Genomic DNA, 143,283 nt, shown 5'->3' on the forward strand with positions numbered 1-143,283 from the left:
GGGGCCAAGTTCATGAGCGGGTCCCCCAAACCAGGAGACTTGCCGGGCAACCCACCCGGTCCCTAGGAAGGCACGCAGGGTGGGGGGCTCAGCACCGCGGTATCGGCTGCTGATGGGGGAGGCTAAACCAGACTTGTGGGTCTGGAGCAGGTTTGCATTTGACGTGGAACTAAAAAATCAATAAATAATGGGATGCCAGGGTGGGAAGGTGAATGGCACGTAATCCCAGCCCTCGTTTAAACGGGATTCCTCTGACGCTCAGAGCGTCTGCAGTTACCCAGTCACCCATCCCGGCTGGGACCCGGGATTGTTCACGTCCTCAGCCCAGCTCACTCTCAGTTTGGGGGTCGTTCGGTTCTCTGGGACTCAAAAGAGGCTCTGTTCTTGGTGATGCCGTCTTAGTGACTTTGATGTATACCGTCAGCTAAGAAAGAGCTCCGGGGGTGCAGAAGCCGTGCGAGAACAATGCCACAGGCAGCCTCTGGGGACCCGGACCAGCCTCGGTGAGTGTCCAAGAGAGGGACGTCTCCCGACTGGAGGGCACCTTTCCGGGCATGCGGCTCATCAGCTGGCCCGTCCCTCGGTTTCCTCATCCAGAGAAGGAATGCCTGACCCCAGGAGGAGGCCTCCCTCCGATGATGTAAACAGGGTGGAGGAAATTATGAAACAAGGTACTTCGAGCCTCCCAGCGGGAAATTGGGGTAAATTCCTGACATCCGGTACTGCATGCTGTTCTTGGTCCAGGCATAATTGAGGCAAGGTGACAAATGGTGCCAAACAGGCCCTTCTGGGGAACCTATCAGGACACCAGTGACTGGAAGGCAGGAGGTCTCGGGGCTGGTCCCAGCTCTCCTGGGACCTCGGGCAACGCATGCCCCCCTCGGAGCCTCAGTTTCTCCTTCCAGAAGGAGGGGGCTGGATGCGACAGCTGCAAATCCCTGCCGCTCTCAGGAGATTTCTCTCTCCTCTCTCCGCTCCAGGTGAGGACGGAGGATGCAGACAAAGGCCCCTCATCATTTTCTTGCCAGGAAAGAAAGGAACGTGAGTCCTCTGCATGTTTGGGCCCCAAGTGGAGCTTAAGGAGTCGCAGCTGCGATGCCATATGGGGGAAGTGCGTGGGTGGCTCGGCCTTTCCTGCCTCTTTCATTCCTGGTCGGGCCAAGTTCAGGAGCACCCTCCCTCTCCCCCTGCCAGAGTATCGGTTCGCCTCCTTCCTTTCTCCCTGTCCCTTCCCCTCCTTCCAGACACCAAGCAGCCTAACTCCGCTGCAGCGAGCTTCGTTGTGGGAAGGGAACTGCCTCGGGTCTCCCTGGTGTCTGGGGGGTCTGCTGCTAATTGGGTTGGAAAAGATGATCCTGCCGCACAGCTGTCTGCAGAGCTGGGCCCCAGTGACACGGGAAAAATCAAATGCAGACAGCTGGGTGGAGTTACCTGCTGAAACTCTGTGCCAGGCTCAGACCCCAGAAGTCGGAGAGGACAGCCGGGCACTTAGATGGGAGAGGAGCAGAGGAGAGGCAAGGAGGGACCCTCACTGGAGTCCCCCAGTCGGATGCTGAGATGACCCCTTCCCTGCAGGCCTGCTCACACCCGCTGCCCCCCTCCCTGGGCATCTATGAAATCAAAGCTTCCTCACCCCCTTTACCACCCCCTACTCAGAACACTGCTCTCTGGGGCTGCTCAGCAGCTGAGCCAAGAGTGCCCTGGGCCTGCGGTCCCATGAGGCGCCCCCCCAGAGTGGAGCCCACGTCCGGGTCCTGCTGCCAGCCACTGGTTCATTCACTCGTTCAAGCATCACTTATTTACTGAGAATATTGGACAATCCGTCTCTAAGCTGAGCACTAGGAATAAAGAGATGATGTGGACAAGACGGCTGCTCTCCTCCCATATTTGTCACCCTGTTCTCCTCACCCCCCAAAGTAATAGAGCCCTGAGTTTAGCTGGCACGTGTTCACCCACAATTAAAACTACATTTCCCAGCCTCCCTTGCAGCTAGATGTGGCCATGTGATTACATTTTGGCCAATCAGATTAAGCAGAGTGTGGTGGACCCGCCTTTAAACAACACAGTTGATCCCAGCTTTCTGCCCTTTGCTCTCAGAGATCTTCTTTCCTGCTGGCTGGGATGGAGATGTGATGGCTGGTGCTGAAGTGGCCACCTTGAGCAAGGTGGCTTTGGGCAAAGAGGCCCCATGTGGTAGGTTAATCAGACAGAAGAGGCCACGTCCTGAGAACGTTATGAAGGAGCAGCACCACGCCAGACCTGACCTGCCTTACTCCAGAATTTGGTGTGAAAAAGAAAAAAGAATCTGCCTTCTTTAAGCGACTGTTACTTTGGGTTTCTATTGTTTCCAGCTGAAGATATTCAAAACCTACACAACAAGTGATGACACTACAACAGGGGCGTGCAGCCTGGGCTACACAGAGGGGACCCGTGGCCTGGTCTTGGGAATCAGAGGCAGCTGTGCATGGCTGCAACCTGCAGGGTGTGTTGGCCTGGGGAAGGCAGGTTGGCGGGGTTGGGGGAGGCGGATTTCAGGAAGAAGGAAGGCCCGAGGAAGCTCAGTGTGTCTGCGGAAGCACTGTGTCCTTCAGGGAGGTGGGGACCCCCTGCTCTGAATCTGTGAAATGCAGATGAGGCCTTAAAAGATGTTGTCCTTGATTCAAAGGAAGAAGTTCATTACTACGACAAATACGAGGTCATTCTGCCGCCTAGGTTGAAACGTTGCTGTCTGATTTCAAAGACTAGTAAACAGCTGACAGTAAGCTCACGTAGACATTCATAATTGTTGATCGCCCAGGAGCGGCTTCTCAGGTCAGCTCAGAGCTTGATGACTTGCTGTTCCGTCTCCTTGGCACCGTGGTCCACATGTCCCTTGGCTGAATGGTCAGTGCCCTCCTCTCCTTAGGTTCAGCCACTCCCCTTCTTTCCGCATTGGCAGCAAGTCCCCAGGGCCTTGGGGGGTAGGGCGGGGGCGGAGAGAGGAGCCAAAACAAAGCCATCCCACTGCCAGGCTCGGGGAAAGTATCCCAGCCACACACCAGGCAGGCCATCGAGGGGCAGACTCCGTCTCTGCCGTCCTCGTCCTTGTGCTCACCCGTGTGTCCAGCTCTGTCCCAGGACGCTCCAAGGCATTCTGGGAAGAGAGCCTAGAACAGCCTAGAATGTGGGCGCCGGAAAGAACCTCGAGGGAGGAGAGGCACAACGACGACTTTCAGAGCAGAGAGCACTCCATTCGCAAAAGCACTCCTGTGTCTCGCAGGTTACCTGTGCGCTTGCAGGACATCGGTGTAGTCCACTTGTGTAAGCAGGTCCACTCTCCTCCCAAGTCTCTGGCATGTGATCAGTATGAAACATTTAGGCTGGGCTGCTGCCACTGCAGGGGCCTGAGGGTGGTAGTCATCTCCGTTTACAGATGAGACACTGTCCCAGAGCTTCGAAGCTAGAGGCGGAAGCAGCCTCCACTGTCTGACTCCCAAACCCACACTTTTCCCCAGAAGTCTAAGTGGGGAAAATTCCACTTTCCCCAGAATTCTACGTGGCTCTGTGTCTTTGAGAACGAGAACGAGGGTGGCCAGTACGTGCAGAGCTCCCGGTTTGCGCTGAGCCACCAGCCCTCATGGCCAAGGAGGGCGTGCATCTGCGGGCTCTCCAACCCCCGCTGGTCTGTGAAACGCACCTGGAACACATGACCTGGGGGCAAGAAGAGAGGACCACGGCTTCTGCCTCCTATCAGGCCCTCCCCAAACAGAATAATAATGAAAGCTGATTTGCTATTCTAGGAACCAGGATTTGATCAAACAGGGTGACAGGCCAGCTCCTACGTGGGATGTGACACCGAGTGAGCGGGTCACAGAGATGTGCAGTCCAGGTTGGCTGTGAGATACTGCCCAGCATCCGGGTGCCAATCCACCCGGCGGCATCAGCAGCTGCTGGCATGAGTTCTGTCACTCAGACAGCATAGAAGCTACACGGCATTTAAAACTTTGCTAGTATCATCTATTTCCCCATCACGTGTTCTGGTTATCGCCAGATAACAAAGCTCCATATTTGTAAGACCAGCATAGACAGTCACTCATCCGAAGATGCTTAAGGAAGCCCCCAGGAGTCATCGTGGTCCTGCTGCCCCAAGGGTCGTCCAGTTCAGCAGACAGTGGCCCAGTGGCCTCTTGCTCCCCGCACTAGGGGTGCCAAGAGGCCTCAAGATGACCGCTGCCCTCCCAGCCTTCCTTAGCCAGAGGGCATCCAGCCACGCCCGAAGACATGCTCAGCCTGACGTGGGGTGGTGGTCTGCAGGACGGGCCACAGGCGTCCACCCTGAGACTCTCCTTAGTGAAGACATGATTCAAGAAGCAGGAATGAGTGGCCAAGCCCGGACCACCTCGGATGCATTTTCCTCTGTGGATTATTAAATTAAGTGCATATTTCACTGAAAACGATTATCTCCTCGCTGGTTTCGGAGGATGTATTTAGTAGAAGTATTTCAATTCTGTTGTCGTTTAAAACTAAAAATCAAAACATCATTTGTGATGTCCAGGTTCTTTCTTCTGCAGAAGTACACACTGTGGTGTGTTACAATCACGTCTCCAATATTTGCGCCTTAGATGTACTTGTAGGTATGTTTATTTGGTTTTTGACTGCGTTTTTCGCTTAAAGATCAGGATCACATGTCTAATCTCAAAGGGTAGGATAATCCCAGATGGGATGTGAATTTGGCAAAGGTTCCAACCGGTGTAACATCAACAAGTGGCTTCCAAGGGGGGAATGAGGGCAATTCAAAATTTTATACTTTGCAAAAGATAGCTTTTTTTTTTTTTTTTTTTTTGCATCCCCCGTATTGCTAGGAACAAACTATTTTCTTACTTGAAAAAAACAAAACAAAAACCCACCCTGCCCTTTTATGGGAAAACTTGTTCGGCTCTGTGTATATTATTCCACATGAAAGCAGTTTTGCCCTCATTTGTGGCTGCCTGATTACAAAGACAAGATCTTTAATTAAAATTGGTTTGGTTATGTGTATTTCTTTCAAAGAAAACCATCGAAATAGCATTTGTGACTCATTACCTTCTTAACAGGGATGCTATCCTATCTGCCTCGTTATTTAGCCTGTTTTCGATAGAGATGCTGACCTTGAATGACGGGGGATGTGCCAACAGGGAGCTCTATCGCACCCTGAAGTTGTCCTTCTGGGTCTGTGACTTTGACCTGGGGAGTGGGTTTGGTCTGACAATGTGTCGAGGGCATGTAAACCTCTGGGGCTTGACTGAGTTCAGGAGGACAGGGCGGGCGGGCTGGGGCTTTTGCAGACCAGCGGCATCTTCCGGGTGGGTCCTGGGCTGATGCGCTTGGGAATGCCCCGCTGGACTTGGCTGGAAAGGAAGGGAAGGCAGGAGCTGATTTTCTCATCATCCCCACACGCCCAGGGTGGATTTGGGATCACATCGCTTTCGGGAACCGTTTCCAGCCGAGGAACAAGACTGCCTAGATCCGAAAGGCTGTCTAACATGTTAGCGAAATTAGTGCTTAGCAATATTTTTGAGAATTCTGTGGTTTGGGCGTTTTATGTTTTTTCCTCTGCCAAAACAAGCTTGCTAACTTCTTTGCTTCTCTCTTTGCCACAGAGAAAAGCAAAGGGACTCTAAATCATTTGCACATTTCATGTTGACGGCGTCCTGCACTAGCATGATGGATGGGAAGTGAGGCTTCAGCTTGGCTTTTAATAACTGGGTGACCCAGGTTCACCCCCTCACCGGCGCTCCCCAACTGATGCCAGCAGCAGCTGTTCTTTCCCGCTCTGCCCCGTGGACCTAGTGCGTTTCAAAGTTGTATGGGGTGAACGCGAATGTCTGGCTTTTCCAAGTGTGCCTGGGATTTTCCAGTTCTGCCTCCTCTTTACCCAGGGAAGACTAGCCAGGTTCCAATTCCTCGGGCGAATAATGATGACAAGAGCTAATACTTAATGAGCCCATACTGTGCACCAGGTCCTTGTCTAAATGCTTTCTGTTCCCTGATAGGTTTAACCCTCCTAATAGCCTGAAACCACGTTGCTGGGATTAAATCCTAGCTCTACTGAGCTGTGTGACCTTGGGCAAAAAACTTAACCTCTCTGTGCCTCAGAAAGACTCACGGAGAAAGTAGTGTGACCGGTCAGGTAAAAGGGATTAAATATGCAGTGCTCTTAAGAGGACAAGCAACCCCGCAACATGCCAGCTGTTACCATCCCAGTGTCCCACAGACGAGTACTACCAATGGCACCCAGCAAACTGGTGGCAGAGCTGGGGCCAGGCTTCTGATCACTAGACTATAGTGCCCAAGACAGAAGCAGTAGCTGCAAAATGCGATCGCCGGTTTCAGGGTGTTTGCATAAAAGGACTTCTTACACAAACATTGTTCATTGGCTGCTGGGGGGTAGCTTCATGCACCAGAAGGGGTCGGGGTGGGGGGGTGAAGGCAGAGCCTCCTGGAGGGGGAGGCCCACATCTGTGAGAGAAGGAAGTGCTAAATGTGGGGTGCTTAGAGTCCCCCGCCTCACCTCTGGAGGAGACAGGGAGCTCTGTCTGCCTGCCCACTTCCTGGGCAGGTGTGTGGCGAGCGGACAAGGGGCAGTGAGGAAGCTGGAAGCAGGACAGAGAGGCAGCGCTGTGACAGGCGGTGACTGTGACCGGCCAAATGTCCCTCAGTGGGTCTGGTGACACAAGCTGTCCTGGAGTACAACGCAGCTGTCACAAGGAAGCAGTCACGGACTGACATGAAAGCAGCGCCAAGATCTATCATCCTGGCAACATCAAATCGCGATAGAGTGTAGGGAGAAAAATATCACATATATTTGCATTTCCTTTTATGTGCCTAAAGAAACTCTGGAAGAATAAGAGTGGTTGTCTATGCAGGGGGTCCCCCAGGGCGATGAGGTGCTGAAAACTGGACAGATGGGCCACAGAGATGAGAGTAAGCCATATATATGTATATGTATATATACACACATACACACACACACATGTATATACATATATACACATATATACACACATACACACACACACATGTATATACATATATACACATATATACACACATACACACACACATGTATATACATATATACACATATATACACACATACACACACACATGTATATACATATATACACATATATACACACATACACACACACATGTATATACATATATACACATATATACACACATACACACACACATGTATATACATATATACACATATATACACACATACACACACACATATGTATATACATATATACACATATATACACACATACACACACACATGTATATACATATATACACATATATACACACATACACACACACATGTATATACATATATACACATATACACACATACACACACACATGTATATACATATATACACATATATACACACATACACACACACACATGTATATACATATATACACATATATACACACATACACACACACATATGTATATACATATATACACATATATACACACACACATGTATATACATATATACACATATATACACACACACATGTATATACATATATACACATATATACACACATACACACACACATATGTATATACATATATACACATATATACACACACACATGTATATACATATATACACATATATACACACATACACACACACATATGTATATACATATATACACATATATACACACACACATGTATATACATATATACACATATATACACACATACACACACATATGTATATACATATATACACATATATACACACATACACACACACATATGTATATACATATATACACATATATACACACACACATGTATATACATATATACACATATATACACACACACATGTATATACATATATACACATATATACACACATACACACACACATGTATATACATATATACACATATATACACACATACACACACACATGTATATACATATATACACATATATACACACATACACACACACATGTATATACATATATACACATATATACACACATACACACACACATGTATATACATATATACACATATATACACACATACACACACACATATGTATATACATATATACACATATATACACACATACACACACACATGTATATACATATATACACATATATACACACATACACACACACATGTATATACATATATACACATATATACACACATACACACACACATGTATATACATATATACACATATATACACACATACACACACACATGTATATACATATATACACATATATACACACATACACACACACATGTATATACATATATACACATATATACACACATACACACACACATGTATATACATATATCCACATATATACACACACACATGTATATACATATACACATATATACACACATACACACACACATGTATATACATATATACACATATATACACACATACAAACACACATGTATATACATATATAAACATATATACACAACATGTCACAACTACATATACTAACACATATATACACAGCATACCACACACACATATGTATATACATATATACACACATATACACACACACAATGTGATATACGATAATAAACATATATACACCACATACAACACACATCTGTTATATACATATATACAACATATATACAACATACACACACACACATATTGTATACATATACAATATATACAACACCATGTAATATACAATACACATATCAACACAACACACATGTATATACATATATACACATATATACACACATACACACACACACATGTATATACATATATACACATATATACACACATACACACACACATGTATATACATATATACACATATATACACACATACACACACACATGTATATACATATATACACATATATACACACATACACACACACATGTATATACATATATACACATATATACACACATACACACACACATGTATATACATATATACACATATATACACACATACACACACACATGTATATACATATATACACATATATACACACATACACACACATGTATATACATATATACACATATATACACACATACACACACACATGTATATACATATATACACATATATACACACATACACACACACATGTATATACATATATACACATATATACACACATACACACACACATGTATATACATATATACACATATATACACACATACACACACACATGTATATACATATATACACATATATACACACATACACACACACATGTATATACATATATACACATATATACACACATACACACACACACATGTATATACATATATACACATATATACACACATACACACACACACATGTATATACATATATACACACATACACACACACACATGTATATACATATATACACATATATACACACATACACACACACATGTATATACATATATACACATATATACACACATACACACACACATGTATATACATATATACACATATATACACACATACACACACACATGTATATACATATATACACATATATACACACATACACACACACATGTATATACATATATACACATATATACACACATACACACACATGTATATACATATATACACATATATACACACATACACACACATGTATATACATATATACACATATATACACACATACACACACATGTATATACATATATACACATATATACACACATACACACACATGTATATACATATATACACATATATACACACATACACACACACATGTATATACATATATACACATATATACACACATACACACACATGTATATACATATATACACATATATACACACATACACACACATGTATATACATATATACACATATATACACACATACACACACACATGTATATACATATATACACATATATACACACATACACACACATGTATATACATATATACACATATATACACACATACACACACACATGTATATACATATATACACATATATACACACATACACACACACATATGTATATACATATATACACATATATACACACATACACACACACATATGTATATACATATATACACATATATACACACACACATGTATATACATATATACACATATATACACACATACACACACATATGTATATACATATATACACATATATACACACATACACACACATATGTATATACATATATACACATATATACACACACACACATATGTATATACATATATACACATATATACACACACACACATATGTATATACATATATACACATATATACACACATATAAATACATACATACTGTGTCAATATTTATATATACAGTATTTATGCTGTATATATATTTACATATGGTATATAGGTATACATGGTATAGACATATATGTATATATTATGTATTGTATATATAGTGATTAATAAGTATATATAAATCTAAGTGAATAGGTAAATGTCTATGCATTTAAGGACAGAGCTTCAAAATACCATTAAGCAAAATTATACAGTAAATTAAAAAGGCAAAACCAAAAAATCCACCATCATAATTGGGGATTTTAAAATCCCATTCTCAATAACAGAAAGAATGAGTAGACAAAAGAAATCAGTAAAAATATAAAAGCTCTGAACCACCTTGACCTAATTGCATGTATAGAATATTCACTCAACAGCTGTAGAATGCGGACTCTTTTTGAGAGCACGTGAAATATTCACCAAGACAGACCACATGCTGGACCATGAAACAAGTTGCCATCCATTGTAGAGGACTGACACACAGAATGTATCCTCCGACCACAGTGGAATTAAATGAGAAGTAAACACAATGAGATGTCTGGAAAAAATCCCCAAATACTTGGAAATTAAGGAACACACTTCTAATGAACCCATGGGTCACAGAACAAATCACAGGGGAAATTATGAAATATTTTGTAATGAATGACAATGAAGGCAAAGCATGTTATGATTTGCAGCACTCAGCTAAAGTGATCCTTAGAGAGAAAGGTATAGGTTTGATGCCTATGTTTGTTGGTAAAGAAGAAAAGTTTGAAGTTAGTCGTCTAAACAACCAAGTTAGACAGCTACAAAAAGAAGAATAAGTAAGTAAAAGTACGTAAGTAAAGGTAAGCAGACTGAAATAATAAAGAGCAGACATCAAGGAAATAAAAATATTTCAGTAACAGAAAAAAAGTAAAAGGCAAAAGTTGTTTCTTTGAAAAGATTAATACAATTGTTAAGCCTCTAACTCAAGTGATCAAGCAAAAAATAGAGAAAACACAAACTGTCAATATCAATAATTATTATTAATTCAGTGGGGGAAAGGATGATCCTTTTAACAAATGCTGCTGGAACAACTAGATATCCTTAGGGAGAAGAAATGAACTTGACACCTCTCTGACACCACACACAAAAATTTGAGATGAATCGTACACCTAAATATAGCCAAGATGCATAGATAAAATACAATTTATTAGAGAGTACGCAAAAAGCACTAACTAAGTTAAAAATTGCTAAATTGTACTTCACCAAAATTTAACACCTTTGCTCTTTAAGAGACACCATTAAGAAAATGAATAGGGAAGCTACAGATTGTAAGAAAATACTTGCAAAACATATGTCTAATGAAGAATCACATCCAAAATACAGAAACTCCTACAACTCAGTAATAAAAAAGATAATTCAATGTTTAGGATGCACAAACTATTTGAATAGACACTTCGTAGAAGAAGATATACAAATGGCCATTTATCACATGAAAAGATGCTCGACATAATTAGCCATCAGCAATGCAAATCAATACCATAGTGGGATAGCACTGCACACGCCAGAATAGCTAAAATTAAATCCACTGACAATACCAAATACAACCACTTTGGAAACCAGCTTGGTGGTGTCTTATTGAGTAGGACATATGTCTACCTTTCAACCCAGCAATTCCATTCCTGAGCATTTACCCAAAATAACTGAAAACAGATGTCCCTAAAAGGGCAAGTATGCAAATTTTTATAGCAGCTTTATTCATAATAGCCAAAAAGTGGAAGCCAGCCAAATGACTCAACAGGTGAATGGACATACACATTATAGTTTATTTAAGTAATGGAATGAGAGGCAATTTAAAAAAAACCCAAACACCTTCCTGATGCACACAGCATGAAGGGTGAAGCTCAAAAGTGTGCTGACAAAAAGCCGCTGGACACAGAGTATGTGCTCTGTGAGTCCATTACACGGAGTTCAAGGACAGAAAAAACTACCGTGCTGAAAGGAATCAAGAACACTGGCCAAAGGCTTCCCAGGCGCAGTGGTTAAGAATCCGCCTGCCAATGCAGGGGACACGGTTCAAGACCTGGTCAGGGAAGATCCCACATGCCGCGGAGCAACTAAGCCCGTGAGCCACAACTACTGAGCCTGCGTGCCACAGCTACTACTGAAGCTCCCATGCCTGGAGCCCGTGCTCCGCAACAAGAGAAGCCACCACAATGAGAAGTCGCGCACTGGCAACGAAGAGTAGCCCCCGCTCGCCGCAACTAGAGAAAGCCTGTGCGCAGCAACAAAGACCCAATGCAGCCAAAAATAAATAAATAAAATAAATAAATTTATTAAAAAAAAAAAAGAAAAAGAACCCTGGCCAAAATCCTTTGCACCTGGCGACCAGAAGTTAAGGACCAGGGGCTTCCCTGGTGGCACAGTGGTTGAGAATCTGCCTGCTAATGTAGGGGACACGGGTTTGAGCCCTGATCTGGGAAGATCCCACATGCCACGGAGCAACTGGGCCCGTGAGCCACAACTACTAAGCCTGCGCGTCTGGAGCCTGTGCTCCGCAACAAGAGAGGCCGCGATAGTGAGAGGTCCGCGCACCACAATGAAGAGTGGCCCCCGCTTGCCGCAACTAGAGGAAGCCCTCGCACAGAACGAAGACCCAACACAGCCAAAAATAATTAATTAATTAATTAATTAATTAATTAAAAAAAAAAAAAAGAAGTTAAGGACCAGAGATGCAGATGGGAGGGAGATGGGTGTGGCTATAAAAGGGCAACAGGAGATCCTTATGGTGATGGAACTGCTCTGTATCTTGACTGTGGTGGATACACAACCATACACAGGTGATAAAATTGCACAGAACCACACACACACACACACACACACACACACACACACACACGTAAAACTGCAGAAATCTGAATTAGATTGGAGGATTTTGTTAATGTCAATATCCTGATTGTGATATTGTAATATCGCTTTTCAAGGTGTTGCCATTGGGGGAAACTAGGTGAAGGGTACATGAGATTTCTCTGTATTGTTCATTACAAATGCATGTGGATCTACAAAAAGCTTAAATTTATAAAACCACAACTACTTGGCCCCTCTTCATCCCCTTCTCTCCTGCTAACTGGAATGTATGTGAGATGGCTGGAATTGAAGCAGCCATCTTGGGCTATCAACTGGAACTTCGGAATGGAGGTTGCTCACATTACAGCAACAAGATGGGAGGGGCCTGGTCCCTGAGGACTACATAGAGAAAAGCATACTGGCCAAGACTGTCTCCCAGGATTTTCATGAAAGAGAAACTTTTAACTCATTTAAACCCTTGCTACTCAAAGTGTGATCCACACACCAGCAGCCTTGACACCTGGGAGCTGGTTAGAAATACAGAATCTTAACCCAACCCCAGACCTACTGGATTAGACTCTGCATTTTAAACAAGATTCCTGGCTGATCCATGCGCAGATTAAAATTTGAGAAGCACTGATTTCAGCAATTGCTATAATGCATCTCTTAATTTTAATCCAATTCTAACTATTACAGGTACATTATTACTAATTTTAATGATAATACTCCTTAGAGATTTAGCAGTACTTTTATTCCCTGAGACATATTTCTTGAAGATTGAGGCAGCAGGAGTGAGAGAAGGTTTTCAAGGAACCAGCATCTTTTATGTATGAACATACGGGAGGGCGGGTGGTGGTTGATTAATCGGCCCAAATCCTTTTGGCCCACCTGACTGTACCTGCAGCAGCAGGTACACTACCCAGCTCCCTGAAAATGTCCCACCTCAAACACCTGTGCCTCATCTGACCCACCTGGAGGGGGCAGGGCGGGGGCTTTCTCTGTCCCCAAGGGGGTTGCTCAGCCCTGTACAGGAGCAGCTGCAAAGTGGGGAGAGGCTGATGCCCGGGGTGCCCCTCAGCCAGTGGGCTGTGGACAATCGCCCCAGCCCTCCTGCGTCCCGGGGGGCGGGGTGAGTCCGCCAGGTTTCTCGGGGGGTCTCCAGTGGAACCACGCTTCTCCTCGTGCATTAAGCCATCCTTCATTCCTTCCCTGGTCCAGTCTCCGCACTCCCTCATACCTACTGCCCAGGGTCCCCCCGCCCAAGTAACCCACCCCACCCAGGTCCTGGCTCAGGCTCTGCTTCTTAGGGGTCCAAACTGAGACACCAGGAGACCAAGAATCCTGAACCCCAGCTCACAAAGCTCAAGGGAGTTGCTCATTTCATGCAGGGCACCACAAAGAACGGAGACCTTGGCGTCTTAACGAGGGGGAGCAGCCTCAGTTAGAGAAAAGGCTGCCCTTTGGGAGATTTCACTGGGAAATCACACAAAATCCCTGGAGAGCTGGCGTTGATCAGCAGACGCTCTGCCTCCCCACTGGGCTGCAGCGCTGCTGGGCGCTCACGCCGAGTCTTAATGGAACAGCCCCTGTGCCCTTTCCCTGCCGAGAGCTGGGATGGCTGAGCCCGAAGCCAAGAAGCTCAGGCCAGATCCTGGTAGCGCTAAGCCCATACCATTGTTGTTCTGACAACCAACTCTGATGGCAAAACAGCCCCTGTGCTGTCTGTACCAGTCTCATAAAGATGCCAAACAAATAGACTCAAAGACTTGAGAAGTCAGGCAAAGCCTCAGAAGTCAGACAATTTTCTTTCTTTTCAAAAAGTGCTTTATTAAATTCATCTTTAAAATTACAACTAACAGAAGACTGTTCAGACGAACAATGAATAACCTCCCCCTTCCCATCTTTCTTTTCACCCCCACTTCTGCTCCAAGGTGACCTGCATTGATTGTGTGTCCAGCTGCGTCCTCTCACACTTTTCTCCATGTTGACATCAACATATGGAGTTTTATTGAGGTTTGTGTTTACAAAGTCCAGGTGGGGCACTACAGTGGTTTAGGGCACAGATCCTGGCTAGGCCACTTACAGCTGTGTGTTTTGGGGCACGTTGCTTGGCTTCTCTGTGCCTCTGTTTCCTCAACTACCAAATGGGATTAATAATAGTACCTGCCTCATAGTATTGTTGTGAGCATTGTATATAGTGCCTAGCGTATGCCATATGAGTATCCGCTATTGTCACACGATTTTCCTTTCTCCTTTAACAATGCATTATTGCCATTCTTTCCAGGTCAATAGATTTATACCTCATGACACATATCTCATTCCATCCTTGCAACACCTCCCCCAGAGAAGGTAGGTATTATTATCCTATTTTACACATTAAAAAAATAAAATGGCTCAGAGAAGTTAATTTGCCTGAGGCCACATAGCCAGAGGGCATTATCAGACAACGAGGGGAAACAATAATTTTTTGAAAATTATCTTGAAAATGAAAACATTCTGAACTGTGCGTTAGACTTTTTTAGGTAGGGACAGAAGCCGGTCCATGCTCTTCCCCCAGCCCCAGATGCCTGGTCAGGGTCCCCGTCCCATTTCAAAATCTCTCTTGACCCATCCTTCTCTCTGTGGGTTTCCTGGGCTGAAGGGACAAAGCTGCATCACACTCTGGCAGTCTCCCTCCTGCCTGGCTTTCCTTTACTTACATTCTGGGTCATTTTGATCATTTTTAATGATAAAAATAGAGGTGGCTCAAAGAGCAGGGACCCTCGTGTCTCCAGCAATAAAACCTCGGCTTTGACGAGCGTGTCCCGCAAGGAGGAACACGCTGGCCCATTCCACCCAGATCGACCCGGGGCCGGGGCGGTCACCCTGGTGAAGGGTGGCGGGGGTCCCCGCACTCTTGCTGATCTCCCCACTCACGCCGCCACCGGGAAGCAGCGTCCGGCCCCAGCGCCGAGGTGGGCAGGCAGGGCTGCCGCCGAGCCCTCTCTGGGAACCATTTTGTAGGTGAAAATAAAGCAGCACTTTTATCCAAGGAGAGCAGCATAATCACCAAATGCACATGAAATCACTTAAACTCTGGGAGCCCCGCAGCCCCCTCGGCTTAATTACACAGCAGGGCCGTGCTCTGCTGAAAGCAATTACATCTGAGATCCCCAGCACGGGCACACGCACACCGCGCCGTGCTCTCCACGAGCCCAGCCGAGGTCCACGCCCACCCTCTCTCTCTGAGACGCCTTTTGCAGGATGGAGACATTTGTGAATTAGCTATTTGTTCAGGTGGGTCAATACTCCAAGGGCCCGAAGGACAGAGCGCGAAGTTTCTTTCCCTCCCATCCTTCCTCCAAGGCACCAAGCTCCCCGCACATAAAGGGGCCATCCATCTCTTTTGTATCCTTCCGAAACTGCTGACACCATAAATCCATCCATCCAAATGGAGCCTTTCTTCCAGAAGGAAATCGCTTTTCAGACAGCGGGATCTGTGAGCCTCCTATATCATCTCTGTTGCAGTAAACAGCCAACCACTTCTCTCCTGGACAAACAAGTTTGCCGCCGTCAGGAGAGCTCCCTGTTGGAAATCAAATAAAGGGTCTGATTCCAGATGAGGGCTGGTTCCAGGTACGGCTCGGCGAGCCGGGGCTGCTGTGCCCAGAGCTGGCTGAAGAGCGGGTGTGCGGTCCCCACCCCCCCAGATCACAGCCGTGAAAGGCCCCTTTGTGACAGGGAGGGGTCAGACCCCAGTCACAATGATCTCTTGTCAGAAGGGCCTCCTGGAGCTGCCACGAGGCGAGCAGCTCTACGGAGCAGAGCAGAAGGAAGGCAGCGATTTTGTGGTGGTTTCCGTGGCCCGGTGGACCCCGTGGAGGCGCTCACGTTTCCGGGCCTGGCTGGATCACGGGCGCCTTACGCAAGCACACCAGGCCAGGATGCAAGACACGGGGACGTCACCCTCCCTGAGACATGCCAGCCCCAAGGTGGGGGAACGCTGGGTGGCTGGATGGGGCCGTGCCCGCCACTCTTCACTGGCCAGAGAAAGCAGGGCTTCCCGGGAGGACGTGACAGCCAGGATGAAATTCAAATCTGCAGTTCCAGGCGATTCCCGTCTTCCTGTTATTCTAAAACTAAGTGCTTCACACATTTGGGAAGTATTATTAAATATGGATCTGTTGGATGGTCTGTGGTCGGGGCTAATTTCTTCCAGTTTGCAGAGCGTCTAGTTACCAGACCCCTCAAGAGGACCTGTCAGAAGTGCTCTGCCTGAGCAAACGCTGCTTGCAAACACTCAAGCTGGCTCCGCGGCCGTGCAGCTCCGAGTCAGGAACACTCAGGGCTCGAGGCTCCAGAATTCCTCCCCATCCCACTTCTCTCCTTGGTGCCTGTGAACGTGAAATCCTAAGCGATCGCTGAAAACCTAACGGAGCGATTATTTTTGTTCGCTCCAGTGGGATGAGAGTTTGGGATTTTAGGTTGTTACAGGGTTACCCCCAAAGGCAAATCTATAATTGATTAAAAAAAAAAAAAAAAGACCTGGCATTTAAAAAATTCTTTTCATGTTTCTCCAAAGCGTTTGACAGACACAAATTCTCGAAACATTCCAGAGAAGAGACGGGGGGATTAAGTCCTGCTTTGGATAAGAAGATGCATCCTCAAGAGAGAAATGAAGTTTGTGTTTGCTCAAAGAGGAACTTTGGGCTGGGGCTGAGACTCCCAGATGTGTGTCCTGCCCCCAACTGTCACCTCCCCAGTCTGACAAAGGGACAGATAGTGACATCCTAGGATGGCACATGCTATAGGCTCAGGAGAATGTATTCTGGAGCCAGAGAATCTGGGTTTGAATCCTGACTCCTCCATGTATTAGCCCCATGATCCTGAGCAGGTAACTTAGTCTTTGGGGGCCTCAGTTTCCTCATCTGTAAAGTGGGTGTAATCACAGCATCTAGCTGTATAATTAAAGGAGTTAATACTTGTAAAGCGGTTAAAGCCTCCTGGTGCATAATAAGTGCTCAGGAAGCATTGCCATGGTTATTCTCGCTCCTTGCATCTGCGTGATGGCCCCACCATCAACCCATGGGCAGGGTCGACCTTTAATGAGAAGGCTGTCCACATGTCAACTTGCCTGGTGGCAGAAAGGCCAGCAAATGGTGGAGACTCGGATCTTTTTTTTGGTCAAATTGACAAACTCGGACATGGAGAATAATTGGCTAAAACCTCAATGTTTCAGCCAATCCCTTAAGATAATTCTGACTGGATGGGCTGAGCAAATGGAACCAACAGAAGACACTGGCAGAGCTGCTCACAGCCCTGCCTGGTCCCCAGAGCCCGGGGTCTGCAGGGAAAGAGGGACCCAGCCAAGCACAGTGTGATCTGCCCCTGCAATGGTCTGGTTTACGTGTGGACTTGGCCAGGCCGTAGCACCCAGTTATTCAACCAAACACTCATCTTGGGCTTCCCTGGTGGCGCAGTGGTTAAGAATCCGCCGGCCAATGCAGGGGACACAGGTTCAAGTCCTGGTCCGGGAAGATCCCACATGCCGTGGAACAACTAAATCAGTGCTCCACAACTACTGAGCCTGCGCTCGCGAGCCCATGAGCCACAACTACGGAAGCCCGCGTGCCTAGAGCCCGTGCTCCGCAACAAGAGAAGCCACTGCAATGAGAAGCCCGCGCACCGCAACGAAGAGTAGCCCCCGCTCGCCGCAACTAGAGAAAGCCCGCGCGCATCAACGAAGACCCAATGCAGCCAAAAATAAATAAATAAAATAATAAATTAAAAAACAAAACAACAACAAAAAAACCCCACTCATCTAGGTGTTGCTCCAAAGGTGTCTGGGAGATGTGGACAGAATCCATAGTCAGTTGGCTTTAAGTAAAAGAGGAGACCCTGGATCATGTGGGCGGGCCTCATCCAATCAGGTGAAGGCCTTAAGAGCAAAACTGAGGTTTCCCAGAGAAGAAGAAATTCTGCCTCAAGACAGCAGCATCAGCCCCTGCCTGAGCTTCCGGCCTGCCCTACAGGCTTCAGACTTGCCGGTCTCTGCAATGGCGTGAGCCAATTCCCTGAAGCAAACCTCTTTATATATCCCATATGCATAACGTATCTCTCCTATATATTTATCCGATTGGTTCTGTTGCTCTGGAGACCGCTGCCTGCGGGGTGGGGGCAGGAGGACCCTCTCATCACTACTGTGTCACTGTAACAGTTGTAGCCACAGCTACGTCTTGAGTGCTGGGCACAGGGCTGATGGACTCCAAGGACCTTTTTTACGCCAACCAGCCACCTTCTTTGTTTCTGGAGATTTCCAAGTGAGGGACTGGGGCATCAAACGATGCGTGCATTTAAAATGTTAAGGACGTTTCTAGGTTACTTTCCCTAGAGAGTTTAGTGATTGACACTCCCACCATTAACAGATGTAATCCAATGGGTAAAAAATGTTAACTTGTTTTTTCTTTTGTAATTGTAGTAAAAAACACATAACATCAAATGTACCATCTTAACCATTTTTTTTTAACAACAAATTTTTAGCTTGAGATTTTAATTTTATTTATTTATTTATTTATTTATGGCTGCGTTGGGTCTTCGTCTCTGTGCGAGGGCTTTCTCTAGTTGCGGCAAGTGGGGGCCACTCTTCATCGCGGTGCGCGGGCCTCTCACTATTGCGGCCTCCCTTGTTGCGGAGCACAGGCTCCAGACGCGCAGGCTCAGAAATTGTGGCTCACGGGTCTAGTTGCTCCGCGGCATGTGGGATCTTCCCAGACCAGGGCTCGAACCCGTGTCCCCTGCATTAGCAGGCAGATTCTCAACCACTGCACCACCAGGGAAGCCCCATCTTAACCATTTTTAAGTGTACAGTTCAAGAGTATTAAGCACATTCACATTCTTGTGAAACAGATCTCCTTAACTTTTTCGTCTTTCCAAACTGAAACCCCATTGAACTCCCATCTCCCCTGCCCCAGCCCCTGGCACCCACCATGGTACTTTCCATCTCTATGAATGCGATGCTCCAGGGACCTCGTATAAGTGGAATCCTACAGTATTTGCCCTTTTGTGACTGGCATATTTCACTTAGCATAATGCCCTCAAGGTTCATCCATACTGTAGCACATGTGAGAACCTCCTTCCTCTTTACGGCTGAATAATATCCCATTGTTGGGATGGACAACATTTGTTTATCCATCCAGCCATTGATGAACACTGGGGCTGCTTCCACCTCTTGGCTACTGTGAATAGTGCTGCTATAAACATGGGTGTGCAAATAGCTCTTCAAAACACTGCCATCAAGTCTTTTGGAAATATATCCAGAGGTGGGGCTCATTGAATTTTTTATTTGCATTTCCCCAAGAGTCCTAGTGAGGCTGGACCCACTTTCATATTCTTTTTGGACAATCCACACTGTTTTTAACACGATAGTTATGCATTATATTGTTGCACCTGTGTCTGTCTAGCCACGATATCACACACTGATTGGCCATGGAGAGGATGTCTGGCAAATTCTGGAACAGGGCCTGGCCCCTGGAAGGGACTCAATAAATGGCTTTTATTTGTTATTTGCTGAATGAATGAATGAAGGGGTGAGCTGGAATAGGAAGACAAAGGAAAAACTCCATCTCCCACAAAGGGCAATTTCATTTTCCATTGTCACTGAGCCTCAAAGACAATAGGATGGAGGGTGTTTGGTTTTGGGGTCTGGCAGGAAGCTCCAAAACAAACAATGCAAGTGGGACATTGCCAAGGAAAGGAGGTAGCCTCACCTTCCTGTGGACAGTAACGTCACTGAACCCGCGGGGCTGCTTAACATCCTAAAGAAGAACTGCACTGGGAGCTGCCTGCTGGCCCCCAAAGGCCTTGGATAAGCTACTCTGGAAGAATGTCTGCATCCCATTTTGCAGAGGGCTGTTGGCCAGAAGCTCCTGCAGCTTCTCAACTAACAATAAATGCACGGGGAAATGCCTAGGGCAGTGCCTGGCATCTAAGTGTACAATCAACGCATTTCCCCTCACCCTCACAGGCTGGGAGTGGGTCAACATCTCAAAGGACAGAGCTGGACCCTTGCCATGCTGGGGGTGTCAGCCAGTGCACCAGGAGCAAAGCTAAGCCAGCGATGGCCCATAGCTGCTGTGCCCAAGGATCCCGGACACCATAAAGATCTAGGATTTTCCCAGGCAAAGACCCATCGGCCTTCCTCCAGCAATTCCCAGGCAGCCGAAGAGTCAGGAAAAGCTGAGCCTGTCCCCAGAATGCCAGTCGCCTCCTTTGCAGAGACGGTCACTGGCAACCAGTATCTCATTTCCCTCTTCTTTCATGGTAATCGAATTTTCCACCCAGCAAATGGCCACCTCCAATAAAGAATACACTTCCAGACTACCTTGTAGCTAGCTGTGGTCACATGACCAGGTGCTGGCCAATGGGATGCGAGCGCAAGTGATGTGCATAACTTCCTGGGGCTGCAGTTCAAACAGTGAACAAGCAGTAGAGACAGTCCCTGAGAAATCAAAACACACGCTGACCATAAGGAACCCCCCGGGCCCATGTACACCAATCTCAACACTAGCTCTGGGCGTGCTCTCCCCTCGACTCTGCCCTTGCGTCCTTCCCCTGCCCAGAAGCAGACTTGCTCATGGGGAGAGTCATGCATATGCAGGCAGCAGCCTATGGTTGGCAGACACACCAGAAAGACAGCAATTCTGGCCCCCTGACACTGTGGACCAACCTCTCAGCCCCACGCGCTGTGTGGGACACTGCCCATGGGTGAGGTTTAGATTCTCCCTAGTTTAGACACACGTCATCTGGACCTTTATTGCAGCAGCCGAGCCCACACCTGAGAACACATCTTCCATCCTCTCCTCCCCCCTCCACGCTCCAGTTTTGCTTCCCCAGCAAATGAAATGGGACAGTTTCTTGCTACAACTGCTACTACCTCAGTGCAGGTGAGGGTCTTTGAACAGCTACTGCTGGTTGGTGGTGGCCCCAAAAAAGAAATGTCCGTGTCGTAACGTCTGAAACCTGGGAAGGTGACCTCAATTGGAGAAAGGGTCTTTGCATGTGTAGGTTAAGAGTCTTGAGATGGGCACTTCCCTGGTGGTGCAGTGGTTAAGAATCCGCCTGCCAAAGCAGGGGACACGGGTTCGAGCCCTGGTCCAGGAAGATCCCACATGCCGCGGAGCAACTAAGCCCATGCGCCACAACTACTGAGCCTGAGCTCTAGAGCCCACAAGCCACAACTACTGAGCCCACGTGCCACAACTACTGAAGCCTGCGCTCTAGAGCCCGTGCTCCGCAACAAGAGAAGCCACCACAATGAGAAGCCCACACACCGCAACGAAGAGTAGCTCCCGCTCGCTGCAACTAGAGAAAGCCCGTGCACAGCAACGAAGACCCAACACAGCCAAAAATAAATTAAAGAATAAATAAATTTATTTTAAAAAAGAAAGAAAAAAAAGAATCTTGAGATGAGATTACCCTGGATTAGGGTAGGCCCTAAATCCTGTGACAGTGTCCTTATAAGAGACAAAAGTGTCCTTTTAGGAGACAGAGAGGAGAGCGGAGGCCATGTGTGGACGGAGGCAGGGACTTGGCCATCAGCCAGAAGCCAAGGACGCCTGGAGCCACCCGGATCCGGAAGAGGCGGGATGGACCCTCCCTCCCCTAGAGCCTTTGGAGGGAGCACGGCCCGCTGACACCCTGATTGCAGACTTCTGGCCTTTGCTAGAAAAATTTCTGTTGTTTTAAGTCATCCTGTTTGTAGTCATTTGTTTCAGGGCCCACAAGACACTCAGACACTGTGGTTACCACTTTTCTCAGCCGCCTCGGAGGTCTTTGTCTCCCTTCTGCTGAGGATGTGTGGTTCCATGTAAAAAGCATGGGATGAGCGACCCAGGGTCGTTGCTACCGGTCCCAAAGTTCTCAGACCCTGTTTCTCCAACTGCATCTACCACCCCACACCCCATGGGGGTCGACCCTGAGAACCTTGGTCCCACGCCAGCTGGGCTCTTCACTCTTCCCCGGCTTGCCCTCGGGTGTGGGCAGGGAGCCCCGATACCTAGGCTCAGGTAACCCCACAGCCTGCCTCGGGGGTCTTGCCTCTTGAAGTGGAAGGGCGGTGATTAGAACGCAGGAAACACTAGTCTCCTCGATGTCTCCAGACCATCAGGGTGCCGCAGACCCCGAGGGCCTGTTTTGGAAGTGGAAGCCTTTCTCTTTGCATTCCTACCATGACATGCTAATCCTTCCTGGGGTGAACTGCTGCCTCTCGCGGAAGGGCACAAGGGGTCAGACTTTAACGCACATTCAGTTCCAAGTCACATAAAGCTGCTATGAGAGAGACCCCAGCACAGTGGCTGCAACAAACAGAGCTTTCCTGCCCCACGCTCATACGCTTGAAATAAAAGTCCACGCGAGATAGTTCAGGGTGGCAGGTGGTGTGGAACTCGCAGGGCTCTCGGACCGGGCCCTCTACGCCTCTGCTCTGCGCCCCTTTGCACACCAATCTCTGTGTCACAAGAAGGCCGATGAAGCTGAGGACAGCAGTGACAGCTTACCCTGTGCCTGCATTTCACACATCCTGCTCCTTTAATCCTCATAACCCCCCCCGAGTCGGCCCCGTTTTATAAAGGGGAAAACAGGCACACGGTGGGGGTGGCATAACTTGCCCACAGTCACACAACTAGTAAGTGGTGGAGCAGGGGTTTGAACCCAGTCTGTCTCCAGAACCTGAGCTCTTGACTACGACGTGAATCACATGAACCACCCCGCTGTATATCTTGGCTGGGCTTCTTAGGAAGCTTCTCTTCCCTTACAAAAGCAAAGTGTCTTTTCCACTTGCCCCCATCTTTCTTCTTTGGGATGTGGGAGGAAGGATGTGATGTTAGAGCTATGGCAGCCATCTTATAACCATGAGGTGAGAAGGCAAGCACCAATGTGCAGAAGACAGCAGAGCACAAGGATGGAGAAATCTGGGTCCTCAATGACAGAGGACAGCACTGAGACACCACATCTGACCTGGCCCACCCACCAGCAGATGCTTCATGTGAGAAACGTACATGTCCTCATTGTTGAAGCCAGTTTTTCTGTGACATACAGCCAAGTGCATCCTAAATGGAGTGACAGTGTGTGGGGGGTGTGGGGAAGAAGGGGGTTAGCTAATGGAAGGGCATGTAAGGAATTTAAGGAATAGCAAACTACAAGGCCTTGGGAAGGGACAACCTAGGGCTGTACTGGGGACAATCAAGATGCTTCCTCCAGTGAAGACTCAACTCCTGAAACCCATGTTCTAACCTTGAGTGCAGCAGAGTCCCCTGGAGGGCCTGTTACGATACAGAGTTGCAGATTCAGTAGGGTAGGCTCTGGGGGTGGCTTGCTGTTTCCGAGCTGTGTGAGTCTCTGAGCCTCAGTTTCCTCTCGAAAAAAATGAGGATGACTGAAACACCTTTTGAAACACAAGGCTCTTAGCACAGTGCCACAGTGCTACACGGTGACAGCCCAATAAAATTGGGTGGCTATTTCTGAGTGTTTGTTTATTAGGGGCATTGTGAGGAAAAAGACTCAGTGTCACAGGAATGAGGTGCAGTCCCAAGACGGGCAGTCTGCTGCCATCAAAGGATTATGAAAACTCCACTCCACTGCCATGTGTGCCCTTCCAGGGACCTCTGCCCTGGGACCACCTGTGTTGGCTGTGGGCAAAGATGGCAGTCGTTTTCATAGCTACCTGATTACAACACCTGATTTTTAAAAAAATATTTGCCAAAGCCCACCCAAAATACAGCTCTGATGGAAAATATACCTAACCCTTATGTTTTATATACATAAATTCATTTTAGAAGCTGATGTCTTAATATAAAAATAAATCTGATACCTTAACCTAGATGGAATGATCGCAAATCAAATGTACCATGATATGGAACTCATTTTTACAACATGTGTCTTTACGCAGGGTCACCAGATTCAGAGAGAGGGAAAAAACGTGTTTCCAGGTGGAGAACCCTCTGCCCCAAGCGTCCAGCCTTTCTCTTCTTCCTCCAGCTTTCACTGAGAACAGACGTTAAATGTGCTTTTCTGTTTGATGTTAAGATACTTTTGTGGGTCTCGACCTTCCAGACACGAACCTTCTGGGATCTCTGTCCTTGATTTCTGCTTCTCCTTCTGCTGCCTGTGAGAATGCAATGCAGAGCAGAGGACCACAGAGTCAACCAGGGGCCGTGGAGGGCATTGGAGTGGAGTGGGCTTCTGCATCTTTAGTCCTTTTTTCCAGTGTAACAAACCATCCTGAAAGGCAGTGGCTTAAAACAACAGTCATTTATTCAGTAGGCGACCTGGGCTAAGGGCTCAGCAGGGAAGGTTACTGGGGCTGGAGGACCCACTTCCAAGACGGTGCACCCCCCCACGTGGCGGAGAGCACAGCCAGGGCTATGGGCCGGGGGACCTGGGGTCCTCTCCACGTGGGGCTCTCACAGGCTGCTTGGGCTTCCTCAGAGCATGGTGGTCGAGTTCCAGGAATGAGTGTCCCAAAGCCTCGGAAATCACATCTCCTCACTTCTGCTGTCCCCTTCTGGTAGGGGTGGTCACAGAGCCTGCCAGAATCCAAGGGACGGGCTCCAACTCTACCCTTGATGGGAGGAGGGTGGCAAGGTCTAGAGGAGCATGTGGAATGGGAGAGATTGTCATGCTTGTCTTTGAAACCTGCAATCTGCCCATGAATCAAAGAGAGCTGGGTTCAAAGCCCAGCCAAGTCCTGTCTTCACTGTGTGGCCTTGGGCAAACTCCTTAACTTCTCTGAGCTTCAGTTTTCCCAAATGTAAAATGGGGTCATTCTGACTCAAGTTGGGAAAATTAAAAGAAGAGCCTGGTGTGCTATGGACTTAGAATATGTTGGTGCCCTTTTCTGTTTCCCCATCGTGATGTTCATAATTATACGGAGAAACAGCTTTAGAAACTGGTGAACAGCTATGTAATCATTAGTTTTATTGCAAGTCCATTTCAGGAACCTAACAGGACCCAGTAGAGAGCAAGCAGGAAAGAATACTTCGCTCTCTGCTCCTGGCCCAGCCCTCGGGGGTCTCTGACAATTCCCCATCATTCCGGCCCAATACAAAGAGTTCCTGTGTCTTGCTTCATCAAGTCACGCTCCCGGGGGATCCTGCCTGGGTGGCCGTGCCTTGTCTTCAAGGCAAGAAGACAGGCCTTCAGCATCCTGTTAGCACCACTTCTGACTCTTAACAGTAACAGTAATTTCCTTGGAATTTTCTGAAACCTGCCCACCTTTCAGGCCAGACTGCAGACAAGAGGCCTGTGGGGGAATTCCAGGAGCGCTGGTGAGTTTTCAAAGACACGGATGCTGTTTGCTCCACACAGAAGGGCCAACCGCTGGAGGTTCCGACTGGTGTGCCCCGAGACTCAGGGACAGATGGGGTCACAAGCCGTAGAGTCCTGTCTGGAAGGCGGGAGCTCCTGGTTGCGGGGAGACAGAGCAGCCCTTGAATCCGGCTTGCACCCTGAGCCTGTTGGGGAGAAGTTGGCGTTGCTGCCCGGGGACCGAGTGCGCTGGGAGAGTTTCTCGGAAAAGGCCCCACTCCCTTCCCACGAAACGGGCAGACCCCCAAACTCCACAGACGCTGCCACACCCATGACTCTGTCTAGAGGCTGAGCCCTGTTTCCATGCTGGTGGGATGGTTTACCCTTTGTTTGTTTCACACACACAAAAAATTTCTGTTTACTCTAGCCACATTGTTTGTTGTTTAAAGGAATGAAATAATTAAAACAAGGGGAACCCTCTGTAGACTTGGATTTTTTCTTTACAACCATATAAAATGTATAGATAGCATCATTTTTTTTTAACAACACAATGTAATGAATTTAATTCACTGCTCAATGATTTATAAATATGTTTCATTTAACAAATACACATATATACAAAAAAAATTAGATACTTAAATCTGTATGAGTTTCCTGGGACTGCCATAACAAAGTACCACTAACTGGGGGTCTTAAAACAACAGAAATGGATTCCCTCACAGTTCCAGAGGCAGGAAGTCTGGAGTCCAGGTGTGCACAGGGTTGGTCTGCTTGGGAGGAAGCATCCCAGGCCTCTCCCCCAGCCGCTGGTGTTAGCAGTGATCCTTGGCATATAGACGCCTCACTCCAGTCTCTGCCTCTGTCGTCGTCACGTGGCCTCTCCCGGTGTCTCTCTGTGTCCTCCTCTGCGTGGTGTTCTCCGGTCCGTGTGTCTTTCTCTATCTTTTTAAAAACAAAACTGTCTTTGCCCATCTTTGTCTAAGCTGGATAAACAACCAAGACGACAGGAATGAATCTGATCTGCTGTGCCGCCTCCAGCAGGTCTGAGCTATTATCACTACGCAGTGGTCCTCCACGCTTCTGGCGAGCACTCAGCATCCTGACTGCGCCCCTCTCTCCCTGCCCTGTCTTTGGGGACTGCCCTTGGCGAAGGCGAGTAGCAGCCATCCGTGCAGCAAGTCCACCTTCCTGCATATTTTTGAGGATGTAAACGCCCAGGGAGGTAAGTAACTCGCCCAAGGTCACGGTCAGTGGCGGAGCGGGGATTTGAACCCTCGCATTATAGCCCCAGAGGCGGAGCTCACCCTCACGGCACTACACTGTCTCCACCCTGGTCCTAAGGGTCATATGCTTCAAATCTGTTCATGCTGCTGTGAGCAGCTTCATTCCACGGTTTCAGTGCTGCACGGCCGCCTACCACATGCACATACCGCTGTGGTCCAGTCTGTTCCCCTAGAGAGGGACACCTAGGTCACCCCCAGTTCTAGGTTCCCCAAGCCCCACGCTGATGAATAGCTTAACTGCTCCACGCTGGACAAGCCTGAGAGTTAGTTTATGCCCACGCTGATGTTGAACTGCAGGATCTGGGTTTGGGGTAAAGTGTGGGCCGTTTCTATGGAGGAGTCTGATTTATGGAGGAGGGCGTGCCCTTGGGAACCCAAGCCAGAGGCAGGAGCCGGGGACCAAATTCAGCACACCTCTCCAGCCGCCAGTCAGGATGCAGGCCACAGGGGTCTGGCCTCTCAGTCGCTCTCCGCTCACACCCAGGGGCCCCGAGAGGGCCGACCTTTAATGTGGAGGTTGAGGTCAAGGCGAGAAGGGCCCTGAGGGGGTTCTTAAGTCCTGGTGGACTCAGCACACGATCCACTCCCCACAGCGACCAGCGTGGTCCTGCTTGAGTGCCAATCAACCCACAATTCACTCATAAGCTCCAAAGGCGGTCCCCAACCATGTCGCCAGCCTGGAGGTGCAGGACAGTCCTCCATCCAGAAATGGACCTTACTTCCCTCTCTTGAGCCTGGCTGGCCCTCTCACTGCTCTGGCCAATAGGATGATGGTCTGGGACACCTGAGCCCAGGTCCTAAAAAGGCTGGAAGCCTCTCCTGCCCTCCTCTTGGAATCTAGGCACCTATCATTAGAAGCTGGACCACATGGTGAGGCCACAGGGAGGAGAAGTGAGGTGCTCTGATCAAAAGCTTCAGCTGGGCTCCCAGCAGCGGCCGGGAGAGCAGGCCAGCTGGGTCGTGCAGCCCCGCTGATGCCGCGGGGCACCACAGGGAGCGGAGGAGCTGCCCGCTGAGCCCAGTCCATCCACAGAACCCTGAGAAAGAAGAAAACCGTTATTGTTTTAAGCCGCTACGTTTAGGAGGGTCTCTTACTCGTGAAGAGACACGGAAACAATGTCCAATAGAAATGCACACATACGTCCACCAAAAGGCACATCCCAAACATTCACAACAGCCCTATGGGTGATGGGCTCAAACTGGAACCAAGTCCGTGACGTCCCTCAACAGCAGCAGGAATAAAGAGCCTGGGTCCGACCACACGATGGGTTGCCGCGTAGCAATGGAGGTGAGGGAGCTGTGCACGGCTCCCTGCAACAACCTGGATGAATGCAGACACGCGACGCAGAGGGAAGACACCGGGTCAAAGGAGCACGGCCCATATGATCCATCTGTACAGGGTTCACACAAGGCAGGACTCTCTCGGCTGCATCGTGTTCCACGGAGCGCACACACCGCGGCGTCCCAGCCACCCCCGAGGGAGGAGAGCAGACTGGTCACCTCCCACAGGCCCCGCCTCCTGATACCATCACGCTGGGGTAAGGATTTCAACACAGGAATCTGGGGGACACGGACTTTCAGTCCATTGCAGGGTGGGAGTGACTGGCAGGGGGCACAAGGGACTCCTGGGGGATGGGCTGCTGTGTCTTGACCTGCACGCTGCTTGTAGGGTGCGTTGCCTTTGAGAAAACTCATCGAGCTAATCTGTGGACTTCTCTGTATAGAGGTTATATTTCAATACAAAGTTTACTTGAAAAATGTAAATCAGACTTTTCTCGGGTAATCTGCTGCACAGCAAATTATGCCAAAATGCAGTGGCTTTATAATTTTTCACAATGTCTGTGGGTGGGGAACCCGAGCGGGGCTGGGCTGGAATGGCTCTGGCTAGGCTCTCTCATGTGATCGAGGCCCCATGGGGGCCGGGCGGGGTCATCTGCAGGCTCCTTCATTCACACGTCTGACCCCTGGGCTGGGAGCCTGGAACAGTGGGGGCTGGAGCCAAGGGGGCTCCAGGCCCTCTTATCTTTATGTGGCCTCTTCACAGGGTCTCTCCAGCATGGGGCTTCTGAGGAGCCGACCCCCTTCAAGGCCATTCCGGGTTCAAGGCGCGTGTCCTGAGAAGGGCAGACAAAAGTTGCCCCCTTGCTCCCCTGGCCCTGGACATCACACACCTCACTTCCACCACATCCTATTGTTGACGCAGCCTCAAAGTCCTGCCCAGGTTCCACGAAGGGGCATACAGACCTTCCATCCCTTCTGGGAGAAGGGGTATCGAAGAATTTGCAGATATGTTTTAAAACCACCCACAGATCAAGCCATTTTCTTTGCCAAAAACCTTCAACAGTCGACCATCACATTTAGGATAAAATCTACTTTCTGTGTCCCACCAGACGGGCAGGATCACCCGCCCCTGCCCACCTTTCCCCACTCTTTTTCTACCTTCTCAGCCTTCTCTGCTTTCTACTCCCCTCACCCCAGGCACTGCCGCCACCTCAGGGCCTTTGCACATGCTGATTACTGCCTGTCCCACTCCCTGTTATCAGGCCCTGGCTCACTTCAGCTGAGCCCTCCTTTCCCATCACTCCATCTCACTCCTGGTTTTACTTCTTCATTGCACTTGGCTCCCTTTGAAATTAGCTTTTCTGCTGATGTGTCCTTTCTTGTTGCTAACTGCTTGCCAAGCAGAATGGAAGCTCCTTGCTCACCACCACGGCAATGCCTGGTGCCTGGTAAATATCCGTTGAATGAATAGATGGGTGGATAGTGGATGGAGTGATGACACAGAACTAGCGTGTGCTCTGACGATGTACAGGCAGACAGAGGCCAGCACCTCCATCGGATCACGGGCAGCTGGACCAGTGCTCGGCCAGTGCTATGAACAGAGCTCTCTCTGGACACAGAGGGAGGGAGGGACCTGTGTTGGCTGGCTCCCAGCATCCACTCCCCTTTTCACACGTATCTTCCTGGTCCAGAAAATAAAGAACTACATTTCCCATACTCCCTTGTAGCCCAAGTGCTGGCTGTGAATGAGATACAGCCAATGACATGCAGCCAGAGGCAGAAGGAAGGCAGCCTGGAGCAGATCCGGCTCCTGCTGGGCTCTGCAGGTGTGGCAGTGTCCCAACCTCCAGTCACCCACCCTGCGGGGGCAGGAGGCAATGGGCGGTGACTTCCTGATCCTGGATGGCAGGCATAGCTGTTCTTGAATTCGGCAGAACCAGTGGCAACCTCCTGCCAGGTAGCTCTCTTGGCAGGTCAGTTCTGGAGGGCCCACTAAAACGTACTCCTACAGGCCATCTGATCATTTTGGAAGCCTCGAATCCCCTGTGTTAAGTCCCAGTCTATGTAAAATACTTGGAGGGTATCATCTTATCACCTGCCATGGCTGGGATGTCTGAACAGATGAAGAGGGTGTGACAATGCCATAGCCCGTCACCGCATTTACAGACAGCTCAGCAGATCCCAGAACAACCTTAGAAAAATGGGAGACTCCAGCCCACCCCCTAGAAACTCCGGCCACAAGACTGAGAAGCACCCAGATATCTGGAATGTCCAGGTGGCTCCCTGGACTGTTCAACTTCCTACCCATGTGTTTACTACAAGACCTGGTGGACCGGCTGCTCCGATGATTCTGTACAACAGCAAGTACAAAACTCTTTAGTTCTGCTACATGACATGGTTTAGAAAAAGAAGGCCAGGGACTTCCCTGGAGGTCCAGTGATTAAGACTTCGCCTTCCAATGCAGGAGATGCGGTTCGATCCCTGGTCGGGGTGCTGGGATCCCACATGCCTCGTGGCCAAAAAAACAAAACAAAACAAAACATAAAAAAAGAAGCAATATTGTAACAACCTCAATAAGGACTTTAAAAATGCTCCACATTTAAAAAAAAATCTTTTTTTTTTTTAATAAATTTATTTTATTATTTATTTATTTATTTTTGGCTGCGTTGGGTCTTTGTTGCTGTGCACGGGCTTTCTCCAGTTGTGGTGAGCGGGGGCTACTCTTTGTTGTGGTGCGCGGGCTTCTCGTTGCAGTGGTTTCACTTGTTGCAGAGCACGGGCTCTAGGCGCACGGGCTTCAGTAGTTGTGGCACGCGGGCTCAGTAGTTGTGGCTCACAGGCCCTAGAGCGCAGGCTCAGTAGTTGTGGCGCACGGGCTTAGTTGCTCAGCCGCATGTGGGATCTTCCCGGAGCAGGGCTCAAACCCGTGTCCCCTGCATTGGCAGGCGGATTCTTAACCACTGCGCCACCAGGGAAGTCCCCCCCAAAAAAAAATCTTAAAAAAAAAGGCAGCCAGAATCTGTGTCATCGTGTGATCTGGTCCTGGCACTACCACTGACACGGCTAGCCAAACTCGATGAGCCTCTTACCCTTTCTGGCCTCCCTATTTCTCACTATAAAATGGGAGAAGAAAAGGAAGCCATGTCAAGTCTCCTTCTAGCTTTAAATGTCTTGAATTTCTTTCCGTTCTCCTGTGTGTGCGTGTGTGTGCGAGTGTGTGGTGTACGTCTGTGGTGTGTGTGGTGTATGTATTGATATATGGTGTGTGTGGGGGGGGAGATTGTGTGTCTCTGCACAGCTCCCTGTCCCGCTCCCCACCCCACCGTGTTGGTCCCTATGAGGTCAAGATAGGTGATTTTAATTTAAAAAAAAATTATTATTTTTTTTTTTTAGAGGGGATTGGGAAGTTAGCTTTTTTTTTTTTAATTTTATTTATTTTTATTTATTTATTTTTGGCTGTGTTGGGTCTTCGTTTCTGTGCGAGGGCTTTCTCTAGTTGTGGCAAGTGGGGGCCACTCTTCATCGCGGTGCGCGGGCCTCTCACTATCGTGGCCTCTCTTGTTGCAGAGCACAGGCTCCAGACGCGCAGGCTCAGTAACTGCGGCTCACGGGCTTAGTTACTCCGTGGCATGTGGGATCTTCCCAGACCAGGGCTTGAACCCGTGTCCCCTGCATTGGCAGGCAGATTCTCAACCACTGCACCACCAGGGAAGCCCCAAAAAATTATTATTTTTTTTTACCATAGAAAACAGCGAGCACACAAAAGTAAAGAAAATGCTATGACCGGCCCCATCTGCCCACTGCCCATGATTTATCAGCTCCTGTCCAATCTTGTTTTATCTCCACCCCTTCCTATGTCTCCTGACCCCCGGGTTATTCTGAAGTAAAACCCATCAGTACATATTTCACTTAGTATAGATAAAAGACAAGGACGGAGCAGGTTTCTATGGTGATGCAACTGCTGGTCAGATGAAGCATCCTGCATCCCAAAGCTGTCTTTGAATTTGGGTCACCTCTTCCCTGTTTGGAAAAGTACCCTCATCAAAAACATGCTCCAGATGCCTCACAGACACGAAAACGCAAATAAGAACATCCACGGATGCACTCATTTTTTTTAGAAAGCAATTTTTAAAACTTCACGCGTGATTCTAGGGTGGTCCGAATTCAAACGTGTTCAGAATCCTATGAACACGATGTGGAGAGTAGGCCATTGATTTTAATACCCACCCACGCGAGGCCCCAGACTCCTGCACCACCACCTACAGCTCCTCACCCCGCGTCCCGGGGTCAGTGTCGGTGGTGATGAGTGGACAGCCAGGACCCCTGGGGGCTGAGGCTCTGGAGCTGGACGCTGCGTTGGCCCCTGGCTCTACCACTCAGAACTGTGTGGCCGGACAAGCCAGGCCTTCTCTGGGCCTCCATGACCCCATCTGCAGGATGGGAACAATGATCTCAAAGTCTCTCTCACAAGGCTGTTTGGGGATTAAGTGAGATAATAGGACACTCTGCATGGTGCCTGATGCACAGGAAGTGCTCCATAAACACCGCTGTCCTGGGACCAGAGTCCTGGTTTCCTAACTGGGATGAAGGCTCCCTGTGGCCGGTGTCGGCCTCCCTACACGTCAGCTGTTGAAACCAGTGCTAACCCGAGAGAACACACCAAAATATGATCCCGAAGGGAAAATGTTGTCTCCTTAGCCTAATCCTTCTGGATCTTCTGCTATCTCCTCCACCGCTTAAGCGAGCCTGACACAAGGCAGGCATTCAATCTCACTCTCACAGGGGAAGAAAGCATCGAAACACCCTTTTTGAACAGAAAGAACTTACTTTGTGCAAGAACTGCCATTTCAAAGGCCTGGAGAGCACAACTGGAGGATTGTATATTGTAGGTCGGGCTCCTCACCGGAGCAGCCAGCTCGCCGGACAGTAAACACGCTTCTAATGAAATAAAAGCTGTCGGGCAGCAGAGTCTCCGCTGTGAGTGGCAGGCAGGCGCTGTGCTTCCAAGAGCGTGTCAGGCTGAGTGCATCTGTCATCTCGGAGGGAGACCCTCCCAACAACACAACCTGAATGGCAGCACGGAGCCCAGCCCTGTGCGGTGAGCCTGTCTCCAAGGCAACCGCAGCCTGTCTAACCCACCTGAGGCCAATGACTATGGGCAGACACCCCCGGGGATGCATTTATGCCTTTACCACCCGCATCATTCTTTGCCGTCTCTGCCCTGTGGAGTTCCTGGGTAACACGGTGTGCAGCCCAAAGACACTCAAGATTTTAATGCACATTTTCCCTTAGCAATAAACACATACATATGTATATTAATTGACCAACAAGAGTTACATCTTGTGACGTCATTTAATCAGAACTCCGTGATTAAGTACTGAATTTCTCCCTGTGCCCCTTCCCAGCCACCGGGCCATCAGAACAGCCTGGATTCCCGTCACCTCGGGGTTAAATGCCCATGAAGCACCTGGTGTGTGCTTCCTGAAAGTGATGGGGTGATGCCTTAGAGAGAGAGAGTGCTCAAACTGAGAAGGAGGGTCTGACATCAAATGTCAGAGGTGGAAGGCCTGGCCTCTTGAGGATCCTCATTGCCCAGAAGAAGAAACAGGCTCAGAGACGGCTGGGACCTGGCCACGATCGCAGAGCTGAGGGACAGCACGGCACCATCACTGCCATCCAGCACTTCCCTCTCAGAACTGCAAACACCTCTGGAATCGGCCACGATTCGTAAAGACGGAGAGTGTTGGTGCCCCTCCCCTTTCCAGGACGGAAGTCCAGGAGGACCCCCAGGATTCCCTGCAGTCTCATGTCAGATGGGCCGCCTGGGAGAAGGCGGGTGGTTGAGCTGACAGGACAGCACCCAGGACGGTGAGGGTCTGCCCTAAGGAGGCAGAGTAGGGGATCTCGTTGTTGGATGTGTGTGTGTTCATCAGGAAGGTCTGGGGGATCTGCTCTTGCCCCAACACAACCCACATCTAATATCTGGCAGGTGTTCTCAGAATCTCTGGGCAGGACGTCCATGGGGAAGGGATGGGGATTTTGGTGTGCTGCCCAGCCTGGAGGCCAGGGAAGCTGGGCCTTGGCCAGCAGGGGTGAGGGGCCACGGCCACTTTCCTCTAGGCCACACCTGCCCGGCCTGGGAAGGGGGCCCAGCAGCCTCACAATTAATCTGCCTCCTCGGAAGCCTCGGGCAAACATTTAGACTGGGGACTCCCTTGTCTCATCTGTCCAAATATTTGTAGCCTGTGGGTCACTTGGTCATTTCCTGAGAGGCTAAATGTGGGGTGGTTTTGACCCACACAATCTCCGTCTCCCTTGCACTGCAGGGGCCAACCTGAGCATCTCCAGCGTATACAGAAGCTTGTGGTTCCAACCAGGGCCACCCTGACATCCCGGATTGGGGGTGGGGGGGCAGGAAGTGAGATAATGTTTGAGCATCTTCCCTCCTGTAAAGCTCTGCACTGGATACAGCAGCATCTCAGCTACTGTTGGCAACTCTGGTCAGGCAGTGTTCAAAGATGAGGACCCCAGGGCCTGGACATGGAAAATAAGCTACTCAAGCCAGTGGGCACAGCTGGTGATGGTCTGGGCTTCATTCAAACTGGGCTCCGTCCAACCCTGGACTCCAAGTCTCCCCGAGCCTTACATAAGTGCTTTCATTCATAATTCATTCCAGCAGCCTATAAAGTTGCTTTTTATCAGCATCCTCATGATTTTTCTTTCGGCCATCACTTGCTAAACTTCCCCCTGGGTCAGACTTAATTCTCCTGAGCCGCTAGAGAGAAGGTATGACTTCTCCCCCATTTTACAGATGAGGCTACTGAGGCGCAGAGAAGTTAGGTAAGCCACCTAAGGCTGCACAGGAGAAACAGAATCACTCTAGAAGCCAAATGTTCTGACCCCACCAAGCTCCAGACCATTCCATGGGCACTTTCGACGTTGCTACTGGCAGTGCCTTCTTGGCCCCAGGCCTGCAGCAGGGGCGCGCAGGTGAAGGCAAGAAGGGCCTGCAAGCACAGCTTGTCCTGCCTGGGGTCGCCTAGAAGCCGGAGCCTGTACTTAGTTCTCTCTGGTAAATAACAGCTCCGGTTTGTGCTAAAAGGATTCATTCCCAGAACACAATAATTTTCATCTCCCCCTCGCTACAACCCGTAGTTTATGGCTAAATATACGCCATAATGAGCCACTGGCCTGATAGCGTCGTTAAGGAGATATTTGACCTCGGGTTTAATTGCAGGATGGAATAAATGGCCGGGACGTGCAGAAGGGGCCCCGCCAGCTCGCAGGCAAGTTCAGGGCTCTGCATCTGGCATCCGCCAGACCCGGAGAAAGCGGTGCGTCGGAGAAAGGGGCTCCCGCGGCGCCTGGGACGCAAAGCAGGGTGAAGGGTGAAGGCTCAGGAGCCGAGTGCGCCGTGCGGTCCGTGGCCAGGGCTGCCCTGGAACCCTTGGGTGTGGGTGGATTCCGGCGGCTGCTGACCCTGGACAGTGGCCCTCTTGCGACTAACTCCCTCTTTCTGCCTGCACCCTGCTTTCCAAAGTCCCCCGGAAAAAAGCCACTCCTACCCTCCCACCGCCCCCCGCCCCCTTGGCAGAATGCAAGGCCGGTTAGCTGGGCGTTAGTTAGGCTTGGGACAAGAGTCGCCACCAATCGCCACAGACTAAACACTGGTTTCAAGTGTTCCCGGCACATGCCTCTGTATCTGTCCTGGCTGGTGAGGGCGAGGGGAGAGAGGGGACCCGGGAACGAAGGCGCCCTGGCACCTGCTGAAGGCTATCGAGAGAAAGAAACTTGAGCAGGCAGACGACTTGGTGACGCGACCCGGAGCTGGGCTGCAAGTCGGGAGGGGCTCCGCGAAGCAACCTGCCTCTGGGCCAGCAACGCCGCACTTCTGCATGAAAAACGTGGCCTGTGACCTCCGCGCCCCAGAGGAGAGGGGGCGGATTCCGGCCTGTGGCAGTGCAGGGTGCACCCAGTCGTGCCTCTTGGATTTTTCTCTCCGCTGCTCAATGTCAAGGCTACAAAAGCCATCAAGGGAGTGTCAGCTGAACGGAGGGCTTTGACAAATGACAACTGTTTGAAAGAAGGGAGTGTCAATAACTGTGACTTGGGCCCAATTTATTCGATCTTGGTGGTTCTTATTTGGGAGGGAGTGTGTAAGGGACACTGCACAGCGCTGAAAGCTATGGGCTGCTTTTCCCCAACATGCACTCACATACCTAGTTTTGCACCTCCCACCCCAAGATCCTTTGGTCTTGAGTTAAGAACCGCACCCCACCAGCTCGACCTAAGACCCGAGAACTACGCCAGGGTCTGCTCCTTCCCTTGTGGAAGGCTCTACCTGCACAACTCTAAGGGCCAAGTAATCATCTCCCTATTTTTCTCTTCCTGAAAGAGTTTTGTTTCTTTGGTTCCCACGACTTCTTTACAGCTGGGGTGCCAGGCGGGTTGCTGAGTCGGGGTGAGCCTGGCCTCCAAAGCCTATTTGAGTATTGTCTGTGGACTTTGTAGTACCCGGGAAGCAGAGATTCAGAACCAGGGAATGTGGTTCCTGGATGCTGGAAGCCCAGGCGGGGTGTTCTCTAGGCCACTGCCTGCCATCTGCAGTGGCCCAGCACCCTGCACACAGGATTGGGAGCGGGCTGAACTGATCCCAAAAGGTGGGAGCACAGCATCTACACAAGCAGAGAGTGGTGAAGAGCTGCGGGGATCTATTGGGAAACCAGAATCTCCCAGCCCAATGTCCTCTAGGAGATTAGACAAGGCCCTGAGGTCTCCATTTGGCTACACAGCTGCCAGTCTCCCGGTGCACGGTGTTTGGAGAGGGACTGGGGGTGTGTTTCCAAGAGGAAGCGCTCGGCTGTGATCCCCCAGGGATGCAGAGCCCACATCAGCCCCGCTGCTCTGGTCCAACCCACCTGGCCTCGGTCACGGCCGCCGCTGCCCCTGAGCAGTGGAATCCCTCCCGATGGCTGTGGGTCGGGGGATCTCTCCAGCGGGGTCCTGCTTTTCCTACTCCAGTTTTCATTCAGCTAAAGAAAAGGAGGCGAAAGCCAGCACATGCCGTCCTCTGAGCCAGCGGAAGAGAAAAGGGCAGTGGGTGTTGAGAAAAAGAGAGGAGAAAAACTCTCTTGGGATGGGGGAACTGGGGTGGCCTTTGGAAAGCCAACTGCTTCTCCCCAGAAAAAAAAGTCATCCGGGCCAGGAAACAAACGTCAAAGCCTGGGGTAATTCTCTTATTTGAAAAGAAAAGAGACAAGGGAAAGGCTGGTGGCAGAGGGAGGCCGGCGGCTGCGTTTACCCCAGCTGACTGTCCCAGAGGAACCGTCCGGGTGCTCTTAGAAAGGGGCGCTGAAAAACCCTTAAATTAGGGTTTTTCTTACCCAGAAACCTGATTGTGCTACTGCGGACGGCGGGGGCGGGGGGGGGGTGATAACAAACAGAGTCCCGATTTTGCACCGTGGGGGGAGGAGACATAACAATTTCACCCAGTTAGAAGAAGGAGGACGGGGTCCTGCTAAGAGTCCGAGCGGCCCAGGGCGCACGTCCTTTGATTGGACCTGGGATGCGAGCACCGCGAGGCCCCGGCGGCTGAAGCTCCATCGGCGGGCTGTTTGTAATTCCATCCTTTTTTTCATTAACATAAACACCACTTGAACAAAAATATACACGGCCACCTACTTTGCCGGGAAAGACGGCCCAGCGCCCACCGGCCCGCGCTCACCCGCCGACAGGGACCCCTGCCCTCGCGGCGCGCCGGGGGCGCCCGGGTCCGCGCCATCCACGCGGCGCGCGGGGCCCAGGCGGAGGCCGCCTTTGGGTGGCTTTGAAGCTTGAGGCCTCCCGGATCTCGGGCCGGCCCCCCACAGTTCAGCCTGTCATCCCGGCCGGCCGCCACCAGAGTCCCGACGGAGGTGCTGAGTTGTCAATGTAAATTCCTAGTTAAGCCACTTGTTGATAAAGCCTCGGGGCAAATTGGTTCCTCTTTACCTGCCCAGCCCCCGCCCTCGCCCTCGCCCTTGCCGGCGCGGCCCTAGTTTCAGGAGGAGGTGGTCGCCGGCGGCGGCGGCCTCGCAGGGAGCTAATTGAATTGGAACTCGCATGGCCTCCGTTCAGCTGGACGCCTGGAGGGGTGGAGGAAGGAGCCGGGGGCAGGGGTGGAGGTGGGCCTGCCGCCTGGGACCTCTGGCCTGGGGTGGGCTCTTGGTGAAGGAAGAGCAATAACATGGGGTGGTCTCTGCCGTCGGCGTAAACGGGCGCGGTGACCATCTGGCGGCTCTCCTGGTGCGCCGGCCTCCCGCGTCCGCGTCCACGCAGTCCTGGCCCCTCCACCCCCCCACGTCCGCGTGTGCAAGCGGTCCTTGCGCCAGCGGGGATCTCCTCCCGCGCGCCCCGCCCCAAATCAGAGCTCACCGAGAGTCAGCCCGGAGTCGTGGGTCTGAGCTTCGCTCTCTTCCACCCCGCTCTGTACCCCCATTTCGGGCCCCGTACCCGCACGAATTAAAAATCGACAGGGTCTTGGAGACCGCAAGGGGAAATCACCCCGACTGGTCCGGGCCCCAGCTCCAGTCTCCGTCTCTGCGGGCACAGGCAGGTCAAGAACAGAGCCAGTTCCCCGTATAATTCAGGCCCCAAACAACGTAGCTGGAATTGTCCAAGGAGTAGACCTTTGATGTTCTGTTTTCCTCCTAACGTTACTACATAATTTTTGGTCTCCGCTATTTCCCATTACCCGTATAGACACGTCCCAAGCAATTATGCACTTTAAGTGCATTTCCCGGTTTTGCAAGAAAAAAAGAAAAAGAAAAAAAAAAAACACTTCGAGGTACCCCAGTTTCACGAGCCTTAGAGTCTGACCTGGGCGTCTCACTCCGTAGCGGTACCCTAGGTTGCATCCGGAGTCCAGCGCGGAGACCCTTCTTATCCGCCCCTCTCCCTTCGTGCGCCCAGTGCCCGCGGTATCCGAAACTGGTCAGTCCCCACCACGGTCAAAGGGAAGCGACGGGGCCCGGAGACGCGCGCGTGCTTGGCTTCCACAAAGCGCCTCTCCACGAGCGCGAGTCCCGGGCGCGCCCCGGTGCCCCAACCCCCGGCCTCTCCGCTTAGACGCCCGCAGGAGAAGGCTGAATCCTCCCCCTCGGCTCCCACCCAGGCAGGGCCAAGCGAGCGAGAAAAGGGAGCTTACTGACCCCACCTCCCAAGACCCTATCCCAGCCCGAGAGTTTTCGGATTTGCAACTCCAGCGTCCCGCGCTCGGGCGCACGCCCCCTCCCCGGGGGTGGTCGAGGTAAAATAAACACCGCGTTCAAGCAAGCAGAACCCATCATTAGCCCAAACCACGGTTAAAATAATTGCTTCGTCGCAGGACGAGAGCGGCAGTAACCAGCCGGGACTGCCTGGGACCCTCCCGCCGCCGCCGCTGGGGCCTCGGTGGACGCGGAGCCACGTCGCAGCCCGGGCGGCCCCGACCCCGAGGGGTGGCGTGCGCGACGCGGAGCCCCGTGGGCCCGGGTCCGCGCGGAGAGAAACGCGTTCTCGGCTTCCTGCGCGAGTGAGAGCGCCGTCTCGGCCGAACGCCAGCCCTCCACAGTTATTTTCTGGGAGGCGACTAGACAGTGCTCGAATCAGACTCGCAAAGCCAGAGTGAGTCTCGGCTGCTTAAAAAGGAGAGAGAGAGAAAGAAGTTAGGGCAGGTAGGCGGCTGGGAAGGGCAGGCAGCCAGCCTGAAGCTACGTTCTTCAGAAGATGCTGCTTCGCAAGAAACGCGGAGGAAACGTGGAGGCGATGGCGAAGGGGGTGTTAGGATACTCATTACCGGTCTCTTAAAAAGGGCAAATCTGACTCCTAATTGAGTTAGTTTTCATGGCGAATTAAATGGGTCTTAGCCCAGCTTAGGGGTGGGGTGGGAATGACCTCGTGGAAGCTTTGCCTGTAGCTGCCACGTGAACCTAAGTCATTCTCAAACTTTAACAGGAAAAAGGGAGGTGGGAGGAGAACGGAGATAAAAAGATCGATTTTGACCTTGGGAATATAACAAAATGTTTAAAATATTTTGAGGTTTACACTTTTTAAAATAGCAGGTCTTCCCATGTCAGGGCTATATAGACTTTTTGTATGTAATTGATTTCTAATTATTAAGAAAAGTACCCAGCATAAAAATTAACTGGTGCTGGAGTACAGAAATGAAGTACTTAAATGCAAACCAAGTGCCCCAAGGAAATTAGTTTTAAAAACGAACCCATGGTAGGACCTGTATGTGATCAAATTGTTCCCAGATTTGGTGTATATCAAGCATTGAGAAAACATGTTTCAAAATAAAAGAACCAGAAAGTGTGAGTGACTACTTTATCTTTGCACCTCTGTTTGATTTTTAAATTCTACGGGGTAGGAAGCTGCCGGTACGAAGGTGAGCATTGACTGAGATGCAAAAATAAGTACAGCCTAAAGAGACACAGCGCACTTTAAAAGGCAAGGAGCGGCGCTGGGGCAGCTCTGCAGTTGCCCCAGGTTGAGACCTACTGCCTGGGCTGGTCAGGACCACCTCCGCCAAGGGATCCCACTGGAGGTCTGCTCCTGGGGGGACAGGGACCCCATCGGTCCCCAAGGAGCTCAGCCGGGGCTCTCCAATGTCTGCCTTTCCCCAAGTCCTCCTGCCCCAATTTAACTCCACAAAAAGAGTGGCCATGAAGACTTTCCCTGAACACCCTGCGGGAGGGCAGTCGAGGGTCTCAATGAGCCCCCACTCCCAGCAAGACAGATGCCCTGGAGGAGTGCAGATGTCCAGGCCAGGCCCCGCCGCTCTCCGTCCCTGGCGTTTCTCAGAAACCGGGCTGCTGGGGAGCAGTGCCAGGAAGCGGGTGGGGTCGGGTCGGGGCGGGTCGGGTCGGGGCGGGTGGGATGGAAGTGATTCGGAGCCCCCTTACCCCACGCGGGGGTTACAGGGCAGGGTCCAGAAGGCTGGAGACTACTGTTTTGTTATTACGCAGGGTGGAGAGCTGGGGCAGGGGGACGTGAAGCGGAGCCTCCGAGTCAGGAGCTAACAGTCTCCCCTCTTCTTCCTGGAGTTGCCAATGGCAGCCCAGAGTTGGGACCCCACAGGTGCCCTCAGGAGGAGGAGAGAAGTGTCTTAAACCGAGCCACGTTTATGGAGCCGTCGCCGTTTGCCTCTTGCTCTCCCATCTGCGAAATGGGCTCAGCACAGCAGCTCCTTAGCCCGGTGCTGGTACACAGCAGGCGCTCAATGGTTCTCTAAAGATAATGCTGTTCTCATTTAGTCTTCACAGCAGCCCGAGGGTGGGGATATCTTTATTTTCACCGTCATGCAAATGAGAAGAGGGGCTCAGAGAGGTCACTAAGCTGCGCAGAGGCCGCACAGCAGCTGGGGCAGAAAGGTGGGATTCTAACCCAGGCCTTTGGCTGCCGGGCCCCTGCTCCAGAGGCCACCCCAAGCGGGATGGGAGCCCTCAGTGGGCTCTGTTGTCTGCAGAGGGTGACCAGGGACCAAGGCTGGCGGGTGGGGGGGCGGGGTGCGCACCTGAGACTTCATCCCCCTTCCGTGTGGCAGCAAGTTGGCTCTGAGTTGTCAGAGGGCCAGAGGAGGCTCCCCTCCAACCCAACCCGACGCTCTGCTCTGTGAAGTAGGTGCCAGGATTTTGAGCTACGTTCTCTTCCACGCTGCCTAGGGGTGAGGGCAAACCAGAGTGCCCAGGGGAGGGGACTTGCCCCAAGTCTCAGGTGAGCTGATTCCCCTATTTGAGTTCACTCCACCAAAGCTTGGTCCTGTCAAGCTGAGCCCCACAGGATCTCACCCCCAGCACCCCAAACACCAGGGATGAGGGAACACCCCCAATAATAACAACCAGGCTAAGAATTATTCACAATTTGCTAACTACCCAGAAGGAGCTACTGTCACTGTTCTGGTTCTGCAGATGAGGAGACCAAGGCACAGAGAGGTAAGGCCACCAGCCCTGGGTCACACAGCAATGGAAGCCAAGTCTCAATACAGTCTTATTTATTTGTTTAAGAAGTTTGCCCTGGTTCGCATTTATATCCCCCTGCCTTAGCCCCCTCCCAGACCGTGCTCAGAGCTCTTCTGCATTTCTCCTCTGGCTCTCAGGCCGCTCCATGGATGGGTACTGACTTTATCCCCATTTTAAGATAAGGAAAAACAGAGGCACCCAGAGGTTAAATCATTTGCAAAGGCTCTCCTCGTTCCTTGCTGCGCCTGGCCTCCTCCTCTGGCTTTCCTCCCACATGGCCTCAGGGACACTGACAAGGGCCTCACAGAGACCCTTCCCAACTCTCTTGGGAAAGCCCCACCCCAGGGCTAAGTGGGCTGAGGTCTGGGACCTGCTCCTCAGAAAAATGGACACAAAGAAACTTCCACGTCAGAGTAGCCACTGCCCGCCCAACGCTGGAGCCCCGGAGAGAGGTGTCCAGTCACCTGGGGCTGTGCCTTCAGACACACACACACACACACACACACACAGACCTCTGTCTTTCTCTGTCTCTCTCTGTCTCTCCTTCCCTCTTACACACACTCCTTTCCACTCTAGAGCTCCTTGCCCACCTCCTCCCCAAGCAAACCGAGGGGATCCCTCCCTGCGTCCCTCTGGGTGAGTTGTTTTTCTCTCTCTCACCCTAGGCTTTGTGGGAGTCCCTGCTTCTCTCACAATCCGCGTGAGTCTCCTGGGGCTTCGCCCTCTGTCTGTTTGACCCAGGCATCTCTGGGTTCTGGTGACCAGATACCTTGGGGTCTCTCTGGGGTGGAGGAGGGTCTCTGTGTCTCCTGGCCACCTGTGCCTCTGTTCTTTGTCCACAGGGCACTCTACTCAGCTCTGACTGCCCGGGAGCTGTGTCGCCTTCCCCATGTCACACATACAGCTGGCTCTCCCATCGATCGTGCAGAAGACAGACCGGCGAGGCTGTGCAAGTCGGCACGCCCACGTGCAAATCCTCCCAGGGGGTCCCCGGGGCAGCCCGGACACGACCCGGCTGGGACAAAAGGACCCAAACCCAACCTGGGGTGTCGGGGATGCGTGGGAAGAGGGCGTCACCTCCGTTTCCTCAGCAAACCCGGGGCTGTGGGCCGCGCTCAGGAAGGTGAAGTCCCTTCTTCCCCCAGGCACGCTGGGCTGCGCAGATTATGTTTTCTCCTTAGAGATAACACTTGTTTTCATATTTTCCACACCCTCTAAGTGGAAATAGAGCATTACAAGCTATCAGTGGAGACCAATAGGCACATTTTGAGTGCGCACGCTGGCAGGTTTCTGGGAGCAAATTGCTGCTTTTGATTAAGAACCCGATCTGAGCACACCCCCGCCCCCGTCCCTGCTTGGCCTGGCCCTCATTTCCTCATCTCGCCCTCTTCTAAACCCCTGTTCCCCGAAGGTGGTGTGTGTTGTTTTATCTCCCCCTTGAACCTGAGAAATAGAAAATATCTGACGTTTGAAATTTAATTTATATTTTCCTTTTGGTTTTTTTTTTTTTTGGAAACTCACTCATTTTCATCTTCTCTCTCTACATTGTCCTCTCCCTCTGCCCCCAGAGGACTTATTTCCACGGGGCGCCCCCCCCACCCCCCGAGTAAGTGTTGAGGACCAGTCGCTTTCTCTCAGCCGCACCTCTTGGGAGATGCCTCTCTTTCTCTCCCTCCGTGTGGGTCCTTTGCTCAGAAACAAGACCTGGCAGACACTCCCTCCCTCACACCTCCCCATGATGGAGCGAACGTCTTCTCGCCATCTTTTTGAGAGCAGCTGTCTAGGCAGCAGGGATAAAGATACATCGGATGCTTTGGAGCGTGCCCCTGTGGGAAGGAGAGCTGCAGCCAGGCCAGGCACCGGGGTGGGAGCCCCAGGACACGCAGCGTCCCCGGAGTGTTCTCTGTTCCTTAGAGCAGTATGCACTGCTAATGCCAGAAAACTCCCAAAAATCTCGAGGGGAAGAGGGCTGTAAATTCCTGGGCTGCAATGTTGTCAAATATTTCATTGAAGAACGTCATGGAAAATGCGTGCTTTTGGGTAAAAGGCCAAGTGGAGGGGCAATCGCAGGGCTGCAGCAGCGCAAATACGAGCCTCTTTTTTTTTTTTTTGACCAAAATATGAACCGCTCTCTAATGTACAGCTGACAGGGGAGATGAACTGCCAGGACCTGGGTCAGGGATAACCCTTGCCTCAGCTGCTCCCCAAACATGGCCCTAGTGGTCCCCACAGGTGCCGTTTCTGAGCCCCATCTGTGCCGAGGTGGGTGTGGCCGGGCCAGTGAAGCCAGAAGGTATGGCTCTTTCTCCTGCTCACTTTGGGGTACCCCCAGGAACACTCTAAGGGGCCCCGGAATCTGACTTGCCATTGACAAGAGGAGAAAACGGGACTGCGTTGGTTTTGAGTTTGGCTGGCAGCAGCGGGCACAAGCAGGGACACCACCCTGAGGTGTGGGCGTGCAGCACAGAGCAGAAGCCTCTCCAGTGGCCTTCTGAGGGCACTGGGGCTCCCCAGGACTTGGGGTCCCTTCTAGTGCTCATTCTGCCCACGTTCCTTGTCTCTGCGTCTTTTCTGTGCTGGCTGCAGACAGAGGCTTACACGGTCCTGAGCTCACAGCCTCTCAAAGCCCCGCACAGAAGGTAAATCGTCCCCACGTCTCCATGCCACGCCGAGGACAGCCCTCCCTTCCCGGCACGACAAAGGGCAGGAAAGTTGCTCTGTCACTACAAAAACAGACCAGGGGAATCATTCACTTCCTGGGGACCTGAGATCAGAACAGAACCTGCCTGCCAGGGTTATGGTGGGGGTTACTGAGCGAGTGGTGGCCTTGAGGTGCCTCTCGAGGGCACAAAGTCAGGCCTCCATAACTGTCGGATGTGTGAGCTCTGTATTTTTATTATTGCATGCTCGGCTGCGTGCAGATCTCCTGACAGTCTTCTACTCACGCCACCATGCTCCACTGCAAACGCACTGCCTGACGCTTGGGTAGACACAGCGTCACAGCGCAGACCCCTCTCCTTGCGAAACGCTGCCCGGGGTGCTCCGCGCGCACAGGCACCGCGCGTACTTTATGATGTGCGTGTGAAACCACTATATCACGTCCAGTACAACCCATTATATCACGCACACACCTTACAACAGTCCACGTACTTCTATATCATATGGTCCGCAGAGCCTACAATATTCTGTCCAGAATACGTGATGCTGTACACGCCCCAGACTATTCTGCGTGCGTAACCTGCTACGTACTATACACACTTTATAATATTTGGTGTACAGGACACCTCTTATTGCACTCAAATATTCTGCACACACAACGTGTCATATTATTCACATCTTAAAATATTCATTGTGCGTGAAGCCACTATGCTGTACCCACATCCTAATAATGTTCAGCACACAGGAAATAAGTTATATTTGCACACCTTGTGCTATTCTGTGCACACAGGCTTTACATTGTACACCCACCTGACACGATCACACTTACGGGACACTACTCGGTGCCTCTCTAGTTCTATAGTTCTTGCCCTCTGGACAATATTCTGCACATTGGCACACGTGATACGTGTGTACCTCTAGAGTTTGCAAAGAAATACCCCACTTATTTTGTGCACAGATCATCCTATAACTGGGGAGAGGGTGCCCTCTCCTCCTGACTCTGACGCTTCTCCCCACGGTCTCCTGTCCCCAGGGCCGCATTTTCACCACAAACCTCCCACCCCTAACCCCCCACCGAAGTCCGCAAGCCAAGCGGCTTCCTTTACTGCCAAACGCCCACCTTGGTCTGGGGCCTGGCCCGCGCTACCTTCTGTCGCCTTTGGACGTCGCCAGGGAAGGGGTTCGAGGGAGCGGGGACGAGGGAGGCGCGGGCCGGCGCTAATGCAGAGCAGGGCGGCTGCCCTCGCGGTGGGTGGTCGGCGGCCGCCCCCGCCCCCGCCCGCGCCCGCGCCCGCGCCCGCGCCCGCTGCCGGCCCGGGCACAATCCGAGCTGGATCTGGTTCCCTGCTCGGGTTACGGCGCGCTCTCGGCCCGGGCGGCTTCACTTAAGCAATTAGCCAGTAAAAATACCTTGGGCTTGGGGAGTGGGAGACATGGCAGGCGTGTCTGTTTTTACACCCCCCTCCCCATTTTGGGGTTCCTGGGGCCGGCGCTGGAGCGCAGATCGGATTTGGGATGGGTGGGTGTTCTTGATAGATCTTTGCGCTAAGAGCAGAAAGCTGCCCCAATCCCTGTCTGCGTTTTCTCCGACAATCCCTGGAGCTGGGCCCCTGGGGGTTTTGTTTGTTTCTGTTTGGATAGCCTGTCTTTCTCTGCACAGTCTTGTCCAAACCTCCCAACAGCCCTAACAAATAGACGCCATTATTCGTCCCATTCTTTAGATGAAGACACTAAGTTACAGCATGGGGATTATAGCTAACAACACTGTACCATATACCTAAACGTTGCTAAGAGAGATCTTAAAACGTTCTCACCACAAAAAGAAAAGAAAAGAAAGAAATGGTAACTACGTGATGGGATGGTGTCATTTTGCAACATATACATGTATCAAATCAACACTCCGCACACCTGAAACTTACCCAGTGAGTTAATTGTATCTCAATAAAGCTGAGGAAAAATAAACCAATAAATCCCACCCTCCCACTCCCTGCCAAAAAAAGACAAGAAACAAATGCACAAATGGCTTATGCAACATCACTACATAGTGGAGGCTGGATTCAAATTCGGACCACGATTGTGAGTCTGCACGTAGACAGTCTCTGTCCTGTACTCCGGAGGCTTAACCCCTGGTCCTGCTCAGACCTGGATTTGTGTCCTGCCTCTGCAGGGTGACCTAGGACATGAGGCAATGTCACTGAGCCCATCTGTAAAGGGAGGGATAATATTGACCTGGTAGGGTCATCTGTGAAGGTTAAACAAGTATCCTTGGGGTGTTTAACCACAGTCCTGGGTTCGTGGATGGGAGGTTGTGGATTCACGGGTGGGCTCCAGGCATTTGGTGAAACCTTGAAAATCATTCTACAAATGTCGCAGGTATCTGTCCTCTGGAAGGGGTGGGTGTAGGGTTGTAGTTTTCAACAGTTTATCAAAGGGATTCACAGCCCAGAGAAACGTCAAGAACATCTGAGAGGTGTTTATAAGGCGAAGCTCAATACCGGGTGCATGGCCAGCAATCGATAAATCCTATTATCATCATGTGTTTGTGGCCGTGGTTATTATTTTATCACCGTCAGTTCTCCAGTGGGTCTCAGTGCCCTTGAACCTGGAAAGCCAGGGGTGGGGGGGCAACAGAAGCATTTCTAAACACCCCTCTCTCTCCACTCGTGGCCTGTAATGAGGCATCTGGGAGGGTAAAATTCGATGACAGTCAGCCCTTGGAGGTGGAGCAAACCACGGAGAGGTGCTCGCTTGGCAGCACGGGCTGACCCAGGCCAGGGCCTCAGTTTCTCCATCCGCCAAAGGCAAGATCAGGAGCGACCTCTCAGGGCATCTTAAGAGCCGAAAGCTTAGTCTCTGGGCACCTGGAAAAGCCCTCCTTGCCATGGCTGTGGCTCTTTCCAGAATTGCGGGGGGCGGGGGGAGACCTCCAAATCACACAGCTGGAACTCATTCCCCCTCCACTTTACCTCCTGCCCCAGTGGAGACGCGGGGTTGTGGGAGAGCCTCCATCTGCCGCGTTCGTGAGGCTCCGAGGCCGTTCAGCCCCTCCCTGGGCACAGCAAGTGCTGGCCTTCCCCAGCAAAGTCTATTCTACTGTTAGACCTCAGGGGTAAGTGGAGGCCAGGTGGGGCCCTGACTCCACACTTCCTCCCAGGAAGGCCGAAGCTTTCCCACCCCAAAACACACAGGAGCCCGCAAAGGGAGCCGCTGAGAAACGGTGATGTGCAGGAGTGAGGGAAACTGATCTGTGGGTTAGCTGAAGATGGAATCTGTAGCCCTCTCCCAACTAGAGAGGGCCTAAGAGGGAAGGGGGCTACTGGAAAAAGGGCCCCCAACTTCATGCTCTATAGAGCCCCCTCATTTTGGAGCGTCCTGTCAGTGGGGGAGGAGCGAGAGAAAGGGAGGGGTTGCTATCACTTTCTGGGAGCCTCGGGGCTTTGCGTTGCACCCCTCGCTGGCTTGGGAGTGGGGCAACCTCCCCCAATAGCCTCTCTTCTAAAGGCCAGATGTGCTCCCGGCAGCTGGTAGTAGCGACCCCTTCTCGGGAACTTCCCTCCCAGCACCGCGGGGCCTCCTACCCTGCAGCTGCCGTTTGTCGGAAAAAAAAAAAAAAGTGATGAAGAGAGAAATGTGGGAATGCGTGTGCGTGGACGTGTGCGCGCGCGAGTGGAGCGGCCGTGCGTGCGATTGCGTGTGCATGTGCGGCGGGCTGTGCGTGGGCGAACGCGCAGTGCAGGAGTGTGTGCACGTAACCGAAAGTGTGTCCTCGGCGGTGGGCAGGCCTGAGCGCTCGTGCAAGGGTTGGGGCGCCTGAGCTGTGTGAGGGGTGTTCTCTGACGTATGGAAGCCGAGGCCGTGCGCGGTGCTCGGGATGCCTGGGTCGGTGGATGCTGGCCGGGCTCTGTGAAGTGGGAGTGGGTCTGCCAGCGCGCGTCTACCTGCGCGAAGACAACCACACACGACGCGGTCACATCCCACACTCACCCTTCCCCAGCCGACCCCTGCCTGCGTGCGGAGCCAAGGCCGGGAGAGCCGAGCGAAAGCGCAGCGCAGAGAAGCTGGCTTTCTAGTCTCCCGCGAGCGCGCTCCGCCAGGGCAGGCTACGCCGCCGAGACCCCTAGCTCCTCGCATGGACGTGCCAGGCGCCCCGAAGGCGACGAGGCGTCTACCGCCGATGCCGAAGGCATCGGAGCGAGCAGGGGCGTCAGCGGGTTGACAAGGAGGCCCGAGAAACCCGAGAGGCCGGTGGGCTTTGAAAAGCGCCGCGGGGCCGCACTCCGAGCCCGGCACACGCCTCTCGCCCCAGCTCGCGCCGGGGCACGGCGTCCTGGCTCCTCGCGACGACCCGCGAAAACACCCCTCGCCTCCCTCCTCCGAAGTCTGCGAGCGAACAGCACTCACCTGGGTCCCCGCGTGCGGCGTTGCGCCCGGCTCCTGCGCCATCCTGCGCTCGGCGCCACCGTCCCCCCTACCCCGTCCTAGCCAGCACCCCAGCGCCGGGAGGTTGGCGGGGTAAGGCTGCGTGCGAGCCCCCCGCTGCGGGCAGCCCGGCGCGCCAGGGCCGCCCGGGCCCATGCTCCCCGCCCGCGCAGACTGCTTTCCGGAACCTGGCCTGGCGCGCAATGTCAGAGGCCCCCGCGGCGGCGGCAGGCCGAGCCCACAGGGGCATTAGGCCAACTCCCCCCGCGCACGCGGAATTCTCTATTATTATTATTAAAGAATCCCCCAGAACGTGTTTACGTTGAGCCGTATAAACTTCCTGCCAGGGCCTTTACCATCTGCGAGAAATCGGGACCTGCTCTTGGGAAGCGGGGACACAGGGACTGCGGGGCCAAATAGGCGGGTTTTCAGTGTGCATGCTGGGGGGGGGGGTCAACTGAGCTATGTGTGAGCTCAGATCAGCGTGGCTAGTGTGCACATGAGTGGGAGTAGGTGCGAATTGAAGCTCCTGTGGGCTTTGTGTGCGCGTGAGTGAGCGCAAGAGTGGGCACGCACATGCCTGAGCGCCGTGTGCGCGTGAGTGGGAACGAACGCGTGGGTGTGAGTTTGCACGTCTGAGTCTGCGAAATTTACCGGGTTTGCATGTGCATCAGTGTATGCATGTGTGTGCAAGAGTGCACAAGTGAATGAGCGTGGCCGCTTGTTCGGGAAGCCCGTGAGGTGTTGGTCCCCGCAAGGCCAGAGGTTCTCATTCGCTCCCCGAACGGCCCGCGGCGCCGGAGACAAAGCGGCAGCGACCCGCCCTGCGGTTTCGTTTTCCGCCCGCGCTCGGCTCCATCGGCTGCCCGCCCGCTCGCGCGGGGCTGGGCGAGTCCGAAAAGTCCCGGGCGCGGCGCAGTCCTTCCCGGGGCGGGGAGAGTGGGTAGGCGGTTCCTCGCGGGAACACACGCCCGCCGGCCGCGGGGACCCGTAGCCGAACCGGCTGTGTCCGCGATGGTCACGATCCGGCGGCCACGGCCGTCACTGCAGTTGCGATTTGCCATCGAGCAGTACGCGTCGGGGAAGGCCCGGGACCCGGAGTGCGTTTTCCTCCGCGCGGCCCGGGCAGGGAAGGCGGGGGGCCTGCGCGCAGCTGGGCTGAACCGCGGGCCGAGGGCGCTTTAACACTTGCTCGCCAGGTTGGTGGAGGCGGGGCGGGTTCTGCAGGCGGCCGCTGGGAGGCGAGGGTGGGGGCCCTTTAAGCGCCCACCACCGCGGGGGCCGGAGGGGGGCAGGGAGGGGAGGGAACTCCTGGAGGGTCTTACGCCGGCCCGCGAGACGCCGCCGAGAGACAAGGCAGAGAGGGCGGCCTCGGCTGGAGTCGTGGAGCCGAGCGCCGCGGGTGGTGGGGACCGAGCGCTGCTCCCCGCGGAGGCGCACGGCCACCGGCCCCAGAGGTGGTGCCTCCCCCAAAAAACCGGTGGGGGGCTTCCTAGCGGCCTCCGCCCAGGCTGCAGAGAGCCTGCTCTCAGCCTCCGCTCGGCTCCTTCCCTTGTGGGAGGGAAAGAGGGAGGAGAGTAGGTGGGGGGAGGAGGCAGCTGGAGAGAGAGGGGGCTCTGCGCCAACCGCCCGCGGATCCAGCAGCTTCTCGGGGAGGACGAGCGAGCGAGCGGGCGGGCGAGCGAGCGAGCGGGCGGGCGAGCGAGCGAGCGGGCGGGCGAGCGAGCGAGCGAGCGAGCGAGCGGGCGGGCGGGGGAGGGCGCGCCGAGGCTCGCTCGGGAGAAGTGGCCGCCGATGACGGCAGAGGTGCAGCCAGCCCCGCGCGCGCAGCCCCCTCCCCCTTGCCCTCCTCCCCCTCCCCCTCCTCTTCCTCCTCCTCCTCCTCCTCCCGGCTCGTCGGCGGCGCAGAGCAGCAGCGGCAGCGGCGGCGGCGGCAGCAGCCACCCGATGTCTTCGGCGCCCGAGAAACAGCAGCCACCGCACGGCGGCGGCGGGGGAGGCGGCGCGGCCATGGACCCCGCGTCGTCCGGCCCGTCCAAGGCCAAGAAGACCAACGCCGGCATCCGGCGCCCCGAGAAGCCGCCCTACTCGTACATCGCGCTCATCGTCATGGCCATCCAGAGCTCGCCCACCAAGCGCCTGACACTCAGCGAGATCTACCAGTTCCTGCAGAGCCGCTTCCCGTTCTTCCGCGGCTCCTACCAGGGCTGGAAGAACTCCGTGCGCCACAACCTCTCGCTCAATGAGTGCTTCATCAAGCTGCCCAAGGGCCTCGGGCGGCCGGGCAAGGGCCACTACTGGACCATCGACCCGGCCAGTGAGTTCATGTTCGAGGAGGGCTCCTTTCGGCGGCGGCCGCGCGGCTTCCGAAGGAAATGCCAGGCGCTCAAGCCCATGTACAGCATGATGAACGGGCTCGGCTTCAACCACCTCCCGGACACCTACAGCTTCCAGGGCTCCGCCGGCGGCCTCTCGTGCCCGCCCAACAGCCTGGCGCTGGAGGGAGGTCTGGGCATGATGAACGGCCACTTGCCGGGCAACGTGGACGGCATGGCTTTGCCCAGCCACTCGGTGCCCCACCTGCCCGCCAACGGCGGCCACTCGTACATGGGCAGCTGCGGCGCCGCGGCGGCCGGCGAGTACCCGCACCACGACAGCTCGGTGCCTGCTTCCCCACTGCTGCCGGCGGCCGCCGGTGGGGTCATGGAGCCCCACGCCGTCTACTCAGGCTCCGCGGCCGCCTGGCCGCCCTCTGCCTCCGCGGCGCTCAACAGCAGCGCCTCCTACATCAAGCAGCAGCCCCTGTCCCCCTGCAACCCCGCGGCCAACCCCCTGTCCGGCAGCCTCTCCACGCATTCCCTGGACCAGCCGTATCTGCACCAGAACAGTCACAACGCCCCAGCTGAGCTGCAAGGTGAGTGGAGAGGCTGAGCTGCCCCAGTCCTGAGGGGAGGGCATCTGTGAGTGCACTGCAGACCCAGCCCCCAGAAGCTGCTGACCGCCCCGGGCCACAGCCTGCGGCCACTGCCGTGGGGTGCCAAGCCCCATGCTGTGGGGAGGCATCAGCTCCCCAGGGTACCTCTCAGCCCCACCTCTCCCCATTTGAGGGGTGAGTGCAGCCTGGAGCCCCCAGTATAGACTAAGATGTCGTCGTCTTTTCTGTTTCAACTCCCAGCTGCTGGCTGCCCCAGCCTGGCCAGGTAGGCCCCATCCCCACCAAAGACTTATTAGACTCCAATATTCTAAGTCCCCTCAGGTCCCTTAGCCCCCTCACACCTCAGCAAGTTCCCAGGATGGAGCCAGGCCCAGCCCCGGACAGCTGGCTCACTCTCCCCAGTCGCCCCAGAAAAGCTGCGGGAGAGCCGCCTCTGCTCTGAGCCGGGCAGGACGGAAGAGTTAGGCCCAAAGCCGGCCGGGCTCCACGCTTGCTCAGAGGCTCAGAGGCCGGCCTTTCAGGAATCAGGCCTGGGGCACGCGAACATTGAGTCGGGGCATTTTATGGTGACAGAGGCAGAGAGGGGACCCGATCGAGGGTCAGAGTTGCAGGCCCCCCGCACAGACTGTTTCTCAGGAGCCAGGTTTTCAGGTCTCCAGGTACCGCCCCACCCGCAATCCTCCGAGAAAGAAGGTGCACAGCAATCTTCCCCTCTGAACCTTCCATCTCGGCACCCACTAGCAGCCTCCTTCTGGGCCTGGTTCTGAGAAGAGCTTGGAGTGATCCAAGCAGGGGCCTGTCAGGAGTCAGCTGTCAGCAGCCTGTGGGAGGGAGGAGCCGGGCCTGGAGGCTGGAGGGGCCCTCTGCACGGGGGTTGCCCAGCTTGGGCGGCTTCAAACTCCAGGCGGGCTCCAGCTGTCCCAGAGGCTCGGTTCTCCTAAGGGCCCTTCCTCTGGAGAAGCCACCCTTGGCCCCCGTGTTGGCCCTGTCGGCCTGGCTGGCTGCTCTGGGGCCGCCGCAGCCTTTGGGGTTGGAAGGTGGCTGCCCAGCGCCAGGCACAGGCCCCAGGCTGTCCTGAACGTGGAGGCCGCTGGACCTTCTCTGCTGGCGCATCTCGGCCCCCCTCACCACTTCCCCGTCAGCCTCTGGAAGCCCCCGGCCCAGGCTCGGTGTCCAAGGTGGGAGAGGCCCAGGCAGCGGGCACTCAGGGGAGCAGGGATCCTTGCCAGTGTCTGGGGATCTTCCCTTTGGGCGCTAGCCCTACGGAGACCGGGAACTCGGACATGGGGAGGCGCTGTAGAGGGGAGGCCTCCAGCCCTGCGCCCGAGCCGGGCAGGCCTGCCCCGTGCGCCCCTCGGGTAAAGGCGCTTCTCCACCTGGAACTCTGGCCTCCGGAGGCTAACCCTTTAACGTCCCCTTTCCTGTCGCCTTGCCCTGCAGGCATCCCGCGGTATCACTCGCAGTCGCCCAGCATGTGTGACCGAAAGGAGTTCGTCTTCTCTTTCAACACAATGGCATCCTCGTCCATGCACTCAGCCGGCGGTGGCTCTTACTACCACCAGCAGGTCACCTACCAAGACATCAAGCCGTGCGTGATGTGAGGCCACAGCCCCCGGGGCCCTCCGGGCAGGGGCTAGCCGGGCACTGGGACTTCGGAACCCATCGCCAGAAACTGCTTTATTTTTGAGGTATAACCGTCGGCAGAAGAAAAGGGTTTGACCCCTCCCCGACCGGATTATTCGGGAAAGGAATCCCCAAAGCAAAGACGGAGCCCCGCTGTCGGCACCTCCCCGCCACTCCCTCAACAGTTTCTTTAAAATGGTGGTGGTGGGGCCGGATCTGACTGCAGCTGTTGAAAAATAAATATCTATTTTTGATCCTATTGAAACCGGCTGAGAAGGTGCTGTGTTGGGGAAAAACCCTCAACATCTAAACAGGCATTCTGAGGTCTCTCCCCCTCCAATGGCAAAAGTCGGGGAAGGAGAAAGGCAAACATGTGAGACCGTCTTTATCAAATACTTTTATTTTTTGGTTGAGTATTTATCTTTTTATTTTTAATTTTTTTTTGAAAGAATGTCTTGGAATGCGCGTCTCCTTTCAGAGCCATCTTTTGCAGGGAAGGGGGGGCAAGAAATCGCCTTCTCCCTCCCCACCTCAGAAGTCCTCCCATCAACCACAGGTGGATCCTTGTGCGAATAACTTGCATTTCTGAAGCCACTGCTCGTCTTAGGAAAGAAACCAGAAGGAGCCCAGAAGCGGCGGCTCTCGGGCCTCTGCTGCCGTCCCCCTCCACCTTCCTCTCCTTCCTTCTCTTCAGTGATTTTGGTTTGGTTTCTAACTTTATTTTGACTTTTTTGGTGGGTGTTTTTCTCCCGAGACCTGGCTGTCTCCTGATCTCTACTGTAAGCCTTCTGGTGGGAGAGTGAGGAAAACACGGCGCCGCGGGGACCGGGAAGGCCCGCTGAGCGCTCGGATTCAGGATTGCGGTGACGCAGAAAGGTTAAGGCACTTTTAAAAAACGATAGCAAGGCTCATCCTGTTATTTATTCTACTTTCTTTCCCTAATAATCGAAACACCGCATAGGCTCCTCCGTTTATCAGTATTAATGGTGTAACTTTGTTGGCAATATTTGCCGCGTAGATTTTTTTTTTTAGGTATCCATTGTAAATTTGAAACTAAGTCCGATCTGTGTAAAGACAAATTTCCATATGTTTTATATAAATAAATATATATATATATATATATAAAATGAAGGACCCCCCCCCTTTTTTTAGTATTTTGGCTGCTGGGGTGCAGCGTCTGGGACACGTATTTTAAATTTCCTTCTGCACTGTATAAAAATGACAATTTGAGGATGTTTTTGCCTTTTGTGTATTTTTTCCTAAAAAAGAACAAAAATAAAAATGTATAACGTTTGTACATGGCCTTTAATATTGTATCAACTAGAAATAAAATCGCATGAGTATTTCATTGGGATTGCAGAATATCTTCCAAATACAGACAGAAAAGAGCCTGGGATATCTAGCCTTTTTTTTTTTTAATTTAAAGTATGGATGATTCTTAATACTTTTTTCTTCTTTTTTATTTCTTGGCTAATCCTTCTCTTTTCACTCTTCATTTCACGCTGAAGTGAAATCTGGACAAGAGTAACTCTTTTTCTTGGCTTCTGTTTTTTAAGAAGAGCCCTCTGCCCCTCTAAATGTCATTTCTTGTTTTAAAGAAATAAGCAAACATTTAAAGAAAAACTATAGTTGTCCCTCCCCCAGGGAAAAACCATATATATGTGTGTGTGTGTATATATATATGTATACATGTAAAATATTTTACACTTTTGTTTTGGCCACTCCAAGACCAATGAGAATTGTACTTTGAGTTTCAGACTTTACTGTTCCCATATTCCAGCTGTTATAAATCATGGAACATCTTTTAAGGTTTTTTTTTTTTTTGGTAGGATTTTTTTTTTTTTTTTGTGTGCCCTGCACTTGGTTTTCCCCAATGGAGAAGCGAGTAAAATTTGAGCAGGAAAAATGCTGTTGGTGGGAGAGCAAGGTGATAGGCATGTTTCCAATCTGCTTACATTTCCCCCTAAATCATTAGGGGAAAAATCCATTTTAAAAAGTCTGTCTCCCCTACTGACCCTCTTTCTATTCCAATTCCCAGCTACCTAGGAAAACAAACACAATAAAGTCACATTGTCGGTGCAGCCGTTCAAGACCCACCGCAGTTTCTCCGCATCGTGGGGTCGTGAGCCTCTGAACCTGGTTCTTCTCAAATTTGACATTCTGGACGTGAGGGCAATTTCTCCGGTGCTCTGTTACATCAAAATTATCAATAAACTCGCCCAGGCAATTAATGCCCCAAACTAACAGCTGTCTATAAAACCGAGATAAAGGGCACAGGAAAAAGCCGGCGACTCCGTCCCTCGGGGTCTTGGGCGGCCGAAGCGGCGGGCCCAGGTCTCCTGGGCAGCGGACGGGGAGCAGCTTCACGGAGGGCGGAGGAGGCACTGTCTTCCGGGGCAGAGGCCACCTCTCTGCACCCCCTGCCTCCCATCGGTGCCCAGAACGGGGCCAGAGAAAAGCCCCCAGGCCTCCAGTGCAGGAACGTCGCGGTGGGGCTCCTGACAACCTTGGCAGGCAGGCAGGCAGGCAGGCAGGCAGGAGTGGGGCCCCCTACTTCCTCCATCGGAGCCTGCGCCCCAATTAGGATGGAGGCTCCGGGGAAGTGGGGCTGATTAGGAGAAACCCAATGCCAGCCCAGTCGGCGCGCTCCCTGACTTCTCGGGCAGCGTCTCCAGTCCCCGCACCCACTCCCTTGGCCCCTTGGTGTGCCCTGGTAGCACGTGGCTTTGGCGCCGCTGGACCAGAGTGGGGGGTGGGGGGTGGCGGCGAACCCAGGTCTCCTGTTCATCTCCCCCGGAGCGAGAGCCTTCATTTCAGCAGGATCTCCCGGCGCGCTCACGTCCCGGCCAGGCCAGGTGGGAGGCACCCAGAGGGGCCTGTGCAGGAAAACCAGCCCCGGGGAGCCCAGGGATCAGGGATGGGCCTGGCCTGCCTCGGGCCTGACCTGGAGCCTGCGGATGACAGCAAAGTCCAGCCTTCCCCGCGGAGAGAGTTTGGCTCCAGGCACACCCGAAAGGGCCAGATTCTACAGGCATAATTGCCTCCACGACCAAGATTTCACGAAGCCGCCCGCTGCCCCTGCGCAAGACCACGTTCGCTCGAGCCTTCCCCAAGGCCCATTTCGGCCTGGCTCACACAGGGACCACGGGGATGAAGCTCCCACCACCGTGCCAACACAAAAGCGTGCACAGCTTGTGCAAGTTACCAGCTTAAAATGCAAAGGCGCTTCTGAGTCCGGTGCAAAATCACACGCCCTGGGTGCATAAAGGGGTATCATTCTAGCTTAGGGACATTTTCGAGAGAATTAATTCAAAAGTTCTGCACACATCTTTAGGGGGTTTGTCCTGGAAAAACGCAGTCAAAATACCCCAAGGGTATGAATACTCCCCAAAACAACAGGCCAGGAGGTGGGGAAGAGGCAGGATGTTCAGGATAGGGCTTCTGTTCGTGGATTACACCTCCCGTGGCAGTTCTCTGCGGGGGGCCGACAGCTCGGACACAGCTGAACCTCGGCTGCTGGCCATCGCAGCCCCAAGCGGCAGCAGCAGCGGCGCCTTGGCGCAGTGTCCTGGCTCCCCAGCCCCTGGCAGACGGGAGCTACAGGCCTGGCGACCGGTCGGAACTCAGGCTGCGTGCTTCCGAAGGGAAAGTGCCTGCCTGGTCCTGCCGTTTTCTTTGCCCTTTGGGGCTGGAGGGCTAGGGACGGGGAGTGGCGGGGGGGGGGGGGCGGGCGTGTACTGAAGGCCTGGCTCCCCGCCTGCAGCTCTCCTGGAAGCAGTGCAAAGATGGAGCTAGAGTCCCAGCTCCAGCGCCACTTGACCTGGGCGAGACATGTTACCTCGGGGCCTCGGTTCTCCTCACCTCAGTGGTCAGTGAGGCGACACCTGTCAGGAGCAAGAGGACAGCCTAGCTCCAGGATGCCCAGCCAGGAATGGCTATGAGAGGCAGGCATTTCTTATCCTCCTCCCCTAGAGAGTGGGGTGGGTGTCAAACAAGTTGCAAGAACCCATATTTACAAGGCCTCCTGCTCAGGGACTCGGGCATCCAGCTTGGGAACCACTGGACGCCCCATCTTCCAGTATGACGCACCTGGACTTTCCCTCCGTTCCCAGGGAGAAGGAAGACGTCCCAGTTGGCTCCAGAGATGGAATTCCAAAGTGGGGTTGAGTCAGGGGTTCCGATGTGGACCCTCCCCAGGATCTCCTAACCCTGTGCTCAAGGGCTTCACTTCTGAGGGTGGTTCTCAAGAATGAGGCCCAGGAACTGCCCTCATCAGAAATACTAGGGGTGTCTGCTCAAACTGCAGATGGGGGCAGAGGCAGGGGCAGGTGCTGAGAGTCACTGGATTAGAATCTCTGGAGGTGGGACCCGGGAATCCACAGGCTCACAGATTTCCAGGTGGTCCTGATGGGTGCTAAGTTTAGAGTCTCTCCTCCAGCATTCTCTGGGCTCCTGAGAAAACCCCAGTGAAGGAGTCTCATTGTGGCCTCTGCTGCCCCCTCCCGCCCAGTGGCCCAGCCAGCTTGTGACTCTAAGCGGCAGCTGATGGAGGGCACTTGGCACCCAGGCGAGCAGACACAGGGCTTGAGTTTGTGCAGGAGGCGCCTTGTGCTGGCCACGTGGCCGTCCTCTTTACACACCACCTCTGTTCACCTTCTCAGCAGCCCTCTTAGACAGGTCCTACAACTTACTGCTCCCGATTCCAGATGCAGAAATGAGCTCAGAGAGGTTAGGGGACTTTATCAAGACACTGCTGGTAAGAGGTGGAATTTGGACTCAGACCCAGGACTTTCTGACCACAAAGCCCATGTCCCTAACCACTGTGCCCCATGGCTCCTGGACACCCGTTTTCCTCCAGCCATGAGGCCTAGTGAAAAAAGAGGGAAGTTGAAGTGTGGTCTGTGATCCAGCCTCTGCCAGCCTCCTGCCTCTGCTGGGGAGATGGCAATGGGCAGGGGCAGCACAAGGGACTGGGGTCCCTCTGAACCCCCTGCCTCTATTTGGATGGGGTGGGGAGGCTCTCCTAGCAGCCCCAGCTCAGACACCTGACTTTCACCTCCTCTCGGGGACAATGGACCTGGTTTTCGTAGGTTCCCACCATGGACCTCCATGAGAGATCCCTCCACTTCCTTGGGCCCCTTAGTCCAACGGAGAAAAACTCAAACAAAAGTTGAAGCTCAAGGCAAGAGAGGCCAGCTGGGGCACTATATGTGGCTGCGCCCTCCTGCTCTGCCTCTGGAATCTTCTGGGTACCAAGAGCTCAGAGTTCTGGGCTGTTTTAAGGAGGGAGGCCCTTGTTCAGCATCTCCCGCTGGCAAGCCACGTCCACTCACGATGGCGCACTGACTTATTGTGGGACGGAGACAAATCATGGGCCCTTAACAACTGTACTGATCTCTGTGCTTTGGGGATGGGCAGGGGAGGAGGGACAACTGACTCTGCAAGTGTAAAATGCCGCCGGCACGAAACACAGGACAGAGGAAGAAGCTGGCACAGATTCACTCATTCAGGGACACTGAGTACCCACTACCCTCTGCCATTGGATCAGACAAGATTCAGCAGCTGACACACCCCTGCTGACACAGGTCAACAGACCAGTGCACTGTTTCCAGCATCAGGATACTTGGGGTCGGTCGTGTCAACACCCTGAAGAGGCAACGTCACCAAGGCCAAGGCAACCCAAGCCCCCGGCGGAGGCAGAAAGCTGGTGCTGTTCAAGACCCCCGTGTGGTCATTGTCATCAAGGTCCCCGCCAACTCTTACAGCGCAGGCTGTCTGAGGACGCTGAGAAGGGTGAGCCTGTCCAGAGTGGACAGAGGCGCTGGGGCCAGGTGTAGGCCGTGCCCTGTGGCTGATTTCCTGCAGTTCACTGTGTCAGTGGGGTGGCAGCCCAGGGAGAAACGCTGCAGCTGGATAGTGGTCTGAGGAGTAACGGTGGTGATAAGCCTCCCCAGGCTTATATCATTAAAACCAGGGCATCACACCAGGGAGGAGGCACGGGCTCCATGAGCCCTGCTGTGTCAGGGTTCACGACCACAGGGCATGCCGGGCCCTCAGATGTCCCCTGGAAAAGGAGACGTTTCTGTATTTGGAAATTTCCACCAAAGCAAGCCCCATAGTTCAGCACACCGTGTTTCTGGGTCCCGCTGTAACACCTTTGCGTGGTCACAGCTTGGGGTGAAGCAGGGAGGGCTGGGCCATCTCTGTCCAAATGGTCAGAAGCCTTCCCTGGGCAGAGAGATCGGGGCAGGGGACCCTCCCTGGGAGAGGAGGCAGCCTAGCATCTGAACGGTCCCAGGGATCCCGCCCCTGGCTGTTTCTGAGGGGGCAGCGCCACCTGCTGTCCACCTCGCCGTTTTTGTTGGGACCACAGCAGGGACCCACTGAGGAAAATTGATTCTGATGTTTCAGGCCCTCTGACCTTTGCTAAGGGGCAGCTGGCGTTTTACAGGAGAGAGCCAAACTAAATGAATTTAGTCTTTTCCTAATTACACAAATGATAGGGCTTATTCAAAAGAAAATAAATAAACTGTAGAAAGGTGAAAGGAAGGAAGCAAACATGGCTTCAAACCCACCCCTCGAGACAGTGTCGGCTCCAGGAGACGTCTCCCTGCATACACGGAGACCTCCCGACCCTGGAGAAGCAGACAACGAACCCAGGATTGAGACCCTGGGAGTCAGAGGGCCCGAGTCTGAGTCCCAACTCCACTGCTTCCCAACTGTGAGCTCGGGCCGGTGCCTCCCCACTATGCCTCAGCTTCCCCATCTTTAAAATGGGGGTGATGGTAGGAGAACTCCTCTCAAAGGATTGATTAGAAAATCTATGAAGGGCTTACAGGTGAAGAAACCGAGAGGGCAAGCACTCCGCCTGAGGTTGCACAGCAAGGACCCGTCGGAACTGGATTCACTGCCAACCCTGGTGGGTGTGGCTTCAACACCATGTGCCTCCACCACTAAGTCAATTGTCTCTGGTGTCCCCATGGGCCACTGTGGCTCCCCGCTGCCTCGGAGGCCTGTTGGTAGTCAAGAGATGATGACGGACAGGCTTCTCCCTTGATGGTGGGGAGAGGCCCTGGGACTGAAGGCCAGCTCTGCCGTGTGGCCTGAACAAGTCGGATAACCTCTGGGAGCCACATCTTTCTCACCTAGAAAATGGGAAAGTAACAACACCTGCTTCATGGCATTCTTCTAAGGGTTAACTGAGTTAATCCACCCTCCGAGGCAGGCAGGGATGTTTAGTTTGCTCACAACTCAGCACTTCAGGGTCTGAGTTTATTGCTTCCAAAACATCCAAAGTGCAAAATGTCCACATTACATGGTCACATGTCAGCTCCCATTATAACTTTTCTGATTTATGGACGTCGGAAATAAAGAATTCCATTCACAAGAAGAAGTCCTGCCCCACTGGAGGAACAGGAGTGTGGGTTCCGCTATTTAGAAGCCTCTGCTTGTCTGAAAGATCGCCCAGGCAGTCTCCAGTGAAAACCTAGGATGACGACAAGGACCGGCAAAGCAAGTGGGACTCACAGGGGAGGGCGTGGTGGGGGAGAGGGACAAGAGGGGCTCTGCCACGCACCAGGGGACAAGCCATCACAACTCGGTGCCTCAGGTGCCTCATCTACACAGGCAATAAAATACGAGGCTATTTCAAGCAACAGAGGGGAAGCTGGCCTGGTGACCCTCAGACAGGGCTTCCAACAGGGGCAGCTACCTAGTGACGTGCAGATCAGAATTGAAGGCAGCACGACAGATGCAACTCAGAGAGTGAACAAAACCCACCGCCCCCTGCCTGGAGACTCTCCTGCAGGCTCCTGAACTGAGCAGACCCGGCCCCAGGGGTGTCTCTGCCACTAGCATGTGTGCGCCTGGGGGTATCACCCCACCCTGAATCTCTCTTCTGGAAAATGACCCGGTTTTGTGTGCCTCTTTATACCTTAGGTGGCAAGGTGAAGGCGACCCATAGTGAAAGAAGATACACAGATAACTCTGGCCTAGACTACAATCAGCTACAACCCGACTCCTGGCTTCACTACCAAAGCTGGGGGACTGTGGGCAAGTTACCCGTCTGTGAATAGGGACGTCTCTCAAAAGCGACCGTGAGGATCAGGTGAAATTATGCATTTGCGTATCTATAGAATTTGTATTTCTAAATTGTATCTTCAGTAATATATGTGTATTTATAAATACATCATATAATTCATATAGTAACGTTGTTTTAATATAAATGAAATTATGCAACTGATTATTAATGAAGAACAAATCACCCTCTAAACTTAAAGCGGCAAAAAGCATTCATTTCACTCCTGACTGAAATCTGGGCAGGGCTCAGTGGAAACAGCCCTTGTCTGCTCCAGGAGGCATCAGCTGAGACGGCTCACCTGGGCTTGGGGACCCACCTTCAAGATGGCACACCCACGAGGACGGTGAGGTGGTGGTACTCGCTCCTCTGTCAGGCCTCGGCCCAGGCAGCTCGGGCTTCCTCACAGCGTGGGGACCAGGCTCTGCGGACAAGTGTCCCGAGAAGAGGAGGAGGAAACTGCCGGGTCCTCGGTCTCCTCATGCAAGCCAGCAGTGTTCACCCAGCTGCCCCAGGGCCCAGATTCAAGGGCATCTGCACAGACCCCTTCTCTCAATGGGGCTGTTGAAGAACCTTGGGCTAACACTTTACAACTTCCACAGCATTTTAAACAGCTCAATAAATTTGAGCCATTATCATCAGGAGTGAAGACAGAAGACGATATCACCAGAAGACAGAAGCCAACCCAGCTGAGGTTGGCACCCCGCCCTCAGCTGCAGGACAGCTGGGGGCTCAGGTAGGCAGCGCCCGTTAAAGAATACTGCGGGAGGTGACTGTAAATTCACCTACACACTAACCTCTTCTTCCTGCTTTTATGTATGGAGTTTTGTGTAAGATTTATTTTGAAGACAGACTTCCCCAGCATAGCCCTGCCCCACCCCACCCCCGAAAAAACCCATTTTGAAAATGACTATGGAGTCCACAGTATCTGTTGTATTGGAACATTGGTTGGGTTAGATCCAGATACAGGGGAAGTGAGGTTAGCAATTCCCATTTGGCTTTCTGCTGAGTGCAGGGGCTGTGAGAAGCAGAACTGAAGTTTTGGAAGAGTCCTCTGCAAGCCAGGTGCTTCCTGGGAGCCTGTGGGGGGACGCAGGTAGTAATAGGTGGCAATGCTCCCCAGGGAAACAAGAGGTGAAGGGAAGGATCCTGTTTTGCTCCTTTGGCAAAAAGGCAGAAAACTTCATCTCCTAACGATCATCTGGCCCCGGTTCCTTAAAATCCAGTGCAAAGGTTTCTCAGGCTTGGCCAGTAACGGTGCTGGGATGGACTGTTGATGTCTGCTGTGGGTGTGGGTGTGGGTGTGGGTGTGGATGGACAGTTGGATTTGCCCCATGTTTACCATCCCTGGACCCGATTACTGTTTCTTTTTAAATGTTGCTCTCATCTGACATTTTATCTTCTCTCCAATCTCTCTCTTCACCAAACATAAACTCTTTTGTGGTTTTAGCTACACGGGCTCTCTTTTCTTGGATAGTTTTATTCTCAGCCTTTTCTATTTGCAGTCTTGTGTCATCGTGTTTCTTTCTCCTCATGCAGCATCTGGGGGAGGTCTGTGTGCGTCGCTGGATGGGAACCAGGAAGGGCCAAATGATGGCCGAAGGGCAATGGGAGGGCAGACCTACAGAACCCCTCCCCTAAGAGTCTAGGAGGACTGGCTCCCACACGCCCTGGCAGCTTAGGGGCTGCCGGCTGGGTTGGGGAGGGTGGGGTGTGAACAGCGCTATCCCTGCTCCTCTGCTGGTAGAGAAAGTACAGTCATCCCTTGGTATCTGTGGGGGACTGTTTCCAGGAGCCTCCGTAGATACCAAAATCCACCAATGCTCAAGTCCCTTATATAAAATTGTGTAATACAGTCGGCCCTCCATATCCATGGGTTCCACATCCAGGTCTCAAAATTTGCAGTTGGGTGAACCCACGGTTGGTGCAGAACCTGCAGGTGTTGAGGGCCAACCGTAATGCAGAGAAGCCGGCAGGGTTCCTGGGGCAGAGGCCAGGGTCCAAGTACCCGCTTTACCTCTGTCTGGGTCTGGAGCCCGGAACAAGCCCATTGCACCTTCTGAGAGCAGCTGTTTCCATTTGTAACAGTCACCCAGTCCAGAGGCCGATTTTAGAAGTAGGAGACACATGTTGTAAAGCTTACTTACCTTACCATTCAAAAAACGATTTAAGTAATACTAAATAAAATCGTTTATGCATAGTAACAAATTTTAGAAAAGAACACATAGAAATTTCGATGCATAAAACACTGGTTAATGCTGTAGCTTGGAGAAGCATCCCGCAGACAGGTCATCCTGGAGGGCTCGTTTGGATTCTGTACCCACCAAAACCTGACATTCCAAGAGAGGAATAAGTTCCTCCTTAAATTCAGGGCCCTGCCCATCCTTTCCTAACTCAACATTAGAAAACATTCTCTCCTATTATCTCCAAATTCCTTCATTTATTTTTTAAAATTATTTATTTATTTATTTATTATTTATGGCTGTGTTGGGTCTTTGTTTCTGTGCGAGGGCTTTCTCTAGTTGCGGCAAGTGGGGGCCACTCTTCATCGCGGTGCGCGGGCCTCTCACTATCGCGGCCTCTCTTGTTGCGGAGCACAGGCTCCAGACGCGCAGGCTCAGTAGTTGTGGCGCACGGGCTTAGTTGCTCCACGGCATGTGGGAATCTTCCCAGACCAGGGCTCCAACCCGTGTCCCCTGCATTGGCAGGCAGATTCTCAACCACTGCGCCACCAGGGAAGCCCCTCCTTCATTTTTATGTTTAGATATTTAATTAGCCTGGAATTTATTTTTACGTGTGGTATGACAGAAATAAATCCAGGCTGCTTTATTCACCATTCAAAACAACAAATCTAGAGGAGGTCCTATCACTATGTCCACTCACAGCTGAGCACGTGGAAGTTTCGACAGGAGGTGTCAGGCAGCAGCAACACTGATGCTCTCGGCCGAACCTGTGTGATTCTGAAGCTCATGCTGTGAATCCTAGCTATGTTTTAAAACTGCACAGAGAAAAGAATGGAAGTAAATAAGAGGCAGTGTCAAGGCTGCTTAAGTGGTGGGGTGAGGGGTGACACTCTTTGTACTTCTGATATCCCCAAATTTCCAGAATGGATAAGTTTACTTTTATAAACAGAAAAAAATCTAAGTGACGGTGAGCAGTGAGCCTTAAAAGAAACAGAACGTTACAACTGTTCAGGCCTTAGAAGCAAACATGCTCAACCCTCCCCTTGTAAAGATGAGGACGCTAATGCCCGGAGAGGCTCCATGACTTGCCGGCAACACAGGAACCGTCAGCAGACACAGCAAAGCCCCAGGGCCGGCGCTCGCCATGCAGAGTTGAGGGCGGCAGGAATCTCCTCACACCTGCGAGCAAAACTGCAGCGCCACTCAGGAACATACAAGATGCGACCCAGGAATCGTGACAAATCCACTTAAAAGGGGTTCATACAGTCTCAGCAACTTGTCAAGTGCTCATTTTCCATTATTTTCTATTATGCGAATTATACAATTATGATGCTGACAAATACTCAAGAACTTCGAGAACGAAAAGCAGGGTCCCTGAGTTCCCCTCCGGGCGGCGCTGAGAACAACTATGGCTCTGGGGCTGCCTGAGGCGAATGGAGGGGAGGCGCGCAGGTGATACATCTGGAGGGCTTATATTTCAGGCCCTTGGTCCTGGTTTCCCTCATACTAACCTACTGTCCACAAATATAAAAAATGATGAATGCATTCAGATTATCTGTATATCAATACATCTGGATTATTCTGGCTGAAAGTGACAGAAAACCCAGCACTCTGGCTTAACCCGGAGGGATCATCCCTGATGTGCACAACTCAACAGTCTAAGGTGCTGGCGCCAGACTCACCGGACACCGGCCCCCAGGGCTGAGGCCTGGACCCAGCCCCCGCCTTGGCTCTGACGGAGCCCTTCACATTTGCATTTCTCCTGAGTTGCTGTGTATCAGCAGGTGGTTCTCAGGGCTGGGGCTGGGGCACAGTGGGGAGTAAAGGCAGGGACAGGCTCACTTCCTGCCCTCCTGTAGCACTACTGCAATGGTAGCAAGTCAACGATAGAAACATCAACCAAAACTGAACAAGAACATGCCAAAGACAGGAGGCATTCTGGAAAAAACGGGAAAGCCAACTGGAACGGAGCAAGGAGTTCAGGTATCAGGTCGCTACTCTGGACTGGGCAGTCAGTCAGCCTGGGATGGCCAAGCTGGACACAAGTGACAAAACGAAACCAGCCAAGGGACGGGGGGTTTGGTTCAGGCAGAGAAAGAGTGAGCCCAGAGGCCCTACGGCCTGGCCTGCCCTGTGTTAAGATATTCTACCCCCTGGTTTTGTTCATGACAATGTGGAAAGAGTCTGCATTTAACCGAGCAAATCTAAGCATCAATTCTCTTTCCAAAGTCTCCACTGCATTTTCGTTGTAAAACCAAGGAGAAAATGCTTTTTCAAAGGGAGACTGAGAGCCTTGAGAACATTATCTTCAAAGTGCAGGCAAGGCCTGCCCCTTGAGGCATAATAATGGGTTTAAAACATGCTCAGTAAGACTCTCTTGTGAAAAAATAAAAATATCCAGTGCATATACATTTGAAAAAAAAAAAATGAAATCTCCACTTAAATGCTTATCTTGACTTTTCACCCAGGATCAACTGCAAAAGCACTTCTGTTTAGAAAGCACAGTTCAGCCAAAATCCAGCTTGATTTTCAGGAACAGAGAAATGGAGGGAAAGAAAACATACGGAAAACATACGACAGTGGACAAATGAGTGTGTGAGCATCTGTCTGGCCTCGTCTGTGACGTAGGCTGGGACAACTCATTGAAAGCCAGGACTTCCTAGACACAGAGCTCCCTGCTGTTGAGGGGCAGCTGGCCGAGAGCAGAGGGTGTTCACCCTGAGGGAGGAGCCTGGCCGGAAAGGTAAGGAGGGGACAGAGGTGAGACCACACAGCCAAGGGTCCACGTCAGATTGGCCTCCATCTCCGACACCAGGACTGAGCTGTGACAAGCAGTCTGCACCCAGGGGACTGAACCACCTGGCTTCTGCGAGCTGAACGCATCTTTTCCCTTCTAGGGAAAAGGAGCCAGGCCAAGGAGCCAGGAACACAAGGATGTCTTCTGGATCTGAGCCGCCATGCCTCTGCATCTGGTCCTCTGTCCACCTTCTCTTAATCCCCCACGCCTCTCAAGTTCAAAACACAGACTCCCCCAAATTAAATTGCTGTCAGCATTTACTCCTGTTTACTGCCCACTCAGTCCCCTAAACCAAGACACCAGCAGGGCTGTGACGTCCAGCAGGCTGAAGGACCAGGATAAGCCAAAGCCTGAACATGGACCTTTCCGCCTTCAGAAGATGGGAAGTATATTACGGCTGACTTCCCTGCCCCTCAGGAGACACCAGGCACCAACTGAAGCTCTGACTTCCCGGAAAGGACTGAACTCAAAGCAGCTCGTGCAGCAAAGCTCCACCACATCCCGCTGTGCTGGGCTCTGAAGTTCGCCGGGGGCCGGAGTGGGATGTTGTCACGGGTCAGGGTGCGGCTCTCCAGCGCGGCCGCCCGCCGGGCCACTGGCCCCCTGCTGCCTGGCCAGCGCCACCCTCGCTGTGTTGGCGCCCAGACAGAAGCCCTGCAAGCGAGAGATGGCCTGCCAGGCCTCGGCCGGGTCCCGGTAGTGGAGGAAGGCCCCGCGCTGCGGCCCCTGCCAAGTGAGCCGTGAGGGAGCCGCGCCCCGTGCGCTGAGGGCTCGCTTCAGCTCACTCACCCGGGCGTCCCGGGGGAGGTTCCCAACGTAAACAGTGCTGGAAGGCACATCCTCCCCCGGCACGGAGCCCGATTCCAGCGAGGGCAGCTCCCGCGGGCTTCTGACGGTGCTCAGGGCGGCCCGGGCACCCGGAAGGCTCCGGTGTTTATCCCGAAGGGTGACGTCCTTCCCGGCCTGCTCCTCTCGGCAGCGCAGGCTTCTGAGGACTGGCATTTTCCCCATCATCTCACAGCTGATCTGAAAAAGCAAGGCAGTTCCAGCTATTCTTGGGGTGTCCAAAAGGGACCATGACTTGGGCACAAGGGAGGAGAAATCAGTCGCTCAGGGGCCTCTGCCCCACACGCTCGTGGAAGCCTGCATCCACTCAGGCCAGCCACCTCCATCTGCCGCTCTGCATCTGCCCGACAGGCCGGGGCCGCTGGCAGGAACCGGATGGCTTTCTCCATTTTCCTGGGGCCCAGGAGGCAGACAACCAAGGCTTCCTACGCAGAAGGCGAAGAGCTAGGGGTTTCCCTGGTGGTCCAGTGGTTGGGACTTTGCCTTCCAAGGCAGGGGGTACGGATGTGACATGCCTCACCGCCAAAAAACCAACACATAAAACAGAGGCAACACTGTAACAAATTCAATAAAGACTTTAAGTTCACATCAAAAAAAAAAAAACTTAAAAGAAAAACGAAGGGGAGGAGCTAAGATCACTGGTATGAGGGTTACAGGGTCACAAATGGCAACCGCCCTGGCGACCCCAGGATAATGGGGCGGTTTCTGCTTCCACACCCGTCTCCTCCCCAACCTCCGCCTTTGGGTGGGATGAGGTCTTTAATGGGGCCGTGGGGATCTCCTTCTCAGCCTCCGCCCCCCCCCACCCCCGCCCCGCACCCCTTAACTAAGGGCCAAACCCATCCAGACCTCTGGGAAAAAGCACAGACAAGGCGAATGTGAAACAGAATGCTACATGGAGAACACTTTCTAGCAAAGGGTGATCAGGCTACAAAATAACCAATCCCACACACAATTTACATCTCAAAGAGAAGGACTTTTACACAAAGGACACTTCTGGCTTTTTGGTCAAATTGATCAGCAAGTATTTCCTGAGCACCCATAGCAATGGAGGTGACAGAAGAGCCCCAATACTCGAGGTGAAGCCTGAACAGGACACCCACGGCTCCATCCTGTGGGGCAGGGGCATTGGGGGCTGAGCCTGGGGCAGAAGTGGTTCATGTCTCTTAAGGAATCCCAAGGCAGAAATGAAACAGAAAGCCATGCTTAGTTCTTTTCGATAATTCATTCTTTAGAGATGCTTTCTGTCTTCTGTTTGGGGCACAAAGCATGTAAATGATCAGTCACCAAGGGAATTCCTTGGCAGTCCAGTGGTTAGGACTCCATGATTTCACTGCTGAGGGCATGGGTTCAATCCCTGGTTGGGGAACTAAGATCCCACAAAGCTGTGCAGCGTGGCCGGGGGGGAAAAAAAAAAAATCAGTCACCAAGAGGCAAGCAATGGTCCAAACATGGGCTTCCCACAGATGTGGGTACATCAGAACACAGACCAGCACACAAGGTGGACAGCTATAATTTTTCTACAAAAATAGTTCAACTGGTACCAGTGTTCTCAATATGTTCAGAATCCTATGTAGCTTAGGGCAATGGTTCTTATCCTTGTCAGGGTGTCAGGGACCCTGGAGAGAAGCTGGGGTTCCCTCCCAAGAAGGGCTCCCCCACAATTCTCTGTACAATTTCCCAGCATCTGTTCATGGACCTACAAACTGCAAGAGGCACACAGATCCCAGGTTGAGAATCAATGGATTAGAATAAGATTTAAAGAAACACAAACACCTAAGCATGGCAAGTACCTTCTCACAAACCTGCAGGCTCCTAATCCTCATCAATTTCGTCCCAGGTCTCTCTCCCATTGCTATGCAAACGATGCTGTCCACCGCGGCAAAGCCTTGCCTGGGGGTCAGAGCCCTCCCCAGCCAGACGCTGCCCTTGTCCCCGGCACAGCCAAGTCAGGAGCCTTGCGGGGGGCACCCGACCACTCGGGTCTTCAGAACAGAGCACACTCTTAGCGCAAAGAAAAACTCCCTCCTTCTCATGTTTCCCATTGTTGAGATACAAAGAGAAAAACAAAAACCACGTCGATGCCACGGAGACACCCACAAGATGGAGCCACTCTTCCTGATCAAAGGGAATCTTCCTCCACTTGACCCTCTGCCATCTCCTGAACTGACGCATCTGAAGGTGATTAAACTCACAGACCAGTCCTCCAGAGGCTCCGGTTCCCAAAGAATCCCAAAGACCATGCGAGTCTGGCCAACCCAACTCCCTCCCACGTCCCCCTTCTGCCTTCTTAAGGAGTTCAGATTCTTGCATTCTTTCAAAGTATCTAGGAGCAAATTTAAACTGGTCATAATTAGGTTCTTGGGGATTTCTTAAGTTACTGGATCTAGCATTGAGAAAGAATGATCAAATCTAAAACTGTAATTACAATCAGAGAAGAAGTGCGACTATGTCCTTGCATGAGAGGACTAAACATTACCCCCATCCCAGCAGCAGCAGCAGGAGCCGCCAGCCCACACCTCCTGGGAAGTGCCGTGCGTCCGCTGGGCCCACTGTGGCCAGATGAGCGCCCCTGAAGTGCCCAGTGGACCCACAGAGCTGCCTCAGGCAGAGGTGCGTGTCCTCAGGAAGCCGGACCCACAGGGTGAGGCTCCAAGCTCAGGCAGCAGAAAGCCACCCTAGAACGTGTGTGAAGCAAACACGCATCCTTCTGTGCACGTCCCCGGGAGCCACCTGATCCCAAGCTGGCGCACATACAAACTGCAATCAGCTGCAGGATAAGGAAAGCCTTCCAGCACACACTGCGAACTGAGTCCACAGCACCGCCACGCTGGCGCACACCAAGGGATCTTTGGAAACGGAAACACAGAAATGCGAGGCTTGTACGTAGAGCTGCTCGTCTTGAGAGCAGTACGTTCTTTGGAACAACAGAGCTCAGCGTCAGCTCCCTCTCCATGCCGCTCCCACCCCGTGAGTTCTAAAGGACAGACCTCCCTGACCGTGAGGGGCCTTTGCCACTTTCCCAGCCATTTGCCACCTATGTGCTCCTCATGGGATGGCGCAGGTTGACGGTGGCCCTACAGCCGACAGGCTTCTGCGAGCCAGGTGGACGGGCTGGACACCCACACAGGACTGACCCACAGTGCTGCTCTCTCTCTATTTTTCCTGGCTGGCAATTAGGAACGTTTGTTAGGTTTTGTCTATTTGCCATGTGAAATGAAAGATTTTGCTTGTTAATCAAAGCAAAAAAATGTATGCCCTTCTGTAACTAATCATACCATTTAAAAAGCAAGTATAAAGCAAAATTGATTTTTTTTTTGTACACTACAATCACTTTTTGCTGAAGCATGCAGATGGCAGTCATTTATAAATATACGTTCCCTTTAGAGATTTAATTAAACCTATCCCCTAGAAATGCTCGCTAAGTCCAATACAATCAGAAATCTGACTCTCGAGGCATCTGCTGCCAACCCAAGAAGAAGACACTCGGCTCTAACCTCCCTCCGCCACACGCTGGGGTTACACTCTGGGATAAACTGATTTTCTTTCTGGTTCTCACTTCACGTGACCAGAAGATAAGGTGCTTGGGAGGTATGACCTCATTCTATAATGCCAGGATGTGCTGGAGTAGCTGCTGGCAAGGTTAAACAGAAACACCAGAAGTATTTCTAATGAGAACTACAACTTCCATAAAAATCACATTAGTCTCTTGCAAGACTTAGAAGGTGGGTCGAGGAGACCCACTGTCCGAGGTGACTGGAGCTGGAAACAGAGTCCATATCAGATCGGTCTATCGGCTGGGGCAGTACTCACATTTCTTGAAAAGTTGGAGCAAAGCTGGAAAATCAAATGCTGTACAGTCTTTGTGTATTAAGAATGAGTTTAAAAAAAAAAAGCATCCCATTTTGTACCTATTTCAAAACATTTCATCTGGGAGGGCTACAGTGTTTAGAAGAAAAAGGGGACTCCAGATATTCCAATGATACAGACAAGAGGCAAATTCCTAGAGTCTGGTCCTTGCATGACAAGTCTATGGGCGGAGCATCACAGAAGGGTTTACCGGTATGTGCCAAACAAAGAGCCAACCTGAAACAGTACTATAACCCAGCACTGAACTGCCCCCCCACCTCCTCAAATCTTCAGTGGAATTAGGGACTTTGTCCCCAGAGTCAATCAAAACGCACTCTGGCTGCACACATAGCAAGACCAAGACAGAAACCCCAGGGGCTAGAGAGAGTCCTTGCCTTCACAGGACCCATCCCTCTGCATGGCAGAACTGAGAACACAGGACCCAAAATAAGAAATGGTCTTTTACGAGCTAGGGATTCTTGCCAAGGCCTCACTAACCATTAGCATCCTCCAGGAAGAGGAGGAATAAGCCAACGTCCCGATGAGCAGGCTGAGATGTCTCAGGAAGCTGGGGTTGAATCTGGTTTCCTTTCATCTCAGAGGGATTATATTCAACTAACACAACTGATAACCTAATGTGCTGCTTTCTTTATATTTTTCTTGTTAAAATCTGCAGACTGTAACCACGGCTATTCTCCAAGGCAACCATCTCTCTCTCCCTGGAGAGGCCCCCAGAATCCTCCCAGCCTGCGCTGCAGCTGGCCCTCAGCTATGAAGTGCTGGCCCCAGGGCACCTGCAGCCTCACTGTGGCCGCCCCTGTGATGTATCCTCCCCAGACCGCGTGCTCACCTCTAAGCACAGCCACCTTGCTCCCACGGCCTGTATGTCAGTCACCATTCAAAGGGAGGCTGTGGGTCTGAATTCTGGGGAACCCTGAGTTCTAAATGTCCCGAGGGACGTTTCAATAGTCATGAAGGATGCTGCGGCCTTCTCCCTGGTGCTCCGGGTGCACGTGCACGGTCCCACACCCCATCTCAGGGTCTCATGTGCTCCTCTCTGCTCTCCTCAGGGGCTATCCTGGCAGGAACGCAGGCATCTGTGCGGAAGCCCTCAGGGTGCGGTGAGAGCACAGGGCTCATCCTCGGAGGTGGATGCTGCTGATTCCCACGCCCACAGGAAGGAGGCCTTCCAGCTCTGGATGACTCAGGTTTAAGGAATGGGAAACATGGACAAACATGCTAATTTGACCAAGAGTTTCAATCCAAACAGAGCACAACTTCTCCAGTTTTCTCAGTAATTCTGGCTATTTACCAGTAGATGGCATCATAACCTACAGGTTGGCTTCTGGGGTCAAACTCCAATTGCAGACCGGTCTGCGATACGTGCCACTGCCTATTCTGGAGATAAAAGTCACCATGGCATCAGCTTACGAAGGCTTTGGGTACTGCCTCCTACGCAATTTGGTTCTGCATGGAGATGCAGACGGCATTAAGAAAATCTAGGTTTGCAAAAGGAAAGACTGATGATTAGGACCATGCATAGCAGGGACGGCAGAAGACAGCTCTTAGAAGTGAAAAGCAGCTGGCAAACAGACTCAAGGCATCAGCTCTCCTAGTTGAGTTGGTCACTTCCCGCCGCCTATAGCTGGTGTTGTGTAGAGACCTTGAACCCTGCCTGCTCGTCAGAACCAGCAGGTTTGCAAAGTAGATTCTCCAGCCCATGCTTGGAGACCGTGATTCAGAAGCAGAAAGGTTCAGAAATTCATGGGTGACTCTAACGCACAGCCATGCAGGCCGGGGGCAGCTGCCATGCCAGACAGAGAACGCAGGGAAAGCGGAGGTGCCTGTAAGCCACGGGCCGGCGCTGGCCTCACTGCACACCACGGGGACCCACCTTGGACCACACGATTCCTGCTGGCTTGGGGCGCGCACAGCCCGTGGTGACGACTCGAGTTGGAGTGAGAATATAGTCCACGGTGAGGTCGTGATCCTCAAGGAGTGTCTCAGGTATGTCGACAACCTGGTCAAACAGAGGCGCGTGAAGAAGCTGACAGGGACACGGCCCCAGCTGTGTTCGCTGCACCGCTGGGTGGAAGCACGATGTCCCCCAAACCCATCGTGGGCAAGGCCGAGCTGCCGCACCAAGCGAATCCAGCCTGGCTGAGCGACGCCACGCCTGACACGGCAGGCAGTGACGGCAGAGACCCTGCCCCGCCCCGCCCCGTGCTCTCGGTAAGCAGCAGTAGCTCTGCTGGCCTGATCCCAGGAAGCACCTGGCAGTCGTGGACGATGGTGACCACCGGCGTCCCCTGGCTGACCGCTCCCATCGACACCATCATGGCGTATTCAAGGTCGGCGTAGCCTTCTCCCTTCCCAATTCTCCAGCCTAAGAACAACGCAGAGAATCAGCGTCTCTGTGGGGTCTGGGGAACCACGCAGGATTACATTTCTCATCGTGGACTCAGAGGAGTTACAGAGGAAGAGCCACACTAAATGCGTACAGTGGTTAACACACAGTGAAGTGAGCGTGGAGCCTTTTAAACACAGAGACCTCTCCTTTACCAAGGAAACTGAGCTTGCATTTATGTGAGCTTTATGTTTACGATTAAAAGTAGTGAAACAGGGCTTCCCTGGTGGCGCAGTGGTTGAGAATCTGCCTGCTAATGCAGGGGACACGGGTTCGAGCCCTGGTCTGGGAAGATCCCACATGCCGCAGAGCAACTGGGCCAGTGAGCCACAACTACTGAGCCTGCGCGTCTGGAGCCTGTGCTCCGCAACAAGAGAGGCCGCGATTAGTGAGAGTCCCGCGCGCCGCGATGAAGAGTGGCCCCCGCTCGCCGCAACTAGAGAAAGCCGTCGCACAGAAACAAAGACCCAACACAGCCAAAAATAAATAAATAAATTTATAAAAAAAAAAAAAAAAAAAAAAAAAAAAAAAAAGTAGTGAAACAGTAGTTTTTAAAAACACTAAGAACAAATTCCTACTAAAGGCAAATCTTTTTCATCATGGAGGGAAAGCAGAAAGTTTAAATCAGGGACATGGCTGTGAGACGGCACAGCCTTGCCTTGTAAAAGCACTAAGGACTCACCCAGCGCAGCCCCACAGCTTGGAAGGAGGCGGTTTAAGCAGCACTAGTGCTATTTTGCAAATTCACAAATGCAGCACAAGAAAAGGATTCATCATCTGAAGCTGAAGGACAAGCTAAGCAGGAGAAAAGAACGCAGGACAGTGGACGGTGGACATTAGCACGCCGCTAGCTCCCAGCCGAATCCAGTTACCCTTCTTGGTAGGATGCCCAGGCCTTCTACGTAACGTCAGCATCATCACCAAGCGTGTGAGCGCCATCACTCATGCGTCCTTGTAAGATTCAGACCTGACTGAGCTACTTTTACAATGAAAAGCCTTCAACCGTGCATGCAAAGAAGCAAGAGAAAGACAATTCAACAGCAGAACAGCAAAGGGTACAAAGAGTCCAGAGAGAGACAGGCGGATGGACACTGAACACAGGAGAAACGTTCAAGCTCATCCAAATCAGATGCAAGTGAAGAGGCAACTCAAATACCACTGTTCACTATCAGACACGAAAACTGAGGTGGGATAATTCTAGTTATTAACAGGAGAAGAGGGAGAGACGCAAGCAGATGGTGTGGGGATGTGAGGTGAGCACACTTTCTGGTGCGTAATCTGACAACATCCATCAGGATTTAAAAACCCTTTGGTCCGGCAATTCCTCTCCTAGGAATCATCCCACGGATAGTCCTCAAAGGTACCCCTAGAGCATATGATAAGATTACACCTCATTCTGGCGCTATTTGCAAGGGAAAGACGGAAACCAACACTGGAGATAACTTAAATGTATGTCAGTCAGGGCTGATGAACAGGAGGAGGCTGAGCTCTGTGCTGACGGGCAGAGCCCTTGGAGACGCAGACGCAGTGGCAGCAGGGCACAGAGCGCTGTCAGTGCGGAAACAGAACCAACATGAACACGCAGCCCGCACACAGAACACTCGAGACGCCTGTATCTCACACCACAACAGCTGATACTTCTGTGGGCATCAGGGGACAGGCAGAGGGAAAGTGGCCAGGCAATGCTTTCTGTGCTATCCACATTTTTTAAACACATGCATGGTGATTTTGTTGTTTTAATTAGGGGGTTATCGGAACAGTGACAGTTACAAAACGTTGTTTTCTTTTTCATACATCCTGAACTAAAAAAGAAAACTCCTGGTGTCCTTTTAAAAGAAGAAATCTTTGCTAACTTCCCATTGCCAAAAGAGTACAGCCCAATTCCCGGCATCTGGCCTCAGGTCTCTGGAAGGACAGCCCCGGACACTAGAGGGTCATGCTACGTGACCACGGCACTCCCTCTCCCTGTCCTGCACCGCTTGCCTCGAACACGCCTGGCGCACAGGAGCTAACCCTGAGGCCTCTTCTGAGGTCGCCCTGCTCCGAGCTGGCGAGCCCCTCCTCTGAGCCCCACTACGTCCACCCCGGCTTCTGTTTCCAGCACTGAGCACGTCGCATCGTGGTTCAGCTCCCATGTCCGCTCCTCCCACCCACTGAGGACCCACAGCAGAGTCCACTCAGTGCCGGCCTGGCATCCGGCACACAGTGGGCACACGTGTGCTCATGTGTGCCCGTCCCTGAGGACACAGGTAAAGCATCTGTAACTGGGAATACACGGAAGACAAGGAATAAAGACCTGTAACATCTCACTCCTAAGCATCTCACACAGTAGCTCAGAGCAGGAACTGAGAAAAGAGTAAGTTTAAGGTGATGGTATTAAAGGCCAACATTTAAAACACGACGTTCGGGGTTCAGAACAAATGATTTAGAGCACTGCTCGCCAACTGTTTATTCGGAACCTCTATTGAAGGAAGAACTTGGCTCTGGCCGATTAACTTCCAAAGGGAGATCTGAGGATGAGCATCTCAGGACATCCTCTTGGCGGGAAGGGAGGAGGGAGAAGGCTTTCCTAGCGAGGGTGGGGGCCCCAATCACACCACACAAGCGCAGCTCTGCAATGTGCTCACCCTGCCGCAGAATCAGCAGCTCGTTTCCAACAGCACCCAGCTGGGCCTGGGGCAGAGCAGGGCAGAGAGGAAGAGGCCCTCGGGAACCCCCGAGACGAGTGCTGAGGGTGGCTCAGCCCAGGGCAGAGGCTGGCATGGCGACCTGCCCTGTCCCTGCTCACAGGCCTGCGGGGTAAAGCTCCAGGCCCCACAGGCAGGCTCAGGACACCCCGCCCCGTCCAGGAGGCTGCTGCTTCACAACAAAAAGGAGCTTCAGAACCCAACGTTTCTCCACTGACTGGAGGCTCTCCAAAACCAACTATTTACTGACGCACTGCAAATAAATTCAGCTCCAGTTCCAGTTAACTTAAGAACAGAGGGGAAATCTTTCACCACCTGAAGAGAGATTATCTCACTTTATTTTTCCTGTTATGAAAAGTGAAAATGCTGTAAAGGTGTTGAGTGGGGCTGAGAGTGGGAGGGACCGAGTTAATTCTTCAAAATGAGTGATAGATGCAGTGGTTATGCAGGCCAAGCACGCGTCCAGAAAGCTGAAATTACTCACCATCAATGTCTGAAAGGTGACCGGAGCGCTGGGGGAACATCAGGCTGCAGGGTAAGTGGTCACATCCGAGAGTTTCTGTTCTTAATCTTACCTTTTTCAGAAACAGCCACGGACCCCACCACCACTAAGTCCACAAGGACCCTGGAATCCAAGCCCACGGGAGTGCTGTAGTTCCTCACGCCCTGCGGACAGACACGCGGCCTGAGAGCTCCCTGGCAGAGAGACCACCCGTCTCATAACCCACGGGGAGATGCGCTCAGGGTCTGAACAACCTCCCGAGGGAAGCAAGCACGTGCACCATCCCACAGCAAACACGCAGCATCACGGAAGCGGCAGCTCAGGAAAACCACGGATCCGAACCATTTTAAGACAATTCCCCACATTCTTCCCCAGCAAAGACATCAGGAGGAACTGATAGCACAACGACCAGGATATTCATTTCATAATATTCAACAAATCATTTTCCTCCAAGAGGCAGGACAGCACAGTGATTACAACACAGGCTCGGGAGTCACAAAGAACTGGGTCCAGATCCCTCTCCTCTGTGGCCTCAACAGGAGGAAACTCTCTGAGCTTCAGTCTCTTCCTCTGTAAGACAGGGACACGAGCCCTGCCTCGTCCGGCACGTTGGAATGAAATGACAGAGCGCAGGTAAAGCGTCTAGCACGTAAGACATGGCCATTAAGTGTGTGTGACATATTAGTTCACTGTGAAACACTGGAGGCCTCTCTCTGCGTGAACAGCTGATCACTCCTAACATATTAATTATTCAACCAAAAAGCACCCAAAGCACACCCACTTATGCTAACTAATGGAGGCCTGTGTGCGAAGCACAGGGAGGCTCCTGTGGCCATGATTCTGATAATGGGCGCCAGGGAAATCTAGGAAACTAGAGTAGGATGCTGCACGGCCCAGTACCCGGCAGCAGTGGTCGCTGGATGTGGTACGGTGCCCTGTCGACAAGCACGTGACAAGTCCCTATAGGATCGGTACCATGATTGGGGCGTCCCAACCATCAAACCGCGGTCATCGGCCCGCGGTGCCCCCACTGCGGGAAAGCGTGTCTTTTGTTAAGCTCACAGCGGCCACGGAGGCAGGTCTCTTGCCCACGGCCCATGTCCTCAAGCCCATTTCAGTGAGCTTGGTGCCTGGCAGCCTTGGGGAGCATGCACCTGCCTGGGGTTTTGTGTGTTGTAACCTGTCTGTCAGGTCCCCTCTTCTCTCGGGGGCTCAGCCTCACCTGCTCAGTCTGACCAGACACAGCGTGAGCAACCAGCAGTCACCCTGACTCTCCAAAATCCTGTTCTATTCAACCAAGAGTCACCAGATGGGCAGAGAGACTTATGAGGCAGTTAACAGACCTTTCTGTCTGCCCTCTGGGGTGGTTACCAGAACACTCCTGAGTCAAAGAGTAAATACAAAGACAACGATGGCAGACACAGGTGGCTGGGGTGTGACAGTAGCAGGGGGCTGAGGGACAAACTCAGAGTCTTATCTGCCAAGAAGTAAGGCTACATCACAGTCTCCTACAGTGATATGCACGGTGGCAGCATTTCACCACTAAGCTTTGGCAACCTAAATAATAATCGTACTAAATTTGCATCTGCATTAGATGTGGCTTTAAGAGTCTCTCTCTACTTTGCCATTTTTCCTCTGCCACAAAGAAAACAAAAATCTTTGGTTTCCTCTACCTGCACTCTGTCATTCTGAGGTTCATGGCCCTGGATCTCTGATTTCCATCCGGTATCTCATGATACAACAGAGCCCAAACACAGTTCAGTCTGTATGCAAGTTCAGTTGTGAGAGCTGGTCTGGCTTTACCCAGGCCGGGACCAGCCAGTGCTGGCACTTCACAGGGCCTCCTGGCAACGAGCCCCATGTCGGTCACCCTTCAGAGGGGAGTGGGATGCTGTTAAGGGTGACACAGACCACTACACCAGCACCACGGCCACGTCTGACCTGGACCTCAGTACGTGGAAAGGGGCTGCTTTTACTGTCCGGAACCTACGACTTATAACAGATCACATTCCCTGCCAGCTCTCGGAAGTATGGGCTCAGATCTGTGGCCACGACCGCCAACTGCAGGGGATCACGGGGTGGGCACTTTGAACACTGACCAGAGCCAGGGTTATCTCTTATTTTTCTACATTTATTTTCCCTTTGTTCTTTTTCCTACGTGTGTTTTATTATCTTATTTTATTATATGTATTTTTATATGCCACATCAAATTCTATTTTTGCAATAAGACAGGTTATCAATAAATAGCGATAAAGCATTCACTTTTTATACACTAGACTTAAGTGGAAAATCCCTTTTTAAAAGGAATATTCTGATGCCCTATTTCTTCTTCCCACTGGATTAGGAATCAAATGACCTGGGGTCAACTCTAGAACTCTGAAAAGTCACCAAATTCTATTTCTTCATCTATAAAATACTAGACAAATTCCATTATAAGGCACTCTAATGTAATATTTACACACTGGTTTTATGGCATTGTGAGGCAGTGAAGAAAATCATATTGCTAAATCACTAAAGCCATTATTACTTTAGCACTTGGTAAGGCAATTTCCAATTGAACATATTTTGGAAATTCTACCCTGTGTCCCCATTTGCTCTGGTGGCATCTGAGAAAATGCTATAGGACACTGAAGAGCATCAAAAGTTAACACCAGAGGGCGTCAGAGTACCAGAAAATTGGCTTTCCCTTTTCTTTTTTAACGGGGGAATTTACTATTTCTCAGCTTAGTGCAAGAGAAAAACCGAGTTACAGGCAGTTTTTCTGCTTGGCTCCTGTAATGACAAGATTGCTGAATACTTAACATCACTCTTCATTTGGCTTTGTTAAACACAGATTTCACCTTGGCAGATTTACACTGTTCTAACTCACCAGAAGTCACAGATGAGAACGGTTCTTCCCTGTGGCCGGTGTTGCTTCTCAAACTTACCTGAGAGGTGGCACATTTTCTCAAGATGTCTTTAGTTGCCCCGGGGGGTGGTGTGATCTTATTAAACAACCCCGTTCTCAGTCGTGGTGTCGGAACCAACAACGTTTTTTTGCTCTTTTAAAAGAAAAGACAATGAATAAATTACAAAATTTAAGATGGGAACTTTCTTGTGTATATTTTTAACATTGCAGGAACAGAAGCAAGTTACTATTACCTGCGTTTTGGGGTGTGCGCCAAGGAGATGAGTTGCTTTGCAAACCCAAGTGAATAACACAGGGGCCAATTCTACCTAGAGCAGCTGCCTTAGCCGCCTCAGAATAAAGGGGCAGGGGGGTTGTGAAGCTCGCTGACTCAACTCTACTTGCCATTCAAAATGCGTACAGGTGCAAAGGACAATGCAAATCCAGACACAGTCTGTTCTCACGGAAACTCCAGCCATAACCTGCCTGTGCCCTCTGCTCCCAGCGTTAAGCACTACCCAGGTACAGGGATGTTTTACCTCGAAGCTGGCATTACACAGCCACATTAAAAACATTACCCCATCAAGCACTTATATCTAGTTTGCTGCTCAATAAATCACAGTCTGAGAGATCAGTGCTCATTACAATCAGCATTTTATATTGACCTGGGTTGATAACCGTCTTCTTCTATTTAGTTCTCAAATACCTACTGCGAGCCCCAGGGCAGGGGTTTTCAAAATGGGGGTCCCCGGCCAGCAGCATCAGCAGCCCCTGGACGCCTGTCAGAAGTGATCAGAAGCCCCGTGGGGCCCAGCAACCTGCTTTAACAAGCCCACCCGGTAATCCTGATGCGCAAGAAAGTTGGAGAAACAAGGCCCAAGGACACCGCTGCAGATTATACAGGGGTGGGCCATGAGGCAATCATAAAATTTATAAACTCTTTCATGTAAAAAATCACATATTCTACTTTTTGTGCAGGAGATGACAGCCTGAGACCAATAAAAGACCTATAAAATCACAGTTTGGCTTATTTAAATAAAGGTTTTCAACCCCAAGAAGAGTATTTCAGCAAAAGTAACGAGTACGTGCTACTCTCCTTTTGAGTGTGACAGAGGTGGGTGATTTTGTTTGCAGTCTCCAGATCCTGGTATACTGCACACTACTCTGATCACCCCTTGGCTGTATACCAGAGTGCCCTGGGGAGCTCTGAGACTCCCCAATGTCCAGTTCCACTCGAGCCTGACTCAGAACCGGACACTGGCAAGAGTCTTCAAAGCTCCTCAGGGGTGCTGACTTACAGCCAGTGTGCTCAGGCCCAGGGATCTCAAAGCTCCATCAGGGCGTTTACTATGAAAAGGTTCTAGAACCGAATGAAAGTCTGGGGTCAAGCCTGGGAAGCTGTGCCCCCAGGTGTGATCTGCGGCCGTATGCATCACTATCCTTGCCTGCCGAGGTATGCACTTTCCCACACAGGATGAAAGGTGCCCGCAGATCAAGGATTCTTAGGAGTTGTAGGGAAACTGAGTCGCCATCCGAGGCCTGGTGGCATACAGCAGAATCCCACAGACCCCACACTGCCACACGCAGCGCTACACTCACTGTAAAGGGTGTTTTGTTTCAGCAAAACAACATCAGCCATTACACTAAATGAGTGCTGTTGTCTGAATTTTACTGCTTTTATAGTTTTGTTTATATGTAATTTACATGTTTACTTTGGTTTTACAGTCACATAAGATCCTGAGCATTATAATTTATGCCAAGTTTTATGTTTATACTTATTAAATTATAATAAATTGAAGCAACCCTGGGGGAATTTTTCTTCTTGAAAAGGGGCCTATTATATCTAAGTTAAGAAACACTGTTCTAATTCATATATTTTGGGGACTCATTTATCAGATCTCTTACTCATGGGTTATCAAGTTTCAAAGAATTACAGTATTACAAATGTAGCAAATGAAATATATTGCAATCATTCGCTTCTGGAGAGGTACACTATAATTGGGATGCCTCAAAGTCACGGTTTCACAGTCTTTTCTCTTTGAATTCAGACATGTTCAGGACTTCTGACCGACAGACACGAAAGAGTTCTGGACGGTCCTGGAAAAAACAACTCCAAGGACGCATTCTGCACCGGAGGGAGTCAGAAGCACCATCTTTCCACATGTGGGACTGTGCACGCCTGCCAGCCACCTGGGGAAGGTGGGCCGCTCAGCAGCCAGGGCTCAGGCTCAGGGAATGGGATTACCTGCAGCGCCAGCAGCCGGACGCCTTCCAGCGGTTTATCAGGGTCCACTTTAACTTCCTGCGTTCTGGCAAAAACCTCGAGGTCTTTGATGTTTTGGCAAGCCAGATAAGAGCCCTGGTTAGGCAGATAGACAAAGGTGCACTTACGTCGAGGACGAAGAAGCGGGCATTTTTCTGGGGTGCGTCAGGGTTGACTTTAATGGTTCTGGCCATTTTGAACGCCTGCAAACGTGGGAAATGCTCAGCGGCCCGAGAAGCACCCTGTTTTTAAATGCAAGTGCACGTTACTAAGAGGCCACCACCCTGGGCCACCCTCAGCCTGATGCTCCAGCATCTCCCCCAGGCAGGCGCGGGGGCCAACGGTGAGACCAGGTCTGGGGTCACCCGAGAAATGTCTAAGGAAGCAGCCAGGTAGGAAGGGCTGAGAAGCCAGCCTCGCTGGCTGGGGCTCCCTCTCAGAGCCCGTCACTCCTCAGGAGCCAACTGTGTGAAAAGGCACCACAACAATCGAACGCTTCCAGCCAGGAGAAATATTTCACTCTGTACCAAACGGGGGACAGTAGCCTTAGCACCTCCTCATGGCAAGGTGCAACCCACCCACCAACCCTGCACAGAGAGGCAAGAGGTGCTCGAGAGCGAAGGTTAAGTAACAAGATGAAGGACATCTCAAAGCATAAAAGCACCCCGGCCAGCTGGCTCGGATTTCACACCACTCGCTCACTGTTCACCGCGTTCAAATCCACCGTGAAGCAGGATGGTAACTGTCTTACTACTGTTACTCATTTAGGGGTGTCCTGCTTTCACTGCGAGCGCTCCAGGAATGCTTCAGTACCTTGAAGTTGGGAATCCTGTGATGAACAGGCCGGGGAAAATCAGCTAAATTTCGTGACTCCATGTAGTCCCAAATCTGCTCACGAATGTCCTGTTTGGAAACACCTACGGCAATAAAGGGTGTGACTGATGAACTCACAGACAGGAAGCCCACGGTGCAGGAGGCCCGGGGCCCGGGGCCCGCCTGCTCCCGCTGCACCCCCAGCTCTGCCCCGCCAGACAGAACCTAGGGCTTCTGATCCCTACGTCGAAAAACTAGGGTCAGCGATAAGTTTTTACACCTCAGTAAACTGCTATAGTCCAAACACAGTGTAAATTCAGTGTAACCCAAGTGTTAATTAAGCTAGTTCTATGAACCTGCAGCGGCGGGAGAACAAACGCAACCCAAGCCATGGACCCAAGAATTCCTAACTCCAAACGTGGAGATACGAGTTCTGCTCAGTTAAGGCTCTGTGATCTCACTCTCAGTCTATCGGTCTCGAGACAGCTGTGATTACTGCACTCCTGCTGTAAGTCCTGTTCGCTTCTCTTAGACCTAAGTGATTCGTAACCCAGCTACTATTTTGGATTACCAACTACAATCCCCTTTTTTTGCGGGAATCTTTATTCTAGACCTCACTTTGGTAATGGATTTTTAGGCAACAAATATTCCTTAATGACTTGATTGGGAGAGTCCTAAGAAAATCCGCATCAACCATGTGCCCCTCTTGGAATGGAGAACTATGAAAAGCAGCTTCCAGTTATGCAGGAAAAAATAAAATCAGCACATTCATATAAACAATTTTAAAATATTCACTGAATTTTTGTTTTTCTTAGTCCACAAAGATATCCCTGCACTCGTACAGAAGTTCGTTTCCAATCACTTTGGTGTGATGGGGCACCTCTCATCACCCAGGCAGGAGAGAGGGGCAGGTTCAACCTCTCAAGTCCTCCGTCTCCCCTACGTGAGTGGAGGCTGCTCAAAAGTGACACAAGGGAGCAGCCCCACAGCCAGAGAGCTGGGGGCACCAACCTGGCTGGTGGGACGTGGCTGGCAGCTGGCTTCTCACCATAAACGTTTACGAATTGTGTGGCTTTGAATCTTGTGAATTAAATTACATTTTAAAAGCTTAATTCTTTTGTAAATGGAGTTTTAAACTACAAAGGCATCTATAATGAAGAGCCTCTCTCCTCACTGTCTGCCGAGTACCAGGTCCCTTCCCCCAAGGCAATCAGTGCACCTATTTGTTCTAGTGAATTCTTCCCCAGGCATCTCAGGCTTCTCACTGGAGACACTCCAGTCTTGCCCTCATCTTCTTTCCCTAAGAGGGTGTGCTATACATGCAGCTACATACACTGCTTTGAACCCTGCTGCTACTTACTTACTATCTTGCAGATTGGTCCATATGGTATACAAAAGGACCCCCATCCTTTTCTGCAGGTACAGTTTCCCACGATGCGGGCAGGTCAAATTTTACTCAAGACTGATGGGCAACAGGTGGTTTCCAACCTTGTTACCGATGTGTGCCTTTACAGCCCTTGCCCATTTTACAGCGATTTGTTAAACCTCTACATGTAGTTTTAAGGCGTTAAGGGCCAGAGCCAAAGGTTTCCACTGCTTATGCCCACAGGCTAGACACAGATTCCCTTGGAAAAGCAACCATACCACGCCCTTCACAGCCAGACCCCAGAGCTTCCTGGACTTCCTGCAAACACTGCTGGTGCCTCTTGACCCTAGCTGTGCTCTGAACCACTGCAGAAATCAAGAATGCAGATTCGAGTGTACTTAGGGAACGCGCATCTCCAAAGATGCCGGCCAAGACTATACTACTGTTGGCCTGGCTAGGGCCATGCAGGCAGTTTCCAGCACTTGGCTTGTTCTTTCCTGCTGGGAGCTCTGCATTTGCTGGTCTCTGCTGGAAAGTCTGTTCTACTCCCTGTCCCTCAGGCAAACCCTCACTCTTCAAGGCCCAGCTTCGGCACCACCTCCAGGAAGTCTCCCCTCCATGCTGTTCCAGTGCCCCGAGGATCCCTGGCACAGGGTGTGGAATGAGCTGCAAAGCTCTCCTGGCTGCTTCAGCCTCATCTCCTGTCACCCTCACATCGAATTCAAAAAGTGGCCCAACCACGCCGGTACCTAGCCCCACACACCTGTCCCCCTGTCTTTTTCAGGCCTTTGTACCTCCTCTCCTCCCCTCCCCTCCCAGGTTCTCCCCCTCCTCTCCCTTCAGGCCTAGCTGAGACGCCACCTCCCCCAGAAAGCATTCTGAGTGCTCGGTCACAGACAGACGTCCCTCCTTTAGGACCCTCCCCCCTTGAGGAACCCAGAGCACGCTCACTGCTTGCTTTTTCAAACAGAAACCATTACATCGACACAACTATTAAAAAGCTACTACATTTATCACTGTCACTAACAACCCAGACGTCCAATAATATCCCCAACACTGTGCACAGTGCTGTGTGGGACACAGAGATGTAGGCATTGGGGCCCTTGCTCCAGAGTCAATAAATCACAAACATCCGGGTGACTCCCATTTAGAAAGCAATGGGCTAATTGCAAGGCGAGGGAGAGAATAAAAGGGCAGGTTCCTGCCCTTGGAAAGTTACCAAAACATGGGAAATAATTACAATAATAAAACGCGACATATATTAATGTGAGAAATGCATGAACCCTGTTCCGTAACTGCCCAACAGGTCAGCCTGGGTCTCGTTCCTTCTACCTCTAGCCCTGAGGTCACTCCTGGCATCTCCAAAGGTCTTTGTCACCATCCCACTGAACTATCGGCACCTGTTTACTGTGCTGTTTCCACGCTACCCAGACAGTAAGGGAGGAGTGGATTTATTCAGGGTTGTCGAACCGGGCTTTAACAGACCCTGGGGCACCAACAGCCTTCGTAACACCTTTGCCAGGCAATTCTGCAATCAATAACCAAAGCTCAGGGGCTCTGGGGCGAGCCTCCCCAAGGCCTAGGGAAGGGCCTGGGACAGCCGAGGTCTCGGAAACCATCCGTTAAGAGGTCTGTGATGCAGCACCCCAGCGTTTAGGTTAAATTGGCTTCCGGTCGTGCCCCTGCCAGCAGCTGTGAGCCGCCGTTTCCCCTGCTGTAAAGAGGGCGTGATACGGCCGACACATCTCACGGGGGCGCACGGACAGTACCACGTACCCAGAAGATGGTCTCCCTTCCTCTTCCCACCTGCTTCACCGACAGTGTCGGGTATCCGGGTCGCAACCGACCGCAGGTTCGACCCCGCACCCGCCTCCGACCCCTCTGAGACCCCGCCCGCCCCCCACGTCCCGTCTGCCCAATCCCCGGGGACCCCTCCGCGTCCCCGCCCGTCTCTCAGCGGCCCCTCCGCCTCCCCGCGTCCCCGGCCCGTCTCTCAGCGGCCCCTCCGCCTCCCCGCCCGTCTCTCAGCGGCCCCTCCGACTCCCCGCGTCCCCGCCCGTCTCTCAGCGGCCCCTCCGCGTCCCCGGCCCGTCTCTCAGGGGGTTCCTCCGCGTCCCCGCCCGTCTCTCAGCGGCCCCTCCACGTCCCCGGCCCGTCTCTCAGGTGGTTCCTCCGCGTCCCCGCCCGTCTCTCAGGTGGTTCCTCCGCGTCCCCGCTCGTCTCTCAGTGGCCCCTCCGCGTCCCCGGCCCGTCTCTCAGGTGGTTCCTCCGCCTCCCCGCCCGTCTCTCAGCGGCCCCTCCGCCTCCCCGCGTCCCCGGCCCGTCTCTCAGCGGCCCCTCCGCCTCCCCGCCCGTCTCTCAGTGGCCCCTCCGCGTCCCCGGCCCGTCTCTCAGGTGGTCCCTCCGGCGGCTCCTCACCCGCCCTCGGCTCCATGGCGACGCCGTCAGTGCGCGACAGCTCCCCCAGCGGAGTCCGGCACAAAGTGACGACACCTGTGCGCGCCCTCCAGGCGCCTGCGCACTGGCCTGGGGTGGGGGTGGGGGCGGTGGCGTAGCCGCTGAGGCCTGGTGGGAACGTTCTGCGGCGCGCATGCGCGTGCGGCTCCGCGGGCCTTGCGAAGGGAGGTGGGCGTGGGGCCTCAGGGTTTGTTCTCTGAGCAGGCCAGCATAGAGCCCCTGCTCCGACGTGCGTTTGCCGGGCGCTGGGGAGCTACCGAGTGAACAACCCCTGGACTGTTGGAGCCCACTGCCAATTCAAACACAGCTACCTCCTCTTCTATTCCCCAGAGGCCCCCTCTTCCGGGAAGCCGGCCTGGATTGTTCCTCCATGCCGCGATCCCTCTCCTGTGAGACCCTAAAAACGTTAAATGCCGCAGTTTATTTTCTGTTCCCTGACTTCCCCCTGCATCATCTACACACACACACCCCTCCTAAAGTGCTAAACAAATAAATAAATAATTCTAATAACAAAGGCTGGCTCCCGAGAAGCTAGAAGATTCCCTTCCCCCTGGGGAGCCGCTCTGCTTCATTCGGTCCTTTACAGGCCCCCTAGGGCCTCCCTTGCTTATCGTCACCGTGAGACCCGGTGGTCACTTTAAGGCAGGATGGTGATTCCAAGTCTGGTGTATTCCCTGGGGCTCAGAACACCCATCCCACAGTCTGCAAATTCGGTGAAAAACATATAGCCTCCTCACCTCTTTCTCTCCCTGCCCTGTCCAACAATCAAAGCCTTGTCTGCACCTCCCAGAGAGCAGTCGCTTCTTGCAGGCTCCGATAATGAATCCTTTTACCCCACCCGGTTAATTACAGGCTTGCAAGTTGGTGGTATAAGAAGCTAAAATTTCATAGACATTGAGTCATGTGTTCAGAAGTCATGCCTTCGTGCATACGCTATTGACTGTGTATATATAGTTATGAAATTACATAAACGTATGTTTCCATATAGACTATTTTTATTTATACAGAAGTTTGTATTTTAACTTTTTAAGTTGACTCTAATTTCTAAGACGCTAACCCTAATCTCAAAGAGGCAGCAAATTAATGGGTTAAGAGATCCCGATTCTCTCACTTGTAGCTGAAAATTTGTGGTTACTTAAGATCTCTAAACCTAAGTTTCCTCACCTGTAAAATGGTGATATTAACAGGACCTACCCCAAAAGAGGATTAAATGAGATGTCACAGGCAGAACATCTTGGCACACAGTATGCATGCGTTATATTTTCCCTTATTTATTAGGGAGGAAAGTCTTGGAAAAGTCATACATTCATTCAATAAACACTTCTTGTGTACTACTATGCCCCAAGGTACCCTGCAAGGCACTGGGGCTGCAGAGAGAAACAAGACAGAGTCACCAGCTGCCTGGAGAGGTAGGACATGTGTGGCAGATGTGAGACTGCTAAACAAAAGTCAGCTCACCCATCTGCCTGGGCACAGGGAAGACTGAACTTCCCGTCCCTGGGGTGTGTTGGGGCCACATGATCTGTTCAGGCCAATGAGTTGTGAATGGAAGTGACATGTGTCACTTGGACACTTAATTCCCAGGGCAGAATCTGCCTCTCTTGCCCCTGCCAAGGTGACAGGAGAGGCAGCCTTTGAAAATCCAGGCTCCTGAGTGACACCCAGCTGGGGTTGGCTCAAGACGAAGTCAATGAGACTTGGGCTGTTTGTTACTGCAGCATACACCAGCCTCAACTGACTGATACACTGTGTAAGCCAACCAATTGCATAGCAACATGCATAAGGGCAACTGTATAGAACTGGCATGAAACGGGCAGCAGAGAGAGGTATGCAATTGACTCTCTTTAAGAAGAAACATATGTATATCTTTAATATTCTATTTTGGAAACATCTACAGTACTCTATTGGATTTCTTGCAATTTTGATGGTATTAATTGTGGCGATGCTTGAATTATAAAGATAGATAAGCTCCTTAGACAATCAGCTTTTGGTTGTTGTTGTTTTTTTAAAACAACCACAAGTTAATGTGATAAACTCCATGGTTGTTCAAGATTGTTTTCCAGAAACTTCCAGAACACAAGGAGAGGGGACATTGGGGGCCAAATTAGGCCCCCACATTAGTGTTTGCAATATGGAAAACCTAATTTCCTTCCATGGAAAGATGTTTGCTCTGTGTCACATCCCTTTTTAAATTTCCAGAGTAACAAAGGTGGTTTTCTCCCAAGTTTTTTTAATTTTGAAAAATTTCAAACTTAGAAATTGCAAGACCAATAAACAATGAATGCCTACATACCATAGGTTCAGCAATTGTCCTCATTTTAGTACATTTTAGATAACTTTCTCTTTCCTTCTCCTCTCTGTCCACACCCTCCCCCTTGGTTGAATCTTTTAAAAGTTGCAGAGATGATGAATATCAGCTCTAAATATTTTGACATGCATCTTTTAAAAACAAGACATGTTCTTACTTGACCACATACAATTATCACACTCAAGAATTTTAACCTTGATGAAAGATTATTACCTAATACACACGTGAGATTCAAACTTCCCCAGGTATTCTCCTCTATTAGTGTTTTAAAATAATTTCCTCCATCTAGGATTAAGTATTGCATTTAGTTGTTCAGTTTCTTTAATCTTTTAACCAAGAATAGTCCTTACCCCTGTTATTTTGTTGTTTATGGTGCTACCATTTGTGAACGGTGGTTTGGACAGTTTTCGCCAGGGACACACTTTTTGTCCTGGAAAAAATTTCTAGGAGCTGGATTGCAATGGATTTCTAAGAAGCAGCATTGGCTCTGATGAACTCAAGGGTTCATAAGATCCCAAGTAGCTTTTGGAAGCCTGAGACTGCTCTCATTGCTGGTGCCTTTCCCTAAAACCTCATGAGCCCAGGAGAGAAATGTATTGAAAATAGGGAGGAGAGACACAAAAATCCTTTCACTTGTCTAATCTGTTGTTCCTCAAAAGCAGAAGCGGCTGCAGAGGTGTTTTAAGTCTCCCTTAACTTTGGTTAAAGTTAAGGGTTGTTAAAGCCAATGTCAGGCACACACATGCAGCCCAAACATTTTTGATGAGTTCCCTGAAACTCACGCCACACATCGGGCAGAAAGACAGCTGTCCTGGGAAGACACGGAGGAGAGCAATTTGTTAACAGCTCTGGCAAAAATATAGCCAGACTTGTAGACACCTAAGAGGCGCAGGTTTTATTTGCTTAAAACCTCAGCGAGTCTCTCTAGAGGGGATTTCTTGCTCCCCAAGCAGTTTCAAAGACATTTCTGTTTTCCAACACATCATGTTCTTGACACATCGCAAAGCTATGGAAAATGTTTTTTTTCTTGATCGACGCGCCGCGCACAGTTTATTTACCTTCTCTCTCAGAGATTTTGAACTTTATTCCTGCCATGCAATACTAAGGTGCATCCATAAGGTGTCAGCACCTCCATTGTAACCAGAATGGTTGAGCTTCCCCCCACCCCGCCCCACTATTTCAAGAGTAGTTCCCTGATGGGCCTCAAGGTGGCGCCAACACCACAGGTCCGCCCGAGCCGCCTCCAGGTGCAGGAGCCCGCGGCGCCCAGGCAAGGAGTCGGTGCGGTGGGGCGCGGGGCCGGGGGTGGGGCAGTGACTTGAATATCTTCTGCCTTTATCGTCGCTTATTATTCTACTAATGCACAGGGCTCTCTGGGGCCCGATTTGGCTTTCGGCTCACTGACAGCAAGGTCAAGAAAGGAAGAAATCAGCAGCCCCCAATCCAAAATACCTTGGCAGGAAAAAGAAAAGATCGGAAACATGGTTTTTGCAAAGTCCAGGTGTGTGGAAGGTGTTGTTTTAATAACCTGAACAAACATCTCTCCCGGAGTCCTACCGAGCGGAGAAGAAACCTAATTCCAGGGGCAAAGGAAAATGTCTCTCTCACCTTTTCTGTCTTGATTATAAGGATTTTTCCCCTCCCATCCCACTTTTTTTTTTGGCGGGGGGAATAATTTAGGCCATTCAGCCTAGTTCTTTTCAGATGTCATTGGTTTAAACCTGGACACCCTTGGAAATATAAACTCAGGCAGAAACTGACATTTTGGGATTTATTTTCCGTGGTCCTTAGCTATTTTGGTTTTTGCCCTGTGCAGTGATAAGGCTTTCTTTTTTTTTTTAAAGTACCTCGTAAAAGCAGAGTAAATAATATTCCTCCAGGAAGTCTACAGACTGAGGAGTGTTTCTTGATCAATAGTTTGCATTTCCAGTAAAACTGTGAGAACTCGGGCTGCCTGTCACGTACTCCAGGAGAAAGACACTTTTTGCTAGAGTATTTTTTTTTATGGATGTGAAAATACTAGAGGTATGAAAAAATAATAAAGTTGTAGTGGGAGTTGGAGGGTTGTGGAGAACGCTCAAACCATTCACCTGTGAGCTGAGGACTGGGCAGTTTATTTTACTTCGTTGCCCCCCAAAAACTCAAGTTAGAGAAAAAACCCAGAGCACCCATAAAAAATTACAGCGAATGTTTCAGAAGCAGAATATTCGAGGTAATAGGAAACTATTTTGTACTTTCCCTTTGATTTTGAATTTATCAGGAGATAATACCATTCAAAGATAATGCATATAAATGTTTTTCTTTTGTTCTGTTAATTGAAAATGAATGAAGTATCCCCAATGCGTTCTATTCACCTCCCCCAAAACTAAGACTGTCCGTAGATTCTCTCAAACCCTTTTCCCGGGAATCTAATAAACAACTGATGGGAGAGTGAGGAGGGGAAAAGGAATCCTGAAATACAAAAGTTTTATCCGAAGTCTTCTTCCCTACCCAACCGGACCGACAACTTCCAGAAGAATTCTGACCAGCATTTAGCCCGTCTTATAGATGTCCTGCCCCTTCAGGGAAGCGAGCGGAGGGGGACCTGATTATTCGAGGTGTTGAAGAAATAAATACTCAGTCCACAAATAAACAAACTTTCTGGGACTCCTAGAGAGAAGGAGAAAGCTTTGAAGGGCGAGGATCTCCGAGTCGCTCCAGGTCGATATCCCGAATAATACCATCTCCGGAGGTCTCTTTAACCATTTGCAATCGCTTACCCCATCCTCTCGCGGAGCCCCAGTGCCCAAATCACCTTATCAAACAGCAGCCAAACAGAAAAGACTGAAATACAGAAAGTTAACTTGGAGAATCCCAAGGGGCTTCTCCAGGAACTGGAGGCAAGGGCTGCGCCCAGGGTTGTGGGTTCCAGCCGGTGGGGTGGCGGTCGGGAGCCCGCTCTACGGACGCGCGTCCAGCGCGAAGCCCCAGCGGAGCGCAGAGCGCGGAGTGCAGGGCTCGGAGTGCGGGGCGCGGGGTGCGGCTCGGGTTTCTCCTCGCGCGTAGAGGAACCCGGCTTTCCCGGGGCCGGGTGGCTGGTGCATTGTTCCCATCTTTGGGGAGCGCGGGAGTCAGCCTGTCAAAGGGAATTTATCTCTGGGAAAAGGGAGACACGCTGCGAAGCTGGAGTTGGTGGGCTGCAAGCGTCTACGCGGGAGGGGAAAGGGGGAAATGAACAGAATTATTTCACTCTCTTCCCCAAACCCCACAAAACGGCTCCCGATGTCGTGGATGATTTACTGAATCCACGGCGAATTTAGAGGATTATATTGTCAAGATGTCGCTACTTTCCCCACTTCGCCTTTCCCCTATAGACGCCTTGGCCTGCCTCCTCAGGTTGGGGTGAGGGGCACTCGGTTTCTATAATTTGCCTCTAAAACCTTTATAGGTTATTCTTGACTGCCCTGAACCTGGTAACTTCCCGTTGATTATTAATTATTTGCTTAAATAATGACAACATACAGCGGAGGCTCCTCCATTCCAGTCCAGCACGTTTACTTGGAAGCCATTACACCTGGGCCCCGATAATTAGGAAATCTAATTATTTGCCTCATCACTCATTAATAAGAAAAATAGTCCCAGGTTCTTTGCTACTTACAAGGTCTTTGGGGAGATACTGGACTACATTAATCAATTCGATTTTTTATCTCAAACTGACTTTTATCTGCGAAGGAGCGTCGGGGTTATTTTGTGTTTTTTTTTTTGCCCTGGGCACGTGGGACCATTAACCAAAATGTGATAATAAAATAAATTTTAATAAGATATAACTTTTTAAAAAATCTTTTCAAGTTGAGACTGAGCTGCAGAAGTCTGGTTTTGCGCGGCTGGGTCTTAGAGCCGACGGATTCCGGCGCTCCTCGTCCTGATTGGTGCCAAGTCCCCACAGCGGCCGGGTTATTGGTCCAAAGTTCCCGGAGGGGGCGTGGCCGGAGGAAAGTAAAAACTCGCTTTCAGCAAGAAGACTTTTGAAACTTTTCCCATTCCCTAAAAGGGACTTCGCCTCTTTTTCCGGGCTCGGCAGGGTAGCACTCGGGACCCCGGCTCTCCGACCCTCACGGCTGCCGATTTGCTGGGGGGACTTGGAGAGCCGCCTTCCCCTTCCTGACGCGGACAGAGGGGCCAGCCTTGGTCCACCGCGCGCGCTGCATCTCCGCTCCGTCCCCGGCCGCCCGCCCGGGCTGCCACCCGCCGAGTCCCGAGAGCGAGCGGGCGAGCGAGCGGGGGCCGGCGCTGCGTTCGCCCGGGCGCGCCCTCCAGGATGCTGCTCCGCGCGGTCCGCTGAAAACGGGCGCCCCTTCCCGGCCCAAAGGCGGGCGCCCCTTCCCGGCGCCTCCTCCAGCTCACCCCTGAGGCTTCTAGGCGCCCGGGGCTCCCCCCGCCTGCTCCCTTCCTCCCTCTCTCGCTCTCTCGCTCGCGCTCGCTCTGGTAGGGCCTTCCTCGCGGTCCGTGCGCGCAGGCGGTGGCTAGCTGTCTCGGACGCAGCATGCAGGCGCGCTACTCTGTGTCCGACCCCAACGCCCTGGGAGTGGTGCCCTACTTGAGCGAGCAGAATTACTACCGGGCGGCGGGCAGCTACGGAGGCATGGCCAGCCCCATGGGTGTCTACTCGGGGCACCCGGAGCAGTACGGCGCGGGCATGGGCCGCTCCTACGCGCCCTACCACCACCACCAGCCCGCGGCGCCCAAGGACCTCGTGAAGCCGCCCTACAGCTACATCGCGCTCATAACCATGGCGATCCAGAACGCGCCCGAGAAGAAGATCACCCTGAACGGCATCTACCAGTTCATCATGGATCGCTTTCCCTTCTACCGGGAGAACAAGCAGGGCTGGCAGAACAGCATCCGCCACAACCTCTCGCTCAACGAGTGCTTCGTCAAGGTCCCCCGCGACGACAAGAAACCTGGCAAGGGCAGCTACTGGACCCTGGACCCGGACTCCTACAACATGTTCGAGAACGGCAGCTTCCTCCGGCGCCGGCGGCGCTTCAAGAAGAAGGACGTGCCCAAGGAGAAGGAGGAGCGGGCCCACCTCAAGGAGCCGCCCCCGGCGGCGTCCAAGGGCGCCCCGGCCCCCCCCCACTAGCGGACGCCCCCAAGGAGGCCGAGAAGAAGGTGGTGATCAAGAGCGAGGCGGCGTCGCCGGCGCTGCCGGTCATCACCAAGGTGGAGACGCTGAGCCCCGAGAGTGCGCTGCAGGGCAGCCCACGCAGCGCGGCCTCCACGCCTGCCGGCTCCCCCGACGGCTCGCTGCCGGAGCACCACGCAGGCGCACCCAACGGGCTGCCCGGCTTCAGCGTGGAGAATATCATGACGCTGCGAACGTCGCCGCCGGGAGGCGAGCTGAGCCCCGCGGCCGGGCGCGCGGGCCTGGTGGTGCCGCCGCTGGCTCTGCCCTACGCCGCCGCGCCGCCCGCTGCCTACGGCCAGCCGTGCGCGCAGGGCCTGGAGGCTGCGGGCGCCGGGGGCTACCAGTGCAGCATGCGCGCCATGAGCCTGTACACCGGGGCCGAGCGGCCGGCGCACATGTGCGTCCCGCCAGCGCTGGACGAGGCCCTCTCGGACCACCCGAGCGGCCCCACATCGCCCCTGAGCGCCCTCAACCTCGCCGCCGGCCAGGAGGGCGCGCTCGCCGCCGCCGGCCATCACCACCAGCATCACGGCCACCACCACCCGCAGGCGCCGCCGCCCCCGCCGGCTCCCCAGCCCCAGCCGGCGCCGCAGCCCGGGGCCGCCGCGGCCCAGGCAGCGTCCTGGTATCTGAACCACAGCGGGGACCTGAACCACCTCTCCGGCCACACGTTCGCAGCCCAGCAGCAGACTTTCCCTAACGTCAGGGAGATGTTCAACTCCCACCGGCTGGGGATTGAGAACTCGACCCTCGGGGAACCCCAGGTGAGCAGCAACGCGAGTCAGCTGCCCTACAGATCTACGCCTTCTCTCTACCGCCACGCAGCTCCATATTCCTATGACTGCACGAAATACTGACCTGCCCCGGCCCTCCTCTGCCCTGGCCCGCTCTGGCTTCGCCTCCCAGACGCGACCCTCTCAAACAGTTCAGGCTGCAGAGACGCAAAAAGAACCCAAACTTGCCCACCGCTTTTTCCGCAGACCCGGGAGCAGAGAGAGCGCGCGCGCCAGCCTCAGCCCTCTGCGAAGCGCAGGTGACTTTAATTCGCCGCCCCGTTTCTGAGATCCCAAGAGGCCCCAGTACAGGGACGCGGCCCAACGAAATGAATAATGATTTTAAAATCCCCCTCCCCTTCCAGGATGGCTGTGCTCACTGCTCCACTCGGGGTTTCAAAAATATAACTTATGGACCAAATCCCATAGCGACCCAGTAATGACTCTCTGTAGAGACCCCATAGGTCTATGGGGGTCTCTATAGATTATGTATGTGCTGTGTGTAATTTTAAATTTCTCTAACCGTGCTGTACAAATGTGTGGATTTGTAATCAGGCTATTTTTTTGTTGTTTTTCAGAGCCATTAATAATATTTAAAGTTGAGTTCACTGGATAATTTCTCATCTTGCCCGACCGTTTCTAACTGCCAAAGTGAAAATTCAAAACCTATGGGGTTTCCCCCCTGTACAATTACGAGATATAATTCTTTTCCCAGTTGTAGGTCTTTTACAAAACAAGAAAATAATTTTTTTTGTTGTTGTTGGCGGATAAAGAAGTCAAGTATCTGATACTTTTTATTTACAAAGTGTGATGGTGTTGTATAGTAGATTCCTCCCCCAGCATTCCTAAAAGAAAAAAAAAAACACTAAAAATTTAACTTGACCTGTGTTTGTCTTATGTGGTCTTAATTGTTGTACTTGCCTTAAAATAAACCCATGTTGTTTTTCTGCCCAAAGTCCGGACAGTGTGTTTGTATTCTCGAATTTTTTAAAACCAGGTGTGTTCACAAATCCACCTGTTTTGATTATTTTTGTTACACAGGTGGGTAAATGTGTAGACATCTACAGATGATCACAGAAGACTGGGGGAACTCCCCTGTTGTCCTGCTAGTGTCAGAAAAGGCTTTCGATTAATTCAGAATCCCACCCTGACTGAGGCAATCAAGAAACAGTCCTGCTTGGACGTAGCTGCCTGAAGGGCTGTGAGCTGTAATGACATTTGCTGTAATGCATTTTGTTAAATGCAGAAAAACATGCCAATAGTCAAAACAAACAGTGCCATTCCATCCCAGTGTTCAGCCATCTCCAATTTAGGAGGTGAGGGAGGGGAGGATAAACATTTTCCATTAGCTAACAACAAACCAGGGGGAGTCCTGCTTTTCCTCAGTTTCCTAAAATACGGACTTCCTTCCCCACTTTAATAGTTCTCCAGAAAAGAATTTGAACCCGGATGGCGAAAATCCAAAGGGGATTGATTCTGTACCGTTTAATGACCATCCCTGGCGGTGACCAGATCAGAGGTGAATCTCTGACCTCTTTACTTCTGGATTTGATTTCTAAATCTTTACCCTACTGCAGTGAAAAATTTTAAAGCCTCGTCGCACTTCAAAAATAATTTACAATGCTTTTACAGTTTTAAATTTGTCAACTTTTCCAGGACTTTAAATAATAGATTATTTTTCTTTTCAATTTTGATACCTCGTCCTTAAAATTTTAAATAGCAATGCAGCCTTTGTGAGGTGTGGCTGCGCGGGGGAGGGGCGGGGATGGCTTTACTATCTGTTTCACTGGCCAAAACACGCAACTCCCCTCTTGGTCTCTGTGTGTGACTTTGGGGTCCAGAGCTCCAAATTGGGAATTAGTTTCCCAGCCCAGCAGGTGAGAAGGCACTCTGTACCTTGCCTAGAGTGCAGCTCCTGTGAACTTAACACTTCAGGAGATGATGATTTTCCAAAAGGTGATCTTGCTGGATGCAGTAGCCTTGAATGTAACCTGGGCATTATGTTGTTTTTAACATGGCATTTTGTCTCTATGTTATGCTGAAATCGAATTGGGGGAAGTTTGAGCATAATAATTTCCCCCATATGTGCAACACAGATTCTTTCAGTCTGTGGCCCCAGAGGTGGCACCCGGCTAAGACTTAAAGATTGCATTTTATTCCTTTTCATGACCACAGGAGTGGTGAGCCCCCGGGTCTCTGGTGCTCAGTTGAGTGGGATGGACCAGAGAGAGGGAGGGAGAGACCCCTGAGACCATTCTCTGAGCTGCAGAATGAGGCCGCAGATCGCTCACTGCGGACTCGGGCACTGGGGTTTCACTTTGCTCCCCCCAGATATTTCAGAGTCCTCCCTGAAAGCCTGCCCTCACCTTAAGATTTAGAACTCAGAGGAGGTCTCAGAGACACATGGAAACAGTGGAGAGAGAAATGGAACGACAGGGTCAGAGATCTGATCTGCCCTTGACACCGCGCTGGGGTCTCCTACCTTTGAGAAAGCCTCTTAAAGAAGTCCCCGCTGTGCGTGGGCCGCTCACCTGAGCGGGTAGCTCAAGAAGGCCACGGAGGCCACGGCGAGGGGCCCTTCCATTCCCCTGGGAATGGGGCCACCTGGGGACTGTTGGAGGAGTTATCCAGGCCTCTGGAGGCGGCAGAATGGAGGCGAGTCAGGCCCTGGGGCGCGGAGGCCGGGAGTGCGGGAAGCGCCTGGAGGCCGGCCGCGTGCGGGGGGAGGCCCTGCGCTCGGAGCCAGGCTCAGCCCCGGCCTGAGGCAGCCCCAGCGGCTTCGGGGCTCAGTGGCCTGGGGCGTCGGTTGCTCCGCGGAGTGGGAAAGACCGGACGCCGGGACTGAGCGCGGAACCCAGGCGCCGCCGGCTGCCTTGCTGGTCTTCGCGCCACCCTACACGTCTGCCCCCGTCGCGCAAAGACTGCTCGGGCCGTCCTGGCTCCACGTCTCCATCCGCTCGCCGCCCCTTCCTCCGCCGCTCTCCTCGGGAGGCCCAGGGCCTTTCAGGAAAAGGGGAAAGGAGGTCGGGGCTGGAAGGGCCGGATTGCAGGTCTGCCGGGACTCCTTGCTGAGGCGGCTCTGTGGTCCACCGAACGCAGTTTGCGTGAAGCTGCGTCTGATAACCACGTTTCTTCCTGACCCAGTAAGATACAGCCGGGCAGGTCTCAAAGACACAGCAAATAAAATGGAAGTGACCCGAACACCACAACGAGACCATTTCCCACAGAGATAAGCCTGCGTCCCCGACTGGACTTGGCTGGGTAGACTGTGGCCCTAACCAGGGTCCAGTTTTGACAGATAAAGGCCGCCAGAGAGACCCAGTTGCCTCTGAGCATCCTGCACGCTGTCCTTAGCCCCGGAGAGGCCGCAACTGGAGTAGCCTCGCTTCTTGTAAGACTCGGAGAGACACCCAGGCTCACTGCTTTCAGGGAGAGAGGCTGAAAGTTGGGCTTCTCCCACGGCCAGTCTTGGGTCTGTGGCCCGGCGGCCCTCACTGCTCTGGTTCAAGTGGCTTGTCCCCGAGGACGCCAAAATCGGTAGCGACATGCATCCTCGAGTTGCTGGAGCAGTGGGCTAGGGGTTAGAGGAGCACATCTCGCTGTGTGAACAAACTCCTTCCCTCCCTCGCCTTGGTCTTCTCATCTAAAATGAGCAGGTGAGTGCAAGGGCATTTCAGGGCAGCGGGCATATTTTTTCCTGCATCCCCGGCTCCTGCGATGGGCCCTCGCTTATGCCCACTCCCCTTCTCTGCTCGCAAGAAGTGCATATCAGAAGTTAGTGGGAGAAGAAAATGCAGGGTCCTGGGAACTTCAGCATTTGGCTCATAAATCTTTCCAGGTCCATCTCCTCCCCTTTACCCCAAGACTGCCTGGTGGGGGGGTGGGATCACCTCTGGGCCTGGGAGAGGCTTGTGAGCTTCACTCAAAGCACAGAGCAGAGCTCCCAGGTCCCCGGTGGCCGAGTGCTCGCCTCCTCCATCCTCAGCCCCAGCCCAAATCCAGAAATCTGGACGGGGGTGTTGGGCCAGGTTGGCCAATGGAAATTTATTGGTAACCATAAACCTGAGGTGAGTGGAGAGAGTGACACCGAGAAGAGACTCCCGTGACGAATAAGCAGAATGCACTGGGGTCTGGGAGCCCTTACCGGGCGTCTCAGGGGATATGTGCCTGCGTCCTCAGGACCACGTGCTCCTGCCGCTCAGGGTGTGGTGGGAGTGGATAAGTAGAGAGTAGAGACGCCTTTGGGTGCAGCCAGGCCAGGGATGGCTGGGGAGTGGGGGGCAGACCCGAGGTCAGTGGGACCCCCTGGTCAGAGCCACCCCCGAGTGCCTGCTGGCACCACATACTTGAAATGCTTTCCCAAACTTTGAGAAGCATTGCCTGCCTGCCTCTTTCTTGCCTGGCCTCAGCTCACCAAGGCATTTGAAATGTTTGCTTTTTGACATAGGCATGTAAGGAAGGGGGTGGAAAGTTTCAGGGAGTCGGGAAGGCTGGGCAGCCGCTGCTGCACCTGGGAAGACGCCACCGCCTCCACTTATGCAAGCCTTACCCTCTCTGGCTTCTGCAACATTTCTGTTCTGCGGCAGAAGCAGACGGACATCGCTTGTGTAGAGTTTGATTCTTGAAGGTGCCTCTCTGGCGCTGCGTTTTTTCCTGGGTCAGGTCCGTGGGGACTTTATGCTGGGGCTGTGAGTGTGTGAAGGCTGGAACGGAGGAAGGGGGTGGGTTGACAGCTTGCTGGGCTTGCTGGCATTGATGGTCCCTTTAAGGGAATGGAGTTGGGGAGCACTGGGAGGGCTTTGTGCTCACTCCATATGCCCACCCAGGCTGGGAGGTCATGGAGGCCAGAGAGGCCGCTCTGACCTCACAGAGGTTCAGTGGCCCTTGATCCTGGACCTTACCTTTCCAGCAGACCCTCTGGGCGCTCTCTCTGCCCTCATGTTATTTTTCCAGATGGGTTCCCCAGTGGAGATTTTCTCTCTAAGCCAAATCCACATGCACCAACTCAGGCCCTACGCACACAGGCCAACTGAGGGTTCCTGTGACCTGGGGCATGCTACCTCAAGCTCTCTGAGCCCATTTCTCAACTGAAAAAATAACAGGATCATCAATTAGGGTTATGTTGAGGATTAATGAATCCAACACCCATGGGGAAAGTGCTTCGATATCATCCAGTCCATAGTAAGGGCTGTTAGCTGTTAGGATTTACCTGGATAACAGAAGAGAAAGGATTCTTTGGTCTCAATTAACTGCATATATCAGGCTAAATGCTGATATGCTTGGGCAGGGTGGTGCCCGGGCCCTAACTGCCCCTTTTCTCTGGGCTTCAATCGGCATCAGCTGACCGGCCAACCATTACCTTTATGGCTCACTTCCCCTGAGAGAAGCAGAAGACACTGCCCCCCAATCCTTTCAAAGTGGAAGAGGAGGGTAGGGGAGGAGAGGGTGTCCTGGGTTTTGGCAGGATGTGAGGACTCTGGGTCTCCTACTTACAATGCCCCAAATCTCCCAGCTCTGGGGGTGGGGCACTCACCTCTCCTCTCCAGAGGGCCCCCTTCCCCTTTGATTACTCCAGACACACATTCCTCAGCTTCTGTGCTCACCTGAGGGTGTCAGACCTTAGAGAATTCCCCCTTTGGAGGAAACCGTGTGGGTTCCAATCCCTGTTCTATTTACTACCTCCGTTGTTTTCCGGTGTTCTGTGCCCGGCCTCAGTTTCACCATCTGTAAAATGGGTGAATCCATCCTCCCATCTTCCATAGATGCTGCCAGGGTTCTCAAGAACCACACACAGTAGCTGTTATAATGTGATTGTTTTCCTGTGTTTGGAACACTTCCTCCTAGGAGACCTGAGGTGAGTTAACTTCCTGGCCTCAGTTGCCTGGTCTGCAGAATGGGAATGATAAATATTTCTGTTTCTTAGGGTTACTGTGAGGATGGAGTGACTTAATACATGGACAGCACTTAGAACAGTGCCAGTACATAGTAGTGTTCAAGACATAATTAGTTATTCGTATTATCCTTATTAGCATCATCTTCACCAACATTTTTAGGTTGTTGTTAAGGTGACCTTGCATCTTTCCACCCTCACTCTTCTCAAACATATGGTAGAATCATTCATTCGTTCAACTGAATGAATCATTGAATGGATCATTCATTCATTTAAATATATATACAATTTGTTAACTATCTTCACACTTAGAAAAGTGAGGCAGATATTTGGGAATATGGCGCAGATCATCGTTAACTTGAATGTCTGTTCTTTATTTACCGGTGAAGCAGAAGAAGGGTAGACGGGAGTGGGGCATGGGAGGAACTCCTGTCTTTCCTCCGCAGCCTTTTTTTGTGAGGCCTCTTTGGTCCGGGCTGGTGCCTGGCCTGCCCAAGGAGCAGGCTTTCTGCTAGGGAGCTGGGAATGGTACTTCCTGCCCTCATTCCACACTGAACCCAATTTGTGCTTGGGCCCCAGAGTTGGAACTGCCACGGTCCTTCCGGAAGCATGATTTCAGGGCTTTCCTGCCATCTGGAAGACGCGCTCCCACTGACTTAAGAGATGAATGTGCTTTTCTGGGATTTGAAGACCTATGAACCTGCAGGGAACTTTCGGCGTCTCCATCTGGCTCTCTGAGTCACCCAGTCTGCCCGGCTGTCTCCTAGGCTCAGCTGGTCCCCCACCGAGCCTCCGATAGGTCCTCACCCGACAGAGCTTCCGCACGAGGGCGCATCCACACTCGGACACTCGGTGCTTGTTCCCTGCGCTCCCCGGAAATAAGCCCCAGCGCGGGGTTCCTTCCTGCAGCGTCCCCTCCTAAGCTCAAGTTACACACTTCACCTGGGAGCCCAGGATTCGTCCCCCCGCCGGAGCCGGGTTAGAGCGCCCTGCCGGAGTTCTGCGGCTGAAACCTCCCAGAGAGGTTGCTAACTGCTGCAAGCACGTGGGGCTCGCCTCTCCAGACCTCGAGGAGAACCGGGGTTGTTTTTTCTTTACTATCAGTGCCCTGCCCACCAGCTGCGCGTGTCTCCGCCTGCGTCCCGCCCATGCCCAAATTGGGCGATGTTTATTATTGTACGAATTCAAGCTCCGATTTGCCTTAGAGTTTAGAAGGAGCGCCGCGGCGGCGCGCCTTTCCGGAAAGGCAGGGATATGCGTGCTGGACTTTGGGTGCCTGGGAAACTCCAGGAAGGGCTCCGGGAGCGGAGGTGGGGGCTCCGCGCAGTAACACCGGTTTGTCTCTTGCTCTGGGTCTGTTAGAGCCGGCACCGAGGCTGGATCCAAACTTGAGCTTGTAGGGGGTGCTCTGGTCTGGAGGGGTTGGGTGACTCCGGCGAGTGTGGTACCCGTGCGTTGCAAAAGCGTCGACATTGAGGTTTTTCCATCCCAGGGTTGAAAAGGGTGCTCCGAGGAAAGCCAGGGATCCAGAGAGAAGGCAGCGCCCCGCCCCCTCTTGGCTAGAGGGCCATCCTCAAGACCAAAGCCGGGACCAGGCCAGGCGGGACACTGGGCATAAGTTAGAAATGCAGCGCTGGGGACGGAGGCCTGGATGTGTCCCAGGGCCTGACCTGGCTCTCCCTCAAGACACGTCTGCACCCAAACTGGTTTTTCGACCCTGATCGCGACTTCCTTTTTGGTATTTCAAACGTACCAGGTCCCCTGTAGTCTATTCGGAACCCCCAGCCACATGAGTTACTTTCTGGATTCCGCATTTTAGAGTGGGATTCTCCCTGCTTTTCCGTGTTCAGGGTGACCTGAGCACTGGCAGCCGGTCCCCAGCATGGGGTCGCCTCTCTGTGACAGCAGCAGCAGACAGGCCCCCCCCCCCCCATTAACGCAGGGTTAGTGCCTCTCTTCCCAATGGCCGGGGAGCCTCGAGGGGCATTACAGCCCTCACCTGCCATCCTCACTCCTATGCCTCCTCTTTGGCATCCACACGGTTGACTCAATGAAACGTTAATTCAGTTATCCCAAGCTTTTTCTTTTTCTTTTAAAATATATTCAGCAAAGATCATAAAACAGGAACTAGTCACGTTACGTGCCACCCCTCCAAGGCGGTGGAGTAGGGGGAGACGCCTCCTTCTAAGTCAGCATCATTCAGGGTTTTTGATTCAAACCGGGACGTGGCTAAATGTAAAATGAGACCGGGTGGGGAGTGCTTACACCCCAGGGTGAGTGGGGGGGAGCAGCAGGAGGGCGAGCAGGCTTCCCAAACGCTTAATGTAATCACGGGCCAGCTGCGTGCACTTGTAAAGTTGTTATAACCCCCTCCTTGTTATAAACAGGAAAGCACAGAATATAAAGCAAGAGACCCGCATTCACAAATACCAGCTCTCCTGCACCAGCTGCCAAATTCCCCTTTTATGGTGTTCCTCCTTGCAATCTCAGACCCATCAGAAAGACCTTAGTTTCTCCCCCTCAACTCTCCAAAAGGGTTTATTTTGAAACCTCCCCAACCACGCTATGGACCCGGTACTGCACGCCCTCTCCAACTCTCAGTGCCCTGTGCCACTGGCTTCGGGAGAAACTGGGCTCCTGGAGTCCTCTTCCCGAGGTCCCCAGGGAGCCCCGAGGCGTGCCCCTTTCGGGATACTAGGCCCCCAGGGAGTACGCCTCCACCCCCAGCTCCGCTGGGGCATCCCAAGGATCTCTCCAAGGAGGGCTTGCATCCTCTTCTTAATCAGACTCCCATCTATCTCCTCTCCCCCGCCAAAATATCTAAGAGCTCTTAAAGACCTCAGAAGGCATTTTATGAGACTGTGTCATCTCTACATTTCCTACTAAGCCTGGGACAAGAAAAGATCTTTTGTGGGAAGCCATGGGATTTCGGGGCTCCCCCAGGCCAGAGGTAAAACTCACCCCTGCGCCCCTCCCACCCCCACCTCTCCTTCCTGGCCTGGCAGACCCCGCTCTGAGCCACCGCGATCCACATCCTGCCTCACTGACTGTGTGTGCTTACAGCGTCAAGGGGTGGACGTGATATTTCAAACATCAGATCAGTGCGTTTATATATTGGGTGCCCGGAAATTTTTCCAAATAAACACAGCTTGATTCAACTTGGGTGGGCGGACTTATCAACAGACTAATTCTATAAACAAATGAAGGAATAACCCCGAAACCGATTGGCTGGTATCAAAAAGACACGTGGAGGGAAAAGCTTGGAGTTTTTCAGCAATGAAATTTTTAATTAATGTGGGTGGGCTGAGAACACAGCGACCCTTGTTTATCATAGACAATTATTTTTCCAGCGCTAAGTCAACATATAATAGCAAACTTACAACAATTATTAACATTTTTAAAGCCATGAAGAAGGGACAGAGCCCTGAGCCGCCGGGGAGAGCGGCAGAGCGGGAGGCAGGCGCAGGGCACGCTCCCTGGAGGGCACCTTGCGGCGCGGGGCACAGTCCCTAAGCCGCCTGGGTCGCCTGCGACGCGGGAGCGCAGCGCGGGCTCCCACTCAACATGAGCCACCTCTTCAGCCCCGGCTGCCTTCTCTGGGCCGCCCTCGCCCATGCTCTATCTGTACGTTTGGCCCCGAGAGACCCGGGCTGCCTCTGGCCTTCGCCCCCCGCGGCCCGCTCTGGCGGCCTCGGGCCGGGTTGGAGGCCCCCCAGAAGCCGCCCTACAGCTACATCGCGCTCATAGCCATGGCGATCCAGGATGCGCCTGAGCAGAGGGTCACACTCAACGGCATCTACCAGTTCATCATGGACCGCTTCCCTTTCTACCAGGATAACCGACAGGGCTGGCAGAACAGCATCCGCCACAACCTCTCGCTCAACGACTGCTTTGTCAAGGTGCCCCGCGAGAAAGGACGGCCCGGCAAGGGCAGCTACTGGACGCTGGACCCTCGCTGCCTGGATATGTTCGAGAATGGCAACTACCGGCGCCGGAAGAGGAAGCCCAAGCCGGGCCCCGGAGCCCCGGAGGCCAAGCGGGCCCGCGCCGAGCTGCAGGAGCGCGGCGCAGAAGCGCAGCCGGAGGTGGGGAGCGGGGGAGCGCGCCCCCCGCACCGCGACCCCCCATCCACGAGGGAGCGCCTGCGCGCCCCTCGCCCCTCCGGGAAGGCTCCTCTCCTCCAGCGTCCCTCCACTGGCCCAGGCCCGCGTCCCCCTCTGGGGACGCAGGCGACGCGCTCCAGGGCGCAGCGGCCGTGGCCGCCAGCCAGCCCGCGCGCACGGTGGATGGCTCGCGGTCCCCTCCGCGCCCCGCCTCCCGCAGTTCTCCGAAGAGCTCGGACAAGTCCAAGAGCTTCAGCATAGACAGCATCCTGGCGGGACGGCAGGGGCAAAAGCCGGCTGGAGGGGGCGAGCTCCTGGGGGGCGCCAAGCAGGGGCCCGGCGGCTGTCTGGGCGCCTCGCTTCTGGCCACCTCCTCCGGCCTCCGTCCACCTTTCAACGCTTCCCTGATGCTCGACCCGCACGTCCAGGGCGGCTTTTACCAGCTCGGGATCCCTTTCCTCTCCTATTTCCCTCTGCAGCTCCCCGACACGGTGCTTCATTTCCAGTAAAGCAAACAGTGCCTCATTTTTCCCCTGCCCTGGTCTGAGCTTCTTGTGAGCAACCAGGACTCCCACCGCTGGAGAAAGAAGTTGCGTGTTTTTTAAAAAATGGTTTCCTCTGCCGACTCCTGGGAAGTATTAGCAACCTCTGCGCAGGGATGGGCACACTCCCCTGCCTCCTGCAAGGCGGACCTTCCCAGAACCCGGAGCAAGCTTCGGAGATTTAAAAGACGCTGCCCACGCTGGGACTTGGGCATCTCAGACCTCCTACTGCGGGAGCAGGAAAATTCCTTGACCTTAGGTCAGTCCCACTGGCTACCCAGACAGGCCCTGCGTGTCTGGCGAACGGGAGGGCCCAGACAACCCGAGAGCAGATACATGGCCGCAGTGTGGTCCTTTCTATCTGAGAGCCACGGTCTGACCATCACCAGCTCGGTTGTCACTGTGGCCTGGGCCTTGGCTTTGAGCTCGTCGGAGTGATGGGTGTTCACAGCTAGGTTTGTCCCTGAAGTCCAGGGAGAATTTTTCTCTTTTCCTTTCTAGATAGTAAAAGGAACATGCTATATTCTTTGGCTAAAATGCTTGATTCTTTTTACTGTAGGGACTGCCCTCTGAAAACATCTGTATTAACAACTTCTATTAAGAAAGTGCACTCTATATAATTTAGCATTTTGTTGCATTATGATAGCTTGTTAATCAATACACATGTTCTCCAACGCATGTTACCAGCTATAGCCATCCTCCTATCTTTTGCTTTTTTGTTTAAGGGGTCAAAAGATTTCTGGAGACACCGGAAGTGTGTGAGGGGGAGGGAAGATGTCTAAGACAGTGGAAGATTTTCCATTTCCATGTTTTTTTTCAAGATCTAGGCTTGACTGTTGCTACATTTTCCAGAATTGTGTAATGAAGGACTACTTTTCATCAAAAGAGCTGGGTGAAACAAACACATGGAAAGCAAGTAGAGGGAGAGATGGGTTAGTGCCAGGAGGAGTAAGGGAGCCCACTGGTGTCTGTGGAGGCAGCTCTCTGGACCCCAAGGAACAGGAGGCCTGGTGGGAGGCTTCCCAGCCGACTGCAACTGGCCCCTCCCTCCAAGCCCCAACCAGGCAGGCCCAGAGCCTGCCGCTAAACAAACACCTATGGAGGTGACTGGAAGTCTGGTGTGAGGGGTGGGCGGGAAGCCGGGTGATGAGACAAAGATCTGGTTATGAAAATTGAGATTTTCACAGTCCCGTACAGCTTGGAACTTTTGGGAAATGCATCTAACCTCTTATGGTATCTCTCTTTGGGTTGTTTTGGTGGTTCCGAAACTTGATTTCCTGAACCTCCAAGTTACTTTAATTTTATCTGATGTGGGAAAAGCACAATAAGCCATGGGTTCTTGGAGGGAGGTGGAGACAGGTCTGAACTTCTTAGAGCAGTTTCCAGGACATATAAAAATGAACACAGACTTTGCATCAGGAGAGCCTGTTGGTTAATATGTTGGATATTTTGGACAGGCAGAACAATTTAATAACTAGTAGGCACAGAGCTGACTTACTGAGAATTCATCCTGAAGGCCGTGTGCTACCGACCCACACATGCATCCATGACCGCTTTCTGCCCGGGCTGGTGGGAACACTTTGGCGGACGAGCTTCAGGGTCCTTGATGTTAAGAACATTGATGAGGTCCTATTGTTGAGATGCAGGATCACTGTGATTAACTTAAAATGTGGTGGAAGGGCCGTCATTCGATATTTTGTTATCCCGAAGTCTCAGCCTCTGTGAATAAAGTTGTTTTTTCATTAACCTCTCAGTGACTGGTTCAATGGATTACTGGGGAGGAGGGGGGATAAACAAACAGTGTAATAAGAAAGGGGAGGCTGGGATTATATCTCGGAACCCCAGCAGTGTCTCTGGAGGCTCTGGCTTTCGAGGGAGGGTACACAAACATGGACTGGAGAGTAGGAGCTGAAAATCCCAGGACTGGTGGATCTGCCTGAATGTCAGCAATAAGATGAAGATTCTGCTGTGTAGGATATATTTTTAATGTTTTCTTTTTATGTTTGATTTGCGATCTTGTGTGTTTTGTTAATTTATGATGGCTGTTTTCTGGAGAAGCAAATAATCGAATACTGTCATTTTAAAAGGATGGTATCTTAGAGTTGCAGTTCCAAAAAGCATAGTACAAACAGTATTTTCATGGCAAAGAAAAAAAAGGCAGGAGTATGTATCACTTTGTAAGGGTGTTTATACATACATAAAGAGGGATTCTGTTACCTAATCCCCACATTCATCTGGTTTAGGAAAGCAAAGAGAAACCGACAGTGGGGTCATTTCTATGGATTCTGTACAATTCCATGTGTATCCCTTACTACTGAAGAGAAAGAGGGTCTTTGGGACTTAGCACTCGAAACAGCTGTTCTAATGTTCCAGTCTTAGTCATGTGCTCCAAATTATGGATCAATGAGAGCAAGGAAAGGTTTCTACTCTTAATAAAAACAAAGTCACCTAGATTTCAAGTAAACTAGAAGCAACCATATCGTTCTGTTCTTTGGCAATCTGAAGTATGACTCAGTGTTCTCATGTAAACAAAGGGAACAGATTCTGTTTCCTGTAGATGATCTTTGGTTTAAGCCTTGATTACACACACACACACACTTATATGATCATAATAGGGGTTATGGCAGGTGTATGTACAGTGATAAATGTGTATGTGTACATATATGTATACATGTATGTATGTATATACATACATGTGTGTGTGTGTTCTACACAAACGGTCAGAAATTCACCTTTATTGCATAGCTGAGACAGATAAACTCAGATCAAGTGCTGAATTCCTTTAGATTTACACAAGTATTGGTACTTTGGGAAAGATTTTGTTTTTCTATATAATTTGAACAAGGAATAATTTAGTTTTTTGCACTATTATAGTGAAACTAACAAGGACTTTATAAAAGAATCTTGGAAGACATACCCACCTGAGACCTTTACCTTCACAACTTTTGCAAGGGGCTTCACAAAGGCCTTTTGCTTTGTCTGCTCTTGGATATTACCTGGCTCTTGTGGAAGCTGATGGCCTCCTGGGTCTTACATGCCCCATAAGGTTTTCCAGAATTGGAACAGGATGTGTTTTGCCATTTTCCAATACAGCCGCATCTCTCTGGAAAGAAGCCCACCCCGTGGTCTCTACCATTTCACGAAGAGTGGTCAGTGTCTATGCATGTGTGGGTTAATGAATTAGCCACATGTGATGTTATTGTTACAGCTGAAGGCCAGAGCCCATCCGCCCGGGCTGCACCCATGTGAGAGCCACGACTCGGTGTACTTCCCGTCTTCATGGTGGCTGGGGTCTTGCTTCCATGAAGCAGGGGTTGTTTCATAGAGTCAAAAATACACATGACAATAAACCAAGTTTATTATTAAAATTGAAGAACATGAGTTTGTTGGAAAAGTAGAATTCTTTTTATCCACATTTCAAGCAGTTTTTATGCCTGAATAGCCAAGTGTCAAGTTCTCATCAACACTTGTCTTTATCCAGAGGCCCCAGGCTCGGGGTTCTGCAGGGTCAGACAAATCCCATAGATTGTACAGTGACCTAGAGGGGTCCATAGGGAATGGTGAGGCCTGGGCCCAACTGGGAGGGTCTGTCTCTTCCAATGGCGTCCAGTTGCCAACTGCCCTGGGAAAACCACACAAGTGGCTCATAGGCCAGACGTGGATTCAAACCCAGGGTGTACACTGTGGTGGGCAGATGAGACCAAGTGGAAAATTCACTTCTTCCCCCGGAAGGTGGCTGGAGAGAGGGAGGTGGGAGGGCCTATCCTAAGTACTGGGGATGGGGGGAAACATTATCAACTCAGGTGTTTTTATTTACCCTGGCAGTGACAGGGGAGGGCAAAGGGTAGGCACTGGGGCAAAGATTCAGTCCCAACCTCCTCCTCCCATTAGCTTGAATAAGGGTTCCAGCAGGAAACAGAAACCTACTTAGATGAACCACTGGAAAAGACCTGGTTGGAGGGACTACTTACAGGGGAGTACAGGGGAGTAGGTGGAGTGAGTGTAGATGTGACCACAGTGCTGGCGCAGGCAGGAGCTGAGGAGAATGACCCAGACTTCTCTCCTCTTCCGCCTTCCAGCCTCACGTTGATGCCTCTGATTGGCTAAACCCCACCAGGAGTCCAGCCTACAGGGAGCCCAGGTGATATAGTCCATAGGGCTCAGCCTGCTGGGGCAGAGAGGGTACAGAATGCACCAGGGTGGGACCGAGGCAAACAGAGCATGGCCAGCACAGTGGAGGGTCCTGCCTCTGCGGCCAGTTGGTGGCAGCTGCCCGGGCCACACTGTTGATGTCCAAGGGCCAAGACCAGGATGTCTGGGACAATACCGGCGGCTTCATCTGGCATTCTCAGACATTGGATTCTCCCATCTGGCAAGCTTCCGGGAGAAGGTGGTTCTAGACCCTAACCTGAGAGCCTCTTGGGTGGGCAGAGTTTGGACTTAGCTCCTGAGGGCCCTGGCCCTGGCCATACAGTCTCCGCCTTCTCACCTCTGAGCCTGGAAAGGACTTGCTGAGCTGCTGGGGGCTGCGATGACTGTACATAGTTGTTATCCATTGCTGAGCATTTAACACAAAGTTACTCCTTCCTGGCTAGTGCGAGGAGCGCGACTGACGCTGTGTTACTCTTCCAGAATGTGTGGCCCACACGCCGGTGAGGGCGTCCTCCAGCCGGAGTCCAGGGAAGGGACACAAAGGAAGTGTCTCGGCCGGAGGTCAGGCCCTCTGGGAGGAGTGGGGAAGACGCCCTGCTGTCCACAAGACCATGCCACCTTGGACAACACCAAGTTTAAAGCCTGACTCAGGTCCTCATACTGTGCAAAGTGAATAGGACACATGTCCTGTCTCCCCAGCATCCTGGGATCACAGTTCTTTCCCAGGTAGTGGTCGCCTTCTACTGTTCCACAGGTCTCTCTAGACACACCTACTAGTGAGGAAAACCCCTCTCACTAATGTCTTATTGACTCGTTACCATTCAGTAATTTGATGTTCAGAGGAAGCTGGGGAGGGGTATGTTAGCCTTGTCAAGAGTGAGCCCGCCAGACAAAGAGTAATAACCCAGCTCTGCTCTGACTTGCTGTGTGACATCAGCAAAATTACTTAACCCTTCTGTGCCTTAACTCTCTCATCTGTACAAATGCGGGCAACGTTAGTAACTGCCTCAGCAAGCTGTTGAAAGGAGTAAATTTAATGATGGGTATAAATTCCTAGGACAGCACCTGACCCAGTTCTCATCTGCAAAATGGGACTAATCATAATGCCTTCTGCATCGGGCAGTCGTCAGAATTAAATTAGTTAATATATACACATAAAATATCTGGCATGTGGGAGGCATTCGGTAAATGTGACGTCTTGTCTCTGTATACAGACGTAGCCTCTAATCTAAACACTTCTGTTTTACAAGTCCATTTGTGAACCCACAACTCTGCTCGCATTCCGTAACTCCTCCTGGCCTGACTTCTTCAGCTCTTCCTCCGGGCAGGCTGGCAGCCATTTTCATTTCTTTCCTTGCACTGTTATATCTCTTGAGATGATCCAATCGTTTGAACACAAAACCAAAAGCAAAATAAGCCGCCACACGCAGCAGGGGATCCTAGGAAACCACAGGAGAGCGATTTTCACAAGAAGAGGAGGGCGAGTCCTTTGGTGTTTCCTTGCCTTGCCCAGGAGCTTAGAAGGCGCTTCCCAGGGCTGGCCGTCCAGCCATAGTGAACTCAGGGGCCTTGGGAATGAATAAAACTCTTCATTTCTGCCCTCCCCCCACCCCAGCACCAAGACCACGCCTGTTGATCAAGGAGAGGCTCCACCCCTCTCCTGGGGACAAAGGGACCAGACTGGGGAGCAGCTTTTCCTAAATTCATGCGTTTCATAGCCCGCCTTATAAAGTGTAAGGAACATTTCTTTAAATGCTGTGGCTAAATATAGCAGGGGCTGGGTCAGCTAGAACATTTTTAGAAAGCACATTACAAATCAGGAATGTTTTAGAGAAATAAATAAACTTTCCCACATTTTTGGACTTTGTGTCGGCCCTGCAGGCTCCATCTTGAGAGCATGATGGGAGGTGGGGGTGATGAATAATTCACGATGGGCTCTTGCGGGTGCCCGGAGCACCCTGCAAGTGGCTGCTCCTTCCCTTCCTTGGGCGTGGGGCTCTAGGACAGGGGTGGGGTGGGCACGGGAGAGACTGTCAGGCTAGGGACAGCTCAGCGTCTGCATAAGGGCCACTCAGTGACGAAAGGAAGACGGGATCAAGGAGAAATACATCTATTTCCAGTGCGTTTCATTTCTTGTCTCTGCTGTCTGTTCCGGGGGTTCACTGGCCTTCCACGTGGGGTGAGAACAAACCCAGGGGGCCGTGTGCCCACCCCTCTTTGCAGGATGACCTCCCGGTGCTCGTGTCCTGTTCCCAAGGGCTCCCATTCCGTTGGCCTCTGGTGGGACCAGATGGCGTGTTTCTAAAAGTTCCTCAGGGGAGTCTGCAGCCAGGGTTGCGAGCCACCGTAGCGAGGTACCAACGCCATCAGGCGGGTCTCTGGGGGTGAAGGAATCGTGCAAAGCAGGTTGTTCATCTCTTACTCTTTCTTCTTATTTATCCACATTTGTACTCAATTTCCACTTGGTCAAAATAGACTCTCAGCTTCTCTCCATGAACAAAAGCATCCTTTTTCTATTTCTTCGGGTAGAGTTGCCTCCACTAAAACACTCGTAGAAGTTATACGTGTTCACGCAAGAAGTGTGGAATATTTAGAAGAGTACTGAAAAGAGAACCGACGTGTGATCCCATGACCACCTGTAACAATCCCCCCACCAGAGATTATGGTTGGTATTTCCCCCCAGACTATATATATATCTGTATCGACCACAGATATACCATTGATATTAGATCTGTATGTATATATACAAATTGTTCTTTGCTTCATCACTGCTACCACCATCACCATCATCATCACCACCACCATCACCATAGAGCTTTATTTTGTACAAAAATTATTTTGAGAGACTTGTTTTGTACAAAAATTTTTATAGCCCTTTTCTCATTTAAATTTAACCACCTATGGCATCACCATGATCTCCGTTTACACAGACACGGACACAGACACGTACACACGCACACACACACACACACTCTCTCTGAGAGAGACAGGTGTCTTGTCCTAAGGCACCTGGCTAGTCAGGCTCGGAGTTAGTCCTGGAGCAAATGGCCAGCACCGAGGTTCTTTCTGACCCCCTGCCATGAGGTCGGGACCAAGGATGGGGACAGACTCCCACCACATGACCACTGGTCGACAGACCCAATCCGCACCCTCGCCGTCCCCTCCCTCCCCATCACGGGGGAGCCACGCCAGCACCTAAGATCCATTCTTTTATTGGTTTTCATGCTTCCAGCAGTTACGGGTAGAGCTGCGAGTGAGACCTCGACTTTTGCTGTCTGTTTGGATGAGTGGATCTCTACCTGCACTAAGCACCGGAATCCCCAGGGGGTCTTTAAAAAAATGCTGACGGCCGGGTCACAGCCCCAGATGGTATTTTAGGATGACCTCCCCCACCCCCCGCAATAATCCTAGTGTGCAGCTGGTGTCGGGAAGCAGTGGTTTTGGTATCAGTAAGGGAAGGCTTAAGGTCAAGTGCCTGGATTATTCAGAAAAACCTCTGGGCATGAAGAAACAGAGAAGTGGCTTTCGGGTTGAATGAAGCAGCCCAGCTGCTGACATTCATCAGGGCTCACGGCCTCCCCGCCTCCTTGCACACCGTCTGGGGAGAAGGTACTGAGCACATCACCTCTTTGAATCATTTCAGCAACCCTGTGAGGCTGCCTCGAGTCTCCCAACTTGATGGAGGAGGAATCAAGGCTGCGTGAGTGCATAACACACAGTCAGGGAGAACCCGAGTCAAACATTCAGGCCATTTGTTCCTAAAGCTCCGGCTCTCTTTCACAACATCTTCGCTGCACAAGCTAGTGTTTCACAAATATCCACCCACGTTCAGCTTGGGGTAAAGGAAGCACATGCATTTAAGGATATGCACAAAGGAGTAAAAGAGTTTGTTTTCCCATGATCAGGAACTTGTTCCAAGTGCCTCTGTCATCAGAATAGCTTGTCATTCTCCATCCATCAAATAGTCATAAAGTGCCAGGCCTGTGACACACCTTAGCCATATACAAATGGACCAGACCCCGGTCCTGTTCTCGAGGGGCTTATATTCAGGTGGGGAAAACTAGCAAAGCAAATTGACAGGCACCAGCGGATGCACTGTTGACATTTATGGTTACTCAAAATCTTTTAAACACTCTCCATTTCCTGAGAGATTCCCATTCCTTCAAGCCGGTCTTTCAAATACAAGAAGAAAAGAAAGAACCCCCCGCTCGTCTCTGTGTGCTAGGATGGGGCCCACCACCAGACATACAGGTGTGACCTTGGGGGCCAGGTGGGCTGGGAGGAGGGCATAGTGTACCTGCTTTGATGCTGCAGACCACGAGAGTGGTCCTGGGACCTGGAGCCAGGAGAGCCGCCCAGGATTTGAAGTCCTTGGATCCTACTGGAGGTGGTCGCTTCCGTGGTGGCCAGCCCTGCAGTATTGGCAGGGATTCACTCCTGGGAGCTCAGCTTGGAATCCACTTTGCAAAGGTCCTGTGAGCTACTCGCAAATTCTTTCCGTGTAACTGAACAAGAGTTTGCAGTAAAAACTTAAGCTACCCAAAAAGTGGTAAGACCTATGAGGGGCTAATCATCATCTTAGTATTTGCTGAGTACTCGGTCTCTGCTGGGGACTGGTCTAAGGATAATACTTGGCATGTATTATTGCTCACTCACTTTTCCCCAGGCCCTGTGAGTTAGGGACGGTAGTTTTCCCTCCTTAACAGGTGAGGCAGCAGGTTTAGAGAGCTTAGTCACTTCCCAAGGTCTCGTAACCCATACATGGCAGAGCTGAGTTTGGATTCAGGCTCTCCGGCTCTGAAGCAGCTGTCAAGCTCTGTCCTGAGGCCTTTATGTGCACAATCTCTTTCATTTTGAAATGAACCTGGGAGCTGGGGATTACTGTGTCCAGTTCACCAGTGGCATTTTACTAGTGCGCTCCCCAGGTCGCAAAGCTAATCCTTGGCAAAGTATCAGACCCAAGCATGCCTGTCTTTAAAGCTCGTAGCTGCTCTTCAGTATCACCTGACCGGGTGTGAAAGCAGTGGGCCTACAGGGCAAACACCCCCTCACCTCTTAAAGTGAAGGACACAGGCAGGGAACACACCGCCTATCAAACAGCATCCTGTATGAGGTTCTCAGTCAGGTCTGCACATCAGAACCATCCAGGGAGCTTAACAAAATGTGCTTCCCAGACTCCACTCCCAGAGATGCTAGGGCATTTGGCCTGGGTGGGTTGCATGGCCACCTGGTGATTCTAATGCGGAATAACCATTGACCTCACCTGGTCCAGCATTGGTCTAGTAGGCTGGTTCTCGACTGGGGGCGATCTTACCCCCTGGGGCAGTTGGCAATGTCTGGAGACAGTCTGGGTTGTCATAACCAGGGGAGGGGTGCTAACGGCATCTAGGGTGTTGAGGGATGCTGTTGGACAGCCTACAAAGCACAGAACTGCCCCTCACAATGGAGAATTATCCGACTCTATAGCCCTGAGGTTTGAGAAACCCCGTATATTCCCTTTGTGAGATCTCCACACCCAAAGAACAGAGCTAGTGGCATAGACACATTTCCAACTTCTTCCCATCTCTCTGGGATTTTCAAGCTAAAGGGCCATAGAATGCTTCTTGATCAGGGATGTATATTTGGATCTTCTAGACCAGTGAGTCAAAAAACAGTAACTTAACAATTTTAGTAGCCACCTTAAAAAAGAAAAATGGAAAGGAAACAGGTAAAGTTCATTTTAGGGAATCTATTTTTTTTAACCCCACCTATCCAAGACATTATCATTTCAGTGTGAACTTAATATAAAAAATTATCGACATGCTTTACATCTTTCTGGCACCAAGTCTTGGAAATCCGGTGTGTATCCTGCGCTAATGGCACATCTTAATTGAGATGAGCCGCATTTCTTGAACTCAAGAGCGATGCGTACGTACTTAGCCGCAGCCCCGCTGGATGGCACAGCTTCAGATTCTCTTTGGTTGCCCTTTCACTTTTATAGAACTCTGCAGCTCTTTAGATTACTTATCCCAACTGCAGTTAGGTCATTATTTGCCCAATGATGAGTTTCGCATCTGTCCCTCCCCATGATGCGATGTGCCCCATGAGGGCAAAGGTTACGTCACTTTCTGTTCTGCCCCTTTTTTCCTATCTGTCCAGCCTAGTGCCTGCCACTTAGAAGGCGTCCAAAAACATGTCTGTTAACGGGATTGCACTTTCTCCACGCCTGACTCTCCTGTCAGAGCGGGCGTCCCTCAGCTTGCTGTAACCCAGTGCTTGGTGCATAACAGTGAATATCTGTAGGACAATCATGTGAAGGCATTTGTCCGACTCCTGATGCTTCTTTCCAAACAGACTGTTCTCTACTCCATTACTCACTCAGCCCAGGACGGGCGGGTGGTGGGGCTTATCAGACGGGCAAACATGCGTAGAGCTAGGCAGGCATCCAGGGTCCCAGCCTGGCTTTCTCCCCCTGGGAGTGAGCGGCCCTCTATTTTGCTCTCAAGGGTCTGCCCACTCCCCACCCCAACTATGGGGTGGAGGCTGCGAGAGTCCAGAGGGCCCACTGACTAGCGGGCCAGTCTGTTGCTCACCACGGATACAACCCACAGTCTCCAGCTGAGCTTTCAAAATAAATGTTTTTGACTTCTCTCGGCCCAATCCTGTCATTTCCCAAAGGGTTCAGAATTCAGGCAATCTCCTGGTTTTCTGGCGAGGACCCCACCGAGGAGCAGGGAGGGGAAGTGAATTCCCCAGGGCACAGAGTTACATAGTGGAGGGTCCCGTGGGGGCGCCCGGCTCCCAGTCTGGAGGGCAGGGGGGCTTAGGCTGCAGCTCATGAGAAAAATGCCTGTCTCGACTCTGGACGCGCCTCTGTAGGCAAAGACCTCCCCGAAGAATCAAAGAGGAGGGCGGTCTTTACAGCACTGTGCACCAGACCCAGGGGTTCCATACTTAATCTCCGCGACTTCCCAGAGGGGCAGGGAGAACACTCAAGCTGCAGGCGTGACCTCTGGATTTATGGGTTGGCGAGTGAGTCGTATCCCATTCCCCTCTGGCGAGAGGACGCTCCCTGGAAGCTGGCGTTGTGTGGGTGGGGGCGGGGAGGGCTAGGCTCAAGGAGGTGGAGTGGCAGCTGGGGGCTGTGAGAAACAGGAAGAGCCCTTCGAGCTCCATTAGGAGCAAGCGGTTGTCGTTCCCAGCGACCGAAATTCTCCACGGGCCCCATAATTCATACCGCAGAGCCGAGCCTGAGATCAGCTCCAAGAAGCTGCACTCGGTACGACCGCACGATTAGGACGTGCGTGTGTGTAGTTGCGTGTGCGTGGGTGCGTGTGCGTGGGTACGTGTGTGTGGGTACGTGTGCGTGGGTGCGTGTGGCAAAGCTGGAAGGCAGAAAGAGACTTTGGGGGGATGGAGAATCTCCATCACTGACTCTCCCTCTGTCCCCAGATTGCGGGGATGCCCGCCAGCACCCAGCACAGCTTCATGAGGCTCATAAGGATCCCTTCGGTGTCTCCCAGTGCTTCCCAGGACTCTGTTTTCATTAGCAAAGCAATATGTAATAATAGTTGTTAAAATAATTGTATTTCTGTTTTTACATCTGTAAAGATTAAGTTAAACAGTATGAAGCCCATTAAAGTATTTCATGACACGCTGCCGTGAACTGCCCTTCATTCCCTCTGCTACTATTATTCCAGAGTAAACTTCTGAGATCGGGCGGCTGCCACGAAGGGTTATTTATAGCGGCTCATTCATCAATAAAAAACTTCAAAAGGAATCTGTTACTCTTCTATTGGGAAGCCAAAGAAAACTCACATAAAGACAGCCCTGTTAAGAAACAAAGCGGAGCGACCGCAGGACATTTTGTTAAGTAAAATCCTGATTTCTAACAAATACCATGTCGCAAAAAGAGATTGCTGGCAACGTGAATCCATTTAAGCAACTGGGTTCCCATTGGATAGTTAAAATAAGCTGTTAAACAGTTGTATTTACGTTGGCTTCAAAGGCCCCGAGTCTCCTCTTTGGGTTTTAAAAGCGTAAGAGGTCTGTGATCCTGACATAGCGAAGCAAGCCTTTTTTTCATCTTAAGAAAGCGCAGGGGACGGACACATCCCTGCGCCTATGGGTTACGGTTTGATCTACGGTTTTCTTGGCTCTTGGCGTGAAACTGGACTGGGGATTGGAATAGAGTCTCCCATGGTGGGAAGACCATTTATTGAGCACGTACTGTGTTCCTGGTACTGCCCCGTCGAAGCAGGTGTTACTGGCTCCATTTTGCAGATGGGAAAACCACGGTTGAGGGAGGTTGAGCCCATTACCCATCACGTGGGGCCATCTGTAGGATCCCGTCTTTGGTGGCATCTTAGAATTGTAGCGCTTGGTTTGGTATTGGATCCTGAAGCGTGATGAGATGCAGCCGTCTGCACGTTCACGAGCAAAACGACCACAAAGGCCAACCCCAAAATGTCAGTGGAGACACACAGACAACTGGAGCCCTGGCATTTCGTTGTGTTTCTGCGCCTTGACACCAGACAGGTTCTGGGAGGCATGAGGCTGGGCTGTAGAAAGGAAACTGCCTTTGAAGGACTCTGTTATGGAGACATCTTGTCCTTCTGGAGGTGGAGGCTGGAGGGTGGGTGACGACACAGTCTGGAGCCTCCGTTATTGTCGGGCAGCTAGCAAGTGCTGGGAACTCTGCCAAGCGAGAGCAGCAGAGGCCTCTGTCATTTATTTTTTCCAGCCTCGTGATGTAAATACCAACAACAGGCCCATTTTACAGATGAGGGGATCGAGGCTCAGTAAACGAATTTGCTCACGGTTACCCAGCTGGGAGGACACAGAGCAGGGCTTGGACTCTGCGCTGAGGTCAGGGTGGGGGCGGCCTCTCCTTGGCTAACAGGAGTGGGAAGCTTTGGATTCAGACAGGCCCGTGGTGACTGGTCACGCAGCTTGTCCACTGCTCAGAGCTGGCCGAGGGGCCGAGCTAAGGCTGAACATCCAGCCCGTGCAACTTGGAGCAGAGGCGCCTTCTGGGTTCCAGGTGGCCCGGGAACCAGGCCTATCTAGACTGGAAATCTGGCTTTGCTCCTTGTTAGCAAGTTATTCAGCCTCTTGGAGCCTCAGATTTCTCATCCCTCAAATGGGGTAATGACATCAGGGCGGTGGTGAGGATGGAGCGGGGTGAGGTCGTTTATCTGCAGGGACCGGCACAGCGTAACAACCACAACAGTGGACGTTGACCGCACGCGTCCCCTGGGCCAGACCAACGCCGACAGCCTTCGTGTAGAAACTCATGCAGTCCCGCCAACCGCACGCTCAGACGGGAGCTATGAGCGTCCTCGTTTTATAGACGAGCCAGCTGGGCCACAGAGGGGTTCGCTAGCTCACTCAGCATCGCACGGCTCTACGTGGGATGCAGGCCGGCCCTGAGTCCATTCTCTCACCGCTCTTCCCATCCACCTCTTTAGCGGGTCCTCCGTGAATATGATGGATTAGGTGCCACCCCGTAGATAGCACTGACACGCATGCCGAGAACTGGTGCTTATTCTAGGAACGTGGGGGCCACTGATGCACGTTTGCACCCCTCTCAGGACTCCATCCACAAGGATTCTCATCGTTAGTTGTGCTCTAGAATGTTTTCTGGTTGTGCAGCACGTGATCTGAGATGCGGCCTGTGTGTGGCCTGGGAATCGGGAAGCTTGGCGCCCACCCCCCTGCATTGCTGCTGTGTATCCCGACACGTGACCCCAGGGGGCCCTGTGCCCTCAGCACTCAGTTTCCTCACCTGTAATAAAAAGGAGTTGGCTCCAGGGCTGGCTGAGGGCTGCTCCGTTGTCACCCGCTTTGGGTGTCCACACTTGAGCGCAGAGGGACCCCTGAGTGCATGCCTGACCACAGACCTCCCTCTAGAGGGACTTGAAGAACACGTACTCGGTTTCTGTCCAGAGTCTGAGGGAGGGGCCCCATCTCAGACACAGAGCTGAGACTACATTACTTTCTTTTGCTGAGCGCCATTTGGGTTCCCCACAGATGGCTACAGGGTGGGTTTGGAGGGAGTCTCTAATTCGGGGTGGGGACCTGAACAGAATGGAAATGCTGCCTTTTGCAATTTCCCTTAATTTCCTTTAAGGCAGTTATCAAGAAGAACGGCGGCTACAAAGACCAGAACCCCTTTATGGCACCGTTAGCCGGAGCTTCAGCTCACAGCTTTCCGGTGTGTGGAGGGGAGGCCTGTCCTCGTTGGATGGAGGAGAAGCTAACAGCCACCCTGGCGTGGCGTCCCCAACTTGTTCAGCAGATCCTTTCCCAAGATCCGCTGTTAGCACTGGATGAATTCAGCTGCATTTTGGATTTGCCAACCATCTCACACTGTTTTTAAAATGCTTGGGGTTTGATAAAACTGAAAAAGATATTTGCCAAACTCCATTCCCCTTCATTTTTTAAACCCATGTGGATTTTAAGGGGAATTTAATCCATATGTTTCTGATTCATTTGCTCTTAACTCATCAAAACCTTGTTTCAAAAAAGCTATTTGATGTCCAAGGAGCTTTTGGAGTTGGGTTTTAAATCTTTTAAAGTCCTCCCTTCCTGGCTTTGAAATGAGATGTTGCCGTCTGCCAAGCATAAATGAGCTCCCTAGCTGAAAAAAGGTTCATGTTTGGTTCACAATTAGAGAACTGTGAATTCTCAGTGGGCTGTGAAATGGGCAAAACCTGCCTCCTTTGAAGACCGGTCAGGACCCCCTCCCCTAAAGCCAGGACCAGTGTCCCACCGCCTCTGTGTCCAGGAGTCATGCCACTGGCTGGGTGACAGACAAGAATGATGGGTCCTTTTACTTTAGCACCTTGATTCTATCAGCCCAGAGAAGGGCAGCCTGGAAGACGCTGAGGACTGGGCTCCCCACATTTTAGGAGAATATAACTTAGGAGGGACTTAATGTTTACAAGGCCTGATTTACTTTAAACTTTTTATAACGGAACCTTTAAAATATATACAAGAGTAGAGAATGTCCTCATGTACTACTCACCAAGCTTCAGCCCTTATCAGCTCAGGATCAACCTTGACTTTGAGATGAATCCTAGATTTTCTATCATTTCATTCTTCTCTATTTCTGTCCATATCTCTAGAACATAAGGAAAGACTCCTTAAAAGTTGACAATACCTTGATCACAAATTGGCAATAAATTCCTAAATGTCATAAAAATCCTGATTAATTTCCCCCTATTTTCTCATAAGTTTTAAAAATTGGGTTCTTTGAACCACGATCTAAAAGAAGCCATACATTGCATTTGGTGGCTTTTAGTTCTTTGGTTTCTCTCTTCTTTTTTTCTTTTGGCAATTTACTTGTTGAAGAAATAGGTCATTTATCATGTGGCATTACCCACATTTTGGATTTTTCTGATTACATTCTTGTATTTAACAAGTTTCTCTTCCCCTAAAAATGCAATTTTTAAAGGTTTATGTTTTTGAAAAACTTCATAGAGTCAATTCTAGTAGAACAATATTTTACATTTTGATAGGCTTAATATTTCCTTTTTTGTACCTTGAAATATCCCCTTTGGTCCTATATTTAACTCCATTCTCTGAGTATTACTCCCCCCCCCCCCATCTCTCTCTCTCTCTCTCACACACACACACACACACACACACACGTACATTTTTGTTTTACTTATTTTGTGCCACAGTTACAAGACATCAAATGCTGCAGTGGCAGGACCCTGTTCCATTATGTACTAAGACCCGGAAGGAATAAGGGGGCAGGAAAAAGCAGAGATATCCTGAAAATGAACACACAACCATAATAAACACGCTTTTCCATATTTGATTTTGAGTGTTAACATGTCATGAGTCACCCAGTGAGAAAGCTTTCCCCCTTTCCATTCTCCTCCGCGCCATCTGATGGCATCAAGGAGAGTCTCAGTCGGTGGGGCCGTGGTCTTTCTTCCCTCTAACACCTGCCAATCTTCTCATGTAAGTAAGGCAGATCAAGGCCTGGGGGTGGAGCCGTGGCCAGGTAACAATATCTAGCTAGGGCTGAACAGCATTGTTTTGCTTTTCTTGTACCTGCTTTTGTTTACAATCTACATATCAAGAGATACGGATTGTCCATCGTCAGCCATACTTCAAAGTTTACTTTTAAAGTAAAAAGCGAAAGTCGACTTAAAGGAAAACATTAATGAAATCGTGGAACAGTGGTCTGTGCTTTGGTAAGCCTCACACTCCCGGCGCTGGCTGATGTTTGGCAAGCAGTGCAGGGGAAGAGGGAGATCTGGGGGAGGCAGCGAGAAACTCTGGGTCCTTTTCCTCCCCTTCTTCGTAATCTAACCAGTAAATGCAGGCAGCCACTTCACCTCCCTGCAGGCTGTCTCCCCCGTGGAGTGGGACGTAATCCCTGCCCCGAAGCCTGGCCTCACCTCCCAGGGTTCTGGTGGAGGAACAAAGAGATGAGGAAAGTGATGCCTTGTAAACAATAATCATTACGCATAATTTAATCGTCTATTTCGCACCCCTCCAGACACCATTTCTTCTCTCTTCTCCTCTCCCCCTTCTTCAATAGTCTTTACCCTCTCTTCTTGATGCCCCCATTCACTCACCGTCCTTCTGGAACTGTAACAGGAGGAAAAGCAGGTGGTTGGGTAGAGACTAAAAAAACCCCCACAAATCGTTGTCTGAGGGACCAGAAATAATTGGGGCTGGCGGCCCAGGATTCCTCCAGTAGTTACGTCTGCATCAGACTCCACCCCTGGGCCACAGTGATTGGGCCCAGCTTTGGACATGTGACTCCTGTTGGGCCAATCAGAGTCTACCACAGGGTTTTTCCTCACTGGAGCTGGGAAGCACGTGCTCTTTCTCTGAGAAAGATGGGAGCCTGGAGGTGCCTGCAAATGTGGTTCCCACCTTTGGTGGGTGGACGGAGCTGACCCGAAAGTCACCCAGTGAGAAGGTTTCCCCCTTTTCAGTTCTCTCCCACACCATCCGACTATATCAAGGAGGAGAATGTCAGTTTGGTGGTTTCTTTTTTCTTGGAATAAAAAAGAGAAAATGTCAGGTGTGGGAGGGGAGAACAGCCTTTGAGTCTCTGAGGCTCACTCTGCCCCAGATATTTGATTAGAGGAACCGAAAAACTCTTAAGCCAATTTACTTAAGCCAGAGTGTGTTGTGTTTTTGTCACCTGCGACCAAGAGTCCTAATGAAATACATCTGTTAAAATTACATTTAAAAGCACGTATTGGACAAACAGGATGTCTGCAAACAGATTTGGGACTGGTCTAATTGCTTTGCGATGGCCAAGCTGAATTGCTTCAGAGGGAGAAGTTGTAGTCCTAGACTAGGTATCTGAATCCAAGCGTCCTCAGCATCATCGTTGCTAACAGCTGGCTTCCTGTGATAGACTTCCAGCTAGCACCTTGCATTTTGATAACCTTACCGAGTATTTTCATATTTACCCCTTTTTCTCAGCACGTCCCTTTGATATGGTCCAGAATGACTGATTGATTAATTTGACCAAGCAATGTTTGCTGAGCACCTTCAATGAGCAGGGCACCCCGGTGGAATGGCAAAGATGTGAGATGGAGTTTCTGTAGCCAAGCAGGTGATACTCAAGAACCATCCATTTGATAAAGAAATGGAGGCACTGAGCAAGGTTAAGCGACCTACTCCAGGAGTCTTAGGTCTTTCGGATGGAAACGGGACCTTTTAACTGCCCAGCCCGGGCCCCTGAACCACAGCCTGCTGCCTGTTTCACAGTGTTTGAAAGAGGCTCACTCTCTTTCAACCACTCAGCTGTGCCAGAGGTGTCTCTGGGCCCCTGCGCTCCCGACTGGGGAGTGAAGGATTGCATACCGAGGCCTCAGACTTGCAGCCGATGGCGGGGGGCATGAGAGCTTGGCCGTTTTCTTTGGTTCAAAGAAACATATTTTAAAACACACTGTATCTCACAGATCTTATCCTTGGTAGCACTCTCAGCAGCCTAGTGTCTGTTGCCTTACACCTGGCCCATGTCAGTGACTCTGATTATCTTCCTGGCCCTTGCAGACTTTTGAGTTTGCATCACAAGGTGGTCTCTTAGGTAGTTTCCAGTCTTGATATTTCTATGATTATATCTTACTCTTAAAATATATATATGTATATATATATATATATATATATATATGTATATATATATGTATATATATATATGTACAATATCCATAAAATTTTAGACATGTGGACACTCTTTTGATCACCTCTCAGGTTATGATTTGGAATATTTCTGTCACCCAGAAAGTTCCCTTGTGCCCTTTCCCAGTCAATACCCCTCGCCCTAGAGATAACTGCCCTTTTGACTTCTGTCACCATCAGTTAGTTTTATCTGTTCTCGACTGTTGTATAAATTGATTCAAACAGCATGTGCTCTTGTGTCTGCCTTCCTTCCCTCGGTGCTATGATGGAGACTCATCCACGGGGTTGTGTGTGGCAGTGGTTGGTCCATTTTCGCTGCTGTGTAATATTCCCCTAGATGAAGAAACCACGACCTCTTCATCCTGCTGCTGGTGGGAGCTTGGGTTGTTTGAAGTTCTTGACTGTTGGGAGTAACTGTGAGTGTTCTTGCACATGCCTTCTTGTAGAACACAATCCTAGATTCGACTGGGGATATACTCAGGAAAAGAAATTGCTTGGTCATGGGCTGTGTGCCCTTTGAGCTCTGTCCCGCCGGACAGTGTCCCAGCGAGACAGAACTCTTGTTCCTCTACTTCTCAACTCTTTGCAGAGGGGCTGCATTTACACACGTCTTCCTCTCCCAATACGTGGTGAGCACCTGGCACGCAGTAGGTGTTCAGGTAATGCGGTTCCTTTTTGGAGAATGAATACTGATCAAATCCCCCTTCCCATCATACCACCATCACAGTCACCGCCAGCACCCTGTTCACCGTCATGAGTGACATTCGAGCACTGCCCACTATGGACCTGATCTCTAATCTCCACGAAGCCCTGAAAGGCTGGCATCATCTTGCCCACTTCGCAGATGATGAAGCTGAGGCCCAGCAGAGCTAATCACTCTGCCCGAAGGGTCCCAAGTGGAGCTGGGATGCAGGTCTGCCAAAGGCCCATGTGCTGTCACTGTGCGGTCTCCTGTGAACATCTCCTCCGCCTCTGGCACCCCCGCAACCCACTTCCCAGGCGGCTCCCAGTGCTTGTCTGTTCCTGTGGAACAGTTTGCAGGGACCAGTGCATTTCTAGCCAGTTCGGTTCCCCTGGGAGGTCTCTAGGGTCTACGGTCTGTTTATAAATGGCCCCTGGGCCTTTTCCTTTACTGGCCATTATTGACAAATAAATGGCTGACTCACAAGAGTAAAAATATACTTCTGGTTTAGAGTTGTGTAGAGTTATTAAAAGTTTGTTGTGTCTACTCAGATGGTACAGCCACTGCCCGAGGACAAGGCAGCTGATGTGACTGTAGGACCAGCACAGATAAATGTTCCCTCTCCTGACTCAGTCACGGCCATATGTTGTGGGTCACGGTGACAAGGCCCACGAGGTTCTAGGGGTCCGTCCCCTCTGGGCTTTGGGTGGAGCAGGAGAGCACTACATCTGGAGCCGGGAGACCTGGGTTGATGCCACAGCTCTGTCGTTTTCCGGTTATGTGACCCTGGCCAAGTCACCTCCTTAAGCCTTTCCTCCACCCCTGTTGGAAAGTGGGAATCATATAGCTTGCCTCCCGGGGTTGGTAGGAGGTGTGAGCAAACACTATTTCAAACGAGTTGCCAGAATGACCATTTAGGGATAGAAAGGGTTGGCCTGATATGAGCTCGGAGAGGAGGGCTGTGGCCAGGGGCGCCCTCAGGCGGGGCTCAGGAGCTTGCCCTGGGAAGCCGTTGGATGTTCAGGCAGGGTGAGGGCGCGAGGGCAGGGCACTGGCAGCCTCTCCTGCAGCAGAGGTGGCCGCTGGCCCTGCCAGGAAGCTGCCCCAGAGGCTGGAGAAAGAGCCGTGCTTAGTTCAAAACTCCCCCGCGGTCAGGCGCCCGTCTGCCACGAACTTCCGCAGTGCTTCAGCTCCCTCAGTGGGCAAGCATCTGATGCTTCGAAAGAGAGGCAGGATTCACTATGCAAGGAACGTAGTAAGTACTGAAGACAGGAAGAGATCGCAGATACATTTACCAGTGAGCCGGCAAATACAGGCCCGCTGCTCAGGCCTTTCCCACCCAGCACGCTTCTCCTGAACCTCTGAGCCTCCAGCGAGCCCTGCAGGCTGCACCGCCGGCTCGGAGTTGACGCACGTTGAGCACTCCTCTCTGCCTCCCAGCCCTGGTCCCCAGAAGCTTACCCGCCGCCGGGCTGTGCTCAAGGGATGGGCTTTGGCAACCGTGGTGAGACAGTATTTAACATTTCCGAGACAGAAATGGCCATCCGAAAAGGCTAAAATGATATGTTTTGGCCCCGTCTCTAACCTTTGGAAGGATGCCCAGCTTCCGACAGTCTCTGACGCTGTTTTGGGGGAGGAAACCTTATGTTGAGGAAAAGCACATTGCTTTTCTTCAAGGTTCTAGTCGCTCTTTTCAAAACTCCCATTTCAGGGACCCCAGATGCCGTGTCCCATCGTATTCTTCACTGCCTGACAGTGGGGCATCCCCTGGACTCCCAGGTGGTCAGAGCCTAGACATCTGTTCCAGAAAGGCTTAAAGCGGAAAAAGTCTTCTAAGAAGTAACTACTCCTACATACAAAACACTCATGGTTCCTTCCAAGAAAACATGCTCCCACAGTGATTTGAAAAAATTACCCAGTTAAATCCTTTTATCAGGAAGGGATTTATCCCCCAGTGACCAACTCGTAGAAAACAGACGTGTGCCATGATTCACAGAATGAACCCTGGTTTCCATCACTCGGCTCTTACAGACATTGTTGCCAACATCCCATTTAAAGTCCTACTGAGGGTTAAGACTCCACGCTCACAATGCAGGGGGCACGGGTTCAATCCCTGGTGGGGAACTAAGATCCCACAGGCTGCACGGTGTGGCCAAAAAAAAAAAAAGGGGAAAGAGAAGAATTAAAGTCCTACTTAGAATCTTTGAATCTGAATCAGATACAAAACATGGTTTGATTTGGGAATAATAATAATCAAAAGAAACCCAGCACCATATTATTTAAAAGGCAATTGGTTGAATCCATTGAAAAATCAATGCTAATGGGTTATTTATAAGAATAACTACTTACTTGTTTTTCTTTTACCATTCTTAATGGTTTTTTTGTTTGTTTGTTTGTGTGGTGTTTTTAATGACTGAAAATTGTTTCCTGGATTAGTGTCATATTTGACATGAAAATAAACATTTTTGATTTGAACCACCAGATGACTCAAATTAGTGGAGGGAAGTAAGATTTGGCCTTGTCCGGCTCCTGGGAAATCTTGAGTCACTATCTGAATCTGGGTTTCAGTTTTTCCATTTGTAACACAAGTGATTTGGAAGGAGTCACCCCTCTAGTGCTTCTACAAAAGGGGCAGAGATTTACAGACGATTGCCTAGAACAGCACTGTCCAAAAGAACTTTCTGCAGCGACGGGAATGTTCTCTAATAGAATATACACGTGCGTGGTCTCCCATATGGTGGCCACCAAGCACTTATAATGTGGAGACGGCAATTGAGGAGCTGCATTTTAAATTTGCTTCAATTGTAACTTATTTACATCTAAGTAGCCGCATGGCTGGTGGCCCTGGTTCTGGGCTGTGAGGATTCAAGGAGCGAGTCTGCAAACTGGTGACCGTGACAGAGTGTTTTCCCCATGGACCACTGTTTTCTCCTCAGAAAAAGAGATGTTTGGGTAGATGAGAGCTTCTTAAAATTTTCCACCAGAGTTCACTGTCACAGTCAGGGTCCAGTTAGGAAAACGGAAGCAATACTAGGTATTTCAAAGGGAAGGGACTGGGTGTAGGGCATTAGGGAATCAAACCTTCAGAGAGCCTGGCGGAGGGATGTCAGGAGAGGTTGTATCCAGCTTGCAGGTTTGTCACTGTGAGTGGAATTCAAAGACTCGACGGGCTGGTGCTGTTGCCCAGAGGTCAGAAAACTGCAGGAAAGCCTTGCTGACAGGGCTGCCTTGTGGGCCCGAGCAGGGGAACACAGAGGCAGCTACAAAAACATGCATTTGCCAAATGCGTCCTCTGTGGCTGCCAGAGAAACACGGGTGGCTTCTGCCTTCCAAACCTTGTGTGAGAGCTTGTCGTCTGTGGAGAAGCGTAGTTCCCTGTCTTCCAGCCCTGTGGTACACGAGGCGGGAATCCATGTCCACTGCCCCAAAACATGTCCAGCGAGTGCTCCTAACATCACAGGAAGGTGAACAAGTGCCCCCCCCTCGCCCACGTCAGAGACTGGAGGAGTACAGTGCAGGGTGGCCCAGCCCCAGGACAAGATCGACAGTTGTTGTTTTGCCCGCTCAGTACAGGCACACCTTGTTTTACTGCACTTTGCTTTATCTGACTTCCAGATTTTTACAAATTGCTGGTTTGTGGCAACCCTGAATCAGGCAAGTCCATCGGCGCCATTTTTCCAACAGCATTTGCTTACTTCATGTCTCTGTGTCACATTTTGGTAATTCTCACAGTATTTCAAACGTTTTCATTGTTATTATATTTGTTATGGTGATTTGTGATCAGTGACCATAGCTATTACTACTATGACTCGGTGAAGGTTCATGGTTAGCCTTTTTTAGCGACAAGTTTTTAAAAAATTAAGGTATGTACATTGTGTTTTAGACATAATGCTACTGCACACTTAATGGACCACGGTGTAGTGTAAATATAACTTTTATATATACTGGGAAACCAAAAAATTTCTCTGACTGGGGCAGCTCAGGGAGATAGGATTCAAGCCTGGCGCTCAGGCAGGCATTCTGCCTCCATGAGGGCAGTTCCTGCCTGAGACTAGAGCCAACGTCATCCAGTGTTATGAGGGAGAGGTGTGGGCCCACAGGGCTGTGTACAGGTCTGGGTTTGTAAACAGCCTGGTGGGGCTTCAGCTGGCAGCCACAATCATTTCAGAATCTTTCTGTGGCAAACAAGTTCCAGCGACTGGGCTCTTAGCTTCTTCCTCGCGTTCATGGGTCCACCAGGGTTCCTGACTGAGCGTGTGTCTTTCTGCCTTGCTACTATGAGCCCACGTCCTGGCCTGATGCTCTATCCTTCCCAGGCTTGGGGCTCTGTTTGACTTTTCTCAGTCCTTCCAGGCTCTGGGCTCCTGCATCACAGAAGACCCTGCAAGGTGCACCCAAACCTCACTGCCTCTGGCGTCTGTCCTCCTACTGCTGGGCTGGGACCCTGCCCACCTGCTGGAGCTCCTGGTCCCTGGCCACCTGCTGCCCAGCACCACGCTCTCAGATTCTACAGCCCCACCTGCGTCACCCAGCATCCAGCCACCGAAAGTCGTTCTGCTTCCCGACCCCAGCAAACCTTCCCAGAGGCTTTGTTTGATCTATTTCATCAACAGCTCCCAGCTGACATTTACATTACTCCTTCCAGACCTGTGCCAGCCAGGCGAATGGAGAAACTGAGCCACAGAGTCTGAATTGTCCAAAACCTTCCATGTCCCCAACAAATCTTTTACCAACAGCCATTTGGAGCCCAGACGCCTTAGAAGTCATTGCAGACAGGCAGCTTCCATCAATTCCACAATAAACATTTAGCCAAGAGAAAAAACTACCTTAAATCTCAAATGATGCGAGAGTGACGTGAAGCCCAGGATGTGGGCATTGAGTCCACGCTGAGCAGAAAATCTCCCTTCCTCCCGAGTGGACCCACCTTGGCTTCAGAAGAGCCATTTCAGCTCAAGCATCACAGTGGCTCATTGTAGAAAGGGCCATCCTTGGTGTCCTCTGTACTAAAACGACAAAATGGTTTGGGTACATTTAGGTCATTTGGGAGTTGGAGTCATGGACAGAAGCAGACCGTGGGGGTCAGGCTTGGTCCAGGCAGGTTGGGGGACGGGTCTGGAGGGTTAGTGATGGGCTGAAATTGAGCGGGGCTCGGGCTGTTTGTGGTTGTCAGCCCCCAGAGGGGAACCAGTGGCGTTGTTGGCCTGCTTTGCACGCCGGGCACAAGGAAAGGGGCAGCTGGGGGTGGAATTTGGGGAGAGACACTGGGACATGCACTGAAACTTGAAGAGGAAATGCCAGATGCAGACCTGGAGCCGCCCTGGACATAGTGAGTCTAACTCGGGAAGCCAATAAACAGTAAGATGTTCTCGGGCGGGTTAACAAAAGCTGCCTTCGTGGTGAAGGAGTAGGAGGGAGTAGCTGACTAACGCTCCTCGCCACGCAGGATGCGGGGTCTGGGAGCCCAGGGACTCTTAGCTCGCTGCCCTCACAAGAGCTGCACCTATTCTCAGACTCCCTAACACAGCGCCCGCCGTCCAGAAGAACGGTCTGCTACAACGGAACGTTCCAGAACCTCACTGTCCCAGGTGGTTGACACGTGTGGCTCTTAGAGCACTGAAATGAGGCTGGTGTGACTGAGGAACGGAATTTTCAGTCTCGTCGAGCACAAACCCCTGCCTCGTTCATCTGTCTCTCTGCCCGAAGTGAGTGCCTGGCGGACAGCAAACCTGCGCTGCATGGTGCTCTTGTTTTAGTCTTCTCTCTCCTGCTATTTGTTGGGTCCTGGAGATCCAAGAGGTAAGTGGAAGCTGCTCTCTCCTCAGCATATATACATAAAATTCATGAAGGAATTCGACTGGCCAGGCCTGGCCATGGGTCTACTCTCTGTACAGGACCATCTTCTCACCTGAAAAATGAACAATAATTCTTCAAAATAATAAGATATCCAGTTACTGCTCAACATTTCCCAGTTGCCATATCTACATCTATCTATATTATCTGTCATCCATTTCTACCCACCCATCCCTATCATCTATCATCTATCTACCTATCTATGATCTATCATCTATCTATACATCTATCATCTATCTATTTTCTATCATCTATTTATCAATCATCTATCTATTTATCTATGTATCTATCATTTATATATCTATCATCTATTTATCTATCATCTATCTATATATCTATCATCTATCTATCACCTATCTATCAATCACCTACCTATCTATGTATCTATCATCTATCTACCTATCAATCATCTATCTATCTATCATCTATCTATCTATCAGTCACCTATCTATCATCCATCTGTCTATCATCTATCTAACAATCACCTATCTGTCATCTATCTGTCTATCATCTATCTATCTATCACCTATCTATCAATCACCTATCTATGTATCTATCATCTATCTACCTATCACCTATCTATCAGTCATCTATCTATCATCTATCTGTCTACCATCTACATATATCTCTGTCTCTATTGCCTGTTTATTCATCCATCTGTCTAGCCCATCATCTACCTGCATCCATGCATCCGAGGCAGGGTGCAGCAGCGCCCACACACGCATGTGACATCAGGGCCTCCGCTCTTCACTGCGCGGCCGATTCTCTCATCACCTGGTCAGTGACACGGACAGAATCAGGGGCCTTCCTCCCAGTCCAGTGCTGCTTTCTACCCCCCACGCTAGCTCAGCCCCCGGGCCACGTCTGGCCAGCTCCCCAGCTGACAACCGTCAGCCCTGCCCTCCTGTCTCCCCGTCGGTCGCCAAGGATGCGCTCGCTGAGCGTGGAGCGTGGAGCTGGCAGCCACACAATCTGATACTACTCCGTCTCGGGCAGACTTCAGCACTTCGTCATCCTCCCAGTCCTGGCGCCAACGTGCGGCCCAGCCCACTGCCAAGCGGGGCTGTCAGGCCCCACAGTGGAGTCTCGCACGCTCGGACACGGCCAGGCCATGTCGAGACAATCCTGAGCACCCAGGCAAACACCCCAGGTCTGGTCAGACTGGATTCAGCCCGACTTCCCGGAGGCCCTCGGCCCATCTGGGCTCTGACAACCCTGGGCGCTGTTTTCAGGGCACACAGCTCTAGAAAGCAGCCCTTTTCTGCTGAGACTGGAAGCCTGGGGGCGGTGCTGTCACAGCTGAAAAACAGATTTCCATCGGGAGCATTTAGATGTTTTCTGAAAAGTTGAAAATATGTTTTCTTTTTATTTCTCCATTTTCCAACCTGACCTCACAATCCTACCTATTCCTTAACACCTATTTCATTCAAGCCAGCACAAATCAAAATAATAATATTTATCATGTGCACATAATGCCTCTTTTTACCTCACAAAGACCTTAGAAGGATCCTTATCATTCCTATTTTACACAGATGAAGAAGGGAGCCCAGAGAGGTTAAGTCACTTGCCCAAGGTCACACAGCAGGGCTGGGGTTTGAGCCTAAGTCTTTTGATTCCAAAGCTTGGAAGGAACTGATTGTCCATCAGACTGGTTTCTTCCTAGATGGCAAGGCCTTGGGGTACCCAGGGGCATGAGAAGGGCAGAGCCAGGGGGCAGAGCCTGGCAGGATCCCCAAGGATGCTATGCGGACAAGGACCCTCTCCATGTGGCCGACGGGCCCAGTCCCAGAGTGGCCCTCCTGTTTCACTGATTTCTCTCTCTCTCCCTCTCCAGAAAGTACTCCAGGTTCTGTAAGAACTGCGTTTTCTCATGATGCTTCCTCATGCTTCTCAGCCCAGGTGAATAAAAGTTGGGTGTCATCTGCCCACCAGACCACCTGGCCAAGTCTAAGTCCCATTCAAGGCCCCCAGGACACACACACCATCCCTATTTTATAGATAGGGAAACTGAGGCTCAGAGAACAAAGGAACTCATCCACGGCCCCACGGCTGTGGGATTCGAAGCCGGGTGTTTGCACCCCTTGACCCAAGCACATTAGAATCAAGGGCACAGTTTCAGGAAAATACGGAATGCTGCCTCTGGGACACGGGAACTCACGTTCAATTCCCCTGGGACGGGGTCTAAAAGCTCCCCAGGTAATTATTGTGTTCAGCCAGGGTTTAAAACTTGATGTTCCAAGTGGGGTCCCTGGATGAGCAGTATCACCTGCGAGCTTGTAGAAATGCAGAGTCTCAGGCTCCACCCAGACCCAGTTGTTTTGAAAACAATATTTTTTCCTATTGCCTTGGGCACTGGAATCACCCTTAGAAACAACCAGTCCTCCTGCCCCACCTACCACACCCCTGGGTTCTGACTTAATTGGTCAGGCTGTGACCTGCACACTGGGAGGGTTAAAACCCTCCAGGTGGCTCCAATGAGTTGCAAAGTTGGAGCACCCTAGTTGAGAATCTCTGCTAAATTAGACTTCTGAGAACTAGGTGGTTCTCAGAGTATCACTTTGGGGTAAAGGACTCTTTCTTCAGTGTAAATAACATTTGTATTTATTGACTGAGCAAATGAAAAAAGTCACGACAAAAAGGAGGGTTTATCAATAAGAAAATGTTAACTTTGGGGAACACATTTTTGGAACACTGGGATAATGAATTGTAGAATCAATAAACAAGTTACTGTTGGTGGGAATGTAAACTGGTGCAGCCATTATAGAAAACAGTATAGAGGTTCCTCAAAAAACTAAAAATAGAGCTACCATATGATCCAGCAATCCCACTCCTGGGCATATATCTGGAGAAAACTCTAATTCAAAAAGATACATGTACCCGTATGTTCACAGCAGCACTATTCACAATAGTCAAGACGTGGAAGCAACCCAAATGTCCATCAACAGAGGAATGGATAAAGAAGATGTAGTACATATATACAATGGAATACTACTCAGCCATAAAAAAAAGAATGAAATAATGCCATTTGCAGCAACATGGATGGACCTAGAGATTATCAAACTAAGTGAAGTCAGTCAGAAAGAGAGACAAATACCATATGCTATTACTTATATGTGGAATCTAAAATACAACACAAATGAACTTATCTGCAAAGCGGAAACAGACTCACAGACATAGAGAACAGACTTGTGGTTGCCAAGGGGGAGGGGGGGGGTTGCAGAGGGATGGACTGGGAGTTTGGGATTAACAGATGCAAACTATTACATATAGAATGGATAAACAACAAGGTCCTAATGTATAGCACAGGGAACTATATTCAATATCCTGTGATAAACCATAATGGAAAAGAATATGAACAAGGATATATACGTATGTATGTATAACTGAATCACTTTGCTCTGCGGCAGAAATTAACACAACATTGTAAATCAACTACACTTCAACAACAACAACAAAAATAAACAAGGCTAGAATAGAATAGAGAATTCCAGACCATATCGGGGGTAGCAGGAATGTTGTTCTGGTTATGCCGGGGTGAGGTGTAAAGCATGTTTCTCATCGTGCATGTGGTACAGACAGGTGGATCTCAGAGGCCTGGGGGCTCTCGCGAGAGTGAGATGTGGTCCTGCCAAATTGTCCTGGGGCCCCGGACTGGGAGAGAGATGAGGTTAAGTCCCCTGGAGGTGAAAGGTCGAGCCAGCAGATTGATTAATCAGTGGCTGGGGAGAGGGTCATGAGCTGACTGCAGGCCACTCCCCACCACCGCTGCCAGGATTCCAGGCTTTTCCCAAAAGGGTAGTCTCCCCGTTCCGAGGCTGGCCCATGGGTTACACTCGGAGGGCAGGAAGCAGAGCCTCAGCCTCTCGGGCTGGGTGCTCCTTTGGGGAACTGGGCTGCTAGGGTTCCGTGCGAATGCCATGAGACGATCCACAGCAGACGCTGAGCATGGCGGTGCCTGGGGCGCCTGGCATAAGCCTTGGGTGACAGCAGCCTTTGGACGACGGGGCGTGCTGTCCCAAGCCTCCTGAGGGGTCCAAGGAGAGTCAGCTATGGGGCAGGAAAAGTCCAGTTCCCAGGGTGCCCTCTGAAGCCCAAGACAGAGGCTGGTCTGGGCGGGAGATGCCAGAGGGCTCGCCTGTGTTCCCAGGCCGAGATCCCCAGGGCGTCCATGGCCTCTTTTGATCTGGCTTCTCCTCTGGAGCCTCCTGTCAGGGAACCAAATCACTCTCCGACCCTGGCAGCTCCCCTGCTGCATGTCTTTCCACTATGGGCTGGAATCCTGACTTTTCGGCCTCTTTAAAGGCACGGGCCCCCTGCTCCCCACATCTGCCACTCACTTCTGTAGAGGCCGTGCTGCTGGCGTGGACGGCTGAGCGGGAGCCCCCACCCGCAGCCCAGGGGACAGGCGCCTTCCCAGAGCCCCAGGGGCCTCTTGCCAGGTGACTTCAATTTGCTGTGACCCTGTACAAAGCATCACTTCGTGTGAATAGTATGTGCCCCTGGTGACATTTTAATTACCGACCTGGGTCCAAGAGAAGCTCGGAGCACCCTGCAGGCCTGATTAGACCCACCGTCTCTACTCACCCCACACCCTCCCAGCCGCCCTCCCCCCACGCCTTTCGGCCCCTAAAGATGCTGGGAAGAGCCGAGCTCAAGCCCTGTGACTGGTGTGTGAAGTTGACACACGACAGGGCCCGGCCCGACTGTTGGGTGCCGCGCTGGGCAGACGCCAGGCACCCGCTGATCTCTGACCCTCACACCTGGCGGGGGATCCCCAGAAGCCTACTCTGGGAGAAGAATCCGAGTACAGCCCTTTCTCTGGACTCGCTCTGGTCATCACTGCAACGTAACAAATAACCCCGAAACTTAGCGGCTTAAGACAACGGTGTCTTTTCTTTTGCTTATGAGTCTGCGATTGGGCAGGGCTTGTGGGGACCCCTCGTCTCTGCTTCATTTTTTCGGAGGCCTTGTCTCCATGATGGGAACTGGGGCAGTGGGGTGAGGCATCTCCCTCTGCACGTAGGTGCTCTCACTGGGCCACGAGGAAGCCGCCTTTCCTGCAGGGTGGCTCAGGGGCCGGCTCAGGTGTTCTGAGAGCCCACGGGGGAAGCTGCAAGCCCTCCTGTGGCCTAGTCTAGAAGTCACCCGTGTCACCTCCCAGTATTCTACTGGTCATCTAGAACCAGCCCCGATTCAATGAGGGCCACACAAAACATGGGCTGCTACCGTGTGCCCAGCTCTGGGCTAGGTGTGGGGATACAGCCACGAACAAACTAGAGGAGGATCAACCCTAAATGGAAAAAGATACACCGTATCAAGTGGCAAAAAGTGCTGGGAAGGCAAAAGCAGGGCCAGGGAACAGAGAGTGACTGGGGGTGGGGCGGGGTGGGTGCAGGGGGCAGTGATGTCACACAGGGGCACGGGACAGCCTCTCAGAGGAGTGGCATTTGAGCAAGGTCAGAGGCACGTGAGGATGGGGGGTGTCTTGGGAAGAGGGGATGGAACGGCCAGTGCAAAGGTCCCGAGGCAGCTGTCTGTGTGTGCAGACGGTTGGCGTGTTGCAGCAGAGTAGGCAGGGGGTCGGGGGGTGGTATGTGGAGGACAGGAGGGTGGGGGTGGGCGAGGGGAGCAGGGTTTGTGGGATCTTGCAAAGACTTCATTAATTCCAAGTGAAGTGGGAAACCACTGGAGGGTTTTGAGCAGGCGAACAGCATCTGACTTAGGTTTTAAAAGAATCCCTGCAGCTCAAGTGCGGGGAGGAGGGTGCAGGGCGCTAGGAGGGAAGCATGGAGACCGGGTAACTACGTTCTCCCCTTTCCAGGTGAGGAGGCTTAGAGATGCAGAGAGAGAGAGAGGTTTCCACGGCTGTTCCTCTGCCTGCAGCACCCCAGCCCTTTCCCCTGCTGGCCGCGCTCACCCATCAGCAACAGCTTGAATCTCTGTGACTCACCAGATCCCCGACTTCGGATGTCCTGGACAGCGTCTGCCTTGCTCCCCTTTCCCCGCCGCGTCCCTAGCTCAGGGCAGACTTAGCATCGAATCGAACAGATGAAAGGGCTGGGCACAGTGGCCTGAGCTCAAAGGCTCAGGCCGTCCACAGCCCCACCAACCTGGAAAGTAATGACACAGGTGAGAAGCAGCCCAGGAGCAGGTGAGGCAGGCTTGTCCAAACACGGAGGACTAAGCAAGATCGCCTGCCATGGGAGAGAATCAACGGCGACCCTCCTCTGGGAGACATCACGGAGGTGAAAGTGGGGGATGGCGGGTGTTGCCTGCATTCCCTTCTTTCCTGGAGAACCTACCATCCCAAGTCAGCACCCAGGCCCCGGGTGTGTTTCTCCCATAGGAAGTATGGTCATTCCAGGTGGGGCTGGGGCACAGATCACCCCAAGGAAGCAAGGAGGGGGCACCCGAGCACGGAGCTTGAGTCTCCAAGTAGCTCCCTCGCACGAGGCTCCCTCTGTAACTAGCAGTCAGCCCCCATTCCGGTGGGGACGCGGTGACAGTAAGCACGGCCACAGGCCGCCGGGCCGCTGCAGCTCTTTAATCTTCCTTGTGAGCTCTGCTCTCACAGATTTGGAAAATGCCTCTCTGATAAAGACTAGGGACTCATGTGACAATAATCGCCAACAGACTGGGCGTCCTGGTCATCACTTTGCCATGAGAAATAAGTCACACGTGGGCTTTAACAATCTTATTTCGGTGAGGTTAGTTACCATCGAGGGAGATCACTGCTCTGTGTTTTCGGTGCCAGGAGGAGGCGGCTGGAGCGTCTGGCCTTGTCAGAGCCCTGTCTGACCTCTCACCTTCCACTAAATAGTAAAAAGTGGATGGTGTTCTCCTTAATAGGAATTGAGAGCAGAAGCCTTTTCCTCTTCTCTCCTCATGCACACGTCGGCCTGCAGCTGGCCTTCCATGAGAAATGCACACACTGAGGCTCCAGGTGGGGAGAGGAGGTGGAAACAGGAGCCCAGGGGCTCCGGGTGTGTGGGATTTACCAGCATTCCAGGGTTTTCAAGCTACATCATGGCACCACTGCACCACCCTCCACCCCTTTCCTTATCCAGGCTCCCCAGCGATGTGTGGGATCCGCTCGTGAGGACAGAAGTCTGGGGGATCCTGAGGGAGGAGTAGGACCACCCCACTCTCTGTGTAGGGTGCCTCGGAAGGATGTCGAATTATGGAGTGAGACCGAGCAGCTGGGGTGTCTCTCTCCTCCCTAAACATTTCCCAACTGACTCGTAGCGCGTGTTATAAGAAGTCTGGCCTTCGGAGGAAGTGGTTTTCATCCGTAAGACGAAAATGCTGGTGTTAACCCAAACAACTTTGGATCAATTTTTTTCTTCTTCTTCTTTCTTACTCTCCTTTTCTCTCTTTTTGGGAAGAGGAAAGTTATTGATTGGGTAAACACAGATGTGTTTAATGTTTTAAGTCAGTTCACAGTGTATGTGGAGTCAACTAAATATCTCTGGGCAATAATTAGCCCAGAGGTTGTTCATTATGGCTGTAAATGGGAGGCCGCTGATGAGAAAGATTTTTAACGTACGGATGACAGAGTTCAGTAGTGTTGGACATTTGCTAACTGTTTCCACATGATCCTTTAACGTCCGTGAGAGTGCAGGGTTGACTTCTAAGCTCTCTGGTGAAAACCCAGAGACCATCTCCATCACCAGCTGAAAACTACTGTTAGATTCCTAGGTATACGTTATTAACTAGGCTTCTTCCTGGTCCTTTCCGTGTCAGTCCTTCATATGCAAGAGTATAAACGCCTACGACATGACGCTCGTGTCAGGCCGCACTGCCCAGGATGGCGGCACCCGTCTACCACAGCCCCCTGCTTTTCCTACACTGAGACGCTGACCGTCCCCTACTCCTGCATCTACCCAGGCTGGTGACTGTGGTGTGAGCCATGCTGTGTGACAGCTGAGGCTCAGACATGAAAGGTGATGCTGCGTCCACCTGGACCTCCGGGGATGCTCAGCCTTGGAACCCAGTTGCCATCCTCCGAGGAAGCCAAACAGCCACCCGGAAGGGCCACATGTGCGGGTCCTGATCCCGGCCCATCTGAGGTCCCCACCAGCATCGACCACTAGCCAGGTGAGCCAGAGGGCCTCCAGACGATTCCAGCCTCCACCTTGAGCAGTCCTGGGTGATGCTGAGTGGAGCAGAGATGAGTCGTCCCTGCCCAACCCTGCACGATGCAGAGATTCGTGAGCAAAATAAATGCCGTCGTTGTTTTAAGCCACTGCATTTTCGAGGGTTTCTCTCTGCAGCAAGAGATAACTGGCACACTGGAGGTACAAGCCCAGGGCACAGAGAGCTTTTTGCCCTTGGCTGGCTTGATCTTTTTTTTTTTTTTAAATATTTTATTTATTTATTTTTGGCTGCGTTGGGTCTTCGTTTCTGTGTGAGGGCTTTCTCTAGTTGTGGCAAGCGGGGACCACTCTTCATCGCGGTGCGCGGGCCTCTCACTGTCGCGGCCTCTCTTGTTGCAGAGCACAGGCTCCAGACGCGCAGGCTCAGTAATTGTGGCTCACGGGCCTAGTTGCTCCACGGCATGTGGGATCTTCCCAGACCAGGGCTCGAACCCGTGTCCCCTGCATTAGCAGGCAGGGCTGGCTTGATCTTATTTTCTTTTATCTTTTTTAAGTTTTTAAGGTTTTAAGGTTTTTTAAGGTTTTTTAAGGTTTTAAGGTTTTTTAAGGTTTTATAAGTCATTTTGTTGGATTATCTTGGTTCTATCATGTATTTAAACACACTGAAAAAAAGTTGTTGTTTTTTTAAAAAATCTAGGGCAAAATTCACAAAACATAAAGTTAATCATTTTAAGTGTACAATTCAGTGCCATTTAGTACTTTCACAATACTGTGCAACAACCATCTCTATCAAGCTCCAAAATATTTTCGTCACCCCAGAGGGAAACTCTGTATTCATTGAGCAGTTGCTTCCCGTTTTCCCCTCCTCCAGCCCCTGGAATCACCAGTCTGCATTCTGTCTCTATTGGTTTATCTATTCTGGACATTTCGGACATTTGGAATCATACATGGTCTCCTGTGTCTGGCTTCTTTCACGGAGCATAATGTCTTCAAGGTTCATCTGTGTTGTAGCCTGTATCACGAATTCATTCCTTTTATGTGGCTGAATAATATTCCACTGTGTGGATGGACTACATTTGGCTTATCCATTCATCAGTTTCTGGACATGTGAGTTGTTTCCACTTTTTGGCTATTATGAATAGTGCTGCTATGAATATTCAAGTATTTTCTCAAGTCTTTGTTTTCAATTCTTTTGGGCATATTCCTAAGAGTGAAACTGCTAGGAAGATAAGAATCTTTTTAAAACACCAACAGTGCCATCTAATGCATGCAGTAGTGAGAGGTTGAGAATCTCCTTCACTGAATCATCTGAAGTGTCAAGAAGTGACAGCATCCCAGGTAAAACAGAACATTTAAGATCTATTCTTATGGTTCTTAAGAGACCAAATGCTCACCCCCCAAAAAATGTTGGAGAGTAGCAGTTTGCTACTGCTTGTTATTTAGATTTATAGTTGGTGAAGATGTTTTAATGACATTTGGAAAAAAAATTACCCATGGTAGGTCACACTTTGTAACTGCATTTTTGTAAGTCCAAATAATCAACTATTGGCAACTTCCTATGATTCCACTTAATATCAACTAGAGTAGACTCTGCATATCACAGAAACTTAACCCAGTGCTTCATCAAATGAAGTCAGGCTATGAGGCTTGATTTTCCTGTGCAACAAGGATTCCAAAGATGGACAGTCCAGCACATTGCAGTGGCTGAGGGGCTTGTTAAGAACTGGGTCTCCTTCTGACTTACTGCCCTCGGTCCTGAGTACAGGCACTAAGCCTGCATTTCAGGCATGGAGGAGGTGATAAGAAAAGGGGAAGAGGTGTGTGCCAAGATTTTATTTAAAACAAAACAAAACACGCACACACACGATAGCTTTCCTAGAAACCCACGTCTGTGGACAGACATCTATTCACATCTCGTTGGCCAGAACCGGGTCATTTGGCTGCCTCTAACTGCAAGGGATGCTGGGTATTTCTTTATTTTGATGATGTTTTATTTTGGAACAATTTTAGATTTTCAGAAAAGCTCCTGAGACAGTGCAGAGGGCTCCCATATACCCTGCACCCAGTCTCCCCTTCCGTTACTACCTTCCATCACGATGGCACACTCTCAAAAGTAAGAAGCGACACTGATACACACAGTTAACTAAACTCCAGGCCTTATTTGGATTTCACCAGTTCTCCCACAAGGTCCTTTTCTGTCCCAGGGTCCCATCCAGGGTCCCACACTGCATTTAGTCACCATGTCTCCTCAGCCTCTGCTGGGCTGTGACAATTTCTGAGACTTTCCTTGTTGTCAGGACCTTGACAGTTTCAGAGAGGAATGGTTGGATGTTTTGTAGAACGTCCCCCAGGTTGCGTTTGTTTGTCAGCTGGGCTTTTCTCGTGCTTTGACTAGAGTTATACGCACAGAGATATTGGGGCGGGGCATCATATCCACATGACTTATCACTGGTGACGTTGCCCTTGGTCACCTGATGAACATAGTGTCTGCCAGGCTTCTTCACTCTAAGGCTACTATTAGTCTCCACGCTTTGGAAGCAATGCACTAATTCAGCTCACACTCGAGCACGGGATGAGGCTCCACCTCCTGGAGCAGAGAGTATCCACGCAGATTATTTAGGATCCTTCTGGAAGGAAGAGTGATGGCTCTACTGTCACCCTGAATAACATCGGGGTCCTCTTGGTAAGGAAGTAGGGGAGCATGGATATTACATCCTCAGTTGTAAATGGGGGTACCAGCATTTGCCTTACCTATGTGGATAAGAGGATTTTTACTCTACTTTTTAATGTTGGGACTTCCGGAAGCTTGGAATAATGGTTGGGGTTCTTATCTGAGGTTGGCAAACTTTGACAGGTGAGTTTATTTATTCAAGACTTATGTACTGGAGATGGGGACAGTCGTTGGGGACACAATGGTGCATGGATTGTGGCAGACACAGCTATTGTCACCCAGTATCACTTTCCCTTTCCCTTAGTAATAGAATCCCAGGGCTTCAGCTGGGTATGTGGCTGCCCAGGTAAGGACTTCATTTCCCAGCCTCCCATGCATGGTCGTATGACTAACTTCTGGCCAATGGGGTACGAGTGCAAGTGACGTAGCCAACATCTGAATTAAGCCGTGGACCAGCTCTCCAGGACGGATAAGTGGGAAGAAGAAAGTGACCGCTGGTTCTTACTCTTTACTGGAGTAGAAGCTTTTGGTGTGGTGGTCCCTTGGGTCAAAGCTGTGGCATCAGTGATTGTAAGATACCCATAAATTGTACACCTGTGGACGACTCAGATGACAGTGAATTCACCAAAGAGAACTTTGTCCTGGGGCCACCTCTTATTGTGTCAACTCGAGCAAACCACACCACTTCTGTGCCCCTCTGTGAACTTCTTTGTGAGTGTCAATGCCTCTCACACAGATAATTAGGAAAATCCAATGCGCTGAGTATGTAAGATACTCAGTACGGTGCCTGGCAGGTAGTGTCTCACAAATGTTTGCTTCTATTTTTGTTATTGTTATGATTATTACCACAATGTTTGTAGAATTAGAAAAAAACATTTATGATAATAGGGTCAGAGATCATAGTCTTCCTCTGTTTTTTGTGGGGTTTTTTTGCCGGGGGGGGGTCCTGTTTATTAAACATGACTCTAAACTGTAGCCCTAACAAGGCTAGTCTGAAATGTACGAAACGATTTCCAAATTTGGGACCCATGAACCACTTCAGGGCACGGGAATTAGTCTGCATTCCAGATCAGTTAGGGAAATAGTTTGCAGCAACTACGACATTTTGGAACACATCAAATACGAAGAGAGGTCACTGCTG

At 51.4% G+C, this 143,283-nt stretch overlaps 4 protein-coding genes across 10 annotated transcripts; 3 read left to right on the forward strand and 1 right to left on the reverse strand.

Annotated features, from left to right (window-relative positions):
• The first annotated feature begins 51,774 nt into the window (after positions 1 to 51,774).
• FOXF1 (forkhead box F1) lies at positions 51,775 to 56,013 on the forward strand. Its single transcript, XM_036832177.1, has 2 exons — positions 51,775 to 52,988; positions 54,450 to 56,013. Exons 1-2 carry the CDS (start codon positions 51,869 to 51,871, stop codon positions 54,608 to 54,610), a joined length of 1,281 nt encoding a protein of 426 aa, XP_036688072.1. The 5' UTR covers positions 51,775 to 51,868; the 3' UTR covers positions 54,611 to 56,013.
• An 11,059-nt stretch (positions 56,014 to 67,072) lies between these two features.
• MTHFSD (methenyltetrahydrofolate synthetase domain containing) lies at positions 67,073 to 98,607 on the reverse strand. 7 transcript variants are annotated; one of them, XM_036833091.1, is made up of 8 exons: positions 98,497 to 98,607; positions 83,944 to 84,047; positions 83,259 to 83,372; positions 80,908 to 81,021; positions 78,054 to 78,144; positions 74,658 to 74,770; positions 74,279 to 74,404; positions 67,073 to 68,715 (listed from the first exon to the last, which is right to left on the reverse strand). In XM_036833091.1, exons 2-8 carry the CDS (start codon positions 84,004 to 84,006, stop codon positions 68,239 to 68,241), a joined length of 1,098 nt encoding a protein of 365 aa, XP_036688986.1. In that variant the 5' UTR covers positions 84,007 to 84,047; positions 98,497 to 98,607; the 3' UTR covers positions 67,073 to 68,238. The 7 variants fall into 7 exon arrangements, with proteins under 7 accessions (XP_036688986.1, XP_036688983.1, XP_036688984.1 ...); XM_036833088.1 differs by lacking the exons at positions 83,259 to 83,372; positions 98,497 to 98,607 and adding exons at positions 83,113 to 83,226; positions 87,728 to 87,803; XM_036833089.1 differs by lacking the exon at positions 98,497 to 98,607 and adding an exon at positions 87,728 to 87,803 and having other exon boundaries at positions 83,259 to 83,333.
• Positions 94,091 to 96,284, forward strand: FOXC2 (forkhead box C2). Its single transcript, XM_036833086.1, is given in 2 exon segments — positions 94,091 to 95,191; positions 95,194 to 96,284. Coding segments are annotated over 2 exon segments (1,500 nt in total). The 5' UTR covers positions 94,091 to 94,596; the 3' UTR covers positions 96,099 to 96,284.
• Position 98,608: 1 nt separating the features above from the next.
• Positions 98,609 to 108,258, forward strand: FOXL1 (forkhead box L1). Its single transcript, XM_036832345.1, is given in 5 exon segments — positions 98,609 to 99,157; positions 102,672 to 102,756; positions 105,486 to 105,532; positions 105,534 to 105,996; positions 105,999 to 108,258. Coding segments are annotated over 5 exon segments (1,662 nt in total). The 3' UTR covers positions 106,517 to 108,258.
• The last annotated feature ends 35,025 nt before the right edge of the window (positions 108,259 to 143,283 follow it).

This window comes from Balaenoptera musculus, chromosome 19 (assembly GCF_009873245.2).
Source record: "Balaenoptera musculus isolate JJ_BM4_2016_0621 chromosome 19, mBalMus1.pri.v3, whole genome shotgun sequence".
Lineage (NCBI taxonomy): Eukaryota > Metazoa > Chordata > Mammalia > Artiodactyla > Balaenopteridae > Balaenoptera > Balaenoptera musculus.

Excerpts from the sequence above, each read along its gene's own strand:
- MTHFSD (XM_036833088.1), bottom strand. Across the intron at positions 78,145-80,907 it reads GAAAATGTGCCACCTCTCAG|GGCGTGAGGAACTACAGCAC; the intron begins GTAAGTTTGAGA and ends GTCTGTCCGCAG. Across the intron at positions 74,771-78,053 it reads CGTGGCTGTTTCTGAAAAAG|GCTGGAGAATTGGGAAGGGA; the intron begins GTAAGATTAAGA and ends CGTTGTTCTTAG.
- FOXF1 (XM_036832177.1), top strand. The coding sequence starts at position 51,869 with ATGACGGCAGAGGTGCAGCCAGCCCCGCGCGCGCAGCCCCCTCCCCCT. Across the intron at positions 52,989-54,449 it reads CGCCCCAGCTGAGCTGCAAG|GCATCCCGCGGTATCACTCG; the intron begins GTGAGTGGAGAG and ends CTTGCCCTGCAG.